The 121,896-nt window shown below is 43.5% G+C and overlaps 6 protein-coding genes and 1 long non-coding RNA gene across 18 annotated transcripts in view; 4 read left to right on the top strand and 3 right to left on the bottom strand.

Moving 5' to 3' along the window:
* Nucleotides 1–243: 243 nt before the first annotated feature.
* LOC117430055 (ubiquitin-conjugating enzyme E2 T-like) lies at nt 244–3,340 on the top strand. Of its 2 annotated transcripts, none has more exons than XM_059005001.1 (7): nt 244–389; nt 786–904; nt 1,238–1,307; nt 1,439–1,544; nt 2,086–2,184; nt 2,453–2,536; nt 3,036–3,340. In XM_059005001.1, exons 2-7 carry the CDS (start codon nt 796–798, stop codon nt 3,159–3,161), a joined length of 594 nt encoding a protein of 197 aa, XP_058860984.1. In that variant the 5' UTR covers nt 244–389; nt 786–795; the 3' UTR covers nt 3,162–3,340. The 2 variants fall into 2 exon arrangements, with proteins under 2 accessions (XP_058860984.1, XP_058860983.1); XM_059005000.1 differs by having other exon boundaries at nt 251–677.
* A 1,116-nt stretch (nt 3,341–4,456) lies between these two features.
* LOC117417592 (leucine-rich repeat-containing G-protein coupled receptor 6-like) lies at nt 4,457–56,919 on the bottom strand. The gene is made up of 18 exons (XM_034911219.2): nt 56,472–56,919; nt 34,709–34,780; nt 26,714–26,785; nt 24,515–24,586; nt 18,469–18,684; nt 17,781–17,852; nt 14,421–14,489; nt 13,934–14,005; nt 13,430–13,501; nt 12,657–12,725; nt 12,024–12,095; nt 11,407–11,472; nt 10,779–10,850; nt 10,077–10,148; nt 9,858–9,983; nt 8,151–8,311; nt 7,393–7,473; nt 4,457–6,882 (listed from the first exon to the last, which is right to left on the bottom strand). The coding sequence occupies exons 1-18, from the start codon at nt 56,660–56,662 to the stop codon at nt 5,645–5,647; spliced, it is 2,865 nt and encodes a 954-aa protein (XP_034767110.2). The 5' UTR covers nt 56,663–56,919; the 3' UTR covers nt 4,457–5,644.
* A 9,287-nt stretch (nt 56,920–66,206) lies between these two features.
* Nucleotides 66,207–69,518, bottom strand: LOC117433483 (adenosine receptor A1-like). The gene is made up of 2 exons (XM_034055782.3): nt 68,892–69,518; nt 66,207–67,299 (listed from the first exon to the last, which is right to left on the bottom strand). The coding sequence occupies exons 1-2, from the start codon at nt 69,269–69,271 to the stop codon at nt 66,657–66,659; spliced, it is 1,023 nt and encodes a 340-aa protein (XP_033911673.3). The 5' UTR covers nt 69,272–69,518; the 3' UTR covers nt 66,207–66,656.
* Nucleotides 69,519–77,912: 8,394 nt separating this feature from the next.
* Nucleotides 77,913–85,613, top strand: LOC117965956 (transcription factor Spi-C-like). Of its 4 annotated transcripts, XM_059005057.1 has the most exons (7): nt 77,913–78,118; nt 79,960–80,163; nt 81,740–81,780; nt 82,330–82,525; nt 83,383–83,507; nt 84,219–84,366; nt 84,910–85,613. In XM_059005057.1, exons 3-7 carry the CDS (start codon nt 81,751–81,753, stop codon nt 85,221–85,223), a joined length of 813 nt encoding a protein of 270 aa, XP_058861040.1. In that variant the 5' UTR covers nt 77,913–78,118; nt 79,960–80,163; nt 81,740–81,750; the 3' UTR covers nt 85,224–85,613. The 4 variants fall into 4 exon arrangements, with proteins under 4 accessions (XP_058861040.1, XP_058861041.1, XP_058861039.1 ...); XM_059005058.1 differs by lacking the exons at nt 77,913–78,118; nt 79,960–80,163 and adding an exon at nt 81,221–81,507; XM_059005056.1 differs by lacking the exons at nt 77,913–78,118; nt 79,960–80,163 and adding an exon at nt 81,376–81,546.
* A 1,300-nt stretch (nt 85,614–86,913) lies between these two features.
* On the top strand, nt 86,914–95,632 carry LOC117965982 (adenosine receptor A1-like). 2 transcript variants are annotated; one of them, XM_059004897.1, is made up of 2 exons: nt 86,914–86,983; nt 90,206–95,632. In XM_059004897.1, exons 1-2 carry the CDS (start codon nt 86,976–86,978, stop codon nt 90,885–90,887), a joined length of 690 nt encoding a protein of 229 aa, XP_058860880.1. In that variant the 5' UTR covers nt 86,914–86,975; the 3' UTR covers nt 90,888–95,632. The 2 variants fall into 2 exon arrangements, with proteins under 2 accessions (XP_058860880.1, XP_034767080.2); XM_034911189.2 differs by lacking the exon at nt 86,914–86,983 and adding an exon at nt 88,484–89,481.
* Nucleotides 95,633–97,030: 1,398 nt separating this feature from the next.
* On the bottom strand, nt 97,031–112,860 carry LOC117431127 (uncharacterized). The gene is made up of 3 exons (XR_004548648.3): nt 112,200–112,860; nt 111,566–111,677; nt 97,031–97,286 (listed from the first exon to the last, which is right to left on the bottom strand). It is a non-coding gene; the product is annotated as an uncharacterized LOC117431127 (long non-coding RNA).
* A 4,263-nt stretch (nt 112,861–117,123) lies between these two features.
* The window catches only part of LOC117434236 (tubby-related protein 1-like), a 10,566-nt gene continuing 5,793 nt past the window's right edge, over nt 117,124–121,896 (top strand). The window contains exons 1-3 of one of the 7 annotated variants that reach the window (XM_059005112.1): nt 117,124–117,506; nt 119,097–119,136; nt 121,661–121,784. In XM_059005112.1, coding sequence (XP_058861095.1) covers nt 117,460–117,506; nt 119,097–119,136; nt 121,661–121,784 — 211 coding nt within the window. In that variant the 5' untranslated portion in view covers nt 117,124–117,459. Of the gene's footprint in view, nt 117,507–119,096; nt 119,137–119,433; nt 119,693–120,993; nt 121,103–121,643; nt 121,785–121,840 lie in introns of those variants that run through there. The other 6 variants (XM_034056878.3, XM_059005113.1, XM_059005115.1 and 3 more) reach the window with 6 other exon arrangements.

The following is a 121,896-nucleotide window of genomic DNA, read 5'->3' as shown; positions in this document are numbered from 1 at the left end:
TAGTGTTACAATCCTAAATGTGAAGACATCAACATCAATTTAGCTTTGAACACCTTTTTTTTGTTTGTTTGTTTAGTAAGCGTCTCCATAATTCTGTGTCACTGATACCGCCACGCATGCGCTAGCCTGCCGCCTCTGTCATTGGTTGAGAAAAATATTGCAAATAAATCTGGGAAATGTAGTTTAACAAAGAGATACATTATTACCTAAACCTATCCGCGCCTCTGAGTTGAAGGACTACAGATCCCAGTGCTCCTCGCGGACGAGGCGGTCTCGCCGTCAAACGCTCGAATATTCAGAAAAGAAGAGGGAGAGCGTAGAGCTCTGTTTGGGTTTTGTAACAACGTTTTGAACATTAAAAAGTTAACTGCTGGTGTTTTAACTGTCAGGTACTGTATCAGAGTTTGAACGGGCTGTGTAAATATAGACTGACACGTACGAGAAACGTATGGGTGAAATCAGCTACCGCAAAAAGACTCGCAAAATACCGTAGAGTAGATTTTATAGATCTGTTTTTAATTTGAGTTGTATGATGATGGGCTAGTTAAAATAGAAATACCGGATTGTTATCACGTTATTGGCAGCTTTATAATTTCAAAAACAGCAAACTAAGGTAGACCCACCCCGAATACTCCTCAATCAGTTCAGATGCGTCGTACAAACAGGGCCGTTTCCAGGTCAGTGTTTATGCCGAAGAACTGAAGGCGCGCATGAGCTGGCTGTTCTCGTGGCGTGCAGTGTGATGTCATCATTGTATTGCTCTGTCTCCCCCTTTCTATATGAAGTCCGGAGAGTATGCAGCGATCATCCAGGCTTAAGCGGGAGCTGCAGCTTCTTATCACCGAGCCAGCTCCGGGGATCTCCTGCTGGCAGAACGACGGCCGAGTCGACGACCTCCGGGCACGTAAGTGACTCTTCAGCCAGACCAGCAAAGCTTAATCGGGCTGAAGGAATCGCCTCTGCGTGTGTCTTGGCGTGGCATTCCTTTGGAGGTTTGAGCAGCTCGGGATCACCTGTGGTTTGCTTGGGTCGAATTGATTTGAATTGGTTCCCCGTTGTAACGTTTCAATCTAAAGACACTGTTTTGATCCCCCGTTAAGGTGCAGAATGGAGCAGGCCGCTCTTACTGCAGTCACAACGTGTGTTCGGTGCAGCTGCTCCCACTGCAGCCCGAAAGCAGTTGAGGCTGTGCGTGCTAATAGCGGTGCTGGCTCATGTGTGTTTGTTCTCTTCACAGAGATAGTGGGAGGAGTGAGCACTCCCTATGAAGGAGGGCTCTTCACACTGGAGATCGTGCTGCCAGAGAGGTACAGAGGTGTCCTGTACTCTGTTGTTTTAGCCTTTATTTGTTCTTGGGGGTCCAGTAATAAACACCCCAGTACAATACAATGAAGAGGAGGAAAGAGGTGTCTGGAACTCGCTTGTTTTCAATTCACAGGTATCCCTTTGAGCCCCCCAAAATGCGCTTCCTGACCCCCATCTACCACCCCAACATCGACTCTGCCGGCAGAATCTGTCTGGACGCTCTCAAGCTCCCTCCAAAGGTAATGGGGACATGTGAAGCTTGAATGGCAGAGAGAGCAGTCCTGATTGTGTCCGTGTGTTGTGCGAATGTGTGTTGAAGGGGAGCCCTGGTAAACACTGTGTGTTGTGTGAATGTGTGCTGCAGGGGGAGGCCTGGTAAACTCTGTGTATTGTGTGAATGTGTGCTGCAGGGGGAGCCCTGGTAAACACTGTGTGTTGTGTGAATGTGTGTTGCAGGGGGAGCCCTGGTAAACTCTGTGTATTGTGTGAATGTGTGTTGAAGGGGAGCCCTGGTAAACTCTGTGTGTTGAAGGGGAGCCCTGGTAAACACTGTGTGTTGAAGGGGAGCCCTGGTAAACTCTGTGTGTTGAAGGGGAGCCCTGGTAAACTCTGTGTGTTGAAGGGGAGCCCTGGTAAACTCTGTGTGTTGAAGGGGAGCCCTGGTAAACTCTGTGTGTTGAAGGGGAGCCCTGGTAAACTCTGTGTGTTGAAGGGGAGCCCTGGTAAACTCTGTGTGTTGAAGGGGAGCCCTGGTAAACTCTGTGTTTTTGTTTGGTGCAGGGAGCTTGGAGGCCCTCTCTCAACATCTCCACTGTTCTGACCTCAATCCAGCTGCTGATGGCAGAGCCTAATCCAGACGACCCCCTGATGGCAGATATTGTGAGTATCCATGGCAACCCCCAAGCCTTGTATGAACGCCCTGTTTGCTGTGCATTTTAGTCATTGCTCTGTACTGTCCATTGACGTTGCAATAATTGCTATTGTATGAAGCAGATCATGTTGACAAGTCAGAGCATTGCATGATGTGTCGCTGGCCCTCCAGCTGCAGTAAATTAAACTGCACCCAAATTCACAAAGAACCGCAATTCATGAAGCAACTCAGATGAGAATTATTGAACAGTTTTGAAATTTCTCCTGTGGTCTGCAGTCCTCCGAATACAAATACAACAAGCCGGTTTACCTGGAGAAGGCGAGGCAGTGGACTGAGAAGCATGCGATCCAGAGGAACCAGGTGAGCAGGTCCTGCCAAGCTGTGCATCCTCTCACTGGAACACGCTGCACAAACCCTTCCTAATGCATGTGGGTGTTGTACTGCATAGGCACAGTTACTGTTAATGCAGTGTGTTGGATTTCAAGCACTGGCAGCAGAATTATAATACTTAGCCGCAGCACAGGTGAGCAGAAATGTATCCAATTTTCCGATTCACAGTCATTGAAAACTTCATAAAACATGATTTAAAAAAAAAAAAAAAAAAAAAAATCATACACCTGTGCGTCTCTTCTAATGGAAAAGATGAGATCTATGGAGTGATACATATCAGGTAAGATGTAATGATACAGTAGCAGATGAGACTACAGTAGGCTGATGCTGATACAGATTAGGACTCATTGGGAGATTTCATGCAAAATCTCCACATTTGCCACTAGAGGGCAGTAGCACTCTGCATTTAAACCCACTCCATGTGTGTGAGATACAGCTGTGTGTAAATGAAGTGCTTCCACTGCTCTAGGGTTTGGGTGACCTAGACAAGAGCCCCTGTGAAGATGAGCTGTCCAAGGGCCTGGCGGGGCCCCGGAAGAGAGGGGCTCTCGATACAGGAGAGGAGGAGGAGGAGGTGAAGAAGACCTGCGTCTGAATGGGAGGGTGATCCTCTGTGCTTTATCCTCTCATCTCTTCCCTTCAGATGCTCTCTGCACTCTCCTGTATTGCTGTTTCTTTGTAGTACAATGTTTGTATTCTGTTTATACTTAAATGTGTTTTACCACGGTTATGCTTAGAAGAATAAAGCTATATTAGTTTGAGTTTTGTAAAACATTTTCTGGAGTGTTGGTTGTGTGTGTTCCCTCTATATCACTGTGTGGCTGGTCCACTGCTGGTTTGTAAAGTGTTAATGATAATAACCAGTTTCCAGTGAAGGGAATGTAGGATACTGATAGTACTATTGCATCGGGCCATTCCATGCACGCTTCTTCATTGCTAAACAGAATCCACAGACTTTCGGATGTTCCAAATTCTATGTTTTAAAATCCCTGTGTTTATTAGAATTGTTATTGCATACATTGTGGCAGTAATGTTTGTTTTTTTATCCAATACCGAATGTACTTAAGCTTTTTGGACCATAAAGAAAAAGGTGTGCAATGCTAAAGCTTGGGTTATTCTTTGCATAGATTTTTTTTTTTTTTTGCAAAACAGTATTTAATAGAAATCCAAAGTGTTCCTATTTTATAAGGTTGTATGAGTCCAGATAGGGGGTAAGAGAAGCCGGGGGGAGCCCGGAAGTGCAGATGGGGGGTAAGAGAAGCTGGGGGGAGCCCGGGACTCCAGATAGGGGGTAAGAGAAGCCGGGGGGAGCCCGGGAGTGCAGATAGGGGGTACGAGAAGCCGGGGGGAGCCCGGGAGTGCAGATAGGGGGGTAAGAGAAGCCGGGGGGAGCCCGGGACTCCAGATAGGGGGTAAGAGAAGCTTGGGGGAGCCCGGGAGTCCAGATAGGGGGTAAGAGAAGCCGGGGGGAGCCCGGGAGTGCAGATAGAGGGTAAGAGAAGCCGGGGAGAGCCCGGGAGTCCAGCTCCAAAGCTGCTGTTTGCAACCACTGCTGGACAGCCAGTCTGCTCCAGCCGTCTCCTGACGAGAGGAACGTTTTGCACTGTCTTCTGAATCAGCCGGTGATTCATCTAAACGACACGGCGGTGGAGCTGCAATTAAACACACATGCGAGGGCCTCTTAAACACTTTAATATGCCTTCTAGCTGCTTCAAGAGAACTACAACCTGTGGACTTGTTAAGTGTGAGCTGTCTGTCCGTGTGTGTGTCTGTCTGTCTGTCTGTGTGGTCATGCTGCTCCCCTGCCACTGAAACAGCGTGTTGATGTGCAGGTCTTCTGAAAGTGCACTGGGAAACAAAAAGAATCAAACCCAAGTCTTTTATATGAAACTAATCATTTTGTATTGAATTTATTATTTTTTTTAAAGTGAAACGTTTACAGAAGTACTGAAAATATATACATCCAAAATAGTTTCTAATATATTTTGTACAAGAGCTTTTTGTTTTGTTTTGTTCTTTTTCATCTAAAAAGGAGGGGGTACTTGAATTATAGCATGCTAGATCGGAGGTAGTTACACTGTGCAGCAGCTAGCCTACTTTAAAAAAAAAAGAAAAAAAACGGAAACCTTTACAAAATCTATTTAAAAAAATGCTGAACCTCTTTTTGTTCTGATGTCATAAAAAAAAGCTGCAATGAAATTGATAATAACACTAGTTATTAATAAAACTAGCCTTTGCAGAACACCTACATTATGCAAGTTAGACGTCCCTCTCTGTTTTGACAAAAGCAATTTTGGAAACAGCAGCAACGTGCCATTTAGAAAAAATGTAGGTGTTCTTTGGGCAGTGAAATAGCTTTGGGTAACTGATGGATTGAAAGGAGGCAGTAAGTGTCTGCTGCCACTAGATGGCAGTCCTCAGCAGTTGTATAGTTGTGGAATTGCTTCAATGAGATTTGCAGTCACCTGAGAATGTTCTAAAAGTCAGGGAGGGGTTTTGGTAACAGCAGGTGAATGAATAGGTGGAATTGCGATGAGGAATAGTGTTTTTGAAATTCAGTTTTCAGGAATATTTGTAACGATTGAATAAATCATCAGTTTGGGAATATAGCCCATTGCTTTTAACTTTCAGGCTGTTCATCAGCAACAAACCCAATGTATAATCTAGACATACGTTTTAAGTTACTCCTACTGCATTTTGGGGAATGCAGGCAGTCTAATGCATATTGAATATTATATATATTTATCATATACCATGCATCAAATTAAATGAGGTTCGTGCCTGCTTCCAATAAATTCAGCATTTCTGAACAGTTGCTTTGCTGTAGAAGAGGGATTTACAGTCTCCATTGTGGAATGTGGGAGTTGTAGTCCAGAGATCAGTCAAACTATGGGAAATGTAGTCCAAACCCATTATTGTGCACGGTGAGAGTAGATCTTGGGAGGATTCTGGGACTTGTGAACCAAACCTGTCATGCAGGACCGTGGGAACTGCGTTTCAGATTTCTAATCCATTTCTGAGACGCAGAACAAATCCTGTGATAGGGGATGTTTTTTTTCTTCCATTTCAGTGTTTGTTTTAAAGTTTATAAATGGGATGAGAAGGACGGGGGGGTTGATAGAACCGGATGGAGTGACCACTGCTTGGCAGGTCGTCACTTTGGGAAGCGATCAAGAGTTCCTCGTCGGTCAGGCAGGGGTGCGGGGCTGTATAAGCGTCGCCCTCTTGCCAAGAAGGGTCCCGTTGCTGACGGGGGATGAGGGTGACCGAGGCAGATTGAGGGCACCCGAAGGACTCCAGCCTGGGGAGAACTGCTCCCTCAAAGACCAGCTTCACGTCGGAGAAGGTCACCAGCGCTTGGGTGGAGTCGTAGGAGCTCTTCTCGGTCTCCTCTGATGCAAAGGAGTCTGGAGATTCCTCGTGTGTGGATTGAGGCCTCCTCCAGAGCAGGCGGAGGTCTTCCTTGAAGTGGGGATTGAAGAGCAGGTAGAGGAGGGGGTTGAGGCAGGCTGGCAGAGGCAGAAGCACCAGCGAGACAGACTTGATGACCTCGTTGCTGATGGGGAAGAGGCTGAGCAGGGAGGAGAAGGTGAGGAAGGCCACGGGGCAGTAAAGGAGGCAGTTGGTGAAGATGAGCCAGGCCACGTGCTTGATCATCGCACAATCCCAGATGCTGTCGAACTCCCCTTTCATGAGGTCCCAGTAAAGCTTGATATAGGTTCCGGTGATCACCAGGAAGCAGAGGGTGTTCATCATGATGAGTGCCACCATGAAGCCCAGAGTGGAAGGACGGCTCTCTGCGAGCGGGGAGGGGAGGCAGAGAGGGGAGGACCCGTATTCCCCCACTGAGAAGAGAGGGAGGGCAGCCACAGCCACAGAGAGGCCCACACAGCAGAGGGCAGCCGCCTTGACGCTCCTGAAGGAGGGCGACTTCCCATAGGCCCGGACGCAGGAGACAGAGATGCTGCACTGCACCGCGGCCAGCGTGAGGAAGAGGATGGAGGCCTCGGAGGCAAAGACGGAGAGGAAGCCCCCAGCCTGGCAGCCTGGCCCGCTTTCCCAGCGAGCGCCGTGTCGGGAGAACTCTCCGAAGGTTAGGGCATCCACCAGCGCCAGTGCCCCTGTGCACAGGCCAGTCAGCAGGTTGGCGCCCCCAATGGAGCCGATGACGAACTTGACAGGAGACAGGTAGCTTGGGGAAGCGAAGACCGTCACGATCAGGAGACTGTTGCAGATCAGGGAGACCAGTGCGATCGCCCACACGCCCAGCCGAATCACCCAGCTATCAAAAAGGTAGTCACATGGCTTGAAGGGACCTGCAAACAAGTAAGAGAGAGGTGTGAGTGCATCAGTGAGCCACCAGGAGGGAGACACAGACATGAGAACATCCCTTTTCTGAGGTTTTGACTCTCTATGTAAAAGCAAGCATTTTTAAGTTATCGATGGTTTTCAGAAAGCTCCTAAGTCTTCGCCACTAGATGGCGTTGCGATTGTGGACAAGTCGGCTGGCAAAATAACACAAACAAAACGTAATTAGATTTGTGGAACTGTTATTGAAAATGACAGTCACTTGACCGCTTGCACTGGCTGTTCTGTTATTGAAAATGACAGTCACTTGAGCGCTTGCACTGGCTGTTCTGTTATTGAAAATGACAGTCACTTGACCGCTTGCACTGGCTGTTCTGTTATTGAAAATGACAGTCACTTGACCGCTTGCACTGGCTGTTCTGTTATTGAAAATGACAGTCACTTGGCCACTTCCTCTGGCTGTGCTGATATTGAAAATGACAGTCACTTGGCCACTTCCTCTGGCTGTGCTTCCTCACCTGGAGAAGGGCTGCACTGGATATTGGGATGCAGTTTGGAATCATCAGCATCCAGCTGAAAGTCATCCATATCCAGGTAATCTGTCCAGGGACAAGAGAGAGTTAATTCATGGTATATAACCGAGTGCTGTGTGGAGGTTATTGAAGGAACCGTTTGTGACGAACACCAAAACCCTGAAAGAAAAATGATTTAGAAGTCAGTGCTTTGGAGCTATAGCCTTAAAGCACCAGAGAGCAGAGCAGAATTACATGCGTAAAACTCACACCAGACACTTCAACTACGCAGAGATAGCTGGAACAGTGAGCTGGTACTAGAAGCTATTCCTGGTGATATTAGAAAGCACATGTGCTACATACTGTACATTATAATGTGACACCCCGTTCCTGGGTGTCTGACTTGCAATGTTTCAGAGTACTCTATTGTATCTGACAGTAAACAGTGCTTTGGTTTTGCTCACAAAACGCTTGTAGTGTCGCCTAACAAAAACACAAAGCGATGAAACAGATGAGCTGCCTGCAGATTGAAAACAGGAGCCGTGGAAAGAGAATTCCAGCAGACCGAATGGAGAGAAATTTCAATATGTTTTAATGGGAGACACATGGGCTGATGTGGAGAGAGACGAGCTCCTTATTCACCTCTCCAGTCTGTCTCCTCAGAGCGGAGCAGCAGTCAGGGTACAGAGGGACTGTCAGCCTGTCATTATAAACAGGGCCTGGGTGAATGTTTCTCAATAAATTCAAAGCTTCTCTCTGCTTACAGTTGTTGTCAGTGTGGCTTGGAAACATGCCCATGGTCCTCTTGGGCACGTCTTCGTCCTCACTTCCTGTCTCCTCTGCGTCCCATTGGCTGGCGGGCTTGAAGGTCGTTTTACAAGCCCCATACACACAGCACTGGTAGGCATAGGGCATCTCCAGGACCCTGTGGGAATCAATGGAAGATTCATAATTTGATGTTAACTGAATCGTTGATAATTGTGCCGTTTGCGCTTTGAGTGTAATTATTCCCTTGACATTGCTTTGGATTTTTTTACGAGGGTGTGATCACTTTGCTGTTTGCTGATTTCTAAAGTGAAAAACGATGTTGAAACGTGATGGAAAGTGTTAATAATAATTAGATTGCTGCAGAAGAGGTTTACAACATTTTACTGTTAACCATTAAATTGCAGTCTGTTCCTGAGTTTGTGGATAGAGTGACTGGGGTCTACACAGGCTGGCAACATCGCTTGGTAAGAGCTGTCAGCTTGTGATTTATGTGTGCTCTTTACTGGCAGACAGACAGATCTCACTGAAAACACAAGCAATTCACTCCAAGTCCTGGTGGCACTCACCAACCACACTGAAGAGAATTTGAATAAACATTCAAAATCATTCTCAAGTTTCATTGTAGAATGGAAAGATATTACAGGGTGTTCAATCAAGTTTGTTGGTCAGTATCCGGGTACCCTTTATAAAAGTACACAACTAGAATAAATAGCCATATTTCATCTAGTGGATTTTAACATGGTGGTATTCAGAGAACCAGGCTTGTCAAGTGTTTTAGAGAGAGAGAGAGAGAATAAGATGGAGTCCTAATCCAGCTTTTAAATTCTCCAGGGTCTAGAATCTTGGTTAGGGTGAGTTTTGGTCTATGATTGGTTTGGATATGAAGACTATATACAGTACTGCTCGCCTGAATTTGATACAAATTTAAACAATCTTCTGTAATACTCCTAGTCTAGGCTACAAACAAGTGAGACAAGTACCTGGCAGACACCTGTACAGGTGCTGCTCATTCACTCACTCAAGAACACCTGAACAGTCATGTCAACAAGGCTTTACCTGCGTTGTTTGTGAAATTCAAGCACCAGTGTGGTTGGTTTGTTATGAAACTGCAGGTTAATAATTACCTGCAGGTGAATTTGGAAATGCCATGTATTTAAATGAAGATTACTTCAAACATGACAGATGAAACACACCTTCATGTTTCTAATTGTTACGCTTAAGTTAAGTTAAACAGTACTTCCCATACCAAATCGCAGTTAAACCGGTTTACAGAGATGTAAAAACATTGTATCATTTACTAGCACTACACTAGTAAAACGTTGCTTTATTGGTAGATTACCAAAAACCAGTTACGCACACGCTTGTTCACAGCCAAATGCATGCTGTAAATCTTGAGAAGGGCTGAAGGCTTGATGTGCACATGAGCCCATCCTCCAATTACAGCTCTGGAGTTTCCAAGTGTTTCTTTTTCTGAAGAAGAACTTTATTTCAGAAAGGTCTGTATGGGGGGGGGGGGGCTCTGATATACTGTAACACCACATGAAGTTAAACAGCTAATACTTTGAAAGGTCTGTATGGGGGGGTGGCTCTGATATACTATAACACCACATGGAGTTAAACAGCTAATACTGTGTGGGTTACGTGTTCACACTGTAGTGTCGCAGGGATTCAGAGCGAGCTCTGTGATTGGTCCGAAGCCCCACCTCATCTTGGGAAGGTCCTCCACTCTGAAGGGCTCGGACAGCGCCAGGTTTCCCTTCAGCTTGAGGTGTGTCAGCCCGCTGAGCCCCTCCAGGGGCAGGGTGGTCAGCTGGTTGTCAGTCAGGTCTCTGGAGGAGAACAATACCCACAGTGTATTACCGTTAGCAACTTCTAGAGCATGCCTTTCATCAAGAGAACTATCAGCACACGCAGATACTTACAGTTTGACCAGAGAACGCAGGGACCCAAATGCCTCGGGGTGAATGAATTCAATGCGGTTCCAACTTAGGTCTCTAGAATACAGGCAAAAAATAAATAAAAATCTGGCGATTGCAATGTGTGTTTACATGGTGTGCATCACTAAGCTTTTACTCTGCCACTGCACAGCAAATACTTACCAGGGCAGTGGAAGCAACCCGAGACACAAAGTTACCATGTGTACAACATACAGCTGTGACCACAAGTTCTGTATCACCCTATAGAACGAACTAATTTTGCTTCATAAAGTCGAATAAAAGCTGCTGAATAATGTCACGTTAACATATTGAATTACATACTGCTTTTTTTTTTAGTTTTCCATACTCTTAACAAAAAACAGATGACAATTGAATGATTTGACATTTCGAAATCTAACATGAAATCCTGTACTACTTTATGGCTTTCTGATTTTTTTTTATTTTTTATCATTTTGTTATTTTTTTTTTATTACATGATGTTCATATTGTTTTTTTTTTTATTTGATTAAGTCTTTAATCCTAAAACTCTGCTAAACGTTTGTCCATAGCTGTAATGTGAAAGACAGATTGACAGTCAGGATCAACGCACAAGGTCCGCATTTTGAATTATGATCCCGAAAGGCTCTGTTCTGTCTGGGCCATAGCAGAGTTTGCAGCACTGCAGGAGAAGGAGGGCTGTGCACTCACAGTGATCGCAGGGCTGCAAGCTGCAGGAAGGTGGTGACTCGGATCTCCCTGATCTGGTTGTGCTGGAGGCTTCTGAAACGAAGCAGACAGAGACAGTTAGACCCACGACTGGAAGACCTATCATTACAAATACAACATCAATCACACGGGCAGGAGCTGATGGACGGAAGCCGTCTGGATCAGATGTCAAGCGAGCAGTAAAGATGAAAGATCCCCGTTTTATTGGCACACGTGTATGCTGGATGCCTTTGGGATTAGAGCTGAAGACCTAGAACGTTTTTGTTTTGGCCCTGCTGAAGATGAATTGGACGCTTAAAAACAAAAGGAAACATCTGCCATAAGACTGCCAATAGGGGTTTCCATTGACAGCCAGGATTCCTGAGTGACCACTTCATGGAAATCTGCAGAAAAGTCTGTTCTTCAGAATGACCCATAGATTCATCACTGTCCAACCCTACGAGAAGCCTACAGGACAGTCAGTGTACAGTGTGCCACAATCCTGGAGTGAATGACAGCGGGTGTTTAGATGGAGGTTCACGTGCTCGCTTGCAGAGTGCTGTGAGCCACTGCCTGGCACTCACTACTGAAGTTAATGAATTCACGAATAAAAAGAAAAAACACAACTCACATTTCCTCAAGGCGCTGACAGCGGTGAAAACTGGGTAATTCCTCGATCTGGTTATGTGACAATTCCCTTTAAAGCACACAAACACAGACTGAATCAATAGAGTTTCTCAGTTCTAGTAAGCTTTGCCCATGGGACCATAATGACTGTTTAATCACATTAACAGAACCACATGTGGACAGGCCAGTGTGGTAAAGCTAGGCTAGGACTGAACTGCAGTCTTCCATCAATTAAGAGCTATCTTGACAAAATCTCAATTAACTCCTCTGTGCAAAGACAGGTAAATCAAACAGTCTGCTTTCGATAATGCTGCTGTGCTATTTTAACCACTAAAGACAATGTCCTTGTAGAAGATATTGAAACACCTTCATATTCCCAGTGTACTATCACCCTGAAAGAAACCCCAGCAGACACATCATCGGACCAAAGTGTATTTGGAAACAAATACTGCCTGGCTGCCATAGTGCTACCATTGGTACAGACTGGTGTGAAATATCTGCACATATCTGTCATTCTTCTAGTGGTAACATCACACCACTGCAGCTGCTGTTGTGCAGCTGAATGCAGCACCTGTGCACAGTGCCGCTCTCTGAATTACACTTTCATATTAACAGACTCACAGCACTCGCAGTCCAGGCAGCTGCTGACACAGGCTCCTCGGGAGAGAGCTCAGTCCAGCTCTTGTCAAGGTCCTGGAAGAGGCAAGCAAGAGGACAGTTAGGACACGTGACGCCCCCTATTGTTCTGGTGCAGGCAAGCGAGAACCCCAATCTGGCTGACACTGACCCACAGGGACAAACACGACACCCAACCCAGCTGACACTGACCCACAGGGACAGACACAACAAAAGGAGCCTCATGCCAAAACGTGGTGCTCTACTGAAGAGGCAGGGCTCCCAACCCACCCCTTAGTAGTTCTGGAGTAGAGAACACATGACCTCTGAAAAAGTACCACAATGAGACATTTGCTTCGACCTATTTCCACACAGTTAACAAAGCTCTGTTCCTCCTAACATCATTAGATGATGTTCGCATTCTGTAATAACTTTATATACTAAATGCCATTATGGAGCCTGAACTGTCTCAAAATCTCAGCCAGGGTAGGTCTGGTTAGCGTGTTTAACACACACTGAGCTCTCTGGCAACTCATGCACATATCTGGTGTGCAGCGAATGCTGGGGTTTCTAACCAGCTGCTACAGTATATTGTGGAGAATAGGCTTTTATTAAAAAAGAAAAAAAAAATGAACTTACAAAATTTCCAGACTGGTGGTTCCTTTGAGGTCAGGGAATGCTTTTATTTCGGTGGCTCCATTCAGGGACCTGAGATTGAGAAGGGACAGCTCATTAGTGGAGCGCTCTCTATTGTGTTGGAACAGAAGCAGTCCAGACCACTGGCATGCTGTAAACAGACAGAGCCAGGGACCTTTGTCTACAGGAACAGAGGAGCCTAAAATAGGGCAAGTGCCTGGCAGCAACCCAGTGCACGTTACACGTGAGGCAAGCTCTGAAAAGAGCAGGAGCGCACACAAGAAAGGCCACTGAGGACACTGGACCACTGGACCATTCAACAGGAGTCACACACCCAGGCTATGCATTCACTGTCGTTTACCATGCTGTGTGCCTTCTTGTCTGGTCTTTACTATTCACTTGGCAGAATTCCACGGTGTACCACAGCAAATGTAAAGGACGTCTGCACAATTATTGACAGCGTAAGCCCTCCCGGGTTCGATAAGTGTTTGTTCCCCAATAACTCATTTCCGAGAAGCGCAGGGTGGGAATCGGTTGTAAAGTCCGTACTTGGGAAGAGCTGCTCGCTAGTGCAGTCTTGGATATGGAAACTTCTGCCAAACATTTTGCAGTAGAAAAGTCTGTGCCACACAAGAACATGTATTGTCTCTTTACAAGTGATCATCAAGGGGGAAGTATGTGACTGCTGTTTTTCAACATGCAATTTGTAAAATGCAAGAGAGTGAAGCAGGTGTATGGGTTTCGTTTGTAGAGCTTTGCATGGAGACGGTACTTACAGGGTGTGGAGCTCTGGCAAGTCCTGGAAGGCGGATCCCCCAACAAACTGGATGGGGTTCTCATAAAAATGTCTGGAAAGACAAAGAGGTCGTCTCAGAGCAGCATGCTTCAGGTTTCATTGGATTGGTGTATTGTGAGATCTTAATCCTGTTCATTACATTGAGTACATAGTTCTGGCTGGTTAATGTGATAGTAAATGCCTCTATCAGTCTATGGATATTTGTGATGCTACAGATTGTATAGTGCAGGGTATGCTATGATATTTAACCAGGTCACACCCTGCTTTTTAGCAATTGTCAGACTGTGTTAAACTCTGATTTTAATTGTCAAACCATGACGCTTTAGAACATGACCTTGGAACACGCCCATTCTTATACAATGAGTGATTATGATAAATATCATGGTCAACAATGGTACCATGGCTTGCTTCCTGACTAGGGTGCGCCCCATAACTGAAAGCCGAGCTGTGTTGTGTGAACTCCACCTCACACACAAACACTCACATGGTCTGCAGGAGCGGATTGCCCACAAACGCCCTCTCAGGAATGGCTTTGATGTTGTTGTTGTGAAATCCCCTGTGGAGAAACACAGGAACACGATGAGCCCCGTCCGCACAGTGCAGACCCCAAGCTCCTGCACTACGACACACTGCATATCGCAATAGCCTGTTTACTGTTTGTCTCAGCAGTGTCTGCATGATAACAAAAGCAGGTCATACTGTGTAATGCAAGTGTTTAAATGTCCATCACATTTACAAGAAAGCTGCAGCCCTCCAATGGAATAGAGTGCTGTTTGTTGTATGTATATATTTCAGCTGCATATTTGTTTTGGTTCCACATCATTTTACATGCTCAATGCTTGATAAATGTTCAACATCTCTACTAAAAACCCTCTTGTCATCAGATCTAGGGAAACAAAACAGGTCCCAAAAGTCCATTGCTGCCCAATTGAACCCAATGCCCTCTACAAGAACATAGTCTCTGCACTCACAGCTCCTGAAGCTTGGCCAGGGTTCGGATGGCCACTGGAAACTCCTGAAGATCATTGTAGTTCAGATCTCTGCAAGGAATCACAACACACACACATATACAGATGAACTCTCAGAAAGTACAAAAAATAGAGGCATTTTAAATAGAGTATGCAGGGTGATTTATAACACAAAGCATGAACGATATGTTATTACAGAGCCCTTGACTTTGCAGCTATAAATGAGCATCACAGTACAATGTACAATCTGCGCATTAGCAGCTCCACTATACCCTTGTGATTTGCACTCAGGGCACAATGAGAACACTTTGTGTGCAGCGTTTTAGTGAAGCATTCTGACATATGTTAAAGCAGCTTTCTGTGGCTTTTTGAGGAGCTCTTCAGCTGTCATGCTGGTTTTATTTCGAGGAGGTATATTACACAAGCCCATGTTTTCTAAGCAGGTACTTTTTAATTGTTTTATAACAGAACTGGTAGGTCAGGACATTAATCCGAAACAAAGCGAGTGTTTATATAAGAAAGAGCGTTCGTCATGGCTGGGGATCAGGTGCTGGCATGCTCCGTTTTGGGGGATTATGTCATGTTTTTAAAAAGCTTAATTGTTTTATTCTGAAAAATCGGTCAATTCCGCCTCCCTTTTTAATTTCACACCCCAGATGAAAGGGATCATGATAACCGAATACTTCAACAGAACAAGCACTCCTTGTCACACCGAGCTGATTGCTGTAAATAAGAGGAATGACAAGCAGAAAAAAAATAGTCCTTGGTTTCGCCCCGGGCCTCTCCTGTAAGGCCCTGCCCAGTCGTCAGGATGGCTCCTCAGTAGACTATCAAAACACACTGCTGAATGCACCTCATTATCCACGTAATTATAAGCCCTCTCCTGCAATGTTAAGTGTAAGCTTTCAAAACAGTGTAAATGTTTATGTTTTCCACGAGAGGATTGTGGCAGCTGGCCACCCCTCTTTGAAACAAGGCAGGGAAGCAGAGGGGGCCTGTCTTGGCAGGAAGCCGTGTTGTTTAAGCACCTGTTTGATAAAGTCTTCCTCTCTATTAAAGTCTTACTCTCCCTGTTTCATCCCAGCCACAGGTATCCCGCAGCCTGGTCTAGCGGAGCAGTGGCAGCGGGCGAGGGTCCAAGCAAAGGGCATCCTGTGCCCCCTGACTGGATTACCTGCAGTGGCATCACCATGGCAACACAGTAGTTCTGTGCTTCAAGACAAAGGTAGCACACTCCATTTCCATTTATTGACAATAAAGTAAGACATGCAATTTCCTAACGTTTTGGACATTTGCAAACAAAACTTAACCCACAGTGGCTGTTCACATTTCGACAGTCGCATCACAAAAGGTATGAACCTATACAAACTGGTATTCCATTGCAGAAGCAAACTTATCAGGACCATTGTGCAGTGATGTCACCGTTGCTGCGGAGGCGTGTCGTCAGTTGATAAAGGCTCTTTGGTTCACAGGGCCTTTAAACCAATTACACAGAGTCCTCGGTGGGGTTTTACATATAGAGAGACTCCCAGGCACTGTGTAAATGTAATACTGGCACACTGAGGATCCTATTTTAATGATCTATCTATGTGTCAGCTGTATTTCGATCGGCAGCTGTTTTAATCAACGAAATGGATCCCCTTCTATTAAGCAGTGTTGTGTTTCCCTGTGGAAATGTTCTGCCAAATACTTCCAGCCAACGTTGAAAAGCTTTTGGTTGAGAGAAATAAAAAAAATTAAAAAAAAGATTAGCCATTTCAGAATAATAATTAAAAAGACTACCGTCAAAAAAAAAAAAAAAAGTGTCTGCCACACGCTGAGGGATTGTCACGCTCCCTGTTGAAGCTCTCAGTTTGTTCTGAACATGAGTCAGACCCTGCCCTGGTGTTTTGAAATGTTCCTTTGATTCAGCGGTGCAGATTAATGCTTTCATTTCCTGCTCCGACGTTGTTGTTTTAATAGCAGCGTTGTGATCAACTGTTGCCTTCCAGTCACTTGGCCCGGACTTCTATCAGAGCCCAATCCCAAGAAATCTGAAGGTAAACCGGCCTGATCCCACTGCCCCAGGGAAGAGCTCCCTGCCAGGTTCTCAACCTGGTAATCTGACTGAGCTTCTAGCAAAGATTAGGGTTACCAAACGACGAGGGGGTGTGTCCTACCACACCAGCAGCACAGTGCAGTGTAATATCTAATACACACACACACACACACACACACACACACACACCTTCAATGATTTACACTACAGAATCTCCTTGCCAAGTTTCATTGCAATCAGGTTTATTAAATCAGGACTCATGTTCAAAAAAATTCAGCATCTCTACTCTGTAATCCTCTTGTATTTAAGAACTACATCCCTGCAGCCTGGCTGTGACTCCCTCACCCTTCAGCACAACAATCATATCTTTCTCTCGTTTAAATACTGATATTCTTTTAGATATCCCCGGATTCTCATCACTTCAGCTGGATTCCAGTATCTCCTCACGCGGAGATAACTCCTCACTTGAATTCCTTTTACATCCAGTGATGCATTCTCACCCTCTGGGTGTGTGCACACTGTACATTACTGTACGTTTGGGACGGGCTCTGCGAGTCACTTGCACTCGCTCAAGCTGCAAATGACACTTTCTTAACTTTTCCAAGCATTCTGAGATCATTTTTATTGCATTTTTTTATGAGTTTAGGAGATTCATTTGTAGTTGCCTGCCACAGAGATGTGTAATGCAGGCTAGGTCACAGGATGTGTCTTTATATTCGTGCCAGTGTCATCTAGTGTAGGAACAGAAATACAAAGTGATTATTAATCCAACATGGCAGATCACTCAGTAACACTGGCTCTTATTTCTATAAAGACACTTTGGATGATCTGACCAAATACTGATGGCAGGAGCTAGAGCTGAAGAGCTGATCCTGAACTTGGATGAAGCCCTTACACAGACTTCTCAGAAAACACAGCACTAGACAGGGTTTGATTCACTGCAACCAGAAGCACGCAGCATGAGAAGGGTAAGGGGGCAGTAAAAGAAATCCGGAACTGAAATCTGAAGATACATAAAAACTTAGCAGACCGCAGAGGGAACTATTGCAACGAGTTGAAACTCTTTCCGATCAATGTCATTTTAAGAGGTTTCATTGAACTGTGAAAGTTTAAAAACAAAACAAGAAAAAAAAAACGCTTTTTCATGTTCAAACGGTACGTGATGTTACCACGTCAACAGAGAAACATCATTCCTGGCGTCTTTCCTTTTAGAGCAGGGGTCGAGTTTTTCTGTGTCAGATTTGCATAGGAAGTCTGATTCTGGTAAATGGGTGTCTGCAGTTATGTGCTCTGCTGGAAGCTGGATTGAATCCCTGGTTACTTACAGGGTCTCCAGGCTCTGCAGTCCTTCAAAGCAGTTCTGTCCCAGTGACTGGATCCTGTTGTTGTGAAGATGCCTGCAGGAAGAAGACGAACCCCACATGAATCAGGCAGGCTGGGGCCATGGCAACCGCATCACACAGACAGGGCATCTTTAAGGCGGCATTTCCGAACCAACCGGTGGGGTGGGGTTCTGCACAGTGTTTTTAGTGTGGGGTTCTGCACAATGTTTTTAGTGTGGGGTTCTGCACAATGTTTTTAGTGTGGGGTTCTGCACAGTGTTTTTAGTGTGGGGTTCTGCACAGTGTTTTTAGTGTAGGGTTCTGCACAGTGTTTTTAGTGTGGGGTTCTGCACAGTGTTTTTAGTGTGGGGTTCTGCACAATGTTTTTAGTGTGGGGTTCTGCACAATGTTTTTAGTGTGGGGTTCTGCACAATGTTTTTAGTGTGGGGTTCTGCACAGTGTTTTTAGTGTGGGGTTCTGCACAGTGTTTTTAGTGTGGGGTTCTGCACAGTGTTTTTAGTGTGGGGTTCTGTACAATGTTTTTAGTGTGGGGTTCTGCACAGTGTTTTTAGTGTGGCATTCTTTGCAGATGCAGATGTGTTGGTTGCATAACCCTTATTCATCTTTTTTTTTAAAGTGGGGTTGAAATGTATCGTGCGCACCCTCCTTGTGTGGAGCTGAAAGCACTTACAGCACCACGAGGCTGGAGAGGTTGCGGAAGGCTCCGTCAGGGATGTGGCTGATTCGGTTCAGGGCCAGTGTCATGGCCTGCAGGGTGTGCAGGTTATTGAGGGCGCGCACAGGGATCTCAGACAGGGCGTTGTCATCCAGCCACAGGTGTCTCAGCGAGCGCAGCCCTGCGAAAGCCTTCTCGGGCACCTCCGAGATCAGGTTAGCATCCAGGCGCCTGCAGGAGAGACAGAGAGGTGTAGCAGTGTGAGCGCAGTGCTCCTGGACAGGAGGTAACTGCACCAGCATGTTAACCAAGGACTAACCACCTCAGATATAAGAAGCTATTTAGTCATTTTTACAAGCCCCTGAATCTAGAAGGGTTTTTTGGGGGGTTTGGTAACTTTAATAGGTGCAATTTCCTTTATGAAAAAAAAGTGCTATTATCCCTTAAACTCAAATGCAGCAAATTACACATCTTTACACTGCTGCACAGAACACGCGCTGTGGGGTCCAGTGAGGTTCCCTTTACATTAAACACAGAAAGCAGGATAAAGAGGCTTTGTCTGGGTTAAAGTGAAAATAAAAATAGGAAAAGCAACACTAAAAAGACTTGCAAAAATGTTGTTATTCTGAAGAGAGGCAAAAACATCCATTTTAAAGATTGCTTTTTGTGGCTGTTACTCTTGTTGTGACACGCTACAGCAGTGTGTTTGCTTTGATTCTACTCCTACCATTGAAACGGCTTACTCACAAGACAAGATAAGTAAAGACAGCATGTACTTGCACGAATAGCAAGACAGAAAGATAAAAAGAGAAAATCCCACGAAAGCAGTTTACACACAACTGAATAGTAGCCTGCGGCACCTGAAAGATCGCACTGTTAATAGTATCTGTTGGACAGCATATCAATGTAAAAACACCCTTTCAGAAAGGTGCAAGGACGACACGGATTGGACTGGACAAGTCTGCAAGGTGATTTGATTTCTCTGGAGGAATACGTAGCCGTTCATGGCTTGCAGTGGACTCCCCTTTGCATATAAATCACTGCCTCCTCACGGTAAGGATTTAGCCCGGCACTCTTACCAGTTCTGTGCTATGAACCGGTGGATGGGGAGAGGGCTTTAGCCACTAGTGTAGCCACAGGATTGCTCTGTTGCATGCATGAAATTCCTTATTAGAAAAGAGAAAACAGGATGAAAAGTGGGCAGAGAATTGATAGAAAGCACATTCTTCACAAAGCCTCAGTTGTGGTGAGGTTGATTGAAGATACTTGGCATTGAAATGGCAATAATTATATCCATTAAATGAAGTTGTTTTTGTTCAAAGCATGTCTTGAAGCAGTAGAGTGCTCCCTGTCCTGATTTATATCCCTGCTAATCAGAATACCTGTCGGGGTGCCTGTGCTGCCTTGTTGTGAGGGGTGGAGAGGCAGCACTTCCACATCTCCAGGTGTGCAGCCCTCTTACAGAGTGTCGCCTTCGCTGCAGGTCATCTGAACGCAGAGCAGCTGGTTTCCATCACTCACAGGCAGCCTCTACTCATTGGAATCGGAGCATGTTACTCCCAGTTGGGTTTTTTTATTTGTTACTTTATCTCCCATTCTTCTACACTATTTGAAGCGCTTCATTTCAATGTTGGCTCACCGCTGCAAGCCACCTACTGAGCGGGACGACTGATGATCAACAGGAGTCCTGAGCTCCCTCCCATTCAATTACCTTCTTAGCTGGAGGAAAAACTGTTCATCACTTCATGCAATTAAGGGAAGAAATGTTTCTATTTATTCAGTTTTTCATAGGCCTGTGCACAGTTTCCCTTTGAGCTAGTTCATTTTTCTTATCCTTATATCATCAAGTTGATTAGAAGGTACTGCCAATGATGTCAGGAAATACTGTACATATCCCAGTCAACGATGGCCACACCAAATCACACACACAGATATACAGCTGGTAATAATGACAGTGATTGTTGCTATTCCCAGATGTTGTATTTTATTTTCCTGAGATTAAAATGTCTTTTTTTTTATTTGAAGTATATAAAACAAAACAAAACAAACCCAATTAAAAGACGAAAGGTATCTGTGGAGTACGGGCTCCCAGATAAATAAATCGGTAAGATTTGTAATGCTATTCTTATTTAAAGCAAGATGGCTTTACTTCTCAGGACTGGATTTCTTAGCAGTATGTAGGATTGCCCCTGGAAATGACAGGCGTGGAGCCTGAGGGAATAAGGATTTCTTTCAGTAATCTATTTCAGGTCACTGGAGAGCTTCTTCCTGTAATGTGGGCCTCTGACGCTGATGACAGACGCTGGCGTTTCCACAACGAAGATAAATGTTCCTCTTATGTCAACAAGCCGGGGCTTTGATCTGCAGAAGTGGCCCCAAGAGCCATGGCGTGCGTCTCACTGCCCCGCTGTCTGTGTGATCCATCACGGAGCGGGCTGTCGAGGGGCACGTGGGAGAGAGGCTCCAACGAGAACGCTGCAGGACTGGGGTCAGCCTCCACTCTGGTGAGCACTGGAGGAGAGTCAGCAGACTGATTAATAGCCAGCACTGCTTATGCACAGGAAAACAGAGAGATGTGTAGCCGTTTAACACAGGGATATGTAGCCTTTTTAACACAGAGATGTAGTCTTTTTAACACATGGATATGTAGTCTTTTTAACACAGAGATGTAGCCTCATACGCTCGTGTAACTCAGCTACAGTCATGACGGGCAAGGCAGCAGACCTCGCTGAATCTCACAGGGGGCTGATAGGAGACAACTGGCTGACAGATGCTTCTGTTTGCAAGACTGCACAGTTTACTGCAGGTATACTCGGAATGCGGAGCCACGGTGCGACATTGCGTTACCCTAGCAACGCAAACCCTGGAAAAACAACAACGTTTGTCTCTGGACAAGGGCGGCGAGCGCAGTGAAAGTGCCGTGCGTTTCAGATACGACTGAACCACAGGGACCTGTAACCAAGTGAAAAGATACATCATGAGAAGAAGAGCAGCTATGAAAAACAGGGTCACGAAGCACATAGTGGCATTGCAAACGGACACAAACCTTGGCTTTTATTTTGAATAGTGTTTGAAAAAGTGAACTGACCAGGTCACATGACAGGTCTATACATGTGTCAGGCTTGTGATACTGCATGTGCAGACTACGGTTCTCTCCCAGGAACTCATTAGGAGGGGGTTTAGCAGCAGAGACTGATGAACAAGCACCTAATCCCTTTGATAGAAACGTGCTGCAGCAGGATACAGTAAAGCTGTCAAAAGTGTCGATTCTCACTTTCACTACAGTGAGAAATAACATTTGAAAAATCAATGGTTTGCTTCTGATTGGTGGGGGGGGGTCTTGAAAATGAGCACATTGTGCACGCTTCCTGTATTTCACGATACTTGTGGACGACCCTTAAGGCAAATGTAATAAAACCAATTCAATTGACATTCGCAGATCCTGCTCTTTACAAAATGAATCACCTTCCTATCTATCTTTCTTTAGCAGCCAGGTGGGAATACTGACTGAAGGATCAAAGGTGTGGGGCTAGCGAGGGAAACATGCTTGTACAGTGAATGCAATAAAATATATATATATATATATATATATATATCACAACCGCCAGCCATTCCTAAAGCATTCGCAGAAACGAATGCATTTTAAATAAGCTGCCTGAACACCATTCCCTAATGCTTCAGATATTAACAAGCAGTCTCGTTTACTGACTGTCGGTGGCAGATATGTCAAAATGCTGCTCCATGATCAGAATCTCTGACTCTGGAACCGAAGCAGCTACTAAAATCTCAGGTCTGTGTTATTTCTTAAAACAGATGCAACTAAAAGATTGGGTATCAGAAAAGATCTAGGTAATAAAAATGACACCAGGGCTGCTATGACTGGGGCTTGCAGAGAACTGCCTGGTCCTATTGCAGTGCTGAAGTACCAGCAGCACTGTGTGAATGCGTTCCCAATCCACTGTGCTGTGATTGCTGCTAATGCTGTGGTTTACTCACGGCTCTGCGCTGCAATAAATCACAATTACAATGGGATGCTGTTTTAAACTCTTCTGCAGGCGACACACAGATATGCAAACATGCAATGACAGGGTGCAATAAAGACTGTCAGGTTAGCAAACAGACAGGAAATCAACATGATTCATGATACACACACATAGATATAGTGTTACATGCACAGAGCGTGCCCAGGTCTGGGTTTTCGCATGTTCTTATTATTCTTACATTCATTATCAGGCGGGGCTGCTTCGACGCTGTGTGTCCCCTTGTTTTCCCAGCCAAGCTCACAAACCAGATTGAGAGGTGAAATGAAGTGATAATTACTGAATTACAGAGTAAAGTGACTGCTGTGTAATTACGTGGTACAGTACTTCATGGAAACTGCAGCCAGTCAAGTGTAACAGAAAGGATACATTCATTAGAGTGAAGCAGCCGTGGCACCTCTTAGGGCAAGAGCCAGCTGGCAGTCACTGGTGAAACGGGAAAGCCGTTCTTTCATGTACTGAAACACGACAAGTTGTGGCAAACTGCTGGCATCTGCCCACAGCTCTTAGGAATGTGACAGCGCTTAGCACCTACAGTTTGTAAAAGATTAAAAGCTTATGGATGAAATGTACAAAGCGTTTTTACTCCAAAGTGACTTTAGTACACTGTTTAATGTCACACAACTAAACATTTAAATACAAAACCTAAGCCGCACTTGAGTTGTTTACTTCAAGCTTTGCGACGTCAGTGGGTGTGTTTCGACTTTAAAAATAAATACATGGACTGGCTTTGTGAATTCTGCATGCATACTGTTACTAGACACTAATGGCACTCGGTGCATTTGGGTTTTGCTCTCAGGGCCAGTGGTATCACAATGCTTTCAATACTATGACTCAATGGCATTCCATTGCAGTAGCATGGGACCACATCAGTAGCAGTCTGTATCAGGGTTCCTACGCTGTGTTTGTCCGGATCCATGGCTGGCCATGCAGCGGCCTGCTCGTGGCTCGACAGTATTTTTTTTCTGGGATTATAATAGGGACCCTATGGTGGATTTCCTGTAAGGAAACTGGTCTGGCTCACACACATGCACTTGGGAATAAAAATAAAAAACGGAAACATTATTCAATGTTTGAACACTTGTTATGTCACGTAACACCTGTTTTATTAACACCCTTTGTGCAGTAAATGTGAAACTGGATCCTCCTCCAGTACAAGAAGCCTAATAAAGGAATTAATAGTCCTAATAGACAGATAAATAAGCCAGCCTTCCTGTCTCAGCATTGTCAGAGGAAGCTGCCAAGACTAACCTCTCTGGCAACCCTATCTTTCCACTGTATCAATAAGTTTAACATCAGAGTGCTAACTGGGCTACAGTATCAGTTAGATCGGCAGTGTGATTCATGGCTCGCATTTACTGTCACAAAGGACACAAAACATTTGGTAACTGCAGCCCAGTGAGAACAAACGGGCTGAACCAGGAGCACAGGAGAGGCTGGTGACTCTGACGCTGCTGGAGACAGAGATGAATGTTTTAAGAAGCGGGTGTACAGTGATTAAGGGGATCGGGTTTCCGGGTTTGTTTAAACTGCTGTTCTTGCACTGCTGGCTCTCTTCATAGTCCCTAATAGGGTTTGAAAAGCCCTTTCCCTCCCCTGAATTTGCTTCAGTGCCTCCCAGCAGTCTTGCCAGCCCTATATTTGTGTGATTCTACCTTGGTTCCGAGCAACTTACAAGCTTAAATATGAAATATTATTACAGGCATAGCAAAGGCAGGAGTTACTCGGCTGATTTATCACAAGCCTTTTTGAAATATTTAGAAAATGTAATGTTTGTTACACTGACATGCCATTTGTATCAGGCAGATAGCAAGCCCACCATCGGGTGCTGTGATTGGTTAATTGCCTTTGAAAGACCCCTTTGATAGTCTTCAGGCGAGAGGCATTTGTCATTTGCAGCAATACCCCTGGCTGCAAACGCAGCACACTGCTGCTGCCAGCTTTCAGTCACTTCTCAGCAAGAACAGGAAATGTAAGTGTGAAAGGCAAAGGCTGGCAGAGCCGTCCCGAGACACACTTACAGGGACTGGAGGTTTGGCAGATCCCACAAGGTCTCGCTGGGGAGCCGCTGGAGCTGGTTGTTCTGTAGCATTCTGAAATGACAAGAGGAGAGGATCGAGAGCATGAGGTAGAGTCCTGCATCGGGCCAGGTCCTCTGGCATGAGGACCCACAGCAGGACTGTGAAGCAGGGAAGGGAGCGGGCCACTTGCCTTTGATGCCCACAGGCAAGAAACAGTGGTTGGTTTGCCTTGTCATGCCACCCATACTGGCTAGGCATCATGTGATCAAACAGAGGCCAGACAGGCTCAGCTCTTTCCTTCAGGAGCTTCCTCCACTAGCTGGACAGTGGTGCGAGGGTCACTCACTACATTGGTAGCTGTGGTGAGGTGAGATTCAAATTGGCATTTTTTTCATTGAGGATGAAACGGGTTAAATACATCATTGGTAGGTCATTAAGTGAATAAACAAAAATGAAAAATGGGGTGTCCTACTTTCCAAATCAGACCTTATGAGAGAATTAAGGATCTGCCAATTTAACATCGAATCCTTCTCTCTCTTTCCTTTAGTATATTTATCTCAGGAGAGCTCTGTTTACAGATCTCGTACCAATTGCGTAATCCAACACATTTTTCCAACAATTAACTTTAAACGGACCAAATTCCACTAGAGCGTTAATTAAAATAAATGCGCCTGCTGGCTTGGAATGCAAGGAGGCTCGGATGCCTTGTTTAATGAAACAATTTGGAGACGATCGCTGTTTACACAGGCAGAGGAAACACAATAAACTCCCCTTCAAACAAATGTGAGGTGTCGTTCTGTCAAGCTTTCTTAGTTTATTTCAGAAGGCGGCTATGTGGGTGGCCAGTGATGTCCTAATAACTGAAACAAAAAGAAAAGAGCACTCTCAATAAATCCTGACTCTTTGAACAATACGAATAATTAGAACTGGAGACGCTGCAGTCACAGACGACCGAACGTGAGGATTTCATTACACAGCAGACAGTTTTATCGCTCCCAATCAAGCCCAGCTTCTGCTAGTTAAAAAAAGAATAAAACAAAAGCTTTCTGAAGTCTTGTCTTCAGATTAGTGGAGCGCAATTATCTTAACAAGAAAGGACTAAACCCACTCAGCTCATAAGGGGTGTGAAAAAGAAATGCGGTCAGATCGACAGAAAGCGAAATGTTGATTTTCATTATCCCAAACGTTGGTCTTCTTAGTGGCTGATTTGATCGTGCTACAGTGTGCCCTCCAGGATAAGCCACAGACAGTCTTTATTGAAGCATTTTACAGCCCTGGAGATTAACCACCTATATGTGGCTGTCCCTGGCTTGCAGCTAAAAACAGATGCTGAAATCCAGGGGTGGATTATCTGAGCAGGGGGATCAAATCAACCCCTTCTTTATTAGTCTTTCTTATAAAAATGGGACTGCTAGAATTAGGGATGAAACTTTTTAACACCTAAAGCAAACTGGTTAAAACGTGAACCTCACTTCCACCCATGAAACAACATTATACATGTATAAGAATACATTTCTAAACAGAAGCCTCTGCAGTGCAGGAAGCCTGCTTATAAAGAGTGTGGCGCAGAGGAACTCCCAGTCCCTTACTTTGAACCCCCTGGAGAAAAAAAGGCTTTGTTTTGTGTCTCTGAAATCACAGATTAGTCATTAAAGAAGGAGAGAGATCCTTTTGTTTTGTTTTGTTCTGCTCTGGTCTGGGAACATCCGCTACATGATCAGTAAATGGATAGCTCTTAAGAAGGAGTCCCCTGGTGGATGAGCTGACAGCCTGGGTGAGATGAATGGGACAGGGGTAACTGAGCCCCATAGCCCTGCTCCCTCAAGGCACAAGCACAGACACTGCAGACTGTGTGGCTGCACTGCAGCTACGGACAAACCCTTTGCACCTCCCTACAGAACAAACTCATTGTGCTTCACAAAGTCGAACGAAACCTGCTGAATAATGTTACGTTAACATATTGAAATTACATACCGCTTTGTGTAGTTTTCCATATATTTATGGAAGATTGAAAAATATGTGGAAATCCAACACGAAATACTGTCATACTATTATGACTTCCGGTAGACTTTTTAAAAGATCATATTTCTCTCTCTTTTTTTTTTTTTTTTTTAAAGTATGTCTCAATCCTAAATTTGCAGGTGGTGCAAAACGTTTGTCTCTAGCTGTGGAGTAGAAGGGTGCAGAGGGAGTACTCACAGCACTTTGAGGTTGTGGAGGCCAGTGAATACGAGGCTGGGGATGTGTCTCAGGTGGTTACCCGACATACGGCTGCAGAGAAAGAAAAGAGGAACGTTACAAACTGACCATTCAAAGTGGTTTGTTACACAGCCAAAGCAATGCCTTCTGTTGCTTTGTTTTTTTACATTAAAACAGATGGTCACACTGTTTTTAGTGGCACTTTATAAACTGTTATATCAAATAGCTTCTTGTTTGTTAGTTAATAAACAGGAACCTGTTTAGAAGCTAATTAAAAAAAGGTTGTCTAAAGCTGGTCCTTGAATATCAGATCCCTACATCCGGATTACAAACCCGTTTTTATAACTGAAACGGGGGTACCTTTGTTTAAAGGTGCTTTTAAAGATGCTACTGTATCAAATGAGATCAGCTTTGATATCATTTTACCTTTTTAGTAATAACACACATTTACCAGCATGTGTACCTGTGTTAGTAAGCTTGTGTTAACAATGAACGAACACATCGGCCCTTAAAATAAAGCTGGAGCAAAAATCCATAAAAACCTGAAATCCAGACAGTAGCTTTTTATTGTCCTGAAATGTGTCATTGTTTCCGTAGATTGAGATTAAATATGAAACATGTGAAACATGTGATTGTAGCTCAACACACACTTTGTTAACAGTGTTCAGTGCTGTTGTTGTCTTTATACAGATCACAAATCTGGTTTGCACCTGCATTGCAACAATGTTTGCCATTGACCTCGGGAAGAAAGGCTTGTAAAAAAGTTCTCAGCAAGAACAATCTGTCTTTTTGAATCCACACTGAATAGCCCTGCCCTCGAATACACACTGAATAGCCCTGCCCTCGAATCCACACTGAATAGCCCTGTACTGTACATGCATTACCAAACATCACTGGTAGAATGGCACCACACTGGTATGAGGCACTGGTAGAATGGCACCACAGTGGTGTGAGGCACTGGTAGAATGGCACCACACTGGTATGAGGCACTGGTAGAATGGCACCACACTGGTATGAGGCACTGGTAGAATGGCACCACACTGGTATGAGGCACTGGTAGAATGGCACCACACTGGTATGAGGCACTGGTAGAATGGCACCACACTGGTATGAGGCACTGGTAGAATGGCACCACACTGGTATGAGGCACTGGTAGAATGGCACCACACTGGTAGTAACTTTTAGATTTTGTTGTACAGGCTGCTGATCCATTGCAGTACCATAAATCTGTGTCAATACCAGTCAATGTGCGACTGTATCATATCTTCCATGTCCAGTGAAGAGCCAGCTGATGTGTGGTGTTTCATCATAAGAGACAGGGTCAGCTGAGCATGTGAACTTATTCTAAATCATCTTTATCTGAACGAAGAACCGCTGTGTGCTGCCAGTCAGATTAACTGAGATCAATCACTGCCTGCACAGACCTCTGTGCACACCGCACGGCACACCACAGAGCACACGCAGCTCCCAAAACAAAAACGTCCTGAAAATTGACTTTCAGGCAAAGACTTCTGCCTTTTCTCAGTCAACGAGACTCAGGGCTGTTTAATATTAAAGCAGCTGGGCCAGACATCTTTCTTTTATTAGCTGCGTCGTTGGGAGCCAAAATACCGTAAAGTTTAATCATGCATTTTTAATTTACGTCTGCTTGTGAAGAAATAATTACAAGTAACCAAAGAGGATGGAAGGGAACATACAATTGCAAATTAAAGTATAATGTATTCTTCTATATTTATAGGCTTATTTTGACTCCTTGTTCCAGTATTATTGAATGTTTTTAATGCGAATTGCATCTCTGAAATGAAATATGTAAAAGGTGCATCTCCCTGTTGTCAGTCAGTTTAAGGCAAGATGGTTAAGACAGTCGATCTGGTAGAAACTTCAAAGAAACAAAGTCAAGTAGTGCTTGCACATGTTTCGTAACTATGCTGATTCTCTGAAATGTTGTCTTAGACAGCCACTGGAAAAGTCTTAATGCACACAAAAGGATACCATCATTCAGATTGCTAAGACATGTTTTTCCACTGAGTCCTTGAATAGCCAATATCCCCCTCTGTACAAATTACATTGATGCTGGAGAATAATTTATATCTAACAAAACAAATGTTCGTATTAGAAGAAGGCAAAAACAACGATGAGACAGGATTAGCGTTATGCATTCAAATTACAGGTGCATGAAACTATTGTATCATGCCCAATTTCTCAGCCTCCAACTGGAAAGACAGCTACAGTCTTAGATCTGGAAGAAAAACATGGTTTTAAATTGCGTGATTCGCATGGGAGTTATGTTAAGTTGCAACTTATGGCACACCAGGTGGCAACTTTCAGAATATAACACCAGGGCCGTAGCCAACCATGAAAACTCAGCACATCCACCCATGTGTGTGTGCTTGAGTGTGTGTGTGTGTGTGTGTGTGTGTGAGTGTGTGTGTGTGAGTGTGTGTGTGTGTGTGTGCGTGAGTGTGTGTGTGAGTGTGTGAGTGTGTGTGTCTGTGAGTGTGTGTGCGTGAGTGTGTGTGTGTGTGTGAGTGTGCGTGAGTGCGTGAGAGTGTGTGTGCGTGTGGAGGGGGGTGGGGGGGGCAGTTCAGCGGTATTCAGAGGGGTTTGTTGGCATACTGTTGATGCTACTCTGGCATCACCCTGCCCAATCTGCAGCACCCAGGGAGTTAATCCCACAAGTGCACCTTCCCCATTGCTTTGCCTTGCCGAAGTGACCTTTGTGTTTGATGGTGCCTGGCAGACTGCTCCCATGGAAAATCACAATGTAATGAAGCGAATAAACAGCAGTTGATTACAACATATGTTTTCCCTTAGCAGTGGAAAAAAATAAAGAAATCAATCACATGGAGGACAATATGGAAGGGGGGTGGGGAGGAGGCTTCCTGCACAGCACTCTGAACTCATCTATTACTGGTACAAGGGTTTGATTTACTTCCATTAGCAATCTTGAAATGATAAAAACCTGTGAAACTCGGCACAGCCGAGAGCCATGGATGCAATTCCTGCACTGATTTATCCTGAAGCTCATAGAGAAGTTCCTAGGTTTCAGTTATCTTGTCTGTATTTCCTTCACATCCCCCTCCTCCCCCCCTCCCCTCAGTGAAATCACACACTCAGTGCCCCCCTAATTGATCCGTTTGGATTCACTGCATTAGGAAGCCATGGTTTCCCTTGAGCTCGCTGCACCCTGTGATTTAGAGAAGGGTCCATCCCAGTTCATCGGATTTCTGCCTCGCTGAGCGTGACATCTTACAAATGACTACACAGACCCTGTGGTCTGTGCAGCTAAAGACAGCCCTGGAAAAAGTGCCTTAATTCATTCCACCCGCCCGGCAGAATCTCACTGGAAGACAGGGATTTGTTAATGGTAATGCACCGCAGATAGAGATCTCCAAGGCTGTGCGGTAGGGTTAGTGTGCTTCAGTCTTCAGCTATAAACATTCATCTTCAATGCCAGGCCAACTGTGGTCAGGGCCTCGACCTTCACCTGTAATTTCAACTCTTATAAACCCATGCGCCTCGAGTTAAGATGTGTTCTAGTGATTAGATTGTAGGGAGGTTGCCTGCATGTATTTTACTGTAGTGTTGGTTCCAGCTCCTCCACTGTAGGCTCTTGCCATGTTTGCATCAGTATACCTTTTGCAAATAAACAGCTGCCACTGCATTTGCTCTGAAGGAGTGTTTACATTCAACGCTTTTGTCTTTCTGTTTGCATCCTTTTTCCAGGAGACAGGTTACAGTTTGTAAGAAAACTCTGCAACAACGGCACAGCTTTGAGTGGCATCCGAATTCAATATGAATTTGAGAAACCAGAGAAACGCCACAAATTCACTGTTTACAACAAGTACAGCCTGCTGTCTGTATAAGGGTGTGCGTCCATCTGAGGTTGTAGTTGACTTGGCTTAGCACTCTTGTGGTTTATATGCCATCAAAAACCCTTGAAGGAATTTCAGCCTTATTATCCGATGCTAAAGAGCCGGGCTTGGCCCTCTGAGTCACCTACATGAGAAATAGTTTATCACTCTGTTGAGTATTGGCTTAATACCCTTTATAAGATGAAATCTCTGTGATGTGTTTATGCTTAAAAGTACTCATTGTAACAACTGTATTTATACTGGCTCTGCCTTGCCAAGAACACCTTGGAACTGAAACTGAAACACAAGCCATTTCTCTGGATAAACAAACTCTGAAAGAAAGAAAGAAAGAAAGAAAGAAAGAAAGAAAGAAAGAAAGAAAGAAAGATTTTAATGTTAGTCATTTTGCCTTGGAGCATCCATATGTGTGGCGGATTTCACACAAAAGAACCGATCAAGAATAGTCATCTTTTGCTTTGGTTAAAATAACACACTAAAAGTGTTTTGAAATGTTTGACGACTCTTCATAGAAATTCATTTTTCTGGAGACTGAAAAATTGATAAAGTTCTACTCAGCAGGTCTGCTCTGATGCAGAGCATAATGAGATGTAATAAGATCAAAGGGAAAACCTCTGTAATCATAAATATAAAGCATGGATATAATCTCAATTCAATCTGGATTACTGTGCATCATTACTGACAATACATTGGGGCGTTCACTTTTGCCTTTGAGAGCAAAACTACAGAACGATGAATTAAAGAGAAGTGTTTTAATAAGGTACGTTTGGTCAACGTTGAGAGAGAGAGAGAGAGAGAGACAGAGAGAGAGAGAGACAGACAGAGAGAGACAGAGAGAGAGACACACAGAGACAGAGAGAGAGAGACAGAGACAGACAGACAGAGAGAGACTTTCGTCCTAGGAAAGGGAACACAGTTGCTTTCAATTAAAGCCCTCTGCCTGTGTGAAAGTGTGCATTGAGTTCCCACGCAGCGGAATCAGTATTAGTAAAATAAACACAGGTCCTAATTCAAGTGAAACAATGAAATCCAACCTGGCCGCTGGTATCGCTTCACAGCTGTCAGAGAGGCTGATTAATGGGGAATAAACAGCGAGGTAACCGTTCTGAAATGGGGCCATGCGCTGCCAAATGACCACCCAGCTATTCCACCCATTATCAGAGATGAGGCCCTCTCATCCAGTTATTACAAACGCTGTACCTTCGGCCTTATATCGGCCTCGCAGCACACTGCAGTACGACAGCAAGAGGGAGACTTCAGCTGGTTTAGGTTTTTCTGTCTTGTGTGGGGACCGTACTGTATACACAGCTGAAAGTGATTAACATAAATGCGGTTTTAAAATGAACGAGATAGACAGATAGACAGACAGACTCGTTTGGGTACAAAAATAAAGATCATTTTGTATTTTGTAAGAGCGCATCTTTAGTTTTCCCTTGTCTAGGATGTTTGCCATCATTCGGAATAGCGCTGGGTTCTGTTGAGTTAGTATTATTTGAACTGAACAGCCTTGCTCTGCACACGTAGAGAGGAGTTGAATGGAGAATCAGGAAGTCTGTTTGGTCCTCGGCAGTTTGTATGAACAGCTCTGGCTCAGTCTTTGGTCGCTGTGCTTGCGCTAATGTCACATCTGCTCCTTATAGTGATATTGCATTGCCATTGCACACAGACCTCCCCTCCTGAAGCACTTCACTGACAGTCGACACAGAAGAGAGAGGAGCGCAATACCGAAACACAGCAGCTTCCCAGAGTCCCGCCGTCAGCTAAGATTGGGCTGGGAGGGGAACTGAAACAAAACAGGGCACAGGGAATAAATCACTGCAGTGCAGCCCAATGCACCAGCAAGGGTCGGATTACACACCTCACTTTAGAGGCTGCAGAAGATGACAAATTAGCTGACAGAGGACGACAGGTTGCTTATTTAACAGGCTCCTGTAAATAAATGGCGTGTCTTTCAATGGGTACAAAAATATATTATGAGAAAAAGAAGCAATACTCTTGACAGGAGCACCAGAAAGGAGCAGAGGACAAACAGGAGTGGAGAGTTTACTCCAGTCTTTAACTCCTATTGTTTTTGTGGGTGAAGAAATAAAAAAAAAGCTTCTAATTTTATAAAACTAGAACCAGACAGCTTTTATATTACTGTGACATGGCCTTTTATACACAGTAAACCTCTTTGCTGCTTAGTTTGAGATAGTTTAAATGGAATTTCCTCCTTTCGAAAAACAGGAGCTAATGAAAGACTGCAGTAAATACAGCCCTTAGTTTCACAGCTTTACCTTCCAACGCGAGCGCTTTGATGTCATGGAGGCTCCCGGCTACACCACCAATAGGAGGCTATACAGAACACCCAAAGAGCATTGCAGTTCTTTTAAAAGCTACAGACGTGTCTGCTAGGTGGGTAGCGTGCGTTCCCTTGGTTTTCAGATCTCAAAGCTGTCCACATGCCTCCCAGCCCAGGAAAGATCTCATGCACCTCTGTGATTTATAACTGTAAAGATTTCCTCTGTTTAGAACATGAAACGAGAGCGCTGTGTGAAAACCCGGATTGGAAACGGAAGCTGTTTGAACACCAATCACAGGACCAGGTCACGGCTTGCCCACCCAAACATAGACTAGACAAAGCATATCAGCTGTATGCACTGAGTACATAGAAAACTCATTCAAACAAAAAAGCCAAGAGTAATGTCAACCGGGGGGGGAAGCATTTTTACCTTCAAAACTTGTTTTAAACACGTGCATAAGATACACAGTATTCTGATGGGTACATACATAGTGTCATATTAAATGTCATTTTAAATGAAAGTTGCCCAGAGGATTAACTTAGATTTATGGATCATAGCGGCTTTTACTGAATAACAAAACGAACAACAAGCGTGATAGATATGGGATGGGTGTGGACATGCAGCCATTAGCTATAAATGTTACAAAATCAAATAAAACATGAAGCAGCCTCTGACCGTGCCAAGGCTTCTCAGCTTGATGTATCTGCAGTGTAGTATTCCTGTCACTCCACCTCTGAGTCCCGCCAGGTGCTTTCAATATAACACCTGATACTCTCAGCTGGGTTTCACCTGAACAGATTGCACCTTTGGGATTGGAGGTGGAAGAAGGCTGCAGCTTCTCAGCTTGTCTGCTTTTTTATGATTTATTTCTCCTGCCAGGTCTCTTGTTCTGTGCTTTCAACATGACTTCCTGTTGGCCTCGAGTTAAAGGATGAATCAACACACCATGCGGCCAGATGCGTTCGAAAGGCTTGCAAACCTGCTGGCCTGTTTGATTACAGACCGCGGTCAGCGTTGAACCGCAATTTATTTAGTTTCCATCTCCCAACGTTATAGGAGACAGGAACGGGACCTGCAGTCTAACACAGATCCTGACAAACAGGTGCTCGTGTCACATTTCATCAACAAGCCTGGCTTCAGTAATGGATGTATACACTTCCTCTTGACAAGCCACTCAATCCTCGGGTTACATTTAATGCACAAGCAGAGCGCTGACTTCGCTTTGCAAACTGCCTTCTGCTCTAGAAACTAGGGGGAGACTCAATCTAAACAATACAGCACCTGTGTTACTATTTCCATGAGACTTCCCAGAGTCTCAGCACTTAGAGATTGTTCACATGAGTGTTAAGCATGTGTTTCTCCATCCTGCTGCATCCTGCTTCCAAATCAGAGGGTCTGCTGTCTAGCGAACTCTACATCAAAGTCCAGATACTGGCCCTGGCAGCTGAGCCCACACCGCCACATGGTGAACTTGGGTTTCTCATCATGAACTGAAACTTTGTGAAGTTTACCAGACCCTGCTGTGCTAGAAACAACTACAATCAGCTTCCAAGGTGGCTTCCAGGTGTTACAGGGCCCTGCAGGGCTACGATGCAAAATCAGAATTTAAATACAATAGTGCAAGGATAGTGCGTTAGCTGAGCATCCAGTAACGTGGTGCTGAGGTCAGGTGACTAGCAGGAGGGGTATCTCAAGAGATCTGCGAGTGCAGTGTAAACAGGTGACATCAGAGAGGCTGGTCCTAGGCTGGATCTGTGTTGTATTACTCAGACAGCTGAGGTTTCCGTGGTTCTTTTTTAATGGGATTAGTGCAGTTGGTGGGTTTGGTTTTTGTTACTTACAGCTCTTCCAGGAAGGGCAGGTTGTGAAAGGCGTTGGGCTGCAGCTCACTGATGTTGTTCATACTGAGATCCCTGGAAAATAATGAAAGATAAAGAAAGAGGTTATGGTCGGGGTTTTTTAATGGTTTTCAACATGATTCAAACAGCAGTGAATGCCACCACTGTCCTGTCCTGAATTTGGTTTCCGTGTCAATGGTCTCACATTCCCTAGTATTTAAAAGCATTTTTCAGTGTTGGCTCTAGCAGTGCTAATGATATCATAGCCACACCACACCTGCACTTTCACCAGACATTGGTGGAAACAGAACAGAAGTGATATGAATCTTTGCAAAATGTCTGTCATTATATTCTTTATTCCAGATGTTTAATGGAAACATGTTGCTTTTCCTATCATGGAAAATAAAATTCCTAGGTTGTGTGTCTCCTCTGTGTTAGACCGCGACCCCACCCTTACAGGGAGCGGACTGTGCAATCTATAAACACCTGTCTGTCGCACACTGAGATCATGTATAGAAGTTGCATCTCCCAGTTTTTGCTGTCTTTCTTCAGTGCTAAGCAATGGAAAGCAGAACATGGAAATATATGTAAGTGTTTAAAATGTAACGTGACTGTTAATCACGGATGTTTCAATATTACAAACAGGCTTAGCACTGCAGGAAATCCAACCGTTAAAGTCAAACTCCCAAAAGCCACAAAAAAAGGATCAACATTCTGCAATGCTAAATTAAACACGTTAGGATTTCAAGGGGGTAGCAACTTCCACCCTGCCATCTTTTGGCTCTTAAGAAAATGTGTCCTTTTTTATTCAGATCTCTAATGGAAAAAGAATTGTTTCATCATTCCCCCCTTCCTGAAGCCATGTTCCAAATGAAAGGTTACTCGTTAATTACTCGTGAAATGCGACCACCAGGACAGAAGAAGTAAACACTTTGACTTCAGCACTTTGCTATTTATTTGTTGTGTCAGTCTCTCTAACAGGACAGGACGGCTCTAACTTTTCCTTGGAAAGCTCAGCAGTAAAATAAAAATCATGCTCATTTGAACTGTGAGGTTTTCTTCCCAAAACAGAAATCTAACCAGGGGTACGAGCACAGCAGAGAGGACGGGATTTTAAAGCCGTATCAAATAATTCACATTAAAATGTTGCTCTTTTCTGGAGATATCATTTAAAATCTTCCATTGTCCCAAACTGAAACTTTGCTAGTACTGTATCAACAATATGGGGATTAAAATTTCAAGAGCAATTTCTCAGTTGATTAATGAGTCCTGGACTTGTGAATACTATATATACATGTAATCAAATATCCAAACAAAAGACTGAAAAACCCAGGCCAACTCTTCAACTGGAAAAGCATTCAATCTGAATGAAAAGAATGAGGGCTGTGATCATCACCACGCACTCCGTCATTACAGGAAGGCCAGTCACCTGGTGTAGAAACGGGATGAAATATGTCTGCTCTCTCGCTCACGCCAGCGCTGTGCAGCTCTACTCCCTGATTAATCACTGGACTGCGAGGGGCTGATTCGCTGTGTTTGTCTTGGATGAGATTCCGGGCTGGATCCAGAGACCCTCAGACTGAACGCAGAGTCCCTCACATACTGGCTGTGCGTGTGTGTGTATTTGTGTGTGTGTGTGTGTGTGTGTGTGTGTGTGTGTGCGCGCAGAGTCCCTCACATACTGGCTGTGCATGTGTGTGTATTTGTGTGTGTGTGTGTTCGCGCGCAGAGTCCCTCACATACTGGCTGTGCTAGCCGTCCCTCTGTGTGTGTGTGTGTGTGTGTGTGTGTGTGTGTGTGTGTGTGTGTGTGTGTGTGTGTGTCAGCTCGGTGAAAAAATAACAACCCAATTATACAGTAGAATCAAAAACACATGTTTTCTAATTTTGTTTTAATGATTTGTTTAGATCCTGGCACTGCTGAGATGATCTCCCGATAAAATAAACTGCATTTACAATATATATAAAAAATAATCCAGGTAAGAAAGAACCATATTGGAAACTCATAGAAAGAAAGAAAGAAAGAAAGAAAGAAAGAAAGAAAGACAGACTTGTGCTCATTGCCCTGTTACTGGTACAGACGATCCTTGAAACCCAAGGTTAATGTCAGTCACATTGCATTAGTCATTCCAGTATTACTTGGTAAATCTCTAGTTGTACAGATCCTGGTTTATATAAAGTTGTCATGATGGGTCTTGACTGTGCTGTGATGTGGTAGGTAGCAGTAATGAGACTGGCTGTGTGGTAAACATTTTTATAGTAAACAAGTTTGCCTGTGTAGCTGTTCAGCTTTGAAGTAAAGGATAAAAAAAGATATTCATCTGTTTGGCTCATTAGTTTTATAGCAAACAATATGGCCATTGGGGTTGATTAGTTTCATAGTAAACACGGCTGGATGTGTGGCAGTTTCGCAATAAAAGCAATTCTCTGTGTGGCGGATTTGTTTCAACAGTACATAAATTGACTCTGGATTGAAGTTGTCACAGTGAGAATTGACTCTGGATTGAAGTTGTCACAGTGAGAATTGACTCTGGATTGAAGTTGTCACAGTGAGAATTGACTCTGGATTGAAGTTGTCACAGTGAGAATTGACTCTGGATTGAAGTTGTCACAGTGAGAGCTGTGAGGTTTTGTATGCGCTGCTTTTGTAACCCGTTCTCTGGAATTGATTCTGTTTGAAATCACTCGGTGGTAAACTGTTGACCACTTTACAAATTAACTCCAATGGTTTTTTTGATGATGGAGAAAGAATGCTGTGCTGGGAAATGCCTGGGCACTCATCACATGATTTTTACTACACTAAAGGGTAGCAACAACATGCCAACGGTAGAATGAAACTACAGAGGTAACATGTATATAAGTGACACACCAATGGAATAACAATGGTATGAACCAGTGGTAGTCACTTCTATCTATTTCAATGCATTTCAGACCTGGCATGTGCCAATAAGGACTTGGGTGGGGGGTGCATTAAACTGTCTTAGGAAGTAGATGGCTCAGGATGGTCGCTAAGGTTAACAATTTGCTTCCTGGCGTTTTCTGTCCAAATGAGTATAAAAATCAAGCCTCTGTTGAGCAAACTAGTCATGCTGAATACAATCCTGTGGTTTGTGAGCTAGGTTTCACATGTTATAGAGTTAGGCAGTTTGCTCGGAAGTTAAATGGAACATGTGCACAGCACTGGATTAAAAGGTGTGTATTATTTCATTGGTAGGTCAATATATTCCAAGCTGCCATTCCCCTTAGGTACAGAACCATTGCCTGCCATTAGGGGTGATATTATTAATCCAATAGCATCTTTTCATAGAAATGCATGGAGCAATACCTCCATTGTCCATCAAGTCAACTATTTCCTCAATGAAGACTCATGAATAAATCTCTTCACCTACACCAGCTGATTGAATGGAAAGCTTGACATTGAGATATTGGAGCCCAGACATGTTTGATTCTGCAGATGTATGACCTGCTCTGAACAGTTAGAGATCAGAGCTCACAAAGGCTCAAGAGATCTCTTTTTTCTGGGTTGGAACAGAAATCAAACTGTCCCAGATGCACATGTGTTTCACGCTCCTAAACCAAGCGCTAGTAATAAAGATATATAATTGTAATAATAGTGTAACCTTGGAGACACGTCCTTCTAATTACCCTGCGTTCCCCTGACTCACTGGAATTGGAACAGCTATCAAACTGCAGAACAAATGTTCCTTCTGATCGGAGGAAGAAAGGGAGAAAATGGGTCTCCCAGATGAGCTTTATATAATCCAGCTGGTGAGGTCATGAGACAAAAGATCTACCATAACTTCAAAATGCTCAATGAGACTATGAGACAGTAACGCTTCATGAACAACTGCAGCAGAGCCCTGAATCTAGTGAAACACAAGCTGATCAGGCTACGAGCTGAAACGCATCTTCTTCTTCATTCTCAGCACCAGTCATGCTAATACACTTCTAGAAGCTTTTAAAATGTAATAAAGAGCCCATAGTCTGCTATTCAACCTGCATCTTTGAAGTCATGCTTATTGATTTCTTAGCATGCATGAAAGTAAGTGTAAGAGCTTTTGAACACAAAAAGCAAATAAAAGAACACAAAATGCAAAATCCCTCTTAAGAGCCTCAATCGTTTCCAAGTCAACAAAGTTAATTATATTCAGAGAATTAAAAAAAAAAAAGATAAAAGTTAACATTAAGATTGGAGGAATCCACGACAACAACAAGACTCGCTCTGCCTTGGTCGTGTCGAGGCAAGGGGTGCTGAAGGAGGCAGAGTAATACCCCATCTTTGAAGTGGATGTCAAGTGCCTTGTCCTTTCGAGGAGGTATGCTTTAATCTCTAGCTGTTGCTTCATCATCAAAGCTTGAAAAGGGGGGCTGCAGTAGGTTCTTAGCCTCAGGGGTCTCGGAGTAAGAGCGGGTAGGAGCGTGTGCGAGTCCTCTGCCAAAAAACATTTCCCAGACAGCTATCATGCATAGCATAGCAGAGAGGAAGCATGAGAACGGGGCAGAGCTGGAAGTGCCAGTGCACACAAACACCCACACGCTGGATTAGGAAACGGTGCCTCATGCAAAGCCAGTGTGTCTTTGGTGCAGAGATTAAACACAGTGTGGGGCATCTGGGCAAAGTTGAAATGCAGGTGCGGGTAGTGGGGTGGGGGGCGCAGTTAACAGTACGAACCTGCCTGAAAAAAAAAATATATAGGTTTGCTCAGATCACGATATTCAAGGTTTGTAAACTGCTTGGAAACGTCTGCTGTTGCGCTGCTGTATAGCATGCAAACACCACCATGCTGCCACATGCTGTATGGTATGCAAACACCACCACGCTGCCACATGCTGTATGGCATGCAAACACCACCACGCTGCCACATGCTGTATGGCATGCAAACACCACCACGCTGCCACATGCTGTATGGCATGCAAACACCACCACGCTGCCACATGCTGTATGGCATGCAAACACCACCACGCTGCCACATGCTGTATGGTATGCAAACACCACCACGCTGCCACATGCTGTATGGCATGCAAACACCACCACGCTGCCACATGCTGTATGGCATGCAAACACCACCACGCTGCCACATGCTGTATGGCATGCAAACACCACCACGCTGCCACATGCTGTATGGCATGCAAACACCACCACGCTGCCACATGCTGTATGGTATGCAAACACCACCACGCTGCCACATGCTGTATGGTATTCAAACACCACCACGCTGCCACATGCTGTATGGTATGCAAACACCACCACGCTGCCACATGCTGTATGGTATTCAAACACCACCACGCTGCCACATGCTGTATGGCATGCAAACACCACCACGCTGCCACATGCTGTATGGCATGCAAACACCACCACGCTGCCACATGCTGTATGGTATGCAAACACCACCACGCTGCCACATGCTGTATGGTATGCAAACACCACCACGCTGCCACATGCTGTATGGTATGCAAACACCACCACGCTGCCACATGCTGTATGGCATGCAAACACCACCACGCTGCCACATGCTGTATGGTATGCAAACACCACCACGCTGCCACATGCTGTATGGTATGCAAACACCACCACGCTGCCACATGCTGTATGGCATGCAAACACCACCACGCTGCCACATGCTGTATGGCATGCAAACACCACCACACTGCCACATGCTGTATGGCATGCAAACACCACCACGCTGCCACATGCTGTATAGCATGCAAACACCACCACGCTGCCACATGCTGTATGGCATGCAAACACCACCACGCTGCCACATGCTGTATGGCATGCAAACACCACCACACTGCCACATGCTGTATGGCATGCAAACACCACCACGCTGCCACATGCTGTATGGCATGCAAACACCACCACACTGCCACATGCTGTATGGCATGCAAACACCACCACGCTGCCACATGCTGTATGGTATGCAAACACCACCACGCTGCCACATGCTGTATGGTATGCAAACACCACCAGCACTCATTTTAAACAAACAGCTGTATGCAGCCTCATTGAACGCAATCACAACAAAGCAATGCTTTAAATACCCGGCCGAGAAAGAACAGTGTTTGCAGTTACAGAATCTCAGCTCCTGGCTCCCATATAAAAGCATGTTTGTTTTGTGATGGTACAACACACACCGACAATGCCGATACGTTGAGAGAGAAATTCGATAGAAGATACTCACAGCGAGATTGGAGATAGTGGAAGCTGGTGCATTACATGTGCTTACACTGTAGTGGACTTGTACTCATTCTTACTACTTCTATGTGATAGTCAGTGGAGACAGAGTCAGGTCAGAGAGTAGGAGTAACCTTTTCTATAAAGAGAGTGGTGAATGTATGGATTGGGTTACCAAGCCTTGCTTTTGTCTCCGAGTTCAAGTATCTTTTAATGCAATCCATTAAAAGACACTTAGCATAGCTCATGAGTTCAACCTTTGCAGATCTGCAAGGCAACCCAGATCCCCTTCTCCTCCCACTCCGAGAACACAGATCATACATTCCTTCCACCAACACTGACGCGCGCAGCAGGAAGGCAATCAGTCTCTCTCAGAAGATCACCTTAAGCCTCCTCACACGGAGAAAGGGAAACAGAGACTTAAACAACCTGCCTGCGAGGCTTACTCCGTCTCTCCACAGACCTTTAATGTGACATGTTTGGATAAACACTACACAAGGTTACCCATCCCAGGCTACCTCAAAACCCACAAGACAGACGGCTCCTCCTCAGGTGTTGTGTTTCTCTTCAAAGCTTGGGATCCATTTCAAGGGTCCGCCAATGCCGCTGGCATTTTAAGCCCACCCCGCCCCGCCCCCCTCGTTTGGCAGTTCTCAGTGTCAGCCGCACACATCTACAGTACAGGGAGATATCCCTGAGCGGTACTGTGCTCCACACTCAGAGAGCTCTGACTGACGTGCACTAAACTTCCTGCGTTTCACCTTACATTCGCACTGCTACCTGCGTTTCACCTTACATTCTCACTGCTACCTGTGTTTCAGCTTCTATCCTCACTGCTACCTGCATTTCACCTTCCATCCGCACTGCTACCTGCGTTTCACCCTGCGTTTCACCTTCCATCCTCACTGCTACCTGCGTTTCACCTTCCTAATAATTCCACACACTGTAACTGCTGTATGACTCTCTCCAGTGAGAATGGCTGTGCTGTGTTCATCCATATTATCTGACATGAAACAGAACCTTGTTCTCTTCTGTTTCTCTCTGGTTTTAGCGGGAAGCCTTGTTTGAATGGAAGGCTTTTGCTGTGCAGCTGTCAGTGGGTATAAAAGAGGTTCATGAAAAGTGAAAGGAATGATAACTGCCTTCTTCAAACAACCTGACCGCTGCCTAAACTAATCCAACAATGTCAACATTATGAAATAAAGAAGGAAGAATGTTTACTGTTCCGCCCGTGGACTTGAAAAGGCCTTTGTTTTATCTGACAGCATACAAGCCTCACAATAGCACAGGAAGAGGGAGACAATGACATTTTTTTTTCTTCTTACAGAAATATTGTTTTCTTTCAAATACTGTTAAACTTCCTGAGTGTGATATCCATTCCTTTCAGAGACGAGAAGCCCCCCTTTCTCTCGCTCACAATGAAAGAGAGCTTGCTTTCACCCGAGGACAAGATCTAAGAAATAAAAAGCCGTCTTTCTGTTTTCTTACTTCTGCGTGCTCTTTTGTTTGGTTTTAAATGGTGATAAATCCGCTGCCTATGAAAAGCAGAGCTCACAGCAGGGATGTGTGTGTTGTATTATTATTGTAGGCTTGGTAATGCAGGGATGTCACGGAGTTCAGCTAATAGAACGCTTTGTGTCTGTTTGTTCACACTGCTGATACGGTCCCCTGGGTTTACACGGGGCTTCTAAGGAGACTACATCATTCCAAGGAACAGGCCTTGCCTTGCTTTCTGAATCCAGATGACCTAATTCCAGAATAAATCCCATAGGATCTGTAACAGGGGTGTGTTACGGATGGGTGTGTCCGCTGACAGTCAGGAGAGAGACAGGAGGTGGTATTTACCACCGCACGCCATGCGGCCGCGTGGGGTTTATTACCACGTGACAATACCACTGATGGTGGAGCAGGGCCGGCATACATAAACAGCAGTGTAAACAAAATAATTACAAAAAACTCAAAACAGAACACAGTGCAAACACAGCGAACAAAACAACGCTGGCCTACAGGCGTCTGAACGCTCCCTCCACGACAAGGAGGGTCCTGTTCCAGGAACCTTCTCCCTGAAACCTGACCCTACCCCTAACCCTACTCCTAAACCTACCCTACCCCTACCCTCCACGGCAAGGAGGGTCCTGCCCCAGGAACCTTCTCCCTGAAACCTGACCCTACCCCTAACCCTACTCCTAAACCTACCCTACCCCTAACCTCCATGGCAAGGAGGGTCCTGCCCCAGGAACCTTCTCCCTGAAACCTGACCCTACCCCTAACCCTACTCCTAAACCTACCCTACCCCTACCCTCCACTGCAAGGAGGGTCCTGCCCCAGGAACCTTCTCCCTGAAACCTGACCCTACCCCTAACCTCCACGGCAAGGAGGGTCCTGCCCCAGGAACCTTCTCCCTGAAACCTGACCCTACCCCTAACCCTACTCCTAAACCTACCCTACCCCTAACCTCCACGGCAAGGAGGGTCCTGCCCCAGGAACCTTCTCCCTGAAACCTGACCCTACCCCTAACCCTACTCCTAAACCTACCCTACCCCTAACCTCCACGGCAAGGAGGGTCCTGCCCCAGGAACCTTCTCCCTGAAATCTGACCCTACCCCTAACCCTACTCCTAAACCTACCCTACCCCTAACCTCCACGGCAAGGAGGGTCCTGCCCCAGGAACCTTCTCCCTGAAACCTGACCCTACCCCTAACCCTACTCCTAAACCTACCCTACCCCTAACCTCCACGGCAAGGAGGGTCCTGCCCCAGGAACCTTCTCCCTGAAACCTGACCCTACCCCTAACCCTACTCCTAAACCTACCCTACCCCTAACCTCCACGGCAAGGAGGGTCCTGCCCCAGGAACCTTCTCCCTGAAATCTGACCCTACCCCTACCCCTACCTCTACCTCTACCCTTAACCCTACCCCTACCCTCCACTGCAAGAAGGGTCCCGCTCCAGGAACCTTCTCCCTGAGAGCTGCTGAATAATGTCACATTAACATATTGAATTACACACCGCTTAGCAGTCTTCCATATGCTTAATGAAAAACTGACACAAATTTTAAAATGTGACATTTTGAAATTATTATTATTGTTGTTATTATTATTATTATTATTATTATTATTATTATTATTTATTTATTTATTTATTTATTTATTTATTTATTAGCAGACGCCCTTATCCAGGGCTACTTACAATTGTTACAAGATATCATACTGTACTACTATTATGGCTTCCAGTAGACTTTTAGCGATATCATTGTTAAATAAAAGATCTAAAATGATGTTCATCTGGTTTATTTTTATTACGCCTCAATCCTACAATTCTAGATGACGCTAAACTTTTGGCCAGAGCTGTAGACGGATTCCAGCCAACCACTGACAGGATGCCTCTTCACAGCAATGTATTAATCAGAACTATTAAAAGAAAATTCAGCGGCACAGGTTTCGACCTCAAGATCTTCTCAATGTCTTCAGTGAAGTCTAGTATGGAGTTACATTTCTTCACTGTGTGCCAGCAGGGCCAGCCCATGTGACTAACAGGAGTACTGATACAGAGAGAGACCTGTACACTGTAGCTCTATAGTACACACTGGTGTGGTCAGGGTTGGGTACACTGTAGCTCTATAGTATGCACTGCTGTGGTCAGGGTTGGGTTCACTGTAGCTCTATAGTACACACTGGTGTGGTCAGGGTTGGGTTCACTGTAGCTCTATAGTACACACTGGCGTGGTCAGGGTTGGGTACACTGTAGCTCTATAGTACACACTGGTGTGGTCAGGGTTGGGTACACTGTAGCTCTATAGTATGCACTGCTGTGGTCAGGGTTGGATACACTGTAGCTCTATAGTACACACTGGCGTGGTCAGGGTTGGGTACACTGTAGCTCTATAGTACACACTGGCGTGGTCAGGGTTGGGTACACTGTAGCTCTATAGTACACACTGGTGTGGTCAGGGTTGGGTACACTGTAGCTCTATAGTACACACTGGTGTGGACAGGGTTGGGTATTCATCCCTGCTCTGATCAGCAGCCAGGCATTGCAGATAGAAATATTTAATGTGCAGCTTGCAGAAGCCAGACTCCCCTGGCTGGCAGCTGATTAATGGCTCTGTTAATGATACTTAATACTGTGAAAATCCCTGCAGTAGCATCAAAGCTGCTAAAGAGCTCCCGTTGTAATAGTTCTGTATGGAGTGAATTAGGGCGCGAGGATGGGAGTTTGCACGGGGTACTAAAGCAAGGTGAGCGATCACAGGCACGATACAGACATGTTTATTTAAAATAATCATGCTAACAATATCACTCAAACCCCATTTTAACTACCCTATCTTACATTCAAATAAGGTCCTTGTCTCACTTTGTAACGAATCAAACTGTATCGTTAAGGTTTGAGTGATTTTCATACCAAATTGTGCCAGCTTAAACACAACCCATACAATCTGAAAAGAAACATGGGCAGAATTTAGATGTCTAGAAACTTAGACTGCTATCATATATTGCCTCAAGACCAGTACAGTCTGGTACCACACTGGTTCCATTAATAATCTACAATACTAACATTTACCTAAAAACATTGGAATATAAATCATTATTATTAGAAATTATTACCCATTTAAAAATCTTATTTTTATTTTAAATGCCCTCCTGGATGTAAAGGAGTAGGTAGGAGTGAATAGATGAGTGTAGTGATGCAGTGGAGGTACAACACATACACAGCGACACCCAACCCCACAGTGGTAATGGGGCTCACTCCACCAAACAGCGCGTGCTTGAAGACAGTTTGGCTGAGCACACTTTAGATAACAGGGTCATTATTGCAGCTCAGAAAGAAGTCCATTGCTGGCCGGCACTGGTATTTCCCACGAAGGGTCAGAAATCTGTGCTATTGCAGCATGTTTAACATTGGGGTCAGAAATCTGTGCTATTGCAGCATGTTTAATATTGGGGTCAGGAATCTGTACTATTGCAACATGTTTAACATTGGAGTCAGAAATCTGTGCTATTGCAACATGTTTAATATTGGGGTCAGAAATCTGTGCTATTGCAACATGTTTAATATTGGAGTCAGGAATCTGTGCTATTGCAACATGTTTAATATTGGAGTCAGAAATCTGTGCTATTGCAACATAAAGTACGTTTTTTTCAAAGTCTGTTTTTACGAATCTAATATAGTTTGATATTTATGAAACTGTTCTTCACTGCGAATAACAACTATGGACAACCCAGCAGAGTCTCAGGAATATCAAAGTTCATTGTATTGAAACAGGGAAGGATCCCAGAGGCTAGCATTGAAGAGCTCTGCAGGCTGGATTTCTACGAGGTTCTGACAAGTTTATTAAGGGCTTCAGTAAGAGAGGATAAGGACGTATTCATAAGCAGTGTAGTGTTTATCCCTCGAGGATGTTACACTCACTTTCAATGGAAAGGCTAGATTCTCTTTGTCACCTCTGCGGTTTATATATTAACCTACATTACCGGTCTTATTATTATCCCTATTATTACCACTAGTATTTCAACGTTTTATCCTGAATCAGTTCCAAGGTGGGGCATATTAATCCGCTGGCTCACCTGCCAGGATATATAATAGCTCTATTGTTCAGTACGGAAACTGCTTTGTTACCCTGTTTATTCAGGGGGGGCTATTTACACGTCAAGAAACTGAGCCTTTCCTGTCCTGCCAGGACCCTGCAGCCTCGCAACCCAAAAGCACCGGGTTACCTTTCAACGGCAGCCCCTTCACCGGAACAAAAAGAAACGACAACAGTGTCTCTCTGTGAGTTGTCTCTGATACCTGCCCCCTTGCAATGCGAACACGCAGGACAAAGAGAAGGGCTTTGTGTTGAAAGGGCTGAGGAAAAGAGCAGATCCCTACGTGCATGCGTGCGTGTGTGTGTGCGTGCGTGCATGCGCGTGTGCGTGTGCGTGTGCATGTGCGTGTGCATGGGCGTGCGTGCGTGTGCATGGGCGTGCGTCCGTGTGCGGTTTAATAAAAGATTTGTCAGAGTCACTGATTAAAGCATGCTGAATGGAGTGGAAACAGTAGAAACACACAGGGCTGCTGCCTCTCAAACGATCGCTTTCCTTTTTTTAATTCAGAATCACAGGTAAGTGTTCTTCCCGTCCCACATGCAGACTTGATGGTGGTGATGAGCTAGGTTGTGGTTTGTCAAATGTTTTCCCCAGTGATAGTCAGCTGGATCAGCCAACAGGATATACAGTACATGAGATGTAAACGATACTGTAGGTTCGCACATCATTTACGTCTTTCAAAACTTGTACCGTAGCTCCACGATATACATGTTGACAGTTTTGTGGCTCTGGAATTGACTTTAGCCAGTTCATTAAATTATTCCTGTACAGCAGTAGATTTTAAACCCTGATCGAACCCAACCGTCAAGGTTTTTGCTTCAACCAGGTGCTAAATATTTGTTGTAAACGTGCATTGCTTTCCGGTGCACATAGAGCAGCACTTGCAGACAGCCTGTGACTTCAGACAGCGTGTAGCAGCAGGGATTCCTGTGGAGTCTGTGCTGCCCATCTCCACACTGCATGACAGTGCCGGACTGCTTCAGTAACATCTACAGGGGACGGGAGAACAACTCAATAAAAGCCAGCTGCGTGCCCGGTTTTGATCAAGGATGAGCACCGGGTGCCCCACGGTGAAGTGGCTCTGGTTTGGGATGCAGTGGGTGGTCTCTGGGCCACTCAACCCCCTTGTCGTGGCCGCCTCCACTGTGGTGCGTCACATAATGACGGCAGATTATGTGGTTTCCGGGTGAAATCTCTGCTTTATGGGAAACACAGACAGTCATGCTTGAGAATCAGAAAGTCTATGAAAACAATAATGAAGTGCTTAACTGTGTGCAGACTGGAAGCGCAAAGTGCTGGGAACACAGTGAGTCAGCTGCGTTTTATGGGTTTGTCTCTTCAGTCAGTCTATGAAAAGCTTTGTTTCTCCAGGTGGAAGCTCAGGAGTAGGCTGACCTACCTGTAGAGGAGCACAGTATGAAAGATCTCCCTGTTCCATATCATAACAGCGCAGGTGCTAATGAGGCAGGGTCTCTGGAATCCAAGATGCACAAACAACTTAGTGTTGGAAAGGGAGAGGTCTGACTTCCCAGACCTGTCTGCAGCTATCCACCCCCAGGAAGACTCCCCAGGAAGAGTGAAAGGGATGCACCATTGAGAGGTATACAAGTTTTCCTCCGCACCAATTCAAATCACTGTGGATTTGGCAGGGCAGCAATGGCCCTACTGTCTCTATCAACAGTGTCATGGCAGGTGTTTGTCATTTTCTGTGTGTTCCTGTACTGGTGTCTTTATAAAGTGCTACTGCTGGGGAAAACCAATTTGTCTCCTTTGGAAATTAATGTATTTATTCCAAAAAAAAGCCTGCCTCTTTCAAAAGGCCCCCTGTTTAAATCAAACATGGATTTAATCACAGCATAGCAGTAATTAGCCCTGTCTAGCCAAGCCCTGGTGTAAATGAATTGAAACAAGGGGAGGGTACAGCACAAAGGAAAGGTCCAAGGATTACATGTATAGCGAGGCTCCTTTATTCTAACCACAAGCCCTACTCACTGCAGTGCCTCAGATTGAAAAACTTTGCAATAAAAACTTTATGTAAGGTCCTGGGTAAGGAAACTCTATTTCAACCTGTGACAGGGAGGGATGCGAGGGGGGCTCTCCCAGTGACAGGGAGCGATGCGAGTCTGTCTGCTGTTTGATGAGGAGAATCCCTTCTGGGCTCTCTGAGCTGCTTAATCTGCCGAGCGATGACAGGATGATTTCGCTCCTGTCTCCCTTTGCAGAGAGACTGCAGAATGGAATCTGTTACACTTTTAATTATACTGAATCAATAGGACTGGATGTTTCACAAGTAACATCCTTATGTCATGCTCTCTACGTACAGGAGCTGTGTAATAAAAGAATGGCTCTGATTGGCTGAAAAGACCTTGAGTGTTGTATAGTTACTGATATAGTTAGACACACACATGCACACACACACACACACTCACATACACGAATATTAAGCTTGTGAATTCCAAATGGCTCCCTATCTGCTCTCAAATCAGCGATCAGAAAAGGGAACGTCTCCAAGCACTTTCAAAGCAGTAAAACATTGAAGGTGTTGCTAGAGGGAAGATGATTGTAATACAGTGTTCTGCGTTCCTGCGGGCAGGTGGGAATGAAAGGCTGCAGGGTTACCACAGCATCTTGGCACAGGATCTCTCTCTCTCTCTAGTCAGCTAAGGTGCAGCCAGCTGCTTAGTTGTGGTTACACACAGGCAGGCACTGCAATACAAAGCACAGCGATTTCCTGCCTGACTCACTGGAGCACTCGCTTTCTCACCACAATCATATCCAATATTGCATTAGAATACGGCTCACAATGCACTCCATGGTTTCCACATGCAATCACAAAATGTTGCTTACTCTGTTCTGTTTACTCAGCCTTCGGCTACACAAGCTCCCTTTAAACATGGCCTTGTAGTTGATTTTATCAGCCTGTACCCAGCCAGTAAAATCATCTAGCTGTGGCTTATCTAAGCAGAGTATAGCTGATCAAATCAACCCCTTTATTAGACGGACAATAAATCATTTCTAAGTAGTTAATAATTACTGGGTTAAGTTTAAGATGGAGAAATGTCTTCTAATAAATCAAAAGTAGAGCCATAACCTGCAATTTAAGAGTCCCCCAGACTGTGATACCTCTCATTGAAAATACCAAGCTTCATCACAATAAGCGTGACGTGCACAAGGAAGGCTCCACTAATTTATACCCCGTCACTTTGGGTATTCACCTCCTGAGGGGGTGAGAGCTGTTTCTTTGAAGTTCACATATTTTACAGTCAGTTTATATTGCATTCTTTTTTGTCAGGAGTTGCATTTTTGTAACACGTTCTGCACGGCACAGTTATAAATCCGTGACCCCTTATATAAATCACCAGGTCGTAGCTTGCAATGTGATGGATCTAGCTTTGATCCCATTGCTTAATTCAGTGGTACTCAACCCTGGCCCTCGAGATCAATTCCAGTCCTGGTCTTTATTCCAACCAGGTCATTAGAACCTGCTTGGAGTAAAAACCTGGACTGGATTGGATCTCGAGGACCAGGGTTGAGTACCACTGGCTTAATTCATATTGCAGTGTGCAGTTATACACATGCAAGGTGGAGGACTGAGTCACTTCTTCCAAACGGCCCCCTGCGATACTAATGGAAGAGTTTCATTGTCTGGCACTGAAAAGGAAATAAAGATGAACAGCAGTACGCATTGGTGTACTGCTCTGCTGTTCTCCACGCAGTTCTGTGTGCTGTGACAGCGGCTTCCTGAACCTCTCCACAGGTCTGCAGAGTGGAAAGAGTTACAGACGAGATCCCTGTTAAACCCCGGGGCTCGACTCCCCTGCGAGGAGCGTGTGCGGCAGGCAGCACCTGTCTCTTTCAAAGGCTTCTCGCTGGACTATCATGAAAGGCTTAATCACAGGTTAAAGATCCGTGCTGAACATCTGAAGAAAGCCCTGGGCTGATTTATGAACACACCTTCTTGCTTGCAACAGAAAGCATCACGTGAACGATCAACTGCTGCAGCCTTGCGCGGGTCACCTCAGGGTTTGAACTTACAACCTTCTGGGAGCCAAAGCTACCAGCGGAGCTGAAGGAGCTGTTCCTTTGGAGAGTCTGCAGGAGATGCACCCTGGGCTGTGCAGTGAAGACTGTGGGGTGGCCCACTTCAGCAGAACTGTCCCTTTGACCTATACATTCATACCTTTTCTCTGAGAAGTCCTGGTTCAATCCCCCCTGTTGGCACTGCCTCAGGTAATTGACATGATAGATTCATGACTAATCCCAGTTATATCTGTATTGTGAGATGCATATCCCTGGTTATGGAGATATAGTGGAGCCCCTCACAAATCCTCTTATTGTGATACAATGCAGAAGTCATTGAGAGTGACAGAGTGTGTTTCACGATGACTTGCTCCCGACGGCTGCATTAAGAACCCAACGCCCCCCCCCATTGTAACGCCTTGGCCTTCGCTGTCAGAGCAAGGTGGTTGTTCTGTTGGTCATTTGGGGCCTGCCTTTGAGAAACGTGCATCTCTATCCAGACACAACAGGATTTCCATTGAAGCCAAACCCAAACATTGCTACGGGACAGGGCAGGGTCGTGCCGTCGCGGATGCATGCCATGTCACATTAACATCTGGAAAGGAAGGGTTGAAGACTGGGAGCAGGGCGGGGATCCTTCCGTACTGCCTCACAGTGAGAGAGTGTGCGGGAGGTCTTCCACAGTTTATTTATCCTTCAAGAACTGAAGCGATTTTGAAGCTGGGATCACGGGGCACTAATTGTTCCCGTTTCCCAGTGAGGTAATCAGAGGAAATGAGTAATTACTTCTATATCCATGGAGCGCAGGGCTGGTCTCGAGAGGTCTGTGCCCTGGTGCTTACAGAGAGAGGGCCATCTGAACTGGAACACACAGTGCTGTGGCCAAACCAAACACAAAACCCAGGGATGCTTTTTTGATTGCATTACACACATTTTAACTGCTTCCAGGGAAAACTTCCCTTACCCAGGGATCTTCAATTAGAAAGCAATTGTTGTGTATTCAGCTTCCAGTACAGCTCTTCCTACACTATGTGCAAAATTGCATTTAGTTTTACTTTATTACAGAGCTATCTGCGTGGAATAGACTTCAGGACCTGCTAAACAATATCCGAATGTCAGGGAATTGTTCACGATGTTAAGGAGTACATTTCTGCTAATTTTCATAGTATCACAAAAAGATCAATACTGACACATAGCTGCTTGGCTAACTTCACTGAGGTGAGTTCCTACGTGAATTCAAAGTGGGTTCAGATTCCCATATACTCTATGACTGGGTGCCAGCAGTCCCTGCAATTTCTCACTGGGGACAGTGTGTTCCATTGTGGGGCCAGGCAGCGTCTCAGCGTGTGTTTTGGGGTCTTCCCTGGCGGAGGACAGTAGAATGGAGGGTTGCTGTTAGCGATGTGTAAGTTTGGCCCAGCTCCCAGTCCAGACATGCTTGTATAAATCTGTAGATCCCCGTGCTTAGCTGGGCTCCAGCACCCAGGCATCACATTGCACACACGTGTGCTGAATTCCGGAAGGACTTTTGGAATTTGGAACCTTGGGGACAGTTCTGCAAAGCTGTGATCTTCATTGCTGGGGTGAGAGGAGCAGTACAGACAGGCTCTCACCAGGTAATGAGGGCTACCAAGCCACAAGGGTTACGAGACAGGTGAAAGCTGTTGACCACTGTATACTATATAAACAAAGAAATCTTCTTTAGGTTTTTTTTGGTTTGGTGGGGGGGACCTCCACCATATGAGAAACTGTCAGCTGTGCATAACATATCCTAAACCATTTTAAATCTGTACTGTACATACCCATTTTAAGAAATAAGAGTGTTCCCTTTGTGAAGCAGGTGTTTGAGTGGCTGGGAGAGATTTGCAATGCACTCAATGATAATAACCCAGGAATGCTTCTGGTCTGTGCACCAGACGCTCGGGGGCATGTTGCTGTCCTATAGGACATTCCACAAGTCAATATTCAGGATGCTTGTTCCGCTCTGTGATCCCTGGGGGAGTGGATCACAGCCCGAGGGGACAGACATTAAAGAGGAACGTTTCTTCTTCTCCTGTTTATCACAGGTACAGAGCAAACACCTCGTGGCCACGGAACAGGAGCTTCCCTCACATAATGATACCCCCCTTTGTTCTGGTCCAGGCGGAAGACAGACAGTTTAGTTGTGAGGATCACGTGCAGACGATCAGCAGCAGATCACACAGCAGCGACGGCAGCGGCGTCACTTCACACGCCATCGAAGGCATCTTCACAGAGGCCCTCACTGCTGCTTCCTGGCCCCGAGCAACAGGAAGCGAAGGCCGTCCCATAACTGAAAACATGTGCCTGCAATCCCCAGACTGCTTCGCAGTTCATTCGTGTTCATTTAGAAAAGGAGCCCACTTTGTCAGCATCTCCCAGCTGACATGTGTCTCTGGGGCTCAAGGAGGCACACGGAGGTCAGCCTCAAAAAGAAAGCAGCATCTCTCATCACACAGCGTTGCTTTGAAACCTGGTGGCTCTCAAACCAATCCCAAACCACAGCACTTGAGATCTGAGATTCACCTTGGGCTGCGTTTCAATGGAAGCAGGGTGTTTTTCTTGCGTTTCAATGGAAGCAGGGTGTTTTTCTTGCGTTTCAATGGAAGCAGGGTGTTTTTCTTGCGTTGCAATGGAAGCAGGGTGTTTTTCTTGGCTCCTGTGAGACTAAATTGCCAGGTTTGTGGCTTTGTGTCATACGATCTAAATCGAGAATTTATTTTCCATTTTTAGATGCAAAGGATCATTGTGTTTTATATAAGATATATAATCAGGATGAGATAAGATAGCTTTAGTTCTTATTCCTCTGTGCCAATATATGAGAGGTACTGTATGAGAAAAACAGAAAAATGACAGAAGTGGGTAACACTTTCCATCAAGTGTCTCGAATTACTGTGGATTTACATAGTAGATACGCAGTACATATATCTGTGCTTACACATAACTGCAACGTTATTCTGCATAGTTACAATGCACTTAATGCGTAAATGTGTGTGTCTAATCTGCCAATAATTTGTCTGAGTGTTTGATGTTGTAAGTGGCTAACTCCTGGCCAGGGACCCAGAAGACAAACTGTAAGACTTGAGAATGCTGTAGCTGTGCCAGACCAATATTATTTGAATATGGTGCTGCATGATATGCAAAAAACAAACAAAGAAAAACAAAGTACAATAAATGTCATTATTGAGAAAGGAAAACAACTATGTATTAATCTATTCAGAGTTTTACAGCTTTCATTTTTAACTCTTAGAAATACTAAATAAATAAATAAATAAATCCAGATCTTAAAATAAAAAAAGGTGCTACTGTGCTACTCATTTGGTGCAATTTCACACGGGCACTTGAGCCCTGCTGTATTCTCACAGCAAACTGTTAAAAAACATCTCTCCATCTGAGTGAGCGACGCTGAGGAGCAGGAGAGCTCCCACACACTGTCAAGGAATGCAGGAAAACCATGACAGTGATGAGAGCCAGTGCTGCCACGGGATATCAACTCTCACACAATCCTCTACCTGCTACCGGGTACAGCTCTGCCATAGAGAGCCTTCACATGAAACTCAGCACCATGACAGTGATGAGAGCCAGCGCTGCCACGGGATATCAACTCTCACACAATCCTCTACCTGCTACCGGGTACAGCTCTGCCATAGAGAGCCTGCACATGAAACTCAGCACCATGACAGTGATGAGAGCCAGCGCTGCCACGGGATATCAACTCTCACACAATCCTCTACCTGCTACCGGGTACAGCTCTGCCATAGAGAGCCTTCACATGAAACTCAGCACCATGACAGTGATGAGAGCCAGCGCTGCCACGGGATATCAACTCTCACACAATCCTCTACCTGCTACCGGGTACAGCTCTGCTATAGAGAGCCTTCACATGAAACTCAGCACCATGACAGTGATGAGAGCCAGCGCTGCCACGGGATATCAACTCTCACACAATCCTCTACCTGCTACCGGGTACAGCTCTGCCATAGAGAGCCTTCACATGAAACTCAGCACCATGACAGTGATGAGAGCCAGCGCTGCCACGGGATATCAACTCTCACACAATCCTCTACCTGCTACCGGGTACAGCTCTGCCATAGAGAGCCTTCACATGAAACTCAGCACCATGACAGTGATGAGAGCCAGCACTGCCACGGGATATCAACTCTCACACAATCCTCTACCTGCTACCGGGTACAGCTCTGCCATAGAGAGCCTTCACATGAAACTCAGCACCATGACAGTGATGAGAGCCAGCGCTGCCACGGGATATCAACTCTCACACAATCCTCTACCTGCTACCGGGTACAGCTCTGCCATAGAGAGCCTTCACATTAATTACCACAAAGTGGGCTTTTTATTTGATTTTGATTTTTACAAATGATCCGTTGAAACAAAGACACTTTATGAATGAAAACACTCCAGCATCTAAGAGTACAGCGAGTCCCTGAAACAAGCATTGCACTAGATCTGAAATAGTGCGCATGCTTTAATCCACACTAGACTGTTTACAGAGTTTAACACCAAATATCAAATTTGATTACTACAGAATGCAATTTCCACCAGCAAACAGTGGGGTGGAAATAATAATTTTATGCAAAAATGTACTTATAGGTCAATTTTTAAAAGTTTGAAAAACAATCTTAAAATGAACAATAAAGCAACGAAACTGAAACTTGGGAGAGGGTTCTTTTGCTTTAAAAGGTGTCCAGCCTTTGAATGCAGGGAAGGGCTGTTATAGGTGTTAATACTTCACCGGTAACACTACTGTGAGTCCCCACATTAACCTTACAAGTTGTTTGTTGTTTGCTAAGATCACTAGTTTTATCTTACTCAGATAAAACAGGACAAACTGCATTTTGGTGTAAAGACCCTGATATCTCCTCAGAACTATACAAAGCAATGCATTTTCTTTACTCTCATCCTCTCTAAACCTGCAGCAATTGATGCCAAAGCTGAAGCATTCAGATTTCTGTACTGTATTTCCAGTCTTAGTGCCCTGTACAGCACATGAAAAACACCCGTTTCAAAACCCTTTCACTCAGACACAGCTGCCACAAACAAACTTAACAATCTCCCTGCAAGCTGTGCCGTGCCATACAACTTCCAATCCCCCTGCAAGCTGTGCCATTCCATACGACTTCCAATCCCCCTGCAAGCTGTGCCATTCCATACAACTTCCAATCCCCCTGCAAGCTGTGCCATTCCATACAACTTCCAATCCCCCTGCAAGCTGTGCCATTCCATACAACTTCCAATCCCCCTGCAAGCTGTGCCATTCCATACAACTTCCAATCCCCCTGCAAGCTGTGCCATTCCATACAACTTCCAATCCCCCTGCAAGCTGTGCCATTCCATACAACTTCCAATCCCCCTGCAAGCTGTGCCATTCCATACAACTTCCAATCCCCCTGCAAGCTGTGCCATTCCATACAACTTCCAATCCCCCTGCAAGCTGTGCCATGCCATACAACTTCCAATCTCCCTGCAAGCTGTGCCATTCCATACAACTTCCAATCCCCCTGCAAGCTGTGCCATGCCATACAACTTCCAATCCCTCTGCAAGCTGTGCCATTCCATACAACTTCCAATCCCCCTGCAAGCTGTGCCATTCCATACGACTTCCAATCCCCCTGCAAGCTGTGCCATGCCATACAACTTCCAATCCCCCTGCAAGCTGTGCCATGCCATACAACTTCCAATCCCCCTGCAAGCTGTGCCATTCCATACAACTTCCAATCCCCCTGCAAGCTGTGCCGTGCCATACAACTTCCAATCCCCCTGCAAGCTGTGCCATTCCATACAACTTCCAATCCCCCTGCAAGCTGTGCCGTGCCATACAACTTCCAATCCCCCTGCAAGCTGTGCCATTCCATACAACTTCCAATCCCCCCATGCCATACAACTTAACACATGTGAAAAAGAAGCAGTCTGCTCCTGCAAGCAGAGAGGAGCTCAGAAACTCCATGGTACTCACAGGTAGGATGTCAGAAGGTGGAGGTCGCTGGGCACTGCGGACAGCCCGAGCTCCGAACAATCCACAAGGACCAGGATGCCATCCTGCTCACACTGGCACACTGGTGGGCAGACTGGTGCCGAGGCAAGCTCCTGGGGTCCGTAGCCCAAAACACTGCCCACAAACCGGAGAAGCAGGCAAGCCAGCAGCATGTCGATCCCTCTCTTAATGAGGTTTGTGAATGGAAGAGCAGCTGTGTGTGTGCGTGTGTGTGTGTGTGTGCGTGTGTGTGTGTGCGTGTGTGTGTGTGTGTGTGTGCGCGTGTGTGCTTGCTTCTGTCTCTGTCTGTATCTGTGTATCAGTTGGGATATCCCGTGAGCCGCTCTCACAGTTCACTGCTCATGTCAGCCTCTCCCTGTGCCTCCTTCCTTCACTCTGTGTCTCTTTTTCCCACATTGAGACATTTACCTATTGATGTGGAAGCGTCAGTGTTCTGAGGGCTTTGCTTTTCATTGGGTGTGCTGGGCTGGGGTGGGACTGTGCATCACAGTGAAGGGGAGGGGCCACTCTCTCCACATTCTCCTCAGGGACAGGGTTTTCATTCAAACAGGGGAAGGAGGCAGGAGAGAGACAGGCTAACCCATGCAGAAGTGCACTTACACAGACACAAACACATGCACACATGACCAACCAGTATTCCATACTCACGTGTATCTGCCACGGAAATGACCCTTTATACTTGTCAGCTAACTCGCTGTGATGGGGGTTCTGTTAGCTGAAGCCCAAAAGTTTTAGAGAAGCTTTACTGCATTTAAAAACCTGGTCCTAATTTACATCAGATACACTCCAAGTGAAGCTCATCCTTATATAAATCGTACAGGGTTGCATAACAAATGTTCCGCCGACGCAGACGTCAAATCTGTTATCGTCTAGCATGAGATGCATTGAGATGCATTGATCTGCACCGCGCTTCGCTGCTAAAGATTGTATCTCTGAAAGAGCAGAGCCGAGATAAGACCGATGAGGGATCTGGAGCAGACCAGGAGGACTCAAGCATCTTTCTTGCTGCAGTAGTGCCTGCGAGTGGAATTGATAGCTGTAACGCACGCACCACCACCCCCACTGTGTTCACCAACATACCCACAATCTCAACGGTGCCTCTTGTGGCTGGAGCACTTCCGTGCTGCTGACTTGCCCTTGAAGGGATGGCTGGAGCAGTTCCTCCCATTACCATCAGTGTGTTGCAAAGCAGCACTGCCATATTATAAATGAGATCCAGGACGAGCACACAGCCCAAGGAACCGATCATCCAGCTCCCCTGCAGATTACATTCCCTAGAATCGCAGTCCAGGAAGGGCACCTGCTTCCCCCTGGTGAGCCTTTCCATGATTCCAGTTTAATACGACAGGAAATAATCTTGCACTGGAAAAAAAATCCATTATTCTGTGAATATCTGTGTATTATCTTGCAATAAGATATATCACACAGATACCACACTGAAGAGGTTTGTGAAGAAACGTGTATGTCATCCAATTCATCCAACTCCACAGATGCAAGCAATGCCACTGCATAACTGTGTAACGAATGGAACAACATGACATCACAATTCAGTCCAGTCCTTCACTAATGACTTCACAATGCAGTGACATCATTATTGTAACCTACTGAGACCTGCCCAGCTGAACTACTGACAGTGGACTGTGACTAACCACTTTGGTTTTGATTAAAGGATGCATGATTATTATGGGATGGTATTCTACAGGGAGATGCATGCTGGTTCCCTGGGTGACAATGAACCTCACAGAATGTGTTTAGGATAAGAAGCCCTCAGCTGGATGAAGCTATTAAAGTGAAGCGATTTGACTTAAAGAATAACTTCTGCCTGCTATGTAACAGTAGTGTTACAAATTTCATTTTAAAAAACAGTCAATTTTACTTTATGTGATCCATTTTTATTTTTTTTGTACCACCTTATCTGTTTTTTTTTTGTTTTTGTTTTTTCCCCTCACCCAATTTGAAATGCCCCATTTGAATTTTGAACTCTGGCGACAGGGGTCTTTGTTATTCCAATCCAAGTAAAACTATCTGCTGTTTTTCCCATAGAACCCTAAAACAGGTTTCCTAGACAAGTTTCAAGAAGACTGCTTCAGCAAGGAGCTGGAGACGAGCCTCCGAAGAGAACGTTCTGTTCTGTCACTTGAAACCAATACGGAACGTTTTCCAAAAGTTTTTTTTTAAATGGTAGTTCGAGGAGGATGGAACAGCAAATCGAAAGAATGTTTTTGCAGTCAAGGGGTATCCACTAACACTTCAAAATGGAAAGGCTGTGAGGAACAAAGGCAGACTTCAGCCCTGTTACCAAACACAACTTCCAAACACATTACCGAGGCGAAACAGGGGCACCGCTTTCCAACTGTGCAAGTGTTGGGTTTCCAGCTCTGCTCAAAGGAAAAGGAAAAGACTTCCCTGAAACCCTGATCAAAGAGCAGCCCTCCCCTTTAAACAAGCACAGGTGATCCTCAAGACACAAAGGGGGTATCTGAGCACACCTAAACTCCAATTCATCTAAAACAGGAGCTCCATTCAATTGAGCCAGAAGCTAAAACACTCTGAGATTTGGTTACTTCCCAGCAGCACTATACAGCTGGTTAAAGGTGCACCGATAAAGAGGCTTAGAAACGAAAAACACACAAGCCCCAAGATATTTAAAAGATACATAAATAAATAAATACATTTTTAGTAGATAAGAGGATCATTTACTGTTGGATTTACAGAAGTGATTTGTTACAGCTTTCTGATGGGGATAACTTTGCAGGCTAGATAAATGTCAGAAATCTCTCTTTGGATTTTAAAGAATATGGGGTACATTTATAAAACCTTAACGCTACAGAACTCTGAAACTTGCAGGCAGTTGAGTAGGAATCCTGGGAGGGGACATGAGAGAAAAAAATATATATCTATCTCGTGCGCATGTCTTACTATCTCATGGATTATCATATTATCTCGTGGATTCTCATACTATCTCGTGGATTATCATATTATCTTTTGGATTCTCATATTATCTCATGGATTATCATATTATCTCGTGGATTCTCACACTATCTCGTGGATTCTCACACTATCTCGTGGATTATCATATTATCTTTTGGATTCTCATATTATCTCATGGATTATCATATTATCTTGTGGATTCTCACACTATCTCGTGGATTCTCACACTATCTCGTGGATTACCATATTATCACGTGGATTGTCATATTATCTCGTGGATTCTCACACTATCTCGTGGATTACCATATTATCTCGTGGATTGTCATATTATCACGTGGATTCTCATACTATCTCGTGGATTACCATATTATCTTGTTGCCTCACAAGATATATATTTGTTTCTCTCATGTCCCCTCCCGGGCTCTACACTTGAGTGCTTAAAAGTCCTCCAGTTCTATCACACTGCAGTTTGGTTTGGATTTCTCTCTTTAAAAAATAAGGCTGAAGCAAGCCCTTTGAAAATATACCCCAATGTTTTTATATTTTCAAACACAATATCAAATAACCTGCCTGTTACAGAAGCAACTGTCTTCAGTGTGTTTCAATGCTCGTGGGGTTAACACTGTTTCTCTGTTTTGCTTTGTTGTTTTTATCAGTTAATGAAGTAAAGCCAGTGATTATATTTGTTGTGTTTTATTTATTTCCCTTGTGTTTATCTATTGATTTATGGATTGATTGATTTATTAGGTGAACAGTTAGAGCAGTAACCCACTTAAACCTAGTGGTTTGTTTGTTGTTTGTTTTTTCTTTTTTACCATCCTGTGCATTGGTCACATGTTTTGTTCTGAAAAACTGTTGTTCTCTACAAAGCACCTCCTGGCCTCTCTTTGCAGCCGCTGCGCGTGTGATGCAGGTTCGGAGATTGCGATTGTGAAGCGTGATTAGGGCTCAGGGTGGAATGTTAGCCCGACGGCTGATAATATTTTACTGTCTCCATTTATGTTCAGCCAACCGTCCCATTGTGATTGATCTTAACGACTTGCACGGATGCTATTGGCGGAGGCCATACATTTCCCTTATATAGTGCAGGGTGAAGAGGCTGGTGAAAGCGTGCCTCTATAGTGAGCTTGTTTCACTGTACATTCAAATGAAAGCTCGCCCCCACCCCCACACTCTTCATGAAGCGGATTCTTTCTCATTACGGGAGCCATGAGATGACACGTTACCTGCTCTTTAAAAGATCTGCTAATTACATAATAAGCAGTTAGATCTGAAAAAGCATGTAAATACTCCTGCGTTGCCATGGCACCCAGCATGCTGTGATCTCACTGACATCCAGGCCAAGCTCAAGTTGCATCTTGACAGCCCTCCTGATGCCTTTCAACTCGTGCCATCAGCAAAGCTAAATAGCCAATGTTCTGAACTCTAATTGGGCTGCAATGCACACATCTTCTCTGTGCGAACATGTCCTCTGCTCTTATTGATGTGGAACGACTTCCATCTCTTAATATATTCGCATGGCACCGATTCACACCATACCTTCACCGCAGCAGTTTCCACCACTCAGGAGATCTGCAGATCCCAAGGCCAAGCCAACTGTAAAACACTGTGTGTGACCAGAACACAAACCTGCACTGCCCTGACTCACCCTACACACCGCGCGCTAGTGTCTCCACACATGCTGGGTTACAACAACCTGCAAGTGCGTGTGTTACAAGAGCTTCAGAGAAGCAAACAAACAAGCAAAGCCTGAGAATACAATTCCTTCAAAAGGAAATGTATGCTGCCGACATTTTAAAATAGGTCGAAAGCAGACACGATCAAGTATAGACATCCCTTTATCGTCACATCTTTTAAACAGTATTTACAATGTACTGCAACAGAAATATGAGACTTGGAATGATCTGATCTTTTTAAATGTTTAACGAAAGTCTTTGATGGTGTATCTGAGATGCTTTCAGACTGAACTCGTTTGCAAACCCACAGTATCAAGATAAACGGTCTTTCTTCAGAAGATATTTACACATACAATCAGGAAAACTAATTGGAATTTCAAATGTTGTTCTTCGGTTCAAATAAAAAAAAAATTATTTTGAAAACAGTTTTGTAATTTCAGTTTTAACAAACGTGTCTTTAAAGAGGTTAATAAAAGCTCTGTTATTTTTGGAATTATTTAAACCCACAGGCTGATCATTCACAGCAGTACAGAGGATTTCGTTAATCAAGGTTTTTGATAATGATATAAAACATCAGGTTTAATATGGAACCTGCTCTTACTCAAACTGCTCATTTACTGTAACATTACAGGGCTGACTTGGAATTACCTTACATACACTAGAATATCATACGAGCTTGGGATCAAATGAGCATTAACAAGGACATCGCTTGTGGATATCTCTATTTGTATTAAATATGTTGTTTGTGTAGTATGTGAATTTGAGGTTTTACAGTTGTCCACAACACCAAACAGTCGTTTGTAGAATAGATGATCTCAATGTTACTGCTCTGAAAAAAAACTAGGAATGGGTGATACCTAGGAAACATTATAATGCCATTCATTGGGCTTAAACTGAATCGGCTCTTTCAGACCGAAAGGTTAGACAGTTCTGCTGTGCAATAGAGCTTAGCTGAGAGATGCAAGTTTACACTGAAACACGCTGTAAATGCGGCAGCGCCATCTGCTGGACACCCCTGAAATATATAAACGTTGAAAGACCCGAGATTCAAAGCTTAGAGGTTGATTTGATCGGTATTTATTTATTTATTTATTTATTTATTTATTTATTTAGTACTTGATTTGTGTGTTGTGGGTGAAGCACCGTCTAGACTTCTCATCCCAGCTGGTACTGCGAACAGAAACGGCAGTTACCATGGTGATTTCTGTCCGGCTTCCGGCCTCGCATCACTCCTGCAACTGGATGATAACGGACTGACCCCTGCGTTTCAATACTCAGACACGCTGACCGCTGGCATCTTCACACTGAAAGGGCGACGACGACGTGCTGTCGACTGTTGCTCCCATCTCTTTCTTACCTGCAGCGTTTCGGTCGCGTTGTTTTGTTGTTTTGTTTTGGGATAGCTCAACTCTCGTCTTTTTTTTTTTTCTTTTTCTATCTTCACTTTTTAAAACACTTTGTTTATATATGTTAAGTTTTGTCATTTTTTTCATTTTTACTTGCACGGGGGGCCTGCTGTAATAATAATAATAATAATAATAATAATAATAATAATAATAATAATAATAATAATAATAATAATAATAATAATAATAATAGGACTAATACGTGTGACATTAGCACACACGGCACCATGAAGAGATCCTTCGCACGCTATCAGCTGAGGGCGAAGTTCACAGTGAACGCTGCCTGTAACCCTTGTGTTGTTGGTTTTTTTTAACCGTTGTTTACTGTCATTCCTCCATCACCTCCTGGTTTGTTTTGCAGCGTGCCCTCTCAAGCGCCTAGCTGACATTCTCCTCTCTGCAACACGAGGTGACTTCAAGCGCGTCTGATTTCTGTTGGCTACACTTATCAAGCCTTCACCAACGTGATGCCCTTGATTAGAGCTCCGGTGGAATGCTAACAGCGCCTGATAATATTCAGCTGGCTCCATTCGTGCCCAGCTGAGCGTGGCTTCTCGACCACTTGTTTACCAATGCAGATTTTATCTGGGCATGTACCATGGGGAGGCACTTTGTGAGTTGCTCCATATAAAGGGCCCTGGGAATCTGATTTGCTCGTAGGCATAGGATTTGAAGAGGGTTTTTTTCCTTCAGGTACTTGAACATGATAGATGGAACAGGTTTGATGTGCCATAAAAGGACATTGAGAGAATTTGCCCACGCGCTCGTTTCGTCTCTGGGTCGAAGCTTGTTACTGGCTGAAAGCGTGTCAATCAACCAGGGAAGCAGCTGGTTGGTTGATGTCCGACAAAAAGCCGTTCAAGGAGTGGAGACAATGTGATCTTTCAGGAGACTTCTTATAAAAGGCATCCCCCTCCTGTACAGTGCAGTCTGCACCTCCACGAGGACCGCCGGTCTTTATTATTATTATTATTATTTATTTCTTAGCAGACGCCCTTATCCAGGGCGACTTACAATCGCAAGCAAATACAAATACATTCAAGTGTTACAATATAAGTCATACAATAAGAACAAGAAATACAATAATTCTCAAGTGTGACAAACCACAATTCAATAATACAGCAGATAATAGTGAAAGTTACATCAGGATATGATTAAGTAGTGATAGTTACATCAGGATATGATTAAGTACAAAATACTACAGATTAAACACTTGGGAGATTACAATATTCTGAGGTACAGGATTAAATGCAGTAAAATAGGGGGCAGATAAGAGCAAAATAAAGCATATTTAAATGAAGGGTGATAGTGTCCCAGGATACAACAGAGGAGTTCTACAGGTGCTGTTTGAAGAGGTGAGTCTTAAGGAGGCGCCGGAATGTGGTCAGGGACTGGGCAGTCCTGACATCTGTAGGAAGGTCGTTCCACCACTGCGGAGCAAGGGTGGAGAAGGAGCGGGCTCGGGAGGCAGGGGAGCGTAGCGGAGGTAGAGCCAGTCTTCTAGTGCAGGCGGAGCGGAGAGGTCGAGTGGGGGTGTAGGGAGAGATGAGGGTCTGGAGGTAGCTGGGTGCAGTCTGATCAAGGCATCTGTAGGCTAGTACAAGAGTCTTGAACTGGATGCGAGCGGTGATCGGGAGCCAGTGGAGCGAGCGGAGTAGTGGAGTAGCGTGGGCGAAGCGAGGTAGAGAGAACACCAGGCGAGCAGCAGAGTTCTGGATGAGCTGGAGCGGACGGGTGGCGGACGCAGGGAGGCCAGCCAGGAGGGAGTTGCAGTAGTCTAGGCGGGAGAGTACCAGGGCCTGGACCAGGAGCTGGGTAGCATAGTTGGTGAGGAAGGGTCGGATTCTTCGGATGTTGCTCAGGAAGAATCTGCAAGTGCGTGCCAGAGTGGAGATGTGCTGGGAATAAGAGAGGCAGGGGTCCAGGGTGACTCCAAGGTTTTTAGCTGAGGAAGAGGGAGAGAGTGTGGTAGATTCCAGAGGAACAGAGATAGAGAGATCAGAGGAGGGGGAGGAGGAGGGAAAGAAAAGGAGGTCAGATTTAGAGAGGTTGAGTTTGAGGTGATGCGAGTGCATCCAGGAGGAAATAGCAGACAGACAGGTAGAGATACGGGAGGAGATGGTGGAGTCAGAGGTGGGGAAGGAGAGGAAAATCTGAGCATCATCAGCATAGAAATGGTATGAGAAACCATAGGATGCGATGAGGGGGCCCAGGGAGCGGGTGTAGAGAGAGAACAGGAGAGGACCCAAGACTGACCCTTGGGGGACTCCAGTCAAGAGAGGGTGAGGTGTGGAGGTTGCTCCACGCCAGGTTACCTGGTAAGTGCGGTTGGAGAGGTAGGAGGAGAACCAGGCCAGAGCAGTGCCAGAGATCCCCAGGTCAGCAAGAGATGATAGTAGAATAGAGTGATCAACAGTGTCAAAGGCAGCAGAGAGGTCGAGGAGAATTAGGACAGAGGAGAGAGAGGCAGCTCGGGCACACTTAAGTGAGTTGGTGACAGAGAGAAGGGCGGTTTCAGTGGAGTGAGCAGAGCGGAAGCCAGATTGGAGAGGGTCAAGCAGAGAGTGGTTGGACAGGAAAGCAGAGAGCTGGCGGTGTACTTTAAATGTGTTCAATTGCTCAGACTGATTCCCCTGCCTAGCAATGGTCCCCTTCTGTGGAGCAGCCAGCACAGAACGGCGCTCTTAATAACCGTGTGATTAAACACGTGTACACGCATGCCTGCGCATTGTTTGATACAGTCCAGTGCAGGTATAGTCTGCTGTTAGCGTGTTACCCACTGAACAGAAGAGCAGTGGCGCTGAACTGTGGACTGGCACAACATCAGTGGATGTGTGAGGCGTTTTTTTTGCAGGGGTAAAGTTACATTGTAAAATTATAAAACACGTGGTTGAAGTGCCGATATATTGAAAACAAAGGAGCTGCCTCACAACTGCGTCAGCACTGATCTGCTGTAATTCCGTGCTGGAGTGACAGCAGTGACATCTAGAGGCCAGTGTGGTGAAGTATTTATTTGTTATACACCAGGGGCAGTGTTGCACTGAACGCAAAGCACTGTTGTCTGCTTTGGAGAAGCATTTAGTTCAAGTGCTGCACTGTGCATACTAGACCTTTAAAAGTGGGACATTTAAAAAACAAATAATGATTATATATATATATATATATATATATATATATATATATATATATATATATATATATATATATATTGTAGGGTGCATTTTCAAAACATTCGCTCTCAAGTTTCTCATTTTCTGTCATGAAATGACCTTTAAAAATGATGAATTCAACACTGCTGTGCTGTAAATGCTATGAAAACATCCCCCTAATTGTAAATAGCTGCTGAGTCATTTTCTAGGTATCTGACTTGGCAGATTCTTGGTGAACCCACAGTCTTAATGTGGGATGAATATTTCAAGATGGAAGCCCTAGTAATTAAACACATGGACCAGCTCCTCATATTAATGGAGACAGAGTGACAAAGAGTATCGGCAATCATTTAGGGGGCTTGTTCTATCCACCGTCCCAGATTAGCTTCCAGTGAGACAGATGTAGAAAGTACAGAATTCGGGAGCGCAGATGTGTTCTCGTCTCATTCTTAAGCTTTCCTGCTGTCTTCTGTTCTTTCTTGGAGTTGGATGTGGGGTGTTCAGGCTTCACGAATCTTTAACCTGCTTGACTGAAATGTAGTTGGAATGATTTCACAAGTTCAAAGTCTTTAATGATTGTATTCATGTTGTTCCCCCCAATGAGGTGCAGTGGCAGTGAGTTAGCTTTACTGACCTGTTGTTTTTATTACAATGTTACACTGTGAACCTTCTCGGTACATTCACACACAGGCAGGGCAATACATAGAGAGAAACTCTCAATAATGAAAGACAGCATTCAAAGTAAAGAGACGGAGCATCTGTTTATAAAAGGACTTGCTTTGAAATATATGCAAATAAAATAAATGGCATGAACAGAATATACGCTACGTGTGTGTGTGTGTGCATGCGTGCGTGCGTGTGTGTGCGTGTGTGTGTGTGTGCATGTCTGTGTGTGTGTTAGGCCTTTGAAAAGCCATCAGAATTTGCATTTTCTACTTTTACAAACATCACTGGTATATAAAAACCATAGTGCAGAATTCAGAATCATTGGTTCAGTTTCTTCTCTGCAACAGCTGGTGGGCTAATATTGCACAGGCTTGGGTCATTACTTTTACAAAGAAGCCTTCTCCAAATCTGAAGCAGTGTTCTTCGAAAGCGGTTTATTCTGAAAGCATACACAAGTGGATTGACAGCCGAATTGGCGTGGGACATGAATATGCCAATGTACATAGCAGTCTTAGGCACGTGACATGTGGGGCAGAAGTAATGAACACAGTTCATGATGTGCAGGGGCAGCCAGCAGACAGTGAACAGAAAGAGCACCAGGGCTAAGGACTTGGCCAGCTTGAGCTCCTTGCCATAGTATTTGCTGCTGGAGTCGCTTGACGCCTCCGCTCTCTTGTTCAGCTGTTTCCGGATCACGTAAAAGATTTCCGCGTACAGCCCCATCATGATTGTCAAGGGCAGGACAACCCAGCCGAAGAAGTTAAAGTACACCATGTAATCCATCCTCATGACGGTGGTGAACTGGCACACGATGCTCCCGGACGTGGCGTTCCTTTCATCCACGCCGATCTTTTCCCGGTTGTGCCATCCGAAAATGGGAACCAGTCCCGTAACTGTGGACAAAATCCAGCAGAGGCAGACAGCTCTCCAGGCTCTTTGCTGGGTGACTATTGTGCTGTACCTATTGACAGAACACAACATCATTACAAAAGAGAACTCAATGGAATAAGCTGTAGGCACTTTACATAACATTTCACTATAGAACAGCTACATTGGCTTTAGGGAGGTAGAATTGAGAGGGACTGCGTCACCTCACTGTGCCACAGTGCACCCTGCTGGCCAGGCGCCCTGTGAGCTCCAGCAGACATTGAAGAGGAAACTCCCAGCATAATTCACTCAAGTGTCTTGGAGCCCTGTGAGTAGCATTGGTCTGGTGCCAGGCTGTTCATCAAAATCTAAAACACAGGGCTTATACTTTATATACTGCAGCAAAATTTTAATATCTTCAAACAAATAGTTTGGGACAAATAGTTTTCCCTTTACTGATTTATTCAAAGTGGTTCATCAGGATAATGACCTGGATTGTGCCAAAAATGCAAAGTGGTCCACTTCTCAAGGACAGGATCAGTTTTAATTTCCCTAAAAGCTTTCTCAGCCATTGATCTGCATTGATATATTGCAGGCACGCTTTCAGACAGTTCATAGATTCAGTGCTAAGATCTACACTTTACCCAAACTGGGCTTGCATTGCCTTACAACATTCATTAATATGTACAGTTTTGTTTGCAACACAAAAGTTTGGCTTATTATGTCCCAAAAGAAATATTGTTTTAAATTGAATTTCTACTGACCTATTTTATTGAATAGGAATGTGGAAATATAACCATGCAAGCTTTTTCCTCAGAAACGTATGTTGAATAAGAATTTCCAATTCTGAAAGTAGACGACCCACACTGTGTTGCCTGCTCACTCCCATATGATGTACATCTTCAATATATATATATATATAGTATATACATGTGAGCTATGAATACATTTTAGAATATATCATATTGCCTACTAGTTTCATGAATACCAGTCTGCTTTGAATCAGTTAAAACAGACTGAGGAGGTAACACTTTGTGAATCCAATCAAACACACGTGCCATAGTGGTTCTGTATAGTTCATATAGATTTATATATGGGCAGATGCAGTAGATGCCATAAATGAAGCTGATGACATTTTCATAAAACGCAGTGGAAGAAAACTACTCCCAGATGGTTTCACAGACCGATCAGCACTCAGTCCAATGAAACCAGACATATGAGTTAGAACTGAACAGCAGACTGTGTGCAGACAGACAGACAGACAGGCAGACAGACAGACAGACAGACAGACAGGCAGGCAGGCAGACAGACAGACAGGCAGACAGGCAGGCAGACAGACAGACAGACAGACAGACAGGCAGACAGACAGACAGGCAGGCAGGCAGGCAGGCAGACAGACAGACAGACAGACAGACAGGCAGGCAGGCAGGCAGACAGACAGACAGACAGACAGGCAGGCAGGCAGACAGACAGACAGACAGGCAGGTAGACAGACAGACAGACAGACAGACAGACAGGCAGGCAGGCAGATAGACAAACAGACAGACAGACAGACAGACAGGCAGGCAGGCAGACAGACAGACAGGCAGGCAGGCAGGCAGACAGACAGACAGACAGACAGGCAGGCAGACAGACAGACAGGCAGACAGACAGACAGACAGATAGACAAACAGACAGAGCCCTTACCTTGTTGGGATCTTAACTCTCAGGTACCTGTCTATTGCTATAGCCAGCAGAGACAGGATTGAGCTCTGTGTGATTATCACAAGCAGGCAAGCGAAGAACAAGCATGTGTAGAATTGAGTTTTTAATCCAAGGCTGACGATGATGGCTAGAGGTATGACCAGGACGCCTACAGCAATATCAGCGAGAGCCAGGGAGACCATGAAGCAGAAGGTTGTGTCCCTCAGAGCACGGTTTATTCTCACCACCAGGACCACTAGTATATTACCCAAGACTGACGCCAGCGCGATCCCAGTTTCAATTGAAATGTACAGCACATCCACATGCCCCCTGATATTCATTTCCTCCGCCATGCTTGAGAACTTCTTGCAGCCGTGCTCCATCCACAGTGCTGGTTTAACCTGGGTCTAGTTTCGATGTGCATCTGATGAGCCCAGCACAAGAGCTGCATCTGCTTCCCACTACTGGCTGTGTGGAGAAAAGGGTCCCTTGCAATCCAGAGCCTCTCTGGCTCTGTCCATGGGCTCCACTCTAGGTGGATGCATGTTACTGTTGCATTGCTTTGGTAAAATGCTAGCCCAGCTGTGGGCTCTTTTCAGAGTATCCTACAGCTCTCTGTTACTGAGCAGCAACCCAGATCTCAATGAAAAGCCCTCTCTCATTTGAATGGGAGGAGCGTGTTGCTGTCTGCAGTCCTCTGAAATGCTGTGGGATGCTTGTCAGGACTAGAGAAAGATGTGGTACAGTACTGTAACCATCGCTTTAATTAAAAGGGAGGGTCGTGTTTTACTTGAGAACTTGTTGCAGCCGTGCTGCAGTCATAGTGCTGGTTTAACCAGGGTTTAGTTTAAACTTGCATCCCATCAACCCTGACGATTGGCAGTCAGTCCCCAAAAGATGCTTTAACCCTTTAAGCTACAGGGACATATGTGGCGCACAAATAAAAAGGAAACCTGAGTGGCTCTCAAATGTACTTTAAGAAGTAACCTTTTGAAGTGCTGCTCAGCTCCTTGTGTACCTGAGGGGAATAATAAAGCAATTCCTGTTCAGGTGTTTAATCCTTGAATAGAACCGGAGGAATTCTAAGTGGCTGCAGTATTGAAATTGTATTGCCTAAAGTGATGACTCAAGCGCTTTGTTTTGTGAAAGTGTAATTCTCGTGTTTGATCCCTGACTCAGCATGGAATTGGCACCAAGTGAAACTGGTAGCAATTACTGAGCACACAGATGAGCTGGATTAAAAAGAGCCATCGACCAGCTGCAATAGATGCTCTAAACTAATGCAGTCAGTGGATCTGTTCTCCTGGTATACCCTGGTGTGGGGCATGTTCTCCTGATATACCCTGGTGTGGGCATGTTCTCCTGGTATACCCTGGTGTGGGGCATGTTCTCCTGGTATACCCTGGTGTGGGGCATGTTCTCCTGGTATACCCTGGTGTGGGCATGTTAGAGAAAGTGGCAGCAGTGTAGAGAGGTTATATGAAATCCAGTCCGCCCTTCCTTACTTAATACATTGTCAACAACAGGGCTAAAGGGACCCAGGTAACTTTGTGAGGTTACAGGATCTAAATAAGAAGCACAGGGATTTCAGCAGCAGTGGCAGTCCACCCACAAACAAATATAAACCTGGAAGAGAAAAGGCAATACCCTGACCCTAACCTAACCCTAACCCAACCCTAACCCTAACCTAACCCTAACTCTAACCTGTGCAAAGAAAATGGGTTGTTAATGTAGTGATCATGGGGTGGAGATTCCAAGAATGTGAACCCACACTATACTACAAAATGCAGTGTTATTAAATTACATTGTGCCTATGCGGTGTTATTGAAATGCATTGTGTCTATGCAGTGTTATTTCAATGCATTGTGTCTATGCAGTGTACTATTTCATGGGTTGTCATTCCTGTGTGAAATCTTTGTGTTTCATGTGAATTGATAAATACTGGCTGTGTACAGTCCTATCTGAGCAGACATTAGGTAGCTGTTGATGAATCTTATCAGTTGTTATTCATAATGTATCGGTACAATATATATGTATTATGTTACTTTATGTGTGTTTTATATGCCGGCAGGTGAGATAAAGAGTTTGTTTGATGAAGTCAAAGTTTATTCCCCTCAGTAGCCGGCCTGTTCCTGTCTTTCATTTCATTTGCTAAACATTACTGCAGTACTGTCTTCAAACCCAATGTGAACGAAGCCCTTAATAGCAGGGACCTGAGGTATGCTGAACAGCTTTATCTTATCTGTGTATATGTTCTAAATAGCTTACTATACTAATTAACCATTAACCAATAAACTGAGCTGCTGTTTTACAAAGGAGTCCCAGCATTGCAGCTGCCATCCTCCCTCTGTTCTCAACAGAGGGCCTTGGCAGAGTTTCACACATTGTGTTCAGACTTGTGGCTGACAGATAGGAGAGTATTACTGGCTGTTGAGCTCATGGATTTGTCTTAATTGATTCCCTGACTGCACTTTAGAAGTCAGTTAACACGATCTGCGTGTTAACTGACAATCTTTTAAATGGGATGCACCACTTCTTTAAAGCAATTGCATACAAGACACTTACAATAGAAAAACACAAATCACTGCAGCCTGCTGGAGCTGTGCCTCTCATCAACTTAAAAAGCAGCCCGCCTCTGCTCACACGTCCAGCCCTGTTATATATATATATATTGAGAGAGAGAGAGAGATGATGTCAATTACACAGGAATGGTCTTCCTAGCCGGACCTGGGTGTTTTTAAACAGAACGTGCTTCTAGCTGCAAGACGTCACACTGTGTGAAATCAATGAGCACATCTACTGGAGGGATTGTATTGAGACCCAGACTTGTTTAAAGAACCCAGAAAGTAAAAGTGTACACACACAAGAACTGGAATAAATACATTATATATACATACAGTAGTGTGCAGATTTATCAGAACACCTCATTGATATCCTTTATGTACTTACCTGCACGTCTGGGTGTGAGAATTTCAATTTCCGCTCAGTAATCAGTAATATACAACAGGCACTCGTGTGTGAAAACGTTAGACCACTTTGTGCTTTAATTACGCATTTTAAACAACTTATAAAAAGTTAATATGCACAACAAATCCAAACTGCAGAAGCAACACATTTGCACACTACTGTATGTATATCTATCTATCTATCTATCTATCTATCTATCTATCTATCTATCTATCTATCTATCTATCTGTCTATCTATCTGTCTATCTGTCTATCTATCTATCTATCTATCTATCTATATCTATCTATCTGTCTATCTATCTATCTATCTATCTATCTATCTATCTATCTATCTATCTATCTGTCTGTCTATCTATCTATCTATCTATCTATCTAGTTTCTTCTGCCTCTTCTGTAACATCATCACTTTAAAACATGTTGGGCCAGGTTCTCAAAGCTGTTTACTCCAGCTCGTTATTAGCTCGTGTTTCTCTGGAAGGGTTTGTTGCACCATGCTGGCTGCAATGGAAACCCCTGCATGGACCTGACATCCACATGCTTACGGAACCCATTGTATTAAACAGGGGCTGTGTTTGTGCGGTAGCCTGAATCTTCCCATGTCTAATCCATTGGGTAAACCAATAACCCTGAGTTTCTGTGGCGATCCAGTTCAGAGACACCTGTTCTCTATTTTAAGAAGCTGCTTCCTCCATGTGGCTTGAACTATGTTCAAGTTTATTTTAAATTCCCCTTTTAGTTTTTCAAAGGTATTGTTTAGGCCGTGACATGATCATTTAACTTGACTCGTGTCTTTGTGGGGAGTCTTTTCTACATGCTTTTGATATCGGTACCCAGCTGGGGGCTGAGGCCATGACACTCCATGTTCATTAGCACCTGTAGTGTCTTATATATATATATATATATATATATATATATATATATATATATATATATATATCCTTGACGTGTGATATATAGACATGTATGGACCATGCATTCCTTCAGCAAAGACCGCTGGATACATGCCATCATTCCTATGGAAACTGAAGCCATTCTCTCAGTGTCAATATCAATCTCTTTCAGCTGCTTTGTCAACCACTCTATTGAAATGGAAACCACGAGCAAACCCTGAAAGTGTTTGGCTTTGATTAGAGATGCTTCAGCAATTTAATTTCCCAAATAATAACCTTCCAGGCAGCTGGGTTGGTAGAAAGTTTGATTTGGTCACAAAAACAAGATCCTGCACGTGGCGTCTTTATCTTGAAGTTTTTAGCTTTGGTAACACTTCACATTGTGTCTCTAATTACTGTAAATATACACAGTCGTTAGTACTGTAAATGCAGGTGTACTTACACAGAATTACAATCTTATTATGCATAGTTACAATGCACTTAATGTGTAAAATATTTTTGACCGGTATATGTAAGTTCAGAATTGTATCAGAAAAGGTTGAGAATTAGGTTTAGAGTTAGCGTCAGGGTTAGAGTTCTATCATGCAAAGAAATGTACCCATGAAGTACATTGTAACACACATAACTACAATGTTATTATGCATGAAGTACCCATGTATTTACTAAGTAACTAGTGTGTAAATACACAGTTATTAGAGACACTTGATGGAAAGCGTTAGCTTGGCTTATTTAAGATTTTCTGTTGGTTGACTTATTTTAAGTGGATAATGTCGACCCCACTTCAATATTATTTGAATATAATATTTAAAACTTTTCTTCATTTAGATTGTGAATTTCCAACACCAATCACGGTGTCCCTGAAAGACATTGAAAACAGCGATAGGACACACAACACTAGAATTTTAATTCTTACAAATCAGAAACAAACAAAAAAAACAGATGTGGGTGATTTAAATATAAACTGCCAAGTGCTTAGACAGGTTCACGGGTATTTCCAAACCTGTTTCCCTGCCTTTCAGAACTGAGGGAAACTGAACAAGCTGCCCCTGGAGTTCATACTGGCCAGCATTGGGTATTAGAAACAAAGAAATTCCAGCGAGGACCAGCACTAGCTTGTACTGGTTTTCAACTGGTCATACTGGTCATGATGCCACTTTACACCCAGGAGCTCCAGAGCGGATGTCAGTGAGCTACCGGCCTCTGGAGGGCCGAGGCCAGCCTGCAGCTGTCCGATTGAGCTCACCGGGCAGCTGGCTAGTACAGGTCACTAATGACTGGGCCTCCCAAACTCATGGGAGCGCCAGAGCCAATGCACTGTCCCAGAGGGATCCCCAACTAAGACCGGCAGTTTTGCACAGCCACGATCCACACCTGTGCTCTCCTGACTGCATGACTCACCCTGCACACCACGGCATGCTTCAGCCGGTCAGCCACTCAGGGGATCCGCATGCTACTGCTTCTTACAAGTGTTACTGTGGGGTCCCGACGGCGCTCTGCTGGGATAGTAAGAGCCACCTGTGTTTTGACAAACTAGACCCCAGATTCAGTAACTAAACCGGTCTACAGACCCTGGTAACTCCCTCTCAGTCAGGTAATAATGATCCCTTTATTGTATTGTATTGAACAACTGCAGGGTACTTTCCAGACATACGGGATGTCAGGACGGTGTTTCAAACCACAATGCCATCCCAGAGCAACCAAAAGCTTTGTATTCAGGACCAGTGTTGAAAGAGCGCTCTCGCTGCCAGTGTAAACAACGGGAGAACTCCATGCTGTGGTTTAGCTGGGGCTGGGCTGCATGTGAAAGACAGCACTGCTATTCAGTACAGGGCTGGGACACTGAGCCAGCCTTCTTCACAGCTACAAGCACCTGTCATAACACTGCTAATTCACTGGACAGCTACGGACAGTGAATTAGCAGTGTTATGACAGTTCTGCATCACCCTGTAGACTGAACTCATTAAGCTTCAGAAAGTTGAATGAAACCTGCTGAATAATGTTACCTTAACATATTGAAATGTTACAGGACACTTTGTAGTTTTCCATATACTTGTGAAAAATGTGACGTTTTGCAATCTAACATGAAATACTGTACTACTATTAGGGCTTCCGGTAGACTTTTTCTGATATCGTTTTGTAGTTTTTATTTGATTACATGATGTTAAATAAAAGATCTAAATTATGTTCATATAGATTTTTACTCTTTAAATGATGCCTCAATCCTATAATTCTAGGTGTACAGAACTTTTGTCCACAGCTGTAGGGTCACCATGGGCAGCCAGGTTGGCACTGGTTAGACACACAGGTGTTGAAATGGTTCTGGAGGGAGAAGATGAAGGGATGTTGTCTGTCTTTGATACCTGTACTTGTCTCCTGCCCAGCTGTGAAATGCAGGAATACTTGACCCACATAGGAATTTTACTGACAATAAATCAGGGGTGGATACAGTTGAAGATGCCGGTAAACTGTTGAAACATCTTGAAAAACAGGATCTCTCAGCCACGCAGCTAGGTGCTTTACCTGCAGAGTCCAACCATACTTAATAGAGCTTGTGTGTGTTTTTAAAAGCTGTTTCATGTCTTTATGTTTTCTTCAATGACTAATAAAGTAATGTATTATTTTTTTATTCTGTAATTAAACATTGAAATACAACCCTGGGGGACATACTCTGCTCATCTTAAAATGTAAAACCAAATAAAACTTATTTTAAAGACATGAAGCCTGTTCTCCGGAGAGTGACAGAGGAAAACCAAGAGTCCGACCCCTTACTGATGTCAAGTTTATTGCAGAGACTCCCTGATTGCAGGTGTCCCAGAGACATTGAGGACCAGCGTGGTCCACTTACAGTGTACAACACATAACACTTTCATTTTCAAGCCATTAAAAAAATAATATATATATATATATGAATGAGAATATATACATGAAATGAGATAAGACAGGACAGCGACGGGTATCAAACGCATTTTATGGTTTGTTGATTACTGAAGAAAATCAAGGATATTTACTCTCCATCGTTCTCATGTGTGTGACTCCGTCTTTGACGCATTCTCTATCTCTAACCCTGTTGAGCAAAGGGGTGGCCTGTGTATTTACAGCTCTGTCATATAACAAGAAACTGCTCTAAGCGTGAGAAAATTGCTCCCCTGCAATTAAGTGTCATTAGCTGGATAGCATGGCTTTTTGTTTACCTAGCTCTGTGTGTCGGTAAACTGGCATGTGATTTCCACTATTTTCGATTCTTGTTTTGATAGCATCTAGCTGGAGATGGGTTTGGAACGAGGGCCAGGTGGTGCAGATGCTGAATAATTTTCCTGTAATGCTTCACACCCCTGGAAGCCTTGGTTCAGCCCTGAGATGACTGCTGGTCTCTGCAGGGGGTATCAGACCCACTGTTAGAGAAAGTCAGCTCAGATCTGACACACATACTATACAGTACAGAGGGCCGTCTGAATCGTTCACTTTGAAAATCCTACTGATGTAACCATGCATAATAACATTGTAAGAGTTCTATTGAATGATGTAAAAGCACTGTGTCTTCGGGACACGGCCAGCGTTGCAGTCAGAATGGGAAATGGTAGCTATCACAGTAACAGTGCATGTTCTCTCACTGCAATTCCAATATTGCTTTGTGCATATCTTCCTGGATAGTTGCTGTAAATCCTGCTTTGTTGGTTCAGGAGTTGTAAATGTTTATGACTTGGTGTTTCACATCTGATTTATAAAGCTTTTGAGTAAATTTACAAAGCTGCAAATCCTTTTTAGAAATTTCAACGACTGTCATAAAAATATTATCTTCCAGCAAAACTTTATCATCTGTCACAGATGGATGACGGCAAGCTCCATTTATGACATTCATCTTCAACCAAAGCTCTGTGAACATGTGATAATTTGCATGCTACTCAAACGTTTGTTTGCGAAAGAAAATCTCACTTACCGTTCACATGTCCTTAGTTTTCTTCATTGGGCGCTGGTTGGTTTAAAAACTCAATACAAGAGACATAAAATTCTGTCAATTACTCCCAAGCATGTCCACAATACAGTAAAAAGCTGAACAACTTCCTAGAAACCCTTTAAAAAACAACAACGCAATTGAGAAGAGCAGATATTCCTGGAGTGCAAAGACAGACTGGTAGTGACCTCGTAGGACTGGGCTTCACGAAGGGTTCTACGCACCCTTTTAAATCATCGGTCTTATAGATAACAAGACATAAAGAGGGGCCCTTTGCAAAGCATTGTAAATGCTCTGTTAGCTTTAGGCTCCATCAATTAGAAATGGAATATATATATATATATGGTGTGTAGCTAATATCAGAGCATGAAGCTTGTGATCATGTCGTCCTTGTCAGCTTGTCTTATTACCTTACCTTACCTATTTCTTAGCAGATGCCCTTATCCAGGGCGACTTACAATTGTTACAAGATATCACATTATTTTTTTACATACAATTATCCATTTATACAGTTGGGTTTTTTTACTGGAGCAATCTAGGTAAAGTACCTTGCTCAAGGGTACAGCAGCAGTGTCCCCTACCAGGGATTGAACCCACGACCTTCCGGTTAAAAGTCCAGAGCCCTAACCACTACTCCACACTTATTAGTGGCACTTTGCATATTTGTACAGAATGCACAAAACGTAATGCAATAACCTACCCTTAATGAAGCTGCAGGTTGAATTTCACTGACTAAGCATGTCTCAACATTGGTGGTTTCAAATGCAATGCGGCCCATTATACTGCGGAGCCAGTGATAAGAAGGCATGTTCGGAAACCCTGTTTGCCCAATAACGCCATTTCACTCTCACTGTAATAGGGAGGGTACACCACTGCCTCTTAACTGCGGCTCTCCACGACAGTGATTGAAAGAGGGGACACTGTTTTGTTTTGTTTTCGTTCACGGTTCATTTATTGTACCCCACACTCACTTTGTAAAATAAGAACAAAATATATATGGAAAATGTTCATATGAATTGTCACGAGCAACGCTGGCGTGTTATCCACACAGTATGGTCAGGGACTTCCTGTGGTGAACCTCAGGCCCGTTCTGTATGCTGGACACAGGAAAGTCTGCACAGGAAGTGAGCTCGTAATACCAGATCGGGATAACAGGGCATCTTCTGACTTAGAGGAATAACGAGCATGGGGAACAGAACGGTCAACAGCAGAACAATACAGGGCTTGTGGAAATACTGTTATGCTAATGTTTGTACCACACCTGTAAGTGATTACCTGGATCTGCACGAGCGTCTTAGAGGCTCAAACAGGCTTAGCAAATCCCTTTAAAAGTTAAAGGGGAAATCCCGGTTAAAAAAATAATAATCATAAAGGCAGCGTGGAAGTTCCAAATGGGGAAAATACCAACTGAGCTTCTGCAGGTGGGGGAAAAAAACGACACTGTAGTGAATTACAAGACATGAGGAAATTCCTTCAGGCGAAATATCCATGGTGCTCATTGGTGTTGATAAACATGATACGACAAAAAACGACACTGTGGTGAATTACAAGACATGAGGAAATTCCTTCAGGCGAAATATCCATGGTGCTCATTGGTGTTGATAAACACGATACGACAAAAAACGACGCTGTAGTGAATTACAAGACATGAGGAAATTCCTTCAGGTGAAATATCCATGGTGCTCATTGGTGTTGATAAACATGATACGACAGTCACCATATTAGCCGAGGAAATCCCTGAAATTCAAGATGCTGATTTCTGGATGCTTCGGTAGAAGTCGTAATCCAGGGAAGATAAATGAAACGCTGCAATAACGTTTCGTTTTGGCACGGTTGGTTAATGAAATAGCCTTTCTTAAATCTCAGGCTCCTGGGTTTCAACCCACGACCTGTAACAATCGCAATGCGTTGTGTAGTGTACATTTTTAAAAAAAGAGCTGAACGAAACATTGCTATAGAGAGGGTACTAAAGCTATACACAGGGGAATAGATTTGAAACCCTTGCTGTCAAATCGTGCTTGGTTTAAACTTTTATAAAACAGCTGTATAATATTTAGAGTAATTAATACACCCCTAACATTAGTAACATGGGCCCCCGATTAGCCCCTGAGGGATCCGATTCGCAATGTGGATAATATAACAAAACACGCAACAAAGACCTCTCGCAGAAACGGTTGCCTGCTTTTATTACAGTTTATTGTTTAGCACCACTGAACACTTGATAAAACAAAACAGACACGGTTGTTTCAATATGATTACAACTGACACGACTTTTTGTTTTCCTTATCAGTTTTTTTTTTTATGTAATCCGTTTTATATTGAGCGATTTACCCAGTTCCTTTTATTTTGAAACCCTTACTTTCCGCCTCACGTATGGATTGTTAATACAATGCTTTTCTTGTATTAGACCAGCCTTATCGGTCTTTGTGTGGCTGCGCGCTGTTGACACCTGTAAAGCGCTCTTCTGTTTGAGGAGAGTAAGTATTGTGGCAAAAAAAAAAAATAGTAATTGCCACTTTAATTAGTAATTGCATTGTTCCTACAATATGCCTCAATGTGAATATGGGATTGCATTGCGTCATTTAGGACTATATTCTGAAAGAATATACAGTCAGCACTCACATCTCCGACCCTGTCACATTTTGACTTCAGTGAAGGTTAAAAGAGTGTGACGCATAACTGAATCTTTCATTTTGACCTGTTCCAACCCTTGTCCGTTTTCAGGGAATACAAAAAAAGTTACAATGTCAAAACTACATAGCTGAAAGCACTGTTTTAAAATAAGTAGGCTTCTATTTAGATGTACTGTAGTTGGTTTTGTTGGTACTATATTTTCAAACAGAAGTATTTTAATTCAGAACGATAGGACTCTGAAAATATCACTTGCCAAAAGAGATGACTGGACACGTGGAGTGTAATACAGGACATTCTTTTAAATCTGGTAGGTATTGTAGCAGTATGTAAAATTACCCGTTAATGACCCAACAGCAAAATTAAATTAAAATGTTACCCATGCGCAGAACTGCATGAAAGGCAATGTGATTTAGCAAAAGATTTAAAATAAAAGAACAACGCAGTTTCCAGAATTAAAACAGTATCCAAAGTCAGTCTTCAAAATTGCAGAATATAGTGCTCGATAAGGCCCTGATGCCACAGTTCACTTGCAAACGAAAATGCACAAAAACAACTAAAGATCACAGATTTAAAAACAATACATCACAGTATCTACAACTGTTTAATGATTAACTGTTTTACATCACAGTAGATGGTCTCGTTCGCTTTGTTGCTGCATTTTCGTCTGGTGAAACTGGAGGAAGCGCTGTGTAACTGCGCAAGAAAGACACCCCGATCTGCGCATGTGAGGAAAAAGCTGGCCTGTGACGGATAATCAAATAAATTATAACATTGAAGGGATGGGCTTTGTATCAGAAAACTGGTGACGGAGTCAGAAATCGCGTGTGTGACGGTAAGTGTGTTAATTTGTTCCAGTATATAATAGAATCGATTTGTTTCTTAAGACAAGGATGGTAAAACGTGACTGACGAGTATCTGAGTGTCTCATATCCAAGTGCTAACTGTATACAAAACATACCCACCCGATTCTCAATCAAAGACACTTTAGTAGCAGTTCTGCCTCAGTAATAATGGTCTAGATCTATTTGTTATTGGTTGGACCCCTGGTTTTATCGGCTGTCCTGTCACATGCGTGACAGCAGGGGGATACCATCGCTACCCAGAGCAGTTCTGCAGTGCCCGAGAGAAATGAATCAGATCAAATCAAACGACGAAAACACAATAGCACTGCAGGGGGCACCTCACCCTGTCCGAAGGGAGCTCAGAACCGAGGTCATGAAATCTGCCTTTGAAGTATGAGCTCTTCATGAGTTGTATATGTTATAATAATAAATAATAATAAAACCTACACTTATACAACGTATTTGACCCCAAGGCACTTCCCAATAAAACCATAAAAACAACATCGCGATGGGACCCATCAAAACGCTGTACAATAAATCAAATAACGCTAAATGAAAAGTAAATGGAAATGAAACCTGTTCAGATTACAGTTTACATTGTCTGCGCTGCCCCTTCACTTGTGATACCTCTGATGGTATTTGACTCTGAATGGTTCTTATTGTAATTATTCAAATCAGTGTTTTTTTTTTGTAAGTTCAGGACTTGCTTTTCAGTTACATGCCATAATTACATGCAGCAGTGCAAGCCTCTCATGTTTGCTGAACAGTTTTTGCAGACCCTTAAAAACATTTGTTAATGCGTTACCATTGAATAAACTAGCAGAAGTGCCTCCTATATATTCAGTGACTGGAAATGACCTGGCATTATCATTACATTAAAAACTCATACATATCAGTAATATCACAGTACGGCTGCTACTAGTACATTAGCAGAACCCTACGCGATAGAAGCATTAACCCCTTTTCATGGAGCAAACAACAATAACCAAACACAATAACACGGAGGGCAGAGCCATGGAATATTACACAGTTCCCAAAGTGGAACCCGACCAGGAACTGCCCCAGGTAGCAGATAAGAAGGGGTTGTTAATCTGCTTGTCAGTTTGATTGTCTGAGAAACTTTGCATAACTTGATAAGAATCAACGCAAGATTGGACGCCTGCTTGGCAGGGAACATGAGGGGATTTTGGAAGCACGATATAAAACTGCGGTATAAACGAGCGCTCAGTGCAGGAGAAGTGAAGCCCGGTATTGGACGTAATCGCCTTGCTTCCTCTTCTACACACACAGCAGCACAGCCTGTTCGCTCTGTTTTCTAAGAACACACTGAGAGGGTGAATTCCACACTCCTTTTTATTCCTTTTTCATTCAAGGTACCTTGTCGTGTTTCATTTTGCAGATTTTAACTGTAAATTGTTGTATTATTCAAACTATTTGTTATTTATTTAGAATTGCTAATTGTATTCCTAATAATAATAATAATAATAATAATAATAATAATAATAATAATAATAATAATAATAATAATAATAATAATAATAATTGTTCATTAATCTCTTTTTTCAGATTGTTTCCAGATGTTGGCCTCCCTACAAACTGTTACTATGGTAAGTACTATATAGTACTGTAGATGTATATAGAATTTAAAGTCATTACTCGTATAATCGCTATACTTCTGTTTTATGGGGGCTAAGACAATAGTTAAAGAAGTTGCTTGATTAATGAATTCATTCATTCATTCATTAACGAATTAATTTCTACTGATTTATTTTATCACATGCATCTTCGTTTAGATTCTTCTCAAAGCGAACTTGCATAGAGAATATTTTTCCATGTCACATTTGTTTTTAAGCAAATAATAACATTAATAAATAAAAAGTCCATGCATCTGATAAGCTTAGTCACATTAATGCATGTTTGTTTGCAGGAGCTCAGTCACATTAATGCGTGCCTGTTTGCAGGAGCTCAGTCACATTAATGCATGTTTGTTTGCAGGAGCTCAGTCTCATTAATGCGTGTTTGTTTGCAGGAGCTCAGTCCCATCAATGCGTGCTTGTTTGCAGGAGCTCAGTCCCATCAATGTGTGCTTGTTTGCAGGTGTAGTATCTATCTCTCTATCTATCTATGTATATTTAACAGTGGTGTGCTTTGCACAGCTCCCCTTCTCTCCCTGCTGTGATGGCGGCACCAGCAGTGACTCAGACTCGTCCAACTCGTTTGCTGTGGCGGACATGGACCTGGATGTCATTGAAGAGTATTTAAATGAACAGAGAAGTACGAGTGCACACCTGGCTGAGGTCCAGCCTGAGCCAGGAGATTGCTGCTGGAATGAGGAAGAAACCCGGTTTATAGGTAAGAGAGGGACTTTCCAGAACGCTGCTGGAAACGCACTCCGCAGTCACAACAGGCATGCCGTTATTGAATCACACTTCATGTGTACAGTTACCATGAGCTCGCTCAGCCCGTGTATTTACAGTACACGCTGTTCCAGTCGCCTTGAAACAAACTCATTTCTGACCTGATAAAGTGAGTGTAAAGTCTACATAAAAACAAACAACTCGACAGAGACGCGACACCTCAGAGAATTATATATATATATATATATATATATATATATATATATATATATATATATATATATATATATATATATAATCAGAGAATTCAATATATCTTGTTCAAATGTATGCACAAGTAAAACCAGTTGCTGTTAAGAGAACATGGTGTTATTCTGGCTGGGATCAGCCTTTTTTTCTCTGACATGAGAATTTTGCATACCACAGTGCAGTATGAGCAATTTCTGCTAAGGTTTACAGCGACTTGATTAAAGAAAATATACAAACAACTCACATTTCTGTGCAGCTGCAAAAACAGAGATCAACGTTTTCAATGCTGCTACTCCAGACAGAGTGAAGCGTCTTACTGGGGGACTGCTGGTAAATCTGTTGCCATGTATTCAAACCAGCGTAACCCGATAAGCAAATTAAACTGATGATCACATCAGCACAGCATGCAAATCCCATGGTTCAGTCTGGGGTGTAGCCGCACTGAGACAGTGATTTACTGAATCTTTCTACATTGTATAAATTCTGCAAAGTATGCATCAAAACGTGTGTTTCGTGTATCTAGGGTATTTTTTATGTTTAAGTAAATATAGTTGTAGGCTTGTTTGCTGTTCATAAAGTTAGAGTCTGCTTTTGTTTTATTAGAGAACAGCTGGTCTGGACGGTTTCCCTACGAGTGGCATCTTTACAGCACGCTTTCAAACCCCAGCTCTGAATACTGTGGGCAAGCGCAAGCCCCTGCCTGGCACAGCACTGCCAGCGTCGAGTGGGTGAGTACAGCATATCAGTTTACCAGATTAGAAAACAAAGAGGCTTTCAAGAAGTCAGCTTTCAGTTTGTTAACTTTTAATGACGGTTAGAAAAAAATCTGCTCTTTGACGACTTCTCATCACAGCATGAATAAGTCTGACCCGAGTCTGCAGGTCTGTTGTTTAAACTCCTGATCATGAAGAGCATTTCATTGAGGGTAGTTCTGAAAGCCGACACTGAGTGCTCAACTAGTGTGCGTTTCTAACCCTTGCATGGTATACAGGTGGAAACACTTCAGGCTTTCAAGGTTTCAGCAGCACTCAGCTGTGATAAGGCATGTGATGTCATGGTCGTGTGATGTCATGGTCGTGTGACCTCATGGTCGTGTGAGGTCATGGTCGTGTGAGGTCATGGTCGTGTGAGGTCGTGGTCGTGTGATGTCGTGGTCGTGTGATGTCATGCTCGTGTGAGGTCGTGGTCGTGTGAGGTCATGGTCGTGTGATGTCGTGGTCGTGTGATGTCGTGGTCGTGTGATGTCATGCTCGTGTGAGGTCATGCTCGTGTGATGTCATGCTCGTGTGATGTACAGTTGATTAGCCTCTGTATCCATTTGCAGTAATACTTGATGCTTGCTTCACATGGTGCCCTAGTGCTGCACAGCACATTCCTCCACCCATCCCTGAATGACTCTGTATACTGAGCCCCCTAACGCCCTTCTGAACTCTCTGCAGGGCCACTGCCAGTCTGGGTATGAAGTGTGTCCAAGCAGCGATTCAGACTCCCAGTCCATGATCTCTGCATCCAATGACAATGACATCCCCACCTTGGACAGAAGAGCAAAGAAAAACCCCAGCAGTCCCCAGCTAACATCCCCCATTGGTATGCGTTCTTCTAAACCAATTGCAGGCGTGCATTTATTTGGAGATTCCTGTGTGATGTCATATGGAAAGCATTGAAGTGATGGAAGTTTACCAGGGCTGATCTGCAGTTGACCATGGCTCAGCTGTGCTTGCACTACAGTGCCATTCCATCTGATCACATCATAGCATGGGCTTTTCTTTTGTGCTTTTAATAATGTAAGGATATTTGTTTCAGCATTCAAAAATGAAATAAAAATGAATTCATGTTTAATTAATGCAATTGTCATACTAGATACAATCACTGATATGCAACTGCTGTAACAGCATTTACAAAAGTGTGTTTTTTGTGGGGTTCGTGTTTAGTCAAATCTACCGTGAGGTTCTATAAACTCCACAAGCCCACAGCAAGGTTTTAAAAATGAATCTTACTCGCATGAGCAGCATTGTCACCGGCGCCCGCTGTTTCTCCTGCAGATCTCAGCACGGGCATCGCACAAGGTCTTTGTAACTAACAGGTCTTTGTAACTAACAGGTCTTTCTGTCTCTCTTCTCAAACGCCCAGGTAAAAAGAAAGAGCGCCTCTTCCAGTTTCTCTACGAGATGCTCCAGACCCCGGAGATGCGACCCTGCGTCTGGTGGGTGCAGTCCCACAGCGGCAGGTTTCAGTTCTCCTCACAGAACAAGGAGAAACTCGCCGAGATGTGGGGGCGGAGGAAAGGCAACCGGAAGACCATGACTTACCAGAAGATGGCCCGAGCTTTGAGGAATTACTCCCGGACCGGGGAGATCTCCAAGGTGAAGAGGAAGCTCACCTACCAGTTCAGCGATTTCATTCTGAGCAGGCTACAGGGAGAGATCAAGAGAGGGAGCAAATGATAGAGAGGACTGTCAGGGAAGCACCCCTGGAAGAAAAAACCATAAATACTGAGTATTTACTAACCTTGTAACTTGCACTGTCAAACGCTAAGATCTGAAAAAACGCTTGCTTGTAAATTTAATCAGAGTTCTGATCGGGTTGAACTGTGTGTCACTTTTTTTTTTTTAAGTGAAACTGCCATTATGAAATCTAGTTTACAATCGTAGATGCTGAGAAAAGTGGAAAGTCGTCAGGCTTTGGAAATATGTCTGTAAATCTAAGGATTACCTTTATTCTTTTTTAAAAGTTAAAACTACTTTATAAGTAGCCATAATGTTCATGTTGGAACACCTGCCTGACTTGTTTACGTTTATTATCATTTTTTTGGAATAAAATATTCTTGTAATATACACCGGTTGTATATTTTGTATGACTTTTTTTCTCATAAGTACTTTTGCTTGAGAACAGAAAAATGCTGTAGTAACTATGCACAATAACATTATAAGTATGTGTAAATGCACATGTCTGTACTATAACTGCCATGTAAACACGCAGTAATTAGAGACTCTTGATATAAAGCGTTACCCAGTTATCCTGGCATTGACATTTTAAAGGAGTAAATCTGGTTGTCGATTGTATGTAGCCGCGTGTGAACGATCCCTACAGTACCGTGCCAGCAGGAATGTTTTGCCAGCCTGGCACTGTGTAAGGCAGGCGCGCTCCTGTTTAATCTCGTACACCTTTGTGTGCAGAACCTTGAACAGCTTTTACTGGGAGCAGCAGCGATTGCATTGTAAGTGTAGTGAGCAGGATTCGCACTGCAGCAGGTCTCAGGTGTAACATCTGGCAGCGGTTAGCTTTTACATGAGTGAATTATCATCAGCTAGACAAACAGAGGCAGCAGACCAAGGTACCTTATCAGCTACTTATTAGGATCGTAAAGGGAGTTTTGTAATGTTAATGTTTTACTGAGTTTTAGTTATATATATATATATATATATATATATATATATATATATATATATATATATAGTTCGCCAGTTCGCGCCCAGCCTTCTCGTGTTTATAAGTGCATGGTTATTTTACTGAAACCTGCCTGTAATTATTTTTTGTAGCCACAAGGTGTCATAAGAGATGCACAGACTGAAAGCAGCGCTATAGTTTGCTTACCATTCAGTGCTTCGTATAGTTTATTTTTATTATTATTATTATTATTATTATTATTATTATTATTATTATTATTATTATTATTATTATTATTATTATCGTAACAAACACACAGGGTTCTCCTGGAAAATATAACTTTCAAATATTTCCTTAACATAAACGACTTTGTTGATCTAAATATAAGACCAATAATATTACTATTTTAATTAACGTTAATAAGCAAAATTCAAGCCAAAAACAAAACAAAACAAAACAAAAAACACAATCTTCAACTCCTGTTTGCTTGGAGAGGAAATCAAAATACATAGCAAGTTAAAGTTCATAATGTTTTTAAAATAATAACATGAATTAATAACATATTTATAGACAGTGGAAAGCCCAGGCCGCGACCTCCGGTGGTCATTTCCGCGGTGTGTTGCCTGGGCGACCTGCTGGTCAGTGGCTGAGTGAAGCTGAAGCTGGCGGGGGCGGCGGGGCTCAGTGTGGGAGCCGTGGTCGCACCCCCGCCCCACCCAGACAAGTGCGAACACATTTTAAAATAATAAACCGAAAGCTCAGTGCTGTCCCTTCCGGCTATCTCATTAGACACGTATCAGCGTGTCAACATGCCTAAGTAAGTAAGTTTATGTTTTATAAAACTATAATGGCTGCAGATGTGCTGGAATGTAAAAGTGCGACATACCACGGTCAAAGCCTTGTTAATGTATAGTGGCATATTTAGGGTTAAAGACACGAAGGGTATTTGAATAACTTAAATACTGAAACAGAATTCAAATGTACTGCTGCAGCTGTTTGAATGGGAACGGTGGGCGGTATTTTAGTGGAATTCGTATATCTGGCTTCGTCCTTTTTCGACGGGGGCTGTCAAACACTGTAATACGTCACTCACCGTGCACAATAACGTTTATTTATATTGAACCAATTCAAGTTTGTTTTTGTTTGTTTGTTTTTATTGAAACAATGTTAAAACGACTGTGGTTACAATCTCACGTCTGAGTCACACAGCAATAAACAACATGAACTCAATACCACACAGTTGTACAAGAATGATAATACAGAACACTTTGAAAAGTGAACTTTTTATCTCCTAATGAAAGTCAGTTTGGAAGTTTCAATGAAGCTTTTTACTTGTTTAATCGTGTAACAGGGTCAGTCGTCACATTTAGACGACTTGCACTCAGGTCGTCACGGCGTCTATTTTGGAACAATTTGATAACCATCCCACATGCCCAAGAACTTTGTTTATTGTTCTTCTTATTCAAATTTTCCAAACGCAAACATAAACATGAGTCCAGTGCTTACACTCGCACACACGCAAAAACAAGTATTATTCAAATGTATCTTTCAGTTTCCCGGACAGGAAAACCCCACACACAGACCTGCATGCAAATATCAGTACGGCACTGCGGTGTCCATGAGTCGGGGTTCTTTCTCCTTACATTTTCCATGTGTTCTTTGTGTTGGTACCATTTCTACTTTCACTGAATCAATGTGCTATTTCAACATAATTCAGTGTATTCTCTGTATAAAGCGCTAACACATTAACAACGTAATCGCATTAAATATTATTGATAAAATACAAGACATCAACATTGGTTTCCAATTCATTTTCTAACAGCAACGAACAACGGTAACTGATACATGTAAATGTTAATTACCCGACACCAAAAGAAAATCATATTCAACTATGCCATAAGCGATGCCATGACACAAGAGGTATCGTGTAACGTGGTCAATGAGGCATGATGGCTGGCGAGGCCTGAGATTAGAACAGCTTGCCCTCAATGGTGGAGACTCTATTGAGCTTCACGTCCATAACTGTTAAGGGCACAATTGTGGGAGACTGATGGGGATTGGTCTCACCTGGCAAACAACGAATTCATTATTGATCAGTAATCCCCAGGAGGGATGGTGTTTAAACAGAGCCCTTTCTGCATTTTAGTGGAGAGAGCACCAGCACAAGGGTGGGATACTGGTAGCATGGCAATGGTAAAACAGGGGATTTCAAAATGTTTTTTCTGTTTTGTTTATGCTGGGCTGTAGGGTTGAGCTCTCCCCAGGGTAACCCGTACCCCAGTTTAGTTAGTGCATTCCAAGCCTAGGCTTTGTTTTGTGCCTTTTGTTTTGTAGTGCTTGCCAGCACTATCTCCTCATTATTTTGACACACAGCCTTGTGTTGAGTCCAGTGATAAGAAAGATTAAAGAAGGGGTTACTCTTTCTCTAAGCTTTGGCTTCTCACACGACCCTACAGGAAAAGATGACTCCCCCAAGCAGTTAGCTCCTCCCACAAAGCAGGTGACACTCAGTTATTAGCTCCACCCACTAAAAAAGCAACACTCAGTTAAATGTAAATATAAAGGTCTTGTCAGATAGCTAACTGAGCTGCCAGAGACAGACAGCAGATGAGACAAAAGCACTGCCTGGATTACACTTGAGAGAAACACTGTAAAAGAATCCATTTCATCACGGCAACATCAAAATACCGTGGAATGAATGACATGGAAGATTTTTATTTTTTTCAAACAACACTGGCTTTTTATGCCCAGCTAATGAGAGCTCAAAACATGATTTTAAGGAAGGTGATTGGTTGTCAAGTTATAGAATATGATTCACTGTAATTGCGTTTTGATTTCCAAAACAAAACAACAACAAAAAAACAGTCAACAAGATTTGTCTGCGCCTTGCATTTAACAGTGAGGCTTTGTATGAAAACCACACAGAACTGAACACGTTTGCATTGAAGGCAGGAGAAGCTTCCTCCTCATTCAAGTCCTCAGCATGGCACTTGAAGACGATATTGTGTATATCGTGGTTGAGGTGGTCATCGCGCTCGTGTCCTGCCTGGGAAACCTGCTGGTCATTGGGGCAGTGAGGCTCAACCACTCCCTGAGAGAGCCCACCTTCTTGTTCATTGTTTCCCTGGCTGTGGCAGACTTAGCCGTGGGAGCTGTGGTCATTCCTCTCGCCATCATCCTTATCGCTGGACTGGAAACACATTTCTACACCTGCCTGTTCATCTCCTGTGTCATACTGATATTAACTCAGAGCTCAATCCTGTCCCTTCTGGCTATTGCATTAGACAGGTATCTACGTGTCAAGATCCCAATTAGGTAAGTAAAGAAGTCCCTGTCCAGGGGTTGTTCATTGTATAGAACTACTGTAAAAGTCCTGGAGGAAAGTCAACGTAAATGAGCAATAAAAATCTTGCTGGCAGAAACCAAATAAATGGCAATATATCAAAATGTAATATAATGCATTTTGGAAAATACACATGCATTTGACAATATACAGTATGCTGCAAAATATATTCAAATATATAAATAAATATAACAAGAAAGGTCATTTGTGCACTACAATGCTTGATATTGACGAGGTGCTGACCAGTATAAGGTAATTACATGTAATGAAAGTAGAGTCTCTACGGCAATGCAAAAGTTCAAAATTCTTTCAGGAAAACTTTCAGTTGAGATGGCTTACCAAAAGAGTTTCAGTAGAGACTTTCATGGTCACACTCTTGTCATCTTGCTTCAAAAGGATTCATTATTTAACTGTTTTATTTTCTTCCAAAAAATTAATTAAAAAACACGATTATAAAAACAAACAAAAAACCCGTTTCAACACTATCGTGTCTTCATCAGGTTTTTTTTCGTGAACCTGATGAAGACACGGTAGTGTTGAAACGCGTTGACTCTACTTTCATGACATATAAATAAATATATTATTAAATACATGTACAGTACAGAGCCTGCTGACCCTGGAAATCATTTCCTAACGGTAAGCATGTGCACACTTTCTCTCACATTTACAAGAAGTCGTTTTGTTTTGCTGCTGCAGGTACAAGACCATTGTTACCCAGCGGCGTGCCTGGGCAGTAGTTGCAGCCTGCTGGCTGCTCTCCACAGTGCTGGGCATCATCCCCATGTTCGGGTGGAATAACAAAGCAAGCCTTGGGAACGAGACGATGAACTCCAGCTGCATGAACTGCACGTTCATATCCGTCATTAGCATGACCTACATGGTCTACCTGAACTTCTTCGGCTGGGTGTTGGTCCCCCTGCTGATGATGATTTGTTTGTACGTGGAAATATTTTACAGGATCAGAAAACAGCTGAACCAGAACACGGCCAACTCCACAGAATCCACAAGATATTACAGGAAGGAACAGAAACTGGCGAGGTCCCTGGCTGTGGTCTTGTTCTTGTTTGCTGTGTGTTGGCTTCCTCTGCACATCATCAACAGTGTTCAGTTCTTCAGCCCTCAGACTGAAGTCCCTCAGATCGCCATCTATAGTGGCATTCTCTTGACTCACGCTAACTCTGCAGCTAACCCCATCGTGTATGCTTTCAGGATAAAGAAATTCAGAGACGCGTACACTCAGCTCTGGAATAAATACTTTCACTGGAAAGAGCCCGGATTGCCCGGCTCCACTACAGTGGAACACAACAGTGATGCCCAAGTCACTCACAGCACAGTGGAGAGATCGAAGCCGATCTCAGCTGGCAGTGTTTACCAATGAGAGTTCAGCTGATTTACAGTACATTCGAACTGAAGAGCAGCCCCCCTGAACTCAGGAGAAAGCACGTCAAACCAGCTGCATACTCTTTAAGGCACAAATTCTGCCGTCTTATGCAATTTACTAAATGCATGTGAAATAACTTCATCTTATATATGAGCTTCCTTAACTCCCCCCCAAATAAATATAGGATGTATTGATCAGATATTAATTGTACCAAAACATGTATCTTACCAATTTTGCTAAATGATTTTAATCTAAACTTAAATCCAGCCTCTGAAGGTCTGTGGTTGCAGTAAACAAGTTAATAGATGCAGTGTGTGTGTGTGTGTGTGTGTGTGTGTGTGTGTATTGAGAGATAGATATAGATGTAGATATGTGTGGGTGTGAAAACATATTTCCATGTAAATTCATACAGTAAATATGTATGTATATATTTCAGAATGTATCATTTATACTGTATATAACAGAGCCCACCAATACTTTTGCGGTATATTTCATATGTGTTTATTTATTATTTTGTTCATAATGGTTGTATCACAGTGGTTGCAATGACTTCTCTCTGTTTGGGACGCCCTTTTTCAGTGGGATTTGACAGATTTTCCAATCTGAGAAGTTTTTAACTCAAATTTCAAATCATAATATCTATTTTTTTAAATATAATCTATACCCCGTGGAGCAGTTGAAGCAGCATTCGTGTTATCTGGGGAGTGGGTGGAACCTGCCAAAGGCAAAACTGATTAATTGAAATGTATTCATTTCCGCAGCCTAGCTCTTCTGAATTTCACAATGCAAGCACTGCAAGCAGAGTTGCATACATTTGCTAAATCTTTGACTATCTGGCCCCTAGTTTGCTGTTTCTTGCTGTACCTAATATGAAGTCAGTGACCCGTCTCTGAGGAAGAAGCAATCTCTTAAACTGCCGACTTGCAGTTTCATACTCCCATTTCGGCCTCAGCTGTGTTTCCGTTTCTTAGTCTGAATACTTCCAGTTCCTTAGAAAACTTTCAGTTTCCAGTTTGGCAGCTTCTAGTTATTGGTAGATTCAGTTGTTTGCTTTATATAGAGCCCTGTCTTTCCTATGTGCTAACTGTATGGTGTGGTTTGGTCTTAAAGGCCTAATCCAATATTTTAATGCTTTTCAGCTCTGGAGGCCCGGATTTGCACCAGCGCTTCCTTGTAGTCTTGCTGTTTTCATCGTTGCTGTCCGCTCTGCAGATCTCCCTCTTCTTTCTGATGCTTTGCTTAATGGATCGATTGAAATCATTCTTGTTTAGTCTGGCCTTCTTGGTCTTTAGGATGAAGAGCTCTTGCTTTTCCAGCATGATGTCTCTGAACTTTGCCCTTCCACTTTCTACAGATACTCCTTGACCCAGCCTACAGCAATGGACAAACGTTTTGCATCACCTACAACATCAGGATTGAGACCTAATTAATCTATCTATCTATCTATGAATATAATTTGGATCTTTTATTTAACATCACATAATCAAAGAAGCTGCAAAGTGATCTTGCAGAAGTCTACTGGAAGTGTTTCATGTTAGATTTTGAAATGTGACATTTTTGAATTTGTGTCAGTTGTTTGTTAAACTATGTTAGCGTCACGTTATGCAGCTGGTTTAATCCGCCTTTATGAAGTGAAATGAGTTCATTCTATATAGAGGGTGCTGTGAATCTTCGACCCTAGCTGTGTGTTGTGCGCACTTTGTCTCCAACGCTGGCCTTCCAGACATTGGAACATTCCCAACTTGCAGCTCAGCTGCAGGTGCTGGAATTGTCAGCAGCCCTGCTTGCCTAGAGCCAGTGCACCTTCATGAGCACGAAATTCAAGGTCGTTTTAAACAGGTGAGCTGGGTGCATTGTGAGCAGCCCTGCTTGCCTAGAGCCAGTGCACCTTCATGAGCACGAAATTCAAGGTCGTTTTAAATAGATGAGCTGGGTGCATTGTGAGCAGCCCTGCTTGCCTAGAGCCAGTGCACCTTCATGAGCACGAAATTCAAGGTCGTTTTAAACAAGTGAGCTGGGTGCATTGTGAGCAGCCCTGCTTGCCTAGAGCCAGTGCACCTTCATGAGCACGAAATTCAAGGTCGTTTTAAACAGGTGAGCTGGGTGCATTGTGACTCTGTTGTGGCTGTGACTAAAGCATGATGTTTTTTTCAGTTTCCTCTATTTCTCGTATGTCTCTATTTTTAGTCGATATGTGTTGCCTTGTATGGTCTTGAATCCTGTGCATATGACCCTTGTGCAGCTTTACATCTCAACCATGAAGTGCTGTATATACTGGCTCTGAACAAGTCAAGGTCTATGATGAATCCGTATCTTTGCCAAACCATTGCCAGTGCAGTGCATTTATAACCATGTACTGTGGTATCCAATGCTAAAAAGATATTTAGCAATGCTTAGTAATAATAACGCAGTGAGAGGAAGGGTATCCCAGAAAACCTGATTTACTGTGGTAAAGAAATAGGAATGGCATTGTATAAGCTTGGGGATGGGGGACTGTGGAATTCAATGCAAACTCTATTGTGGCAGACATGTATACAGTTCAACTGCCCTGGACTGGACGCTGGCAGCAATTCTTTATTATATCATGGCACGGCAGTGGATGTCTGTATTCCTTCACTCGCGATGCTACAGTATGTATTGCTCTTCTGTTTCGGTCACTAAGGCTTGGTCATTCTCTGTAAATGTAACTCGATTCAGGACCTGCTGCTTTCCTGCACCTTGCTTTAAAAGCCTTGTATGGTTTTACAAGAGCCCACTATAACCTCTGTCAGCTAGCTGGATAGCTTGATATCTTGGTCTTTGCAACACATTACCAACACTGATAGGGCACAGGAAGTTTATTCAGAACTGATAGCATCATCCTGTACGTGCATTTTCTGCAACTGTGCACCATTAAACCTGCTGTGCCTTCCAAATCATGTTCCTGTATAATGTTAACAAATATGTATGTGTATGTATTTGTGGTTAATGTATATGCATGTATTTGTGGTTAATGTAGAGGTTGTGTGCACAGGATGACTGTATTCAGTTTGCCTCTGAATGGCCCTTTTGATTCAAACAAGGAACAGAAAGGAGTTGAAAACCCCTCTTGGCATGTTTTCAAGCCCATATTAACTTGTTCAGCTCTGGTTTCTGCATTTAACAACAACTGTGTGCTTTGAAACAGCCGAACAAAAGCTGAGGTCAAAGGTACAAACAGAATGGAGTTTCAGATCAAGCAAACACCGCATGATAAGGAAAACACCCCAAACCTACAGCTGGTACCGTAATGGAAAAAAGTGTGTTGTACTGCAATACCCCTGAAAGCACACGCGCACTTCTGACACGAGCAGTACTCTGGGATATCACTTGCTTTGACTTTATCAAATGCAATATCGGCAGTGATACAGGACTGTAACTTTTGACATGGTTGGCAAATTACTGCCCTGCATCCAGCCCTGACCCAAGCAGTTTAGACATGAGTAAACTGTGTAACTGTTATCAAGCACGTGTGTGCTTAGCACTAACAGTGTAAATATGCATTGCAAAAAATGTGCCGTTCTCTGCAGTTTTCTCTATGAAACCTCATCTTCTTTATGAACTTGCCTGGTAGTTTGATAGTGATTTTTTCAGCTGTTTTGTCATTTTTCACTCATTATATTTGTGTGGATCTCTCTCTCTCTCTCTCTCTCTCTCTCTCTCTCTCTCTCTCTCTCTCTCTCTCTCTCTCTCTCTCTCTCTCACACACACACAAGTATTTTCTATTCTGTTTGAACTGAGGAAGTTTCACTGGAAGTGTGGAACTCTGTAGCCCTTACTGGGAATTACAGTCCAGTCAGAAAATGTGTGCGATAGATTATTTATTGAAACATGCTGAATTACATAACAATTTGTAGTTTTGACAGATGCGACATTTTGAAAACTAACATGAAATACTGTACTTCTGTTACGGCTTCCGGTAGACTTCACTTTGTTTTGCTGGATTACATGTTAAATAAAATATCTAAATGTTCATCAGGTTATCCAAAAAAAAAAAAAAAAAACAGTGTGACGCAATCCTAAAATTGGAGCTGATGGAAAACTTTTGCCCACAGCTGTACATACCAGATATTGTACAGAGAATTACAATCCGCTCTGCCATATACAGTAGTTGCCACTAGGGGGCATATTAAGCTCACGAGAGGAAACCCGACTGGAGGGGGGCCTTCACAGCGCTTGCTGCAGAAAAAGAACGAAAGCGCTTTCAGAGTTTGTTGAAGGAAAACTTGTTTGTACAGCTGCATAGCTGCAGGTTAAATGGCGAAAGCCCTTTAATACTATTAGAGTGAATAAATAACCACCACCCGGGGGTCTGCCAGGTTGCCCTGCTCACTGCCATCTCAAGTTTAACAATGAGGTCAAGTTTAATGAACTAGTCTGATCTGAACCCTAATACCCCCTCCCTAAAATGTATCGCCCTAATTGTATGTAGTCATGTTAGTACAATTTAGTAAACTGGGCTGGGATTAAAATAATCCCCAGTGTCATCACGAGGCATAAAAACATGATCATATCAACTGATAGGAAAAGAGATTGTATTGGCTCGTTTCACAGGAAGGTTCATTTCACAACAGCAGGTCATGCTAACTGACATTCATATTGCAGTAACCATGACCAGGTCATATCAGAAGTAATGTGCTCCAGACTGTACCCAATAAGACTGTCATTTCCACCAAGGGGGTCTGCATCCTCCAATCAGAGAACAACAGCAGCTTGCTGTTGGTTCTGTTGGTGCAATCTTGTGTCGCAGAACGTTTTGAAAGCTGACGTCATGGTCTCATTTCAGACATACGTGTGTGTATCTATCTATCTATCTATCTATCTATCTATCTATCTATCTATCTATCTATCTATCTATCTATCTATCTATCTATATGTTTTTAATAACACAGATTTTATAAACATAACCATACATAATAATATAGTAAAACTTAACCACTCACCACGTTTGTATATTTATTTATTCTGCCTTGCATTGAAAATGCACGTTGCAAATACAATAATATTAATAATAATAATCATAATAGCAGCAGTGTGGAGTAGTGGTTAGGGCTCTGGACTCTTGACCGGAGGGTCATGGGTTCAATCCCCGGTGGGGACACTGCTGCTGTACCCTTGAGCAAGGTACTTTACCTAGATTGCTCCAGTTAAAACCCAACTGTATAAATGGGTAATTGTATGTAAAAATAATGTGATATCTTGTAAGTCGCCCTGGATAAGGGCGTCTGCTAAGAAATAAATTATTATTAATTATTATAATAATAATTGTAGTAACATTCTAGCAATGAGAGTTGTCCTCTGTTGGAGATGGCCTTCTTCCTGCTCGTTCCCTTGCTGCTGCTGCTGCTGCTGCTGCTCTCTGTGTGTGTGAGCTCCTCAAGGAAGGCAATAGTCTGTATAGTTATCACCTGAATGGGATACTATCCCTCCCACCAAACTATACAACCTACTACCTCACCCCGCGGGAACACTGCAGCCTCCACACCTTCCTTCAGTCCTGGACACTGCCTGGTATGTGTCCTTCAGGTGCTCATCCACTGTGATGTCATCCAGGTGGAGTCAAGGACTGCCCCTTTGTAATAGCAATGCATTGGAAGAACTAGCGGAACCGTCAACATGCCACAGCATAAAGTGTTACCAGGGAGGCGAGTCTCAGCCCAGTGGAGCTGCCCTTGTGCCCTCAGACTGCCCACAATATAAACAGCATTTCTGTTCTTTCCCTCTGGACTCCCACGTGATGCTCAAATACACCTAGCTCTTTGTATCTGCCTTGTCAGCTGGTTTGGTTTAGTAACTATTAACAGCTTCGCTGTTTGTTAATGATTTGTTTATTTTTTGTACTGGCATTGAGGCAAAGGGGAGCTTCACCCATGCTGCATTACACACGGCTCCACGGTATAAAGGAGGAGCACTTTAATAAGCTAGTCACTATGATCGCTGCAGACGAGGCTTCCACACATAGTAATACTGGTATATAGATGATTTTACAGTTCATTGTTTTTAATGATCCTGGAACTACATGTTCATCCTTCTGTACCGGAGAGGATTTAAAGACCCCCGTTCTGAGAATAATGGGGTTCACGCCAGCCCCTGCTGTTCACATCATTACAACCCCCCCCCCCCCCCCCAAGTCACAACATAACGATACATACAAGTTTAGTTACAAAGCAATAAGACAAGACTGCAATGACCGAAATGCCGCTGAGCTGTGAAGTCCTTCTTCGTTGGCAGGCGATTCGACTGTCTCCTTAGGAAAGACAGTAGATTGTATAGTTATCTCAGAGGGACAACGCATACTCCACAACTATTCAATCTACTACCTCAGCCCCAAGGACAGCATCATAACTGGAGCCAACCCGGCCCAGCAAAGGCCCATTCCTGCAAGAGACAGACAGAGCCCGGTTAGTTGAGTCACAGGATGCAGCTGCTTTTCTTTCAATCACTTCCAGGTATAGGAGGACCAGGTCCAAGCATGCCACACCTTGAACAGGACCTGGTCTTGACACTGGACAGCCTGGAAACATGTACAACGTCCCTGGTTTGAATGAATGACACCACGAGAGACAGCAATGGCACAGGCGATGGATTCTGCGATTGCATCCCTGTGTCAGGCTTGTAAGATTGTCTTTCTTCGTGGCAAAAGCTGGCTTACAGAGCTTTGTATACATACAGTCATTTTAATTGTGGTGCTGCTGTCTTTAATATATATCCCCAAACATGTATCACAGTTCTGATTTGTTATTGGATAGGGCTTTAAAGCCACTACAGAATTCAATTCCAGTTTCAGAAACAAATCCTTTCTTTTCTCTTCTATGCATTGCTTCCCACACCCATAATAACACAAGGATTAGGCAGCTTATGCAGAAAGATGCACGAATAAGGAACAACATGCATGCCGTGCAAAAATCACCAATATCTTTGACTTTTAAAACTCGACCATGCAAAAGCGGAACACTAGAATTGTAAGCGAGAATGAAGAATTTTGCGATGGCTTGATGCTGTTTTGTGGTGTGTGGTGGTCTACTTTAAAGGCTGAAAGGCAATCCATTAATGAACAGTAAATGACAGAATTGTGATACAATAAAAAGCTTACTGACCAACTAGCCTTTTTAGAAATCTTCACAGCGATTCCAATGTGAAAACCGGAGCCAAAGTACAGCAATAGAAAAATAAATAGATACCCACTTTTTCTTTGGAACCGTTTCAGGTTGTGTTCGACAACACCCTTGTGTGCATGTAAATCCCCCCCCCCCCCCCCCCCCCCCTCGACCCCCACCCCGAAGAACCAAATGAAGAATTTGGCAGAGAACTCAAATTGTCATTTTCGGTTCGTACATATATATCTGGGCCTGGTTCAAAACCAGGACTTTGGGATGAGAGATCACAGAACGCATTATTCTATACTCTGCGACAAAGCCTCCCAAAAACACTCAAATCCACTCTGTCATGAGAAGACCAACAGATAAAGAAACAAGAAACGACAAAGGAGATGCTGCAGCAGCACAGGCATATAGGTATGTTACATAACTGCATCATGCAAACCACAGCAAAGCAAGCATGCCCACTGTTTACTGAAACACAATCAAATACACACCCCACACAACACATGGAGGCAACCGTGCAAAAAAACCCAAAGCATAACTCACTGGATCCTCCGGGCTGCATGGCAAGCGATACACAAAGACGCACTGCCCGTGCCAGGAATGAATGCCCATTCCGTCAAAAACTGGGTTCATTCCAAACAGGCTACCCTGCGGAAGCTTGCTGTTAAACAGCTGAATTGAAACATGGCTTCCCCCAGCCCAGCTGCCTTCCACAGCCTGCACAGAGCACCGGTTCTGCTCTGGAAATCAAAATGGCCACGCATCAGCCATTTTAGAGTCTGGGCTTGACACACAAGAATGACACACATCTGTAGGACAGACTTCTCTGTGTGAACAGGACACACTTTCCCAAAGAGGGAGACAGAGTGTTTCTGTTCAAGTATTAGTCTAGTTGGGTTTGTTTGTTGTTATTTTTTTACAGAAAGCTTTTTTAGTTTAGATGTTCATAAATGCCACTGATATTTCACACAAAGTTGATCAAAAAAGCTCTGGTATTAACGTCACAGCTTAACTAAATTGTGTTTTACTAAACACCTACTGTGAAAAAATTCTCTGCAACCCAGAATATATAATACATATGTATATATAAAAAATATATTCATTTATATTTTCTATATAGAATATTATCTTGTCTAGCTAATTCGTGACTATGTGTAAATACAAATTGTGGTTCGCAAACAAGATTACTTTTAAATATTATTAAATATTTTAACATCATATTCATTGTGCTAAATCTACCCTGTGCCAATTCTTCAAAGCATTTATTTTCTCTTTGAAATGAAAACCAGGGCACCAGATCAGAAGTGCTGTCCTTTCAGATGAGTGCTGTGGGCCTCTCAGTAAGCACCAGGCAGCTGGAGGTCAGATTGAAGTCTGAAGGATGGCACGTCTACCAGCACAGCATTGAGGTACCGATACATGCAATGAATCTGCAGCTATGGACAAATGTTTTGCATCTCCTGAAATGTTAGGATTGAGACATCATATATATGAACATAATTTAGATCTTTTATTTAACATGTCATCAAAGAAACTACAAAATTATATCGCAGAAGTCTACCGGAAGCCATAATATTAGTACAGTAGTATTTCACGTTAGATTTCGAAATGTCACATGTTTCAACTGTTGTCAGTTTTTCGTTAAGTATTTGGAAAACTACAAAGCGTTGTGTAATTCAATATGTTGACGTAACATTATTCAGCAGGTTTCACTTGACTTTATCAAGCAAAATTAGTTTAATTCTACAGGGTGACCCACAGACATTTCAGCCTGCAATGTTTGGGTGTACCCCCAGATCCGCAAAGCTCTCTGAAAGCTCTAGTTTATAATCTCAACAGCTGCGGATCCAACCTGACACCAGGTAAAGCATGACAGTGCTGCTGGACATCGTGGTTTCGTGGTCACCACTGCCCTTTCAACTTTACGATATAGAATTTCACAGCGGTGCTTTTAAGATCGGACGCAGTTTCGGTTATTAAAAGAGAATCTTATTTGCAGCCTGTGCTAGCAGGTAAAAGAACATGCATGCATCACAGACGAGAGGGACAGCTTGTGCCACAATGTCAGCAGAGAGACAGATCAACAGATTTGAGGTACAGATAACATAGAAACTGCAGATAAACGATTGCACAGAATTAAGATGGATATAAATGTCATTTGATACAAATGTTACGCAATCATGTTTTACACAACGCTTTATATAATTAATTCTGGTGGTAACAAGAGATCATGCTGTATGTATATATATATATATATATATATATATATATATATATATATATATATATATATATATATATAATATTAATCACAATATCTACATAAAATAGTGTTGCGCTGTCAAAGACTTTTACAGTGAAGAATGTATATTGAAAACATACAATTCAACTAGGCAGACTTTAAAAACCTTAGGACCTGAGGGATAATATCCTTAAATAGCTATTGAAAACCCCAAAACGGGACAAGACTAGCTTATCGGCTAATGAAGGCTTTCAGCTACTTATTAACAATTTCAATTGTAATTTCTACAAAAATCACCTTTGCAACACCACAAATCAGCTTCGTCAATTTTAACAAGAGCATCCCTTTCAGTTTGCAGCTTACTAATACTACTGCATATCTGTGCACCATGTATTTATCATTCATGATTTCTACAATCATTGACCACCCTTGACGTTCTCTTGCATTGCTTGCAAGTTCTTCACCCGATAGACTTTGCTGTGCTCTTGCCATGGCGGCCCGTCGTAATCCATACATGCACGTAGTATTTTGGAGAGCGAGCGACGCAGGGGTGCTCATGCTGTCCCATACAGCGAGGAGGCCCTGTGAGAGGGGCAGTGTTGCAAGACCCAGGGACGAAGGAGACTGGCACCGTGCCAGGACGGGGAGGGCAGAGGCGCTTTGCATAAATTAGCATGAGAAGCAGAAGCCCTGAATGGCACGGGAGTAATTCATTAACATTCAGGACTCCTCTTTGGCCTAATTAACAGGGACACTGATTGAAATGTTTTGGTAAGGAATCAGGGTGCATTAGAGCAGGTCTGTGGTTACTGGGGTGGAAAGAAAAGGGAGGGGGGCGGGGGGGGGGGCGATTAATTGAGATGCGGAACTAAATAGATGCTGAACAGTAACAAACAGATTATACTTTAAATACATTAACATGTACTATATATACTGTATATATATAAACCTGTTATTTATCATTTTATAAATATGTTACTATGATCTGTGTTACGTATATTAGTAACAGAGAACACAAGCATTAGATGATTTGTAAACCTGGAATTTAGTAAACCAGTTAACAGGTAGTAAATACAAATCCTTGGGTTGTAGCACAATATAATTATACAGTGGAAAAAAGTTAGTATATATTATCAAAGAAATAAATGAAACGATAAATGTTTTGAATAAAAAATAATTTACAGCAGTTTCCCCTTCCGTTGAAACCAGCGTCATGGGATTTCTTTTAGTATTTCTAAATTCAGCACTATAGTGAGAGTTAAAGAGCGATGAATGAATAGTATTTAAATCAGCATCATTCATATGATCCTACCTTTTAAAACGGGTTTTCTGCATCACATCTGATTGTAATAAACAATCGATATATTTTGAACCTCTGTCTCAAGTCTGTTAATAAGAAAGACGCTGCTTAAACACTTTCCATGCACCTTGTTAATTGCTTTCGAATTTCTCTCAACTTTCCCCCTGCAGCTAGAAAGTAAATTGCATTGGACCCTAAAGCCGTGTATTAAAGCATACAGCTGCTGTAAGTGCCCTCTGGGTTCAAAGGGACAGCCCCTCCCAGCCGTCTGGGCTCGGAGGCAAGCTGTTCACCCCCTGACTGGGCTGCCAGCTTCCCCAATACTGCCAGAGCAATGGGAATCTGGAATGAAATGCCTTTCAAAGACCAATATGTGTTTTCACAGCAAAGGCATGTAAACTAATATGGGGCTGGCTAACCCTTTCAAGGGTTAGACAGATGCCGAGCGTGTAGTGATGTCTGGAGCAGTTAGCTGCCAAAGGGGTCGACGCGTTTAAGCATTTTATAAAAAGGGGCCTTTTACTGTTGAACTGAGGAGCCAGGAGGCCACCGTACACTGTGCTGGACTGAAGGATTGGATATACAGCCCTAGTGAAACAGTGCACTTTAATCTGCTGTGCTTACTGCGCCATGGCTACAAAACAGGAAATGTTTTTCTGAGTAGATTTCCTCTTTTGTTTTGCTGTGGGTAATATATTTATATATATATATATATATATATATATATATATATATATATATATATATATATAGAGGCCTTTTGTATATATACAGTCCTTAAGTTCCAATCACACTTAACAATAGTTACAGACCTGAATTATTATTTTCTAAAAAGGAAGTCAACAAATGTATTCTCTCCTCAAGGAACCAAAATGAATCGCTGTATAATAAAGGATTAAGGGAAGGAGAGAGAGAGAGAAGGAAGAGAGGTGAATGGAGGGGGGGGGATAGAAGACCAAGCCCAGATGAATAAGAAGAGAAAACACAAAAACACAACACGACGAGCACAGCCGCAAAGAAAGTAAAAATGCAGTTCGGACCTGATTCTTCTGTTTAAGAAGGGGCAGACCGGACCTGATTCTTCTGTTTAAGAAGGGGCAGACCGGACCTGATTCTTCTGTTTAAGAAGGGGCAGACCGGACCTGATTCTTCTGTTTAAGAAGGGGCAGACCGGACCTGATTCTTCTGTTTAAGAAGGGGCAGACCGGACCTGATTCTTCTGTTTAAGAAGGGGCAGACCGGACCTGATTCTTCTGTTTAAGAAGGGGCAGACCGGACCTGATTCTTCTGTTTAAGAAGGGGCAGACCGGACCTGATTCTTCTGTTTAAGAAGGGGCAGACCGGACCTGATTCTTCTGTTTAAGAAGGGGCAGACCGGACCTGATTCTTCTGTTTAAGAAGGGGCAGACCGGACCTGATTCTTCTGTTTAAGAAGGGGCAGACCGGACCTGATTCTTCTGTTTAAGAAGGGGCAGACCGGACCTGATTCTTCTGTTTAAGAAGGGGCAGACCGGACCTGATTCTTCTGTTTAAGAAGGGGCAGACCGGACCTGATTCTTCTGTTTAAGAAGGGGCAGACCGGACCTGATTCTTCTGTTTGAGAAGGGGCAGACCGGACCTGATTCTTCTGTTTAAGAAGGGGCAGACCGGACCTGATTCTTCTGTTTAAGAAGGGGCAGACCGGACCTGATTCTTCTGTTTAAGAAGGGGCAGACCGGACCTGATTCTTCTGTTTAAGAAGGGGCAGACCGGACCTGATTCTTCTGTTTGAGAAGGGGCAGACCGGACCTGATTCTTCTGTTTAAGAAGGGGCAGACCGGACCTGATTCTTCTGTTTAAGAAGGGGCAGACCGGACCTGATTCTTCTGTTTAAGAAGGGGCAGACCGGACCTGATTCTTCTGTTTAAGAAGGGGCAGACCGGACCTGATTCTTCTGTTTAAGAAGGGGCAGACCGGACCTGATTCTTCTGTTTAAGAAGGGGCAGACCGGACCTGATTCTTCTGTTTAAGAAGGGGCAGACCGGACCTGATTCTTCTGTTTAAGAAGGGGCAGACCGGACCTGATTCTTCTGTTTAAGAAGGGGCAGTTCGGACCTGATTCTTCTGTTTAAGAAGGGGCAGACCGGACCTGATTCTTCTGTTTAAGAAGGGGCAGACCGGACCTGATTCTTCTGTTTAAGAAGGGGCAGACCGGACCTGATTCTTCTGTTTAAGAAGGGGCAGACCGGACCTGATTCTTCTGTTTAAGAAGGGGCAGACCGGACCTGATTCTTCTGTTTAAGAAGGGGCAGACCGGACCTGATTCTTCTGTTTAAGAAGGGGCAGACCGGACCTGATTCTTCTGTTTAAGAAGGGGCAGACCGGACCTGATTCTTCTGTTTAAGAAGGGGCAGACCGGACCTGATTCTTCTGTTTAAGAAGGGGCAGTTCGGACCTGATTCTTCTGTTTAAGAAGGGGCAGACCGGACCTGATTCTTCTGTTTAAGAAGGGGCAGACCGGACCTGATTCTTCTGTTTAAGAAGGGGCAGACCGGACCTGATTCTTCTGTTTAAGAAGGGGCAGACCGGACCTGATTCTTCTGTTTAAGAAGGGGCAGACCGGACCTGATTCTTCTGTTTAAGAAGGGGCAGACCGGACCTGATTCTTCTGTTTAAGAAGGGGCAGACCGGACCTGATTCTTCTGTTTAAGAAGGGGCAGACCGGACCTGATTCTTCTGTTTAAGAAGGGGCAGACCGGACCTGATTCTTCTGTTTAAGAAGGGGCAGACCGGACCTGATTCTTCTGTTTAAGAAGGGGCAGACCGGACCTGATTCTTCTGTTTGAGAAGGGGCAGACCGGACCTGATTCTTCTGTTTAAGAAGGGGCAGACCGGACCTGATTCTTCTGTTTAAGAAGGGGCAGACAGGACCTGATTCTTCTGTTTAAGAAGGGGCAGACCGGACCTGATTCTTCTGTTTAAGAAGGGGCAGACCGGACCTGATTCTTCTGTTTGAGAAGGGGCAGACCGGACCTGATTCTTCTGTTTAAGAAGGGGCAGACCGGACCTGATTCTTCTGTTTAAGAAGGGGCAGACCGGACCTGATTCTTCTGTTTAAGAAGGGGCAGACCGGACCTGATTCTTCTGTTTGAGAAGGGGCAGACCGGACCTGATTCTTCTGTTTAAGAAGGGGCAGACCGGACCTGATTCTTCTGTTTAAGAAGGGGCAGACCGGACCTGATTCTTCTGTTGAAGAAGGGGCAGACCGGACCTGATTCTTCTGTTTAAGAAGGGGCAGACCAGACCTGATTCTTCTGTTTAAGAAGGGGCAGACCGGACCTGATTCTTCTGTTTAAGAAGGGGCAGACCGGACCTGATTCTTCTGTTTAAGAAGGGGCAGACCGGACCTGATTCTTCTGTTTGAGAAGGGGCAGACCGGACCTGATTCTTCTGTTTGAGAAGGGGCAGACCGGACCTGATTCTTCTGTTTGAGAAGGGGCAGACCGGACCTGATTCTTGGCTGCCATGATGAATTTCAGGCGTGTTTGTTTTTTAATTTTTTTTTACAATCCCAGCGCATTTCCAACCCAAATCGTTTCCGATCGATAAAAGCTCTCTGCTCCGTGCGCTGCACAGCTTCTTTAAATAAAAGAGCCTGAATCAAAAAGTCACGTGGAAGAAACCCCATTAACTCCCCAAAACATCAAACCCTGTCTCTGTGAAAAGGAAAAAGACACCTGGAAATGCAGTAATACAGTAATGTGTGTGTGTGTGGAGGGTGGATCCTGTGTGTGTGTGTGTGTGTGTGTGTGTGTGTGTATGGGAGGGAGGGTGGATCCTGTGTGTGTGTGTGTGTGTGTGTGTGTGTGAGAGGGGGGGAGGGTGGATTGTGTGTGTGTGTGTGTGCGTGTCTGTGTGCATGCGTGTCTGTGTGCGTGCGTGTGTCCTGGCAGGCTTACTGCACAAGCCGATACTAATCCCAGCCTCTGAAAGCCTTCAACACAAGACTTGTTCACGCCTTAGTTTTGGGTCTTCCCTTTCTAAACCCAGCTTGATGCAACAGTAACCCAAAACAAAGCGCCTCTCCTCAGGGAGCCTGTGTGAAATCACAAGTGTCAAGCCCTTCCTTGACGGGATTGTCAGTTATGCAGCCATGCTTTTTAATTATGATTTTCTCTGCCTCCCAGAGGTATTTCTTTCCCTCTGCAGATTGCAGGGAGGAACCACAGAGCTTTAAGGAGCATCTTTCCGTCTCTGTCTACAAATTATAAAATGCTCCAAATACTTCCTATCCATATTAATATCTCACCAAAAATGAAGTCCTTCACCAGCGTGCCTTCAACCCATATTCCAGGAACCCCGAAACAATTCCATTGCAAACGACAGAGATTCCACAATTCTGAACGAGGGAAAGGTTTGACCCCCGCTCATACAGTCCTAGTTGGTGGGCTTGCCCATTTAATTGCCCTTTTAAGAAAGGAGCTCCATTTTAGAGCTTGATTCGGGACAGCACAGGGGAATGAGGACGTGCTCGTGTAAAGGGAAGCAGTATATTGCACGTTGTGTAAAATTTCTTGAGGCCCGACTGGCTACCTCGAGTTCTGACTCCAGTGGACTCACAAAAGGGTGAGATTGTTCTTTTTATGAAACTTTATGCAGTTTTGAGGAACCCCTTCTTTGTTAAGGCTTGTTAAATTCTGTGTCTTATCAGTTAGCTAACAGTTTGTTAAGCTAAATGCAGGTTATATGAGCTGAATAATTGTGAATCACTATAGTGCTGGTGGCTTTAGTTTTAGTTACTTCAACATGTCTTCAGCGAGATGTTAAGAAAATGTCACCTGATTTATTTCCAGGTCGCAAACTCGTGGGCAAAAGCCGCATGACTTTCCAAAACAGGAACCGCAAGAGTCTGGATGTGGTCATTACCACATATCACATGGGGTCACTGTCTATTGTGCTGTAGCTGCTGTACTGCCTTCGGGATAAACGGCAGATCTCACCGTGTGCTGAGCCGGAATCAAGAATATTTTTGGTTTGTTTCTTTTTTAACAAGTTCCTTGAAATCATTTTTTTAAAAAGGCTGTTGTTTAAAGGTAAACTAGCCTTTATGTTCAGCTCATTCATTAAACGAGGAGAGCCGGGCCCAGCACAGGCCAGCAGGAAACCTCGTTAGAAACATGCTTTCAGAAGCCAGGTAAATGTCGAGACCTGGCTTCTAAAATCAACAAATCCCATGGGCCTCAGGGTGGTCTGGATGGCTCTGCTGAAATCAATCACTGTACTTGAGCACATGCACTGCAGGCTGCTGTGGATCTGAAGAGCAGTGACTCTGCACAGCTAAGAAGCCTGTCTGTAGCTTTCATCCTGGCAAATTCCAGCATCACCAAACCACCGTCATACACAGACACTAACAAGTGCACAGAGAAAATCATCATTTCTGAAGCACTGTTTGCAGTGTGACGGCCAGAAGGGCATCGTTTTAAGGGTTATTAACTATTGGTGACAGAAAATACTTAGTAATTCATTCAGTTGGGACTGTAATGATCACAGCCGCAGCTTTATGAAGTGACCTCTTTGTGTTATAGGACTGAATATACAAGGTGGTATAATGAAGCTCTGAAATGGTTACAGTAAATACTGCATAGTGAAGCCATTTACTAAGTACTGTACAAATAACTTAATTGCGGTTACATTACTACACAGGAGATAGCAGTACCTGCTAATAATACAGTATTTACAAAGTAAATTATCCCCCATGACTGAAAGCTTCCCCACTGTATTTCAGTGGGCAGTTACTACAAGGTAACTACATTGTAATTATACAACCCGTGTGTAATAATCGCTTATAGACTACAATGTAATAATTACACATGAGATAGTAAAAACTACACTGAACAAGTACGCGCCTGCAATGTATGTTTCTATCAAGTGGTTCGGTTTGTTTGACTCAATCAAGTTTACTCTTTTTCATTTAACAAAGCCAGGAACAAAACATACCTCTCTTTCAAAGCGCTCCCTGAAACCCGTTCTCACTTGGGCGCGTTCCGCGCCGCCATTACACAGCTGCTTATATCGGCAGAGAAGTGTGCTTTCCTGTCTCTCCGCTGGGCTGGGCTTCCACGGGGTGTTTGCTTTTCGAAGGGGGAGGTCTGACCAAGTGTGCTTCTGATTCATTCCAAATTCTTCCAAATTATGTCTTCCACCCTGGGCACGATCGAGGCTCTAAACGGAGCTGTGCTCGTCGTGTTCTCCGTGTGAATGATCTGATTCACATGGTCTAATTAGATCTGTGTCATCGTGTTACTGTACAACGAACGCCCTACTTGCAAAAAAAAAAAAAAGAGTTGTAACAGGAAGCTAGTCTGACGGTGACCTCGTTTGGCTTCAGCCTGTGTTCTCCTGAGGGTTCAGTACTGTAGCTCTGACAGGGGGTAGAGAGAGGAGTGAGAATGATATTCACACATATGAACAAGAACTCTATATGAACTACCGGGACAGTAGAGACTCGGAGCTCTCTGCTCGTGTGCTATTTAAGGTGTAATGCTCATATTTGGTTGTCGGTGGTTTGATTTAATTGCTGATTGCTGCTGACTTTTTTTTTTAAAATAAGAAATGGTGACATGTGCTCTTTCTAGTAGGGCGGTGCGGTCTTGACCTGCTGAAAATGTCGAACTGCCCCCCTTTGTAATGCGGTTCCTGTTGGGTCACTCAGGAACAATAAGAATAGTCTTTGCAATGGCCGCATGTAGGTAAAGAATACAATCCTATGGAAACCGTGAATCACAAGCCCTTTTCCTCTCCGCTGTTTCACCACTTCATATTCAGCACAGTGAAACACACGTCACGGTGGCTCAACTGATCTGTACAGACTTGACTTGACTTGACTCTTCACACCAACGTAGTCTCCACACAATAACCCGGCAGTTATAAAGCACAGAGATATAATATTCCATAAGGGAACGCAATCTGATACCAGGAATACTCTAGCTGTGCAGAACTGTGATTGTGCAGAGTGTCGCTGCGGAGCACGGCGGGCGTGTGAGCGGCCGAGCATGAAACCAGACTCATGCTTTTTTTTTGGTTTGTTTGTTTAAATTGAAATACGGCTGTGGAGTGTTTCTGAAAAAAGCAAACTTGTTTTTTTTTTTCTGCTGTCCTTCAGTAATCCGCAGGCTTCTGGCAGTTTTTTACAAAACACCAGTAAGTTTTGTAGTACTGGGTAATAAGAAAACATAATACAGATCCACTTCATTACTGTTCATTAAGGTATCATTTTGAGGGTTTTTTAGTAAAAAATAATATCAGCCTTCATTAAATTTTACTGTACAGCGATTTAGTAAAATGGTGGGAATGCATTCAGCTGCTAAGCATGATAAACCAAAGATATATCCTGTATAAACTTGAGGGTATAGGAAACTATATACAATTGAAGTTATGTATCATTCTAATCATTTTTTAAAGAGGATGCTAAATATAAAATAATATACAGCAAAACGAATTGAATATATTCACAAAACAGAACGTTTCTTATGAATAAACAAATAATGATGACGCTGTTCTGTGCTGGCAAATATTTTTCAAACATCATTTTGAACAATATCAGTGTTTCTTGTATATTTACTTTTTCATTAAAGTGGCCAAAAATAAAATAATTAAAAAGAGAGAGAAATGCATTTGCTACATAACCGATCTGAAAAAAATGAAGACGTTTAAAAAAGTTTCCACAAAAGCCTGTTTTTTTTTTTTTTTGGCATGATTAAATTTAAGACACTAAAAACAAACTTTGATTTTGTTTCCTTCTCTCATTTTTTTTTTCACAAGTTTTTTTCACAAGTTCTCTTAAAACCCAATCGACCCCAAAGCCATGAAAAGTTGTCTCACTTCTACTATCACACATTCAGATGCAACTGTTCACATGTGGCAGTTCAAAGTCTGGTATACGTGATAGAGCTCTGTGTCGAGTGGAGGGCGGCTGTGTTTTTGTCTGACCAGACAAGCCCTGATTGCCTGACACACGAGCGGGAAGCCAGGCAAGCCTGAACATAAAAAAAAAAAAAAAAAAAAACACGCCAAGTTCATCTGAGGAGAGGCAGGAAGTAGATGATAAATCTGGGTAGAGAAAAACAAGGCCGTGCTGTTCAGTCATTACATGAAGTGTCGTTGTCACTGGAGGTCTCTACAGCGCTGTGAAGACCCTGCTTTACACTCTGAGAGCTCAATCATTAACTGTAGCAGAGAAAGCAATCTTTTTAAACAAATAGTTCACTTCCGGGAGCCACTGTCCTTCGTAAAAATATTGAAGGAAATATGCAGACTTAAATATTGAAACTGAACACACGATAATAATAATAATAATAATAATAATAATGAAAAGTGAGTCATTTCAAACAATGTTCTTTTAATTTACTGATAGTGAGAGGAGGTCCAGTCCAGTATCTGAGTCTCTGAGTCTCTGAAGCCATTTCTCTAATTGCTGGATCAAACTGCCTCCCTCGTCATTGACCGGTTTGATACCATCTCTGTTTATCTGCAGCCCTTTCCTCTCATTTTCAAGTCTCCAAGGAACTTGAACTCCCGCGTTCTTTAAAGCCTGTTGATTAGGTACCTTGGCATTCACAAAACCTTCTTTTGCACGTTTCAAGAAAGTTTTACAAAACTTTATTCTTGAGTTTCAAAACATAGAAAGAAGTGTGTGAATGAGGGTACGAGAATTTGTCTGAAACGTCCTGAAATAAATTAAATTTTAAATCATTTCAACCTTTTGTGCAAAAAAAAAATCATTTCTTTATTTTTGTTCTTTTTGTATACTGCAGTTATACCTCCTTTCAAACACATACATATATATATATATAGATTGCAATTTTAATGCAATCAAAAATACAAATGAATGGAACCACTCCTTCTCTGGTGAAGAATTGTGTGTGTGTCAGAATACATGAACTGGATCCTGCTGGTTTACAAGCATGTCCCACTCCTCTGAATATAATCTATGAACAACATTCCCCTGACGAGAGGAAGCCAAATCTGCCAGGTTTCATATTGTTTTTCAGCTTGATTCCTGACACCATGTTGTAAAGAGGTGTTGTCAGAAATACCCTGGAGCTAAACACTGCAACTTTTATTCGAACTGGTGCAACCAGATCTTTAAAGTAGATGAATTATACAATCCTTATGAAACCTCGCTCTGTGCAGTAATACAGAGTCAACGCTGCATATTGGTACCATCTGAAACATGTCCTTTGTTTTCTGTGTCTTTCATATGCGAGTTCTGTATGATTTAGGATGGATGAGGACTATGTGTATAATCTTTACTTCGTGTGAAATGCCTGCTCTTTCCTGCCAGAGTTGCTCAGTGGAACCAAAATGCAAAAAGAAGAATGTTCTCTAAATGTCTGCCGATAACAAAGCAGCTAGTGACTTAAAAAATAAATAAATAAGTAAATATTTTTGTTAAAAAAAATTATTATTTGGTTTTGTGTTAAAACAGAACAACGTAACATTTGTTTGTGAGCGACTCTTTTTCGGCACGAGGGGAAAGGCTGTTGAACTGATACTGTAAGTTTAGGCCGTCTTAACCACCGACAGAGAAACCCTAATCCACACAGACCGCAGTGTGCCATCTGTTTCCAAATGAACCAGGCAGTACCCACAGCTCAAACACTGCCTCAGTTGCTGCTTTCGATGCATCTGTAGTTTTGTTTCACCTTGGTTTATACGCAAGGTCTTTGATAATAACTTAAGCTGGACTGTTTCCATCTTTCTAAAATGGAACAAAAAAAAAAAAAAATGACTCTTTGTGACTGCAGATATAAATTTGACAGCACCTTCATGAAGATCTGACCCTCTCTGCTCCAAGCATCTTTTCATTTCCTGCCCTTTTGCTTTCCGAATGCCTCGACCTGGCTGCGGCAAGATGGCGCAGAAAACGACAAGAAGAAGGAGAAGAAGAAGAAGAAGAAGAAGGAGGGAGGAGGAAAGAAAAAGGGGCTGCATGTTTTCAAACACCTTCAGTAAAAAGAAAAGTGTTAAATACCTGTGCAGCTTTTGAAGCGCTCGGGTGGGGATCTCTGCTAGCTGAAGCTGACGGGGGTCATGGCGGCGCTTGGGCGCGGACTCCACAACACGTTTCTGTGCCCCGTGTTCGCCTGCACAAGGAGAGAAAGGGAGAGGGCTGCGCTCACGATCAGCTGCACTCAAACAGGGGATGTGGCTCCCAGTCTGAGCAATTCTGCTGCCTCTCTGTTTTACCCTCTAAGCTGCTTTCTCTCTGCATTCTCCCTGCCCATTTTGGCCCTGCTGCCAAGTGGGAGAGACCGAGGAGAGCGTGAGCAAGCGCACGAGAGAGGGAGAGAGAGAGAGAGAGAGAGAGAAAGAGAGAGTGAGCCAGTGAGCCAGCAAGAGGGTTGGCACACAGACACACACACACACGCAGCCATAAAAAATAATGCTGTCTCCCCTGTCCTGAATAGACAATGTCATGCAATGAAGTGACAAGTCACATCTTGTGCATGTTAATTCTTTCAGGGGAGGGGAGGGGAGGGGGGGTGCAATACAGTACAATCCCCCCGACTGGCTCCCGCAGAATTTAACAGACCCCTTCAAAACAAAAAAAAGAAAATTTATTTCTGGCAGTTTCACAAGTGGGACAAACACAACAGGATACTTACCGGAGCTGTGCTGCAGATATTAAAGCTGAGCTACTCTAAGTGATCGCTGCTTTAAAACAGAAATGAGAGCGTTGCTTCTGAGCATGCACTGGTGTCTTTTGTCGGCACTTGGCACCCGTCCCAGGTACTGCGTGCCTGACTTTTCCCGTCCTGGGTAATCATTTAACACGTCTTTGGCAGCTTTGCATCTGCCGGTTTTGTTTTGTTTCAGGATTTCTTTTTTTTTTTTTAATTAAATGCACATAAACATCCTTGTTAACAGTGCAGCCGTCACAGAGACTCTCCCGCTTCTCGCTTCCTGCACACCCCCCGCCTCTGAAATGACTCTTTAAATAATAAAAAAAAAAACAGATACGTGGATTTCTTTTTTTGTGCTCCTGCTAATTTTCTTGCTGTGCTAGTCTGCTGGAGTGAGCAATGGTGGTTCTACGAGTGAGTGCTGTTGGTTCAAGAAAAAGGCTGCAGCTCCTGGCAACGGCCGCCAGCTGGCAGAATAATTCCTGCCCGCTGCCCAATCGGAGTCTCAGGTCCCTGTGATCTCACATCAGTGCCAACGAGGGGAAGTGGTGCCGTGCAGTCCAGCTACACCAGCACTGTCCACTTCACCATGGCCTGACAGAGCTGGGCTGTGATCACACAGCCCCGGCCTTTACACTGGAAATAAAGGTCTGTGCCTCTTATTTCCAGGCTTCTTTTTTTCCTCTCAGGCAAAATCAGGGGCAGCAATTTGTGTGACGTCACTTCTTTTTGTTATTTTTTGATTATTTTTTTTTTTTTTTTTTAAGCTGGCTTTGGACGACGTGAAATAAAAATACAATTTATATAAATATAAATATAAATCTGAAAGGAGGGCGGCTGAAAAGATAGGTCTCTAAAATGTTCTCTCTCTCTCACCTCTCCCTCTCCTCTCTCTCTCTCTGCTGTCTCTCCTTCTCCTCTCTCTTGTAAAAGTTTCAGCTGTGTGATTGCTCATCCAGCCCTCCCCTGGCAGAAGTTCAGAAAGCTATTCTTCTTGTTTCAAAGACCCGCGTTGCACTCCGCCCTCTTTCCACGGCTCTCCATTCCACGACTGTGCCCAGTGTGAGGCTGCAGCTTGTCTATACGGCTCTCTGCTCCCGGATAACGTTTATTGTAAGGATGAAATACACCATCCACATTCTTTTAATGCAGTGTGCAGTCCAACACCACATTCGAGTCCAGCTCAACTCACTATATTTCCAATACAGGACTCAAAACTCCCTTTTATTTACAGACTGTTATATGTAATATATCCCTCTGTACAAAAAGTCACAGAAAATGTTTCTGGCAGAATGGTTGCTTACCACGGCACATCTCACCAGAGGGAACTCACAAATGATTCTGCTCAGCTGTTCATAGACAGCAGGTTTTTGGGGTGTTGTTTTAGGTGAACAGTTGGTGCCTCTACAGCTAGTGGCTTGGTGGTACACTCAAAGATCACAGGCTGAAATGTCACCCTGTAATAACACACAGCGACGGACAAGTGCTCTACAACACTCTACAGAATTAAACAAACTTTGCTTCATAAAGTCGAATGAAACCTGCTGAATAATGTTACATTGGCATGCTGAATTATATACTGCTTCGTAACTGTCCACATACTTAACAGAAGACTGACAGCAATTGAAAAATGTGACATTTTGAAATCTAATATGAAATACTGTACTGCTATTACGGCTTCTGGTAGACTTTTGCGATATCATGTTGTAGTTTCTTTGATTACATATGTCTCAATCCTAAAATTCTAGGTGATGCAAAACCTTTGGCCATAGCTGTACTTTTGAACTGCTGTTACTGCCAAGAATGTAGTTTACAAAATAGCTCTAGCTATTGGGAATAGCACACCTTTCCTTAGTTTGAAAAGGTGTGCTTTAGGATTAGGGTTTTAATAGTGTTGTAGAAAAACATTGTGTCTCTATATTCCCTGATGGAGTTCTGGAAATCAGAATCACTAATTGAACTAGTTCTGTTATTTTCTCTTAACTCTTCTCTTTTCTATTCCAAATACATCTTTTGTATCATTAAAAAAACGTTTGATCGATTTTAGCATTTTTTTTAAATACAAATGACATTAGGTCCCCTTTAACATTTAGTTATTGAAACCGACCATGAAACAAAACGCTGTCCATTTCAGACCACGTAGCGGTGTGTTTTCATGGGCGTGAGTTCATATCAACGGCAAAGTCAATACAAACAGTGCTTCTTAATGCTTTGAACGCCAAGCGGAGACGCCTGCTCGAGGTAAAGCTTCCTCAGCCCTCGCCTTCGCTTCAGTGCTTGTGTCTGGCTTTGGAAATTCGAAAGAAGCACCAGCTGTTCTTTCTGAGACTCTGCCCAACACTGCCTGTGCTTCATACTGACATTGCTTTCAGAGACGAGCCCATCTGCTTTCTGACTGACTGCTGCTAGACGCGCAACTCAAACTGAAAGGAGCGCGCAGCTCCACAATGTCACACTTTATATGCCAATTAACTCCCTTTGGTTTTTCTTCACTTAGAAACGCATCATCTTTGCAGTGGATTGTGGGATTGTAGTCCTGGGCAAGGTGCTGTCTCTGATTTTACTCGATAAAAAAAGAACTACAAATCCCAGCTTCCGCAGAGGATCCTGTTTAAAGAAAGGTCACGTTTGTGAAGCAGTTGCATTCGCTAGTTTTGCATTTTCACTGTCAGCTTGCTGCAGTTTATTTGCTTCTTGCAGGCTTTTAAAACACTCAGTGTGGAAGATACTTGCCATTGATTGGCACTAAACTGTAAAGGTGAGGGAAGGGCAGATTTTCTTGTTTTGAAATTGGCACGCTAATAAATGGGTGTGTTTCAATTGATTTAAATACCCTGAACATACGAGTATCTGCACACCCCTACTATAGAAACAGGTAGAAAAAAATACACCACAGGATTGCATTAGAACAATTCTACAGCAAAGGGATGGGCCAGGAGGTCCCTTATCCTCTATCAATGACACAGATCTGCGTCCAGTCGCGTCATGCAGAGCTACACCTACACTAACACACCTTCGCTCAGTAGTTTTAATACGCACCACTCAGAATGACAGCAAACTTCATTCAAAACCAATGTGAAGCTCTAAAATCTTATGGAAACGCAGTCTCCCTGTAAACGCGGGACCCTACACCTTTAAGACTGCAATCGCTCCCCCTCCCCAGATCCCTGTCCTTCCTTAGGCTCCCTGCCAAGGCCTGTGTTGCTTTCAAGGGTTTGTGTTAGCGCCAAAAAAGCTATTAGTCTAGACTGTCTTAATCAGTCACTAATCCGAGCAATTTGCAGTGTTTGAGGTGCCAGTCCGTGCCGCTGCATTCCCTCGTGCAGGAATGACAGCTGTCTCGGGAGTGACAAGACAGAGCAGCTCCCAGCCAGCGTCCCCGGAAAACTGGGGTTGGCCCAGTGTTCAGCCTTCATTTTTTGGCCCTGTCAGAAACAGTACACATTTTTCAATCGTCCCACTTTTGCTATTGTGTTCACATTTTACTGTAGAAGTGTACTCAGCAAGTTAACAGCAGACTCATTTAGTACATTGTGTTAGCACCATTCAGAAATTAAATAAACAATCTTACAGATTATATTTGTTTAATAATTAATAGTCTGTCTTGGACCGTGTCTATTTTTTTTTTTTTTTAATTTATATATATTTTAAATGATATCTGGCTAAAGTTAGTTCCCTCCAAGTTTCCAGTAATACAAAGAAGCTGCAATTAAAAAACAAAACAGGAAAACTGAACTCAAGATCACTAGAAAGATCCATCAACGCCTGTCTCTTCATTTCCAGTTGTCCCCCTGCTTTTAGTACGGTGTTTAGGCAGCAGCACCATCTAGTGGGCTTTCCTAGTAACTGCACCCTTAACCAATACACAGTGTTGTATAAATTAAAATAGCTTTACCTATAAACTGTTTTATTCCTTTTAGAAACATAAATAAATAGATAATCAGATATTCTTTTTGTTGTTATTATTTGGTATGCCTTCTCCTTATCCATGATCTGGGCTGATCACTGCTAATGTAACCCGAGCCAACTCAGATCGCGTTTGCCATGTGACTTCAGTTTAAGTGTTGTTAGAAACTGTGCATTAAAACACAGCTGAAAGAAGCTTAAAGCTGCTCAGCGGGTCCCTCTTAAATACAGAGAACATTCAGCTGATTTGTGTTTTGGACGTAGGCTGGTAAAACAGCAGGCATTCACCCACGGAGGTCTGGGTTCAGATCCAACACATTTCACAAGTGTACCTGGAGAGTAGACATGATTTGGAGAGCTCTACTCGGACCAGCGGGCAGCTGTAAACTCTTCTAGAAAGTTACCAGGTTCTAATAATGAGATACAGATTCAACCTGAACAACAAGGGGAACACATTGGATACCTGTGATATATGTCACCCACACCAAGCTGGTCTTAAAGAGGGGATCAGGACAGAATGGAACATGGAATGAATTCTGTCTGGGTGGGTCTTTCTCTGCCTGACTTACAGAACTGAGGTGCGCTGGAAGATCTATGAGATCTCCAGAAAAAGCAGTGGCACAGATCAAATACTCCTCATATTCCACTCTCCAGACAGCGCACTGGCACAGATCAAAGCCTTCTTTCCCATGAAGCTTGGTTCTAACCCATTGGACTGGACCACTAAAGCAAAAGAACCTGATCCTGACATGACTTCAATAACACCCCAGCAAGTCTGCTGATTAACAAAGGCTGAATCGAGCCACACAGCAGATGTGAACTGAAAAAAAACTCTCAGAAGGATAGCTGGCACTTTCTTCAATCCTCTTAGAGGGGGCCAGGAGGTTAGGTAAGCAGGGGGGGAGGGGGGGCTGTGGGGAGTCGCGTGTCTTTCTAGCTCTGCATTCACTCACAGGAACGAGAGGCTGACCTCTGCATGCAGTTTTATTCGGACAGCATCGGAATCGCAGATAAGAGACTTATGGGATATTAGTGAGAGACTGTGACAGACTCGAGGTGAGAGAGGTGAATGTGGCCAGGCTTTGCTGCTTGAAGCGTTGGGCTTTTTCAGATGTTCCATGTTTTAATTTAGGAGGGGCTTGAGTCAGTGTCGAGGGAGACTATATGAGTCAGACAAGCTAGTATGCACTTCTCCATTGCAGTCATCTTGGGATACCTTCTCAGTGCAGCATCGCTCTTGGACCCTGAAGAAGACCCGCACACTGTGTCTCAGTCAGGGGGAGGTGGTAGCTGTTGGTGAAGTCTGGTTTGAGGTTTGCTGTGGTCCTGCACCCTTATGCCTCTGCAGTCAGATATTCTGCGGGAAGTCTGGACCTCAGACAAGTAAGTAACCGTTCCCTTTTCATGTAAAAGTATTTACATTGCATGGGAGTGCCCGAAAAAAAAAAAAAAAAAAACCTGAGGAAACCAATTCTAGCACTTCTCATAAGCACCCGTGGAATAAAGAGATTTTGGATACAATTAAGGGCTATTATATCATATAGACAGAAGTCAGAATTTAACCATTAGCTAATTGTTACAGTCCAAAGATGTGCATAAAATACATGATTAAATCAGAAATGAAAAAAAAAAATACTCTAATATAAACACCTCACAACCACAAGAGCGCCTGTGCGCCACTGAGAGAGGACAACCAGGGGGCACTGAACTGAATCCCAACCGCTTAAATATACAGAATAAATATACAGGCTTGGTTCCATAACAAACCAGAACAATAGTAATAAATACAAACGCGGTCTTTCCGCCTCAGATCTTGGCATTGCATGCAGTCTTACCAGCGAGGGTGTTCCGTACCTCAACCATAAGGTGGTAACGTGTGTAGAGCAATACACGCACCAAAACACAATTTAACAAAAAATACAAACACAACACCTTACAGCACATGTTTGTATAATAATAATAATAATAATAATAATAATAATAATAATAATAATAATAATAATAATAATAATAATTTGAAGACTTTGAATTTTAAATCAATTAGAAACATTTCACAGTTCCAGCTGCAAAGCCGAAACAGTTTGCAAAAACAAGTTAAAGAAGTAATATTTTCAAAACATTACGATCCGACGGGTCATATTATTCATAACTCGATTTCCTCTAGCGCCTCTCGACTCGAGGCTACGTTTACTCGTGTTTTTTTTTTCCAAATAAGAAAACAAAAACAAAAAATGAAGTTGTAAAGTGTCACACACACCTTTCACTCCAAGATGCTAATGTAAGTCCCTATACGCAGTTTAAACATGTACTTTTTAAAAAAATTAATACATAATAAATGACTGTATTGCCGGCATACAGTAAGGCACAGTCTTTATAAATCGGTGACGAATTAAGTTGCACTCAGTAATTTTACTTATTACAAGTACTGTGTTCACTTGATCAGTTTTGAATTTTTTATAATACTACACGGTGATGTAGTGTCAAAACATACGCGTCTGTTGTAATACAATACTCGAGTTGTGTGAAAGTGCTGATCCAAACTATTTCCGCGCTTGTATCACATTGCACGGCGGTGGCTCGTTACCTTCCAGATCTCCTTTCTGGTTTGTTATTTTCACTCGAGTTTAGTGTCTTCCTGTGTCCATGGCTGGCTCTCTTCATTATTACGCAGTCTTCTGGTCTAAGGACATTGACAACCCCATCTCAGCGGTGCACGCGGAGCCTGTGCGCCGCTTCCCTACGAGGTATCTTACCGAACCGGGTCTGTCCATTCCAAATGTGTTCTGTTTGAGTTCTGACTGAGAGTGCTGCATACGTTTTCTAATCAAACCGGATGGCTTCCCCATCGTTTATTAATAAAAACAAGTTTTGATTCGAAGTGGAAACGGGTGCGAGGTGCCCGTGTTGCGGATTAAGGGAACAGTAAACTGTAGAAACCCTGTTAATAAAACGATATGAATCTTTTTGTTACAGTGACCAGGATGAAGATTGCGCTTCCCAGCTGCACAGACAGGTAGGGATGTTCACTTTGACCAGGTGTGTTAATCACTGAGCAGTGCCTGAGCACTACCGGCAGCATGCTGATCCAAATGATCTCGCTGTCAATCATTTTCTAACTGAAGCCAAGGGTTTTCAATAACCCTGGTCGAGGGAACCAATGATCACTGTGTCCCTGGTCTTATAAGGATCCATACACGTCCCAGAAGATGACTGTCCATGGTTCTACTGTGCATGCGGGTGGATACAACGCCAATGACAACGTTTGTTTTTTTGAGAATTTATCCTTCCACACTAGAACATTGCTCCTGCCCCCACCCCACCCCTCTCTGCTCCGGGTGGTTTGTCCCAAACAGCGTGTCATTTCCCTGCCAGATGGACCTCAGGTAAATCGGATGATCTCCTTTAGCGTTCTGCTGAGGGCTCACTGCTGAGCTCAGCTTTCACAGTACTTCCCTAAGGAGCTGGTTATCTGGTTGTTTTTTATCTGGTCACTATTGGGTTTTCCGTGGATTTTTGAACGCAGGAGGTCCTTGAGTGGATCCCAGTCCCCTGACATGTCTGCAGAGAAGGTAACGTTGTGTACAGGGAGGTGGTCTGCGTGAGGGGTCTCATTGTAATTAGCTAAGCACTGATATGATTGCGTTTGGACTGAGGGAGCTGTTTTACGGTGAGGCTCTGGTAATGCTGGTTGTAATAGACCATGCACAGAAAGTTTGTTTGTACTTGGATAGCTCCCTAAAAAAGGTTTTTGGATTTAGCAGGGTGTTCTATTTCAGAACATCAGGACACGGTAGTTCCAGTCCAGGACTGCATTGCTTAGAGCTGTGACGCAATCGTATCCAAGCAGAAACTTCAGCTGAGAATCACAACCACAGTAAAAATCCACCCAGAAAAAAAATAAAGTACAGTATGGTTTTTAAAAAATAACACTACGACAACATGAAATCAATTCTGTTCTTCTTCTGAGTTTCTTCTGAAAATGAATGGAATGAAACCAGACACAGGAGGTGTGCTAGTGGAGAGTAAAGGTACATATCTACCTTTAAAACTCACCTACAGGTGTTTTCTCAGTAGCGAGCCCATTACGGAAGTCCCATGTATAATATATAAAAAGAGTTTCTAATTTGTGAGATCGTTGCAGGCGAGGTTTTGGTTGTTTGGGCCGCTGTAGCTGTCTGCTGCTCTGCACTGCTGTGTAAATACACAGGAATTCGAGACACTCCATGGAAAGGGTTAGCGACTCTTGTGTTTTCCTTGCTTTTGGGATTGTCACGTGTGACGGTATAATTAGAGACACAAGATTGTCCAGTAATGAGATTAGGAGCTGTGGGTCTAATCCTCTGCTGCTGTATTGCTGTGGAGACCAGGGTGACCTAGTTTCTCTACCAGGATGAAGACTGGGAGGGCTGGGTGCTGTTTATTAGAATCCTGTCTGACTGGCTCTCTCACTGCACAGTGAACATGATCGCTGGCTTCAGTTTTCACAGATCCACCCCAAACGCTTACCATACATCCCTGGACTCCAATAGACCTTTCAGATCGGATAACAGTTGATTTTACACATTTTTAGCATATGGAACGAATATTAATTGCTGTAAAACATATCTAAACATGAAATCTATCTGTCTGTCTGTCTGTGTGTCTGTCTGTCTGTCTCTATCGATCTGTCTGTCTGTCTGTCTGTCTGTCTGTCTGTCTGTCTGTCTGTCTCTCTAACGATCTGTCTGTCTGTCTGTCTGTCTGCCTGTCTGTCTGTCTGTCTGTCTGTCTGTCTGTCTGTCTGTCTCTCTATCAATCTGTCTCTTTTATTATTGCAAAATACAAACAGCCGAATATAAATATACTGAAGATCTGTGATCTTTCTGGCTAGGTTATTACCCCGCGTCCCTTCTCATACCATCATATGCAGACACAATGTAGCATGCCTGCTTATCTGTCTCCTCTTTTATCCAATGCTATCCCTGCTGCTGCTCCTGACGGTAAGATCATGTTGTATTTGACTCTTATTTTACGGCACGTTGTTCTCAGATTGTTTTTCCACGTCTTTATCTTGGATGCTGCTGTAACCCTTTAACCTCCTTCTCCTAGCTTCATAATACAGCTGTAAACGCAAAGCCATCCTGGCAGCTATTAGGAACCCATATAATGTTCTATAGTGTGTGTAGCAGTGTGGATGTGGGGTCCTAGTGCCAGCGTCACAAGACGTCACTCATCATAAGCAATCTCATATATTCTGATGATTCTCTGTTAAATTGGGCGGCCACACCATCTGCATGATCTGAATTGGTTCCTCTCAGCTTACAGCTGGACGAGATAGAGAGACGACCACGATTGCCAGTTCTGATTATGATGCCCGCCTTACTGTGTATAGAGGGGGGGGGGGGGGGTCAGAAGAAATCTTCATAGAGAAAACTAAACAATATACAGCAACATGCTAAGGACGTTGTCCTCCGATATGGAAATGTATGTTTTCAAAGCCTTGGTTATTACTCCTCTAACCCCTCAGCTGTGTTTGTGCAGGATCCGTCCCGGAGTAGAAACCCAAAAAGAAAAAGCAAGAGCCCAGCGTGAAGCAGGCCAACGGCACAGAGAGCAAACCCAGGAAGACAAGGAAGAGCGATGAGCTCCATCCACCAGAGCAGGAGAGTACTGCCACACAGAGTAAGAGTGATACAGCACTCACACAAAGAGTGATACAGCACTGCCACACAGAGTAAGAGTGATACAGCACTGCCACACAGAGTAAGAGTGATACAGCACTCACACAAAGAGT

Source organism: Acipenser ruthenus, chromosome 30 (assembly GCF_902713425.1).
Source record: "Acipenser ruthenus chromosome 30, fAciRut3.2 maternal haplotype, whole genome shotgun sequence".
Classification (NCBI taxonomy): Eukaryota; Metazoa; Chordata; class Actinopteri; order Acipenseriformes; family Acipenseridae; genus Acipenser; species Acipenser ruthenus.
This window is presented reverse-complemented; position numbering and strand designations above follow the sequence as displayed.

Excerpts from the sequence above, each read along its gene's own strand:
- LOC117430055 (XM_059005000.1), top strand. The coding sequence starts at position 649 with ATGCGTCGTACAAACAGGGCCGTTTCCAG. Across the intron at positions 905-1,237 it reads AGTCGACGACCTCCGGGCAC|AGATAGTGGGAGGAGTGAGC; the intron begins GTAAGTGACTCT and ends TTCTCTTCACAG. Across the intron at positions 1,545-2,085 it reads CTCTCAAGCTCCCTCCAAAG|GGAGCTTGGAGGCCCTCTCT; the intron begins GTAATGGGGACA and ends TGTTTGGTGCAG.
- LOC117417592 (XM_034911219.2), bottom strand. The coding sequence starts at position 56,662 with ATGCTGCTGGCTTGCCTGCTTCTCCGGTTTGTGGGCAGTGTTTTGGGC. Across the intron at positions 10,149-10,778 it reads CTTGCAGCCCTGCGATCACT|AGACCTAAGTTGGAACCGCA; the intron begins GTGAGTGCACAG and ends CCTGTATTCTAG. Across the intron at positions 7,474-8,150 it reads AAGCCACACTGACAACAACT|ATTACCTGGATATGGATGAC; the intron begins GTAAGCAGAGAG and ends GTCCCTGGACAG.
- LOC117433483 (XM_034055782.3), bottom strand. The coding sequence starts at position 69,271 with ATGGAGCACGGCTGCAAGAAGTTCTCAAGCATGGCGGAGGAAATGAAT. Across the intron at positions 67,300-68,891 it reads AGAGTTAAGATCCCAACAAG|GTACAGCACAATAGTCACCC; the intron begins GTAAGGGCTCTG and ends TTCTGTCAATAG.
- LOC117965956 (XM_059005057.1), top strand. The coding sequence starts at position 81,751 with ATGTTGGCCTCCCTACAAACTGTTACTATG. Across the intron at positions 81,781-82,329 it reads CCCTACAAACTGTTACTATG|CTCCCCTTCTCTCCCTGCTG; the intron begins GTAAGTACTATA and ends TGCTTTGCACAG. Across the intron at positions 83,508-84,218 it reads GCACTGCCAGCGTCGAGTGG|GGCCACTGCCAGTCTGGGTA; the intron begins GTGAGTACAGCA and ends AACTCTCTGCAG.
- LOC117965982 (XM_034911189.2), top strand. The coding sequence starts at position 89,150 with ATGGCACTTGAAGACGATATTGTGTATATCGTGGTTGAGGTGGTCATC. Across the intron at positions 89,482-90,205 it reads CGTGTCAAGATCCCAATTAG|GTACAAGACCATTGTTACCC; the intron begins GTAAGTAAAGAA and ends TTGCTGCTGCAG.